At 46.5% G+C, this 144,179-nt stretch overlaps 1 protein-coding gene across 1 annotated transcript; it reads right to left on the bottom strand.

Annotated features, from left to right (window-relative positions):
* Positions 1-33,652: 33,652 nt before the first annotated feature.
* On the bottom strand, positions 33,653-75,363 carry LOC118640532 (aromatase). The gene is made up of 9 exons (XM_036277434.1): positions 75,181-75,363; positions 69,436-69,586; positions 57,431-57,585; positions 44,781-44,957; positions 42,405-42,519; positions 39,209-39,323; positions 38,644-38,806; positions 35,961-36,202; positions 33,653-33,951 (listed from the first exon to the last, which is right to left on the bottom strand). The coding sequence occupies exons 1-9, from the start codon at positions 75,323-75,325 to the stop codon at positions 33,700-33,702; spliced, it is 1,515 nt and encodes a 504-aa protein (XP_036133327.1). The 5' UTR covers positions 75,326-75,363; the 3' UTR covers positions 33,653-33,699.
* Between the last annotated feature and the right edge of the window lie 68,816 nt (positions 75,364-144,179).

Raw genomic sequence — 144,179 nt, forward strand, 5'->3', positions numbered from 1 at the left:
TGAAAAAATTATGCATAAAAAAGGATACTCAAGGCCCGGCCGGTGTGGCTCAGTAGTATGAGTGTCATCCCATGGACTGAGAGGTCCTGGTTTGATTCCTGGTCATAGGTGCTTACCTGGGTTGCAGGTTCGATCCCTGGCCCTGGTCAGGGTGCATTCAGGAGGCAACCAATTGATGTGTCTCTCTCACATCAATGGTTCTCTCTGTCTCTGTTTCTCTCTCCCCCTCCCTTTCTTCCACTCTCCTTAAAATGCAATAATTCAATAGAAAAAATATCCTTGAATGAGGATTAACAACAACAAAAAAGAATACTCAAAATTGAAAGAAAAAGGGCAAATACAAAACCGGTAAAAATGTTTGCAGCTTGTATAACTTATAAAGCACTATTTTCCATAATATATTTCTTTATTCCATAATTATTTCTTTACATATTAAAAAAATCCTGTGAGTAAATATGAAATGGACAAATTATAAGAACAGTTATCAAAACAGAAAATACAAATGATTCAAATGTGACAAGATACTCAATTTCAGCCTATAATAGCAGAAATGCAATTACAAGTATAATGAGATATCTTTTTTTAACCTATCGGATTAGCAAAAGTAATCAAACGAGAAAAACAAGGGGCTTTTTCAAAGATGAAGGCTTGTGCGCCAAACAAATGGATTCTATGCTTCTAAGAATTACTTTTGTTGAAGTTTGGACTTCTTGAAGAAATGTAGTATCTGTGAAGTAAATGAGCATTTTTAAATAGTTTGCAACGGTACCGCACTAGTAATTGTTGCACGCAAAAATCATTAGCAGGTGCTAAAATTAGTGGACAAAAGCATGATTAAGACTTGGAATATTTGCCTGGCTGTTGTGGCTCAGTGGACTGAGCGTCACCGCATGGACTGAGAGGTCCCGGTTTGATTCCTGGTCAGGGAACATGCCTGGGTTGTGGGCTTGATGCCCAGTAGGGGGCGTGCAGGAGGCAGCTGATCCATGTTTCTCTCTCACATAGATGTTTCTATCTCTGTCTCCCTTCCTTTATCTCTAAAAAATCAATAAAGCCCTGGCCAGTTTGGCTCAGCGGTTAGAGCGTCCGCCTGCGGTCCGGAGAGACCCGGGTTCGGTTCCCGCTAAGGGCATGTACCTCGGTTGCAGTTTGTCCCCGGCCCTGGTTGGTCGTGCGGGTGGCAGCCACTCGATGTGTCCCTTTCACATCGATGTTTCCCTCTCTCTCTCTTCCTCTCTCTCCCTCCCACTCTGTACAAAAAATGGAAAAATGTCCTCGGGTGAGGATTAAAAAAAAAATAAATAAAAAATCAATAAAAATATATTTTAAAAAAGACTTAGAATATTTTTATAGTCTCAAGCAATCTCCTTATAAGCTAAATATGAATTACGAAGCAGGAAGTAGTGGTGAATCCAGGCAGCCACAATCCTGTAAGGAAGCCCAACTAGCCACACGGAGAGGACCTGAGGCTTCCAGGACAGACCTCAGCTGCAGGCAGGCGAGCAAAGGAGCCTTCAGATGATGCCAGTCACTAGCTTTCAACATCATGGGGCAGGGACAAGCCACCCCCGAGGTTGCTTTACCAAATTCTTCCAGTGTCCATGAGCATAATAAATGACTGTGTAATGATGCTGAATCTAAGGGTAATTTGTTATGTAGCCATAGAAACTGGAACAGGTGGTGTCTGCTAAATTTCTCCACCATAAAGTCACCATTTTACTTTTGTTAGTTATGAATAATTTGTAGGGAAGTACTTTGAGGCTATGTAAATATTCTGTTCCTCATCAAACTTTTCACCCTCATTAAACTAGTGTTATTGTTGCCGGCCTGTGTGGCTCAGTGGTTGAGCATCAACCCATGCTACAGGGGTGTCATTGCTTTTAGGAGCTCTCAGTGGACAGGGCTAAAATTTTATTTATTTATTTATTTATTTATTTATTTATTTATTTATTTATGAAGAAGCTTGTATGAAGACCTCTAGTTCCAATCTGTAACCTCAGAGAACATTCTGATCATCCCCCTTTCCCATATTTGTAACTCTTTTCTCTGACAGTAAGAAACCTGACTCCCATTCTTAATATTTTCACTCATTTGCTGAAGGCTAGAATATACAGAACGTAGTTTTGGAATTGCTAACTTGTGCCACTAAGAAAAGCAAGTCTACTAAGTAGAGTCCAGTTATTTTTTAAAGTAAAATTTCTAGAGTGAAATGTACAAATCATAAGTGTACAATTTGCTGTATTTTATCAATGCACACGCACATGCACATGCACACACACACACACTGCTATTAAAGCATAGAACATTTCCATCACCACAGAATGTTCTCTCATGTCCCTCCTGGTTTTTTGTTGTTGTTGTTAAGATTTTGAAATGGATTTTTAGAGAGAGAGAGAGAAAGGGAGAGAGAGAGAGAGAGAAACATCAATGTGAATGTAACATCAATTGGCTACTCCTGCACACCCCCACCAGGGATCAAGCCCACAACCCCCCCACATGGGATCAAGTCCATGTGCCCTGGCCGGCAATTGAACCAGCAACCTTTCGGTACACAGGATGACGCCCAACCGAGCCACACCGTTTAGGGCTCTCATGTCCCTTCTTAGTCAGTCCTCCCAGAACCAACCACTTTTCTGATTTTTTGACTATAGACTGTTTTTTTTTTGTAGAAATTGCTATAAATAAATTTATACAATGTCTACTCCTTTTTGGCTGGCGTCTTTCACTCAGCATAATGTCTGTGAAATTCCTTCATCATGTATCAGTAGTTTGTTCCTATTTATCGCCAAATAGTATTCCATCCCATAAATATACCACAGTCTATTTACCCATTTTCCTGGGAATGAGAATTTAGCTTGTGTTCCGTTTTCAACCGTTATGAATAAAGCTGCTATGGGTATTCTTGTGCAAGTCTCTCAGTGGGTGTACACTTGCATTTCTCTTGGGTAAATACTCAGGCACATACATCTAGTAGGTATAATTTCAACTGTGTAAGAAACTAACTGCTCCAAAATGGTATGATTTTACGTTCCTGTCAGCAGTGTGTGAGAGTTCCAGTTGCTTCTCATTCTCATCAACATTTGGTGTTGTCAGTATGTTTATGTTAGCCATCCTAGGAGTTTGAATTTCTCTTTCTTGGATTGCCAATGACCTTGAGCATTCTTCTTCCACGTTTGAAGCATGGGCATCCCCAAGGCTTGAGTTTTGGCTCATTCTCCACCCTCTCTCCTGAGCTGGATTTAGTTCACAGAGTGGGAGTAGCTGTGTGCTTCTTAAGATTTTCACAATTAAGCTCGAAGACATGGACATGGATCAAAAAGTTCAAGGATGCGCTTTACATTCCTAATTCAGATTTACATAAGCTTTTGTTAACGAGACAAAAATTTTGTAATTAATCACGTGCATATAATTCAGTTGTATTTGTTCTGTTTTGTAAAGCTGATTTCAATTATGGGTATTTATAAAGAACACGAGTATCTGGCATTGTTTACATGCTAACACTTCCAGCATTTTTATGAAAACTATACAAGTGGAAAGATGAATTCTCATAAAATTTTCTTAGCAGCCTTTTCTATTTTTAGGAAGTAATACAAACTGTTCAAGGCTAGCATCAACATATTGCTAGACCGATCATTGTACCGGTGTTTTCGTAACTTTACTTCGTGCATGCGGTGGGTGTGCCCACAGCATCCCCGTAGGGTACGATCTGCATTTTATAGGTAGAGAAATGGGGCCTTGCCTAAGGCCTTGCAGTTGGTAGCAGATCAGGAATTAAAGCTAATGAGTCTGTGCACAGCCCATGATGATTCCATCAGGAGTTGCCGGGGCCTCCCAGTGAGCCCAATGTGTTCCTTGGCCCTAAAAACGACTTGTTTGTTTGTTTCATTTAAAGAGCACCATTAAAGCCAGGGGGGCCAGATCCAGCCAGGCTAGGGAACGTCTATATTTAGCTAGGGGCAGGAGTGAACCCCAGAACTATAAGGAAGGGGCAGATGTCTCTTCCGGCTTCCCATCGAGGGGGACACGTCTTCAGCTGAGCATCGGTGGGAGCAGCCTCCTGGCAGAAGCAGTCGCAGGATGGGATGCTGAAGGAGGTCCTGTTGGCGTCTGTTGGATGGCCAGGGTCTGAGTTGGGATGTCCAGGTGAGCTGAGCCCACGCTCCGCTCCCGGAGGCAGCATCTACAGTGTCTTTTACCTTCTCCTTCCTGGTTCTCTGGTCAGAGAATTTCAGTTCTTTTCAAGGCAGCGTCCAGCTACATTTCTAAGCCCTTCACCTGGGTTTACATTCCAGTGCCAACACCCTTTTCCAACTTTGTCACTCCTTGTTCTTAATTAAGAGGGTCTGGGGCGTGACAGCTCAGGAAACACACTATAGCTGCGATCTGCAAGTTGTTTGCCCAAGGAAAGCCTCAACCCAAATATTGATACGTCTGATAATACACTTGTCTAGTATCGATCTTTCTCATACTGTGGAACAACTTTGACTGGAATTATATCACCAGGACACAAAATACTTTGTAAGGAAAAAACTAGAAAGTATTTCAAAGAGATGTGATTACATGCTGAAACTTAGGTCATTTTTTTTTTTTTAATTGCAGACTTCCATAAAATAGAAACATTTATAGTTAAATCTAAAGATAGCTATTTGGGTGTCTATTAAAATACTGTATCATTTGATGATGCAAATTAGTCTAAATTTGTAGGCATGAGGTCTAAGACTATTATGTTAAGATAAGAGAAGAAATTGTTGTTAAATGAGAATTTGGCTACACATTAAGAATAAAAATGAGAACGCTTATAAAACCGTTATGTTAGCAATGAAATTTCACTTTGCCCAGTCAAATCTCAATTATATGACAGATATAGCCCTGAAAAACATAGTACTTGAACACACATTGCCACACATGTAAAGTCTATGAAAATCGGGAGATGGAAGTATGACTTGATGATTTTCTTCCATGTGTCTGAAGAGTGTACTGGAACTAATAGCCTTTCTAATATCTTTGGTAAATGAGGAAGGGAATCTCAGGCAGTGGGAGTTAATGTTCTTAGAGACAGGTAGAAATCAAGGCGGATGATTGAATGGGATTTGAACCTGAGAAGTCTAGAAGACAGGGTGGGGCCGTCTCAGGCCTGGGGTTTTGATGGCAAGAGGGAAGGAATAGAGCTATCTCGGATGGATGGTGGCATTCTGCAGTGGACAGGCCTGGGGCAGCACCACAGCACAGCATGGGGACCCTGGGGCTTAGGGGCTACAGAAGGAAGCCAGGAGTCAGGCTGGGACAGGGAGCAGAATGGATGCTCGAGGCCTCTTCCTGTTCATTCCTCATTTACTTCCTCCTATGGAGTTGGATGATTAAACCAGCCTCATGAGTTTGCTCTGCAAGGGCTGCAACGCACAGAAACTGCTCCATTATGTGCAGCCTATTTCTGGCCATAGACCATGACTTTGTACAATGGCAACTATGACTTAAAGGGGAAGGGCTTTAAAAGCAACCCTATGATAGCCCTGCCCGGTTTGGCTCAGCGGTTAGAGCATCAGCCCGTGGACCCGAGAGTCCCAGGTTCAGTTCCCACTAAGGGCATGTACCTCGGTTGTAGTTTGTCCCTGACTCCGGTTGGGGTTGTGTGGGTGGCGACCAGTCGATGTGTCTCTCTCACATCGATGTTTCTCTCTCTCTCTCTTCCTCCCTCTCTCCCTTTCATTCTATCTAAAGACAAATGCAAAAAAAAAAAAAAAAAAAGTCCTCCGGACGATAAAAAAATAAAAGCAACCCTATTATAGTGTTGTCCTCTGTCCTCTGCTGGGTGATGTCTGGGTAGGATTCATCTCTGTGACCCCAGAGTGGTTACTGAGAAATGTATCATCCAAAACAAATAGATCCAACCTACATAGCAGGATCATAACAAACTCACTGCGGTTACTTGTTTTTTTCTTCTGCTGAGGGTTCAGGAGGGTGATTGGTCAGAGGGTGAGGACTCTAGCAGGCGGAACCAGTGGCTGTTACAGTGAACAACTCTTGTCCTGATCTAATTAGAACTCCCCTACCCCACCCACAGCCCTTACTGCAAGCATGTGGCATTCACAGGGCACCAACAGAGGGCCTCTCTCTGCCCTGTCCCCCAGCCCCAGGAGGTCTAATCTAGAGTGGAGACAGAGTATCTTTCCTGGGATACAGACTTTAAAAGGCAAAGACTTTGCTGAAGCCAGGAGACGGGCCTTGAGCAGGTGTCTTCTCAGTGTGGCCCCAGCCATTCGGTTGGGGTGAGACCTCACAGGTCACAGCAGTAGTCAGAGATCTAACGGGATTTGTACATTTTAATCTTCCTTTTCTCTAGTTCCTCTACAAGGACTCATACCCAGGGGATGTCTAAGCCTCTTCAAATAAGAAAATGGGTGGTAGAAAGGGAACTTTTAACTGCCTAAGAATAGCAAGGATTAGCAAGGTCCAGCAGGTAAGCAGCTGGGGGAAGACTGAGACCGGAGCACAATGAATCATTATCCTGAGCTGGCCTCTGGAGGAGGAGCCTGAGCCCGAGCCAGTGAAAAGGCTGCGGGGGATTCTAGGAAAATATGTGCAACATGGTTCATGCCCCTCCGGGGAAAGGGATTGAAAGCTGGCAGCAAAGGTGTATACATTTCTGTACTTCTTGAATACTTTATAATTCACAGGTGCTGGTTTCCTAGAAATAAAGAACAGTGCTGCAGCAGTAAGATTCAGTGTGCGTTGAGTTGTGCCAAAATAGCCTCTCTTAAATACCGGCCAGCAATGCTGGAGAGTAATTTGGCAACACGTTTGAAGGGCCTTCAGACATGCATGCTCCTTTATTCCGGCTCTGCTTTTAGGAATTGATCATATGGAAATAACATTGTGGAGTTTTGTTTTTTTGTTTTTGTTTTTGGTGGTATGTGCCCCTAGCAGGACCCGAACCCAGGACTCTCTGGTCCACAGGCTGATGCTCAACCGCTGAGCCAAACTGGCCAGGGCCGGAGTTTTGTTTTTAATAAGGAAAATTGAAAACATCTGTCTAAATATCCAACAATAGGAAAATTTTAGAAAATCAGATTAGATACCAAGTGTTAACATTAGTAATCTCTGGGTATAGTATAGGACCACAATTCATAATTTTAAAACTTTGGGGTCTGGCCCAGCAGGTATGGCTCAGGGGATTGGGTGTCATTCCGTGGACTGAGAAGTCCTGTTTGGATTCCTGGTCAGGGGACATGCCCGGGTTTTGGGCTCGATCCCCAGTGGGGGCCTGCAGGAGGCAGCCGATGGGTATTTCTCTCTCACATTGATGTTTCTATCTCTCTCTCCCTTCCTCTCTCTCTCTCTAAAAGAAAAAAAACCAATAAAAACATTTAAAAACTTTGGGGTCTGATGCTATTATGGACTGAATGTTTGTGTCCCTCAAAATTCGTATGTTGACGCCCACGTGGAGCCGGGGCCTTTGGGAGGCAAGAGGTCCCTGTGAGGTCAGGACGGCGGAGTCACCATGATGGGGTCAGTGCCCTTCTCAGAAGAGGGAGAGACATTAGTTTTCTCTCTCTACCGTGAGAGGACACACTGAGAAGGCTGCCACCCACCAGCCGGGAAAAGGGCCCTCACCGAGAATCGAATCTGCCGGCACCTTGACCCGGGACTCCCAGCCTCCAGAACTAAGAAAACGTCATTTAAGCCACTCAGTTCAGTTCACGTCCCATCAGTTCAGGTCAAGTTTTGTCAACACATACTTGGTTTTGAGAGCTCTTGCATTTCCCACTTCTGTGTGGAAAGCGCACGCAGGCAAGACTTCCTTCAAGAGGCAGGGCCCTGGGCGCCACTGGCTCCTGGCCACGTGGGCCCGGCGGTCTGTGCTGCTGGCCTTGCCCGTTAGGGGTAGGGGAGCGGTGCGGGAAGGAGCAGAAAGCGTTACTTTATTTCACACTTAGTTTTCTCTTATGTCGATAGTTCTAGCAGAGCATCCCAGAGGGCGGTCTGGGCACGTATCCCGAACTCCCAACAGAGTCCTCAGTTAATACTTCATCAAGGCACATCTTTGGAATTTACCCAATATTATTGTTAGTCTTTTCATCAGATCACTGTCTGAAAGCACCAGGTCTTTTGCTTCCTCTCCTTTTTGCGCACACATCACTGTTACCGTCTCTCTCTGTTGTCCTTTGTTCCCGGGTCACATTGCTCCCCTCTTGTATACACTCATTGTGCCTCAACCCAGGTTAGTCTCATTTCCACATCTGTTTTAGATGCATAAGGTCCCGAGCTTCACCCTAACGCTCTCTCATTTCAACCTCTTTACTGGTAGAATTATTTCCAGAGTAGAATTCACTTGCTTCCTCCATGGGAAGTTAACTTTGTTGAGCACACTCTTTAAGGTCATTAAGCCCAGACTTTGTGAAGTTAGATGTTAGCTTGCAGAATACTGAAAGGAGATGAATGGTTTTTGCCTGATTGAAATGCAAATGTTTCTGTTTGGTACAGAAGCTAACCCCAAGAATGATGGTTTTATTGCTGCGTAGGGCATTAACCAATTTTTGTATCTAATTTAGGAATCTTATTCCTGTTTCCTTTTGTTTTAATCCTCACCCGAGGACATTTTTCCATAGTTTGTTCAGATAGAGTGGGAGGGAGAGAGAGAGAAACATTGACGTGAAAGGGACACATCGAGTGGTCGCCACCCACATGATCCAACCAGGGCCAGGGACAAACTGCAACCCAGGTACGTGCCCTTAGCAGGAACCAAACCCGGGTCTCTCTGGACCGCAGGTTGACACTCTAATCACTGAGCCAAACCAGCCAGGCCTTCTGTTTCCTTTTATCACTGACTCTATACAGTGATACCTCGGTTCTCGAACATAATTCGTTCCAGGAGGACGGTCGAGGACCAAATTGTTCGAGAACCGAAGCAATGAAACCCAATAGGAAATAATGGAAACTGGATTAATTCGTTCCAAGCCCCAGAAAATGCCTATTTACTGGCCTAATTTGTATATAATATGTAGAAAAACATAAGTCTCAACAAGAAATAAAAGTGTACAGTATGTCTAAGGGTTAAATTCATGTAAAGCGTGACTCTCTCCACAAAGCGTGACTCTCTCCACAAAGCGTGACTCTCTCTCTGCACTCACACTGATGACGCAAGCAAGGCGCGCTGGGCCGAATGAACGCCATTCGGCTCAACTCGGCTCATCTCGGAAGTTCGAGTTCCAAATATTTGTTCGGATTCCAAGACAAAAGTTTCTCGAATCTCCTGGTCGAATACCGATTTGGTCGAAATCCGAGGCGTTCGAGAACCGAGGTATCACTGTATATCTTTGTGTGTGTGTGTGTGTGTGATTCTTTAACTAGCTTTTTCATCCTGCCTTTTCTCTTTAATGAGTTATGTAAATCTTTTGACATATACTCCTTATATATTTACAGTTATCCCTCACCACTTCACGCTTCGACTTTAGCGGCTTCACTCTATTGCAATTTTTCAAATATATTCATTAAAATGTTGATCAAGACAGTGAGAATGAATGATACAGCATGTGCTCGGTTGTCTGAGTCAATTATACAGCCCTGTATTACAATTACAATTAAAATTACTGTACATATGGACCATAGGCCTATGTGTTCGAGCACCCCAGGAGTCCTTCAACGCCAGGTGCAACCGCTAGAGTCTGGAACTGATGAACCCTGATGAAGGAGGGACGACTGTATGTGGAAATTACACTTTTAGCATTTTGAAAATTATATATTGACATCCCCAAATGTGATTGAGATTGAATTTCTCATCACTCTAGAGAGTCATCAAACTAGATTTTTTTGAGTTAGAACAGTTTAGTGACACGAAATTCCTGCTCCTGAGTGCAGCAGGTTAGAGATCAGCTTTAAGAGCAGGAAATCACCCTGGCTGGTTTGGCTCAGTGGTGAGAGTGTCGGCCCGCGGACCAGAGAGACCCGGGTTCGGTTCTCGCTAAGGGCACATACCTCAGTTGCAGTTTGTCCCCGGCCCCGGTTGGGGTTGTGTGGGTGGCAACCAGTCAATGTGTCTCTCACATCGATGTTTCTCTCTCTCTCCCTCCTTCTCTATCTGAAGATAAATGCAAAAAAGACCTTGGGTGAGGATAAAAATAAATAAATAAATAAAAAGCGCAGGAAATCACAGGGTTAGGGAGCAGTCCCCAATCTCATCTGAGGGTCATGCTTACGGCTTAAGGAAATAAAATGGAGGTTGGTCTAAAAGCAGGCACAATAGTCTTCTACTGTACAGTGCTTATTACATACTCATTTTATTCAGCCTGCAGGCGTTTATCGAGCACCTGCTATTTGCTAGGCACTGTTCTAGAATTTAGATAGTGGCTGGGAATACAGAAGTAATTTATGCAAAAATCCTGTCCTGTGAAGCACTCAGAGTAATAGATACTCCAGAGATGGATACATATGGAGTCAGAGATGTAAGACTGAGTGTTCTGGGAGCCATGTATGGGGATAAGAACATGGGTATTAGGAAGCATCCAGAGTTGCTCCTGATACACTTGAGAGTTTCTTAGATGGAGTCTTAAAGTATGAACAAGACTTAGCAGGTCTGGAGATGAGAAAAGGTCATTCTGGGCAGAGGAGCCCTGGAAGGGAGAAGACGGCACGGCATGTGCACAGAGGTCCTTGTCTCTAGAGCGTTGGGGGAGGCAGGGAGTGGCATGTGCTCCATACATAAGCTTTTATTTACATGATGGTTAATTTTATGTATCTATTTATTTTTAAGCATCACCTGAGGATATTTTTTCATTCATTTTTTAGATAGACTGGGAGGAAGTAAGGGAGGGAAAGAGAGAAACATCAATGTGAGAGGGACACATTGATTGGTTGCCTCCTGCATGACCCTGACCAGGGCCAGGGATCCAACTGCAACCCAGGTACATGCCCTTGACTGGAATTGAAGCTGAAACTCTTTGGTCCATGGGCTGACTTGGTAACTGCTGAGCCAAACCGGCCAGAGCGGTGATGGTTAAAATAATGTGTTTACTGGACTGTCACAGAATGCCCAGACATCTGGTTAAACAGTATTTCTGGGTGTGTCTGTGAGGGTGTTTTCAGAAGAGATTAGCATTTGACTTGGTGGACTAGGTACAGCAGCTGGCCCTCACCAGTGTAGGTGGGCATCATCCACCTGTTGAGGGCCCAAATAGGACAAAAAGGTGGAGGAAGGTTGGATTTTCTCTCTCTGTCTGACTGCTCGAGCTAAGATTTAAACCTTCTGACACTGGATTGGGACTTACACTGTCTGTGCTCCTGGTCCTTAGGCCTTTGGACTTTGAGTGGAATTTCCAAGAAGCCTGCAGATGCAGATTATCGGACTTCTCAGCCTCTGTAACTGTGCGAACCAATTCCTTATAATAAATCTCATCCTACTGGTTCTGTTTCTCTGGAGAACCTTTTGTGACAATTTTTTATTTTTTATTTTATTTTATTTATTTTTTATCTTCACCCGAGGACATTTTTTCATTTTTTGTTCAGATAGAGTGGGAGGGAGAGAGAGAGAGAGAAACTTCAACGTGAAAGGGACACACTGAGTGGCTGCCACCCGCACGACCAACCAGGTCCAGGGACAAACTGCAACCGAGGTATGTGCCCTTAGCGGGAACCGAACCCGGGTCTCTCTGGACCGCAGGCCGACGCTTTAACCGCTGAGCCAAACCGGCCAGGGCCCTTTTGTGACAATTTATGTTCAAAATTTTAATTGACCTCCTTCACCCCATTCTGTGCCACCACTTCTTTCCCTATTTTTATCCCATGAACCTTTCTTCCCTGCCCACATGGCAATTAGAAAAGTTAGCTTCTTCTTTGAAGGGACAGAATCCATTACAGAATCAGAAGAGCAGCAGCACATTCCTAGTTCTCCCTTTCAGAGATTTCAGTGTCGGAGGAGTTTTCTAGCATCGTGTGAGCACATTTCCCAACCCCGCAGATTGGACACACTTCCCTGGCTTTGGGGGTGGGGGTGGGGGACACAGCTGCAATAGAAACACCAGGAAGAGACCAGAGGGGTCTTTTCTCTTTTCTCTTATTGTTTCCCTGTTCCGGGAGCCCTGAGGGAGGCAGTTTTAACGAGCAAGTGTAGTTGTCTACCGAGTAAGGCCAGAGAGGAGAGCTCACCAGCGGCGCTTGGCTAAGGGACTCCTCGTCTCAGCTCCCAGCTAATTCACATGTGCACCCTACTTTCCATGGCCCAGAATATTGGTGGCCCACTATATTCTAGATGGAACTTGAATACCTAGGGGCAAGATGGTGTAGAAGTTAGAACTGCCCCTGGGCATGTCGGGAGCAGAAATTGCTGGCAGAGATCACCCCTCAAGTGGAACGAAGTAGATTTGCTCCTTTGATTACAGCAAGCACCAGGATGTGATCCATCGTAAGGGTGCTGAGTGTTTCTCATGAACCCAGGGAGAGGTGGCAAGAGGAGGAGGGAGCTGTGGCTCTGAGGATGGGGGTTTGACAGGTTGGAGAGTAGGGATCACCCAGCGTCACGTGTGGTCATGCCAAGGTGACCCCTTAGGTTCTGTATCAGTTAGGAATTGAGTATGTCTAAGTACTCGTTTTCTATTGCTCTCTAACAAACTTAGTGTCTTAAAACAACAACAACACTTATTATCTCACAGTTTATGTGGGTCAAAAATTCAGGATCAGCTTACCTGAAGCTTCCGACTTGAGGTCTCCATTGAGACTGTAGTCAAGATGACTGGGGCTGCAATCAGCTGAAGTCTTGATGAGCTAGAGAATCTGCTTCTAAGACTTGAATCACATGGCAGGTGGTGGTGGTGGAGGAGGGGGGGCGGGTTCTGCTCATTGCCACCTGGACTTTTCACAGGGCTTTTTGAATGCCCTCGAGACCTAGCAGCTGATTCCCCCCAGAGTGAGTCATCCAAGAGAAGGCAAAACAGAATCCACCACATCTCTTTATGACCGAGCCTCAAATGGTACACACCATCATTTCCTAAATATCCTGTTGGGTACACAGGCATGACTGATTAAATCATTGGCCACTGGTGAGTGAACTCCATCGCCAACCCCTGTCTACTCCCCAGAGGTTGGGGTGGGACTGGAAGTTCCCCTCCTGGCGACCAGCCCCAACCTTGGGTGCCTTCTCAAAGTCAGCTCATTAACATAAACTCAGATGTGACTGCAGGGAGCTTGTTGTAAATATCAAGCCACCTTTATTGCACTTACCACTTAAGAAATCCCAAGGGTTTTTAGGAGCTCTGTGCCAGAAGTGGGGTTGAAGAGCACATTTTTATTTTTTTATTATAAATTACAGTATCACACCACCGCATTCTGCTATGCCCATCTTCACACATCATCTATACGCACCAAAATCTATTTTACCTGTCTTCCTCAAAGAATCCACTAAGTTTTCTCACTAAGGCACTGTTGGTATTTCCCAGTCGTGCATGGCCATTCTGTGTGTCTGAGAAGGATGGAAGGAATGTGCTTGGACGACTGAATACGATTCAGATCAATGCTCTAGGAGCCCGAATGTGATGGAGGAGTGGGGCCCGTCCCCACCCTCATGGCTGAGCTCAGGTGGCCAGGCCTGCCGAGGACACTGTATGGAACAGAGATGCTGTGTTTTTTTCCTGTAGTCTTCAAGCTCTTCTGCTCAGAGAGCCTTGGCCTCTGTCAAATCTTCCCTGTGACTGCGGTTAGTGAAAACCACGCGTGCCGGTTTTGCTCCAGGACTCAGTTGTGTCAGCCGGAGCCTTCCTGTCCATCGGGTTCCTCGTCAGGTCAAACGAGCTGCTTCACTGGAAGCCCTCTTGGTGGCATCCGGACCTTCTAGTAATTTTCCACACACTCTCTGGCTGTCCGAACCATCCACCCAGTGCCTAATGTGCTGTTCTTTCCTTCGTGTGATTGGTTTCTTCATGCGAAATCCCAGGTGGGCTCTCTAACAGTCATCACTGCGCTAATGCCCACAGTTACAATCAGGTTAACAGCCCCTAAAAATGGCAGTGGTGGAGACAGCTGTTAGTAGCCCGTGGCTGCTCAGTGTTGGACACCACAGCCGTGTTCCCACAGCAGTGATAGAGCTGCCATTTATAGAGAGCTCAGGATGCTTTAGGCACTAGAGTTTTATATTCTTTAAATCCTCAAGTTAAGTCTGTGAGGTTGGAGCTACTACTTACAGATGGAGAAAGGGAGGGCCAGAGAGGTGAAGAAAATCACTGGGTGTCGCACAGTTGGTAAGTGGCGGGGTGCAGACTGCCTGGCCACACGGCCAACGTTCCCCTCCTGCTTCCTAATGGCCCGCTGCTGCGGTCTGGGACCGGCTTCCCTCTCCTGGGCACAGAGGGGCCTGTCTGTGAGGGCTGCAGTCCAGTTAAGATCAGTCCCGAGAAAATGAATGTTAAGATTCTCACAGTACCCGGAACACCAGCCCTGACTCAAGCCGTACCTTTCCCATGCCATCCTTCTTCTCCCTGTTGGCCATTAGGGGGCGGAAAACGAGGAAGAAGCAAGGACCAGGGCTTACTTGGGAATGGAAGGTGGCCTTTCTGCCACCCTTGGAGTTTTGCTGAAGTTTTTTAACCCCTAGTGTAGGCAAAACTTGTGTTGTTTGGTGTTGGGGTAGAGGATGGGGGGGAGGGGCAGGCAGTTTGGTTCTCTTGATTTCTTGAAGGGGCAGGAGGTGGTGGTCTCTGCTGCCATCTCTCTTGCTTTCATATCTGTCTGGCTTTGCAGCCAGCCTGTGGCTAAGCTTGCTTCTTGAGCTCTTGAGAAGAAGATATGGGCCACCTGGGAGGCATTATTCCAAGGAAAAGTCGTGTGTGCTTTATAATCCAATATAGATGGTAACCCTAGGAACTGTTCTGTCCTTGCTAGAGGGAAGGAAGGTTTGTCAAACTTCCTGGAGAAGTGAGTTGCAGCACGGAATTCTGCTAACCTGTGCTCAGTTCTCTCTCAGAAGCAGCTCGCTTTTCCAGCACAGCTGCGTTGTTCCCGAACCGCCAGACCCCAGGACCTCCCGCTGCCCTGCCTATCCTGCTGGGGAGCTTTTTCTGTGTGCATGTTTTTTATTCTATTTTTCCATCTGGTGACTTTTGTTTTCTTCTAAATGGCGCTGTTTAAATGCTTTCCACAAATGCAATCTTGAAAATAAACACAGTGAATGGCTATGAACAAAAGAGGATCCATTCTCCATGCTGATCACTGCTGAGAGGTTCCCTCAGCTGCAGGGAGAGGGGGCTGAGTGGATGAGAGGATGGTTCATATGAAATGCCACCCAAGGGTGCTGCTGGGATCGGAATCCAATCAGAACTACATTAATGGTGTCCTCATCAGCTGGGCACTCAAGAGCAACCAGAAGGCCTTGAAAACGTAGGAGGCCCATCTTCTAGTTGGCCTTTGTCCGAAGCCTCGGTCTCATGCCTCCAGCACTTACCAGTAGTGGTTAGATGATCACTGGATCCCTCAGGGACTTCCCTGTTCACCTCCTTTCCACTACCCCTCAGGATCACTGCCTTGGTTTGGGCTCCCCCACAAGCAGAGATCTGAGCACAGGTAATTATTTGGGAGGGGCCAAGTGTCACCAGTGGGAAAGTGACTCAGGGAAGGGAAGCAGTCAACAAAGGGTGTGTAATTACACCAGCCACTGGGCTGGCAAACAGGGCTCGGTCCATGGGGAGCTCTGGGAAACTGCTAGACCTCCGATTTCTCCCCCTCCGACTTCTCCTCCGACTTCCCCCACCAAGGGTCAGCAGTTGTGCGTATCCCAGGAGCACATGTTGAGAGCCGCTCCCTGGTGGTAATTCCTGGCACTTCTGGAACGTCATTGCATGTGAGCTGAGGGGAAACAGCCCCAGGCGCAGGGGAACAGACTGGCTGTCTGAGGTTGGCCAGGTGCACGGAAGGTCCTAGGGGTGTGTCTGGGCGCTGCTGTCATCATACGCAGCAGCTCCTTCGGAGTCGGGTCAGGGATCCAGTGCCGCTGAAGGGTTCTCTCCCCTTGAGGGTAATTTTTTTCTTTTTAAAAACCATTTTTATTTATTTTTTCCCTTTTATTTTTTTAAGCTTATCTTTTGAATGTGTCAAAAATCGTTTTTAAAAATCACTTTCTATTTTTCAATTACAGTTGAATATTATACAATATTATATTAGCTTCAGGTATACACCCCAGTGACTAGACATTATGAAACTAAGTTGCTTACTAGGTGATCATCCTAAAAAAAAATCTCATACCCATCTGACACCATACATAATTATTAGAATATGATTGGTTATATTCCCTATGCTGTATTTTACACTCCCATGACTATAACTACTAATTTGTATTTCTCTATCCCTTCACCTTCTCCACCCATCCCCCCGTAGGGTATTTTTTGTTTTTTGTTTGCCACTATCGAGTTACCTGGGTGTAACTTCTTGATGACGACATGGATTCCTTTACAGATGAAGGTGCCGAGTGTTTCGGCTCCGAGGCTCACGGGGCCCTGGGCCCGAGCTGCTTCTCCTGAGGCAGCAGCTGTTTGCTGGCCGCAGGACCTCAGCTGTCACTGGTGGTGACTCCAGCCCTTGTTCCCTTCCCGAGTGTGCAGCCTACCGGAGAAGTGGCAGATTGGGAGATGAGTATCAGTTAAATACAACATTTAGCAGCACTAACAGAAAGCCCCAGTTCAAACTGGTGTAAGCCATACAGAAAATTTGTTTTATTTCACTGAACAGGAAGTTGGAGGTAGAATACTCCAGAGTAATTCAGTGGTTCCGGTTCTTTCCACCTCTCTGCTTTGCCAGCTTGTGTTGCGACCTTGTTCTCGGGATCTCGCTTCCTTACAAGGCTGCCGAAGGTCTAGGTCTCTCGTTCGTGTACACACACTCCATTGTAAGCGGCCGCAACGATGTGGCCATAGACACATTACAGGTGAGGCTGTGCAGATGTTCTGGCCAATAGCCAGATGAGGTCCCAGCCAGCAACCGGCCCCCAAAGCCAGAATGTGAGTGAGGATACCTCCAGATAATTTCAGCTTCCCCAGCCATTAGTTTTCCCAGCTGATGCCCCAGATATACTGGGGGGAGGGGGCAGAGACAAGCCATCTTCATGTTGCCCTGTCTGAGTCACTGACCTGCAGAATCCAAGAGCATAATATTGTTTTATGTCGCTAAGTTTTCAATGAAGCAATAGGAACTGGAGCATTGTTCCTGGTGGCATTTGCTCCCATCCTGAGGGAAATATTGAGGGGAAATAGAGAAGCTTGCAGTGTTCATTACCCGCTACCCTCCGTGTCGTAGAGAGGGGTCCAGAACCCCAGGGACTGGGGAAAGCTGCCACAGTGCCCTGACAGCGGCTGAGGCTTCCTTCCATGGGTGATGGGTTCTATTATTTTGGAGACACCAAGAGAGGGCTTCTCAAGAAAGGTTGTTAGTATCGGGGACCACACTGGAATAGTCCTTAAAGGACGGTCTCAGAGGTTTCTGATGACTCCCAGATCCCATTGGCTTTACCCTCACAATGTGTCCAAACCACTTCTCCTCATGTCCAGTTACCACTTTGTTCCAATCCACCATCATGTCTTATCTAAATTACTGCAACTGGTGCCTTAAACGATCTCCCTGTTTCTCCCCAGCCGACAACATTTAATTCCCATGAAGCAGCCAGAGGGGTTCGTTTTACAAATAAATCAGGCCGTGCAATTGGTCTGCTCAGAACCTTCCCCAGCTCCCTCCTAAGAGGCTCTCCTTGACCAGCACGCATGCTCCAGCTCGTCTCTGACGTGTTGTTCTCGCCCACTCTGGTGCGGCCTCAGTGGCCCTGTCGCGCCTCAGACATGTCCACTGCCCTCTCAGGGCAGGGCCTTTGCCGAGCTCTTCCCTCCATCGAGAACGTTCTTCCCCCAGCTAGCTGCATGGCCTACTGTCTTACCTGGCTCCAGGTTTCACGCAAATGCCCCTGACTGAGGCCTTCCCTGAGCACCTTAGGTTACATTTGTACCCACCCTCAGCTCTCCAGATCCTTTTCCTCATCTTTGACTTTTCTCTACAGAAGTTATCCCTACATAACGTAACAAACATTTTACTTAATTGTTATGTTAGTATCTAGCTGCCCCCCACTGGAATTTCAGCTCAATGAGAGCGGGAATAGTTGCCTGTTTTATGCCCAGAACAGTGTTTAGACATATCGTGGGCCCTCAATAAATATTTGTTGAGTGGATAAAAGATCTGACCCCTCTTTAGCATATCCAATGTTTTCAACTTCTGGCTCGACAGCGCCACCTGGAGGTCCTGCCAGCACCTCAGATTCACCATTCTAGATCCACATCCTCACACTGGGGAATCTAGGGTCAGGCCCTCCCAGGGGGCTCTCTGTACACAGTGGGGTTGGTTGTCTTAGCCCAGGTTTACATCCCAGCTCCACGTCACTTCTTAACCAGAAAGGAGAGAGAACGTTTCCACCTCACGAGGTTGTCACGAGAGTGAAAGTGCTTAGCCCTAGGAACTGTGCCTGGCAGAGAGCAGATGTTCAGTAGATGCCGTTATAATTCCTGTCCCTAGCTACCTTTTCTTGTTAAAAAATTCTTTTTTTCCCCAAAGGAAAATCCTTCGTTCATAGGGATTTGTAAAGTAGTTACTTCTTGCTTTGATAAATGAACAAAATCTTGGCTTGTTTTTAGATCAGGTTATATTTCGCCTAGTGAGCGTTAAAATCTCTTATATGTCAAGGGAAAATAATGGTAAGAACTAGTGACCCATTGATCAAAAAACCCGAGAGCCACAAGCATGTGCTCGCTGCATCCTGCACCAGGAGCTGCAGTAACACTGAAAACAACTGCATTTTAGTACCTGCCAAGGGCAGAGCTGATGCTAAGAACTGAACGGATATCATCTTATTTAAGTTTTTACCTCCCTCTCCCTGCCTGAATGGTAGGTATACTGTGGTATTATCCACATTTTATAGAGGAAGACATAAAATTTGGGGAATTTAAATAACGTGTCCAGGTCACAGATCTAGGAAACGAACAGAGAAAGGACTCAAACCCCATTCCTTCAGGGTGGTTATGCCTCCTGGTTAGACTTTTTTTTTTCTTTTTTCTTTTTGCAGGCCCCCAAACCACTAAGCAGCCCGAGAGGGTGCCTACAGCCCTGGCTTTGCCTGCTCCCCTTTGATTGCTTTCAGGTGGGCCACACCTTTGAAAGTCCAACCAGACTTCCGCTGTCCTCACCTACCCTGATCAGGAAGCAGAACGCAGGGCCACACCTGGGGCCCTGGCCTCATACCTGCCCCATGAGGGCCACCTGGCCTCCTAGGGCAGATTTCAGTAGAGCAAAGAGTAGACCTTCCTTAGGAAACCCCAAGCCCACAAATCTGAACCTGTCCTCTTCCCGTGGCTCCCAGCCTTCTCGACACAGTTTCTCTCTAGTTTGTTACACAGAAGGTCTCGGGTGAAGGCCACCTCTGTGTAGGCTCTATGTGCCAGGTGGTTTGGGGAAGCCGCTTGGAGCTCGGCATGCGCTTACAGCACCTGGGGCTGCTGGCTGGAGCGGCTCTGCACAGGCGTGACGGTGAGGCCCTGTTGTTCCTGTTTGCTCCTTTGTTTGGAAGCAAAAGACTGCAGGCAGTGTAGCTGGACCACATCATGGTGACCTTACAGGTAGGCCAAAGAACCCGGGTAAAGGGTTGTCGAAGTGGAGGGAACAGAAACAGCGGTGCTCACCAGCTGGTGCGCCCAATGGCTCCCTGGGCTCCCAGGAGGACTCGAGTCCCAGCCCTCCCATTCAGCCTCTCTCTCCTGTTTGTTATCAGAAGCGGTTCATTCAGCTCTCAGTTGTCTCGCAGGAGTAGTTGCTCTGGCTTTACAGTACGAGTATATTTGAGTCTGCTCCGGGGATGGGGCGAGTCCCTGTGGAGAACAGAGTCAGCATAACTAACTCCATCGTGAGTTTGAACTTGATCGTCTGAACACACATAAGTTGGGGTCTGACTAGATGCTGCCAAATATTCTGACTCAGGACTTTGAGGACTAATCTCGGAGACTACAAACATACCTAACAAGGGCGGAGGAAGAAAGACATCACCACAGGAAGGACGAAAGTCAAATCAAGGAAGTGGCACTTGCTATTCACCCTTGCGAATGAGCCATGCCGGTGGCTCGTGGGTCTGGCCTGGAGACCACTGATTATTCCGGCCTTGCTTCCTCGAGCTGACCCAGCAGGCTTCCTTGAAAGTCATGTGCCCCTTGGAGGCAGAGGCTTCCGTGATTCTGAGTGACCAGTGACTACTGCTCTGAGAATAGGCCGGACCAGAAGACATTTGGGTCTCTTGGACTTTCGGTATTATGAGTATTAACCCCCAATACTCATGTGTCTGTGATTTGGATGAATCCTGCAAGTAATAAAGGCTATGCTGACAGCACCTGTGTGGGCTCACTGTTGGTACTTGGTGTCGGGAATCTAGAGGGCCAAGTGACCACCTAGGGCCCCGGCCTCAATCAGGCACCCCTGATACCATCCGGGGGTCAGGACATTGAGTGACGTATAGGAGAGACTATGCTCATAGCCGGAGTGCTCACAACAGTTTCCGTTGAATTCCAGTCCTCCTGCGCCACCGTGATCTTGGGCCAACCTAGTCACTTTCTACCCTTTTGGCACCAGGGTGGGTGCACATGGCCCACTGCACCCTCAGGTTTGCTGCGTCAAGACCCAGGATCTGCTTGTGTCGTTCTCTTTGTTTTCCTACTTTTTATTGAAATATAAGGTACTTATAGAAAAATGCACAATGTATTTTCACAGTGAACATCCGTATATGCATATGAGCAACAGCTCAAGAAACAGAACAGGACAGAAACCAACTTGTGTCTTCCAGTCACTGCCCCCAAGGGTGACCACAGAGTTTCACTGCCTTTGATCTTTATGCAAAGGCAACCCTATAGTCTGCATCCTTTGGTGTCTGGCTTCTTTTATTAGACATCTGTCTGTGAGAGTCATCCATATAGTTGTATTAGTTGTAGTGTGTTCATTCTCACTGCTGTATGAAAATACAATTTACTTATTCGTTCTATAATCGATCGCCATTTGGCACTTTCCAAGTTACAGTTCCTGCACATACCTTTTGGCCCACAGAGGTCCGTATTTTGTGGGGTCTGCTTAGTTTTTAAAAGAAACGTTGTGAGTTGTTTGGCCAAGACATTTTCTTAACAGATGGGGCAGCCTGCTTCTCCTTCGCCACAATCAGCAATTTTTCTTTTGTTCCTTTTCTTCCTTCAGGTCAAGCATGCCAGCCAATCTGCGGCCTCGTCAATGTGTGCTGAGGAGGCCAGTGGCAGCCTTGATGTATTTTTAACTTATGTGCTGACAGTTCTTTATATACCTCCCGGTTCATGGGGTGGGGAGGGGGAGATGGGAGGGTAGGGAGGTGCTGTGAACATCAGTGACCCAAGGCCTGTTGACAGCCACAGGGGAACCTGGAGACTTCGCTGTGTGACCAGATGACCCTGGGAACCTCTCCCTTGGGAGCGCTGGGCTGGGGCTGGGGCTGGGGCAGTGAGTTCTGCTTCCTGCTCTTACCTCTTGATGGGAAACCCATTGCTAATTGTCTTCCCTCTCCCTCTACCCAGAAATAGAAATGGATACCAAGCAACTTCTTCCCTACCCTAGGCTCTGTAGCGTGCACCTCCGCCACCGTCCCTTCTTCTCCTCTCTGCCCGAGCTGAAGGCCGCCCTGGGCAGTGTCTTTATTTTCACCTGCTTTCCTGTTTCCTCCCACGGAGCCGAGCCGCCAAGCCTGTCTTCCTCACAGGTGTTGTGACTGTTGCTGTTCCTGCTTCCTCCCCCTTCCCCTCAGGCACCATGAGTCTGCAGGCTGCCAACCTCCTTTCCCCAAAGTGCTGCAGTCTCTGGACAGAGCAGTCAGGGCAGAGGTTTACACTGTAACTTAGTAAAATATGAATTTAAATGTAATATGAGAACCAATAAAAAAAAAGAATGCAAATCTGCTGGTCACAAGTGCCAAGCAGCAGCCAAGACTGGCCTTCAGATTTGGTGCTGAGCTTTCTCATAACAAGGACAATAAAAGGAATCAAAGAGGTGTAGAGAGTTACTGTTATTGAGATAATAGCTAAAAGATAAAATAGATAACCCATAAAAGATAACTGTGATATTTTTGAAGAAGTATCTTATTCATTATTTTATCTCCTAAATACCTGACTTAAGGCCTTATGCCAAGTAGGTGCTCAGTAAATATTTATTTAAGGGATAAGTTAATGAAGTAAACTCACTATTAGCTAATATACATCGAACAATTACTCTGTGGCAGGCAAATTCTAACCGGTGCCACTCAACAACCCTAACAGGTGGGCGCTATGTTTCGCTTCCTTTTCAAACATGGGAACCTGGTGTAGAGAATAACTTCCCCAATGTCACAGCTCCTCTGGGGCCTGGTGATGATTTAAACTCAAGTGCCTTGTCTGGAGCCAGCAGACACTAAGGAATCTGAAAGGATAGAGCAAATGAGCATTTACAAGAATTTTCATTTTACTAGATAGTAAAACCAATCATACTGGCTTTTTACTGCTGGTCTCTGGCTGACAGCCCAATCTGGTGGGAGAAAGGCCACCCTTCCCTCTGCTGGGAGCTGCCAGACTGCAAAGCAGACAGACCTTTCCCATGTCTGCCCCCTGCTGGCTGATGTGAGGATAGCAGGGCTTTCTCCCAGGGTGTTGCAAGAGCATCTTCAAGTGAGGGTGAGGTGGGGGACCACTGCTTGGCCCTTCTGTCAATGTAGGGGGATGGTGCATTACTCAACCCCCAGATTGGGACCTTTGTTCTGAAAAATAGAAATGTCTTAAGATGGACTGTTTAAAATTGGTTGCTGTTTTGGCAAATCTAGTTTGTGTGGTTACTTGACATAGGGTGGAGGTTGCATGAAGGAGCTAAAGGGCAGTTTTAAAAGCACTGGAACAGGAGTCATGAGACCTGGGGTCTGGTCTCCACAGGGCCACCTACCAGAGTGGCAGTTATCCTCTTTGGACCTGTTTCCTCATTTGCAAAACAAGGCATTAGACTATAGGATTCCCTAATGGTCCTTCAGTCCTAAACCTCCACCTGTAAGTCCTTAAAAGATTCCCCCCAGTCAGGTCTCCTTTTTAAAAAATTTTTTTCTTTACTGATTTTAGAGAGAGTGAAGGGAGAGAGAGAGAGAGATGGAAACATCGATGAGAGAGAACATCGATTTGCTGCCTCCTGCATGCCCCCCACTGGGGATCAGTGCCCTGACCAGGAATTGAACTGGTGACCTCTTGGTGCATGGGTCGACACTCAACCACTGAGCCACACCAGCCATGCTCCTTCTTAAACCTCACCTTCTCACGCCAGATGTCTTCCCCACCCCCCATCTCTGTCCTGCTGACCTGTGTCCCACTGTGGCTGGATAACCCTCAGTACGAGGTATTGCCCATCTCTCCTGACCCCAAGTCTGGCCTCTGTATGACGTCTGTAGGCTCAAACTAAACAAGGGTGGGAATCTTATGGTTCAGAATGTAATCTGGGCTGCACTCGGTATTTGGACCAGCATGCCTCCTACCCACTGGCAAGACCAAACTCAGGAGGTAGAAACAAAGTAGCAGAAAGCAACAGCTTATATGGGATTTTTAGAGGGACACTAAAGATGGAGTTTGATGTAATAACACACCTTTGCCCAAAGTGATAATTCACCAGGCGTTCTGTGAGTCTGAGGATAACTCTGCAAGGAAGGCATTTCTACCACCCACATTTGTGCATGGGAATTGATTGAGGCCGAGAGCGCTATGAAGTCCACAGTCCCAGAGCCAACACGTGGCTGAGCTAGGACAGGGCCAGGTCATCTGCACCAGACCCCGGCTCGCCCCATCAGAAATGTGCCTGAGAGCTCCAGACGCTGGTTAGTCCCAGGGGATGGCAGTCTCAGTGAAGACAGACACACTCCTTCTTCCAGATGAGCGCACCCGATGACAGCATCTCCTCTCCTGGAACAAGTCTGCACTTGGATTTATTACATCTGCCCAGATGCCCTCCTCAGGCCTCCCGGCGAAGATCCTAGTCTACGCTGGGCCTGTGTTGTCCTGCACTGACTGGCCTGTACCTGTGTGAGGCATGGTTGGAGTCAGGCTTTGGATGAATCTCATCTTCCCCGGCCCTCAGTTTCATCATCTAATAGAGGCGGGTGGTAATACCCACCACAAAGGTAGAGTAAAGAATTAAGACGAGATGTGAGGGAAGAGCTTTTTACAATGTGCAGAACCACCAAGTGTTAGAACTTGGCGGGGAGGGAGGCAGAGGGACTCACACGCCAGCTCCCTCGGTCTGCTGGCCCACCCCTGCCCTTCTGGGTTGGGTCACTCATCACCTCCAGTAGCTGTTGGGGAAACCAGACCCCATACCCCACATACAAGAGACCCAGGAGCAATGAGCTGGGCCAGAGCCCCATGGGTGGGACCTGGGTGCAGAGCTGCTGAAGCTTCAGCTGTGGTGGGATGAGCTACGCCAGGCCCTGCATCCAGGGAAACAGAGGCCAGAGGTGTCAAGAAACCAGGGTATGGCAGCAGCCGAGGTCCTGGAAAGCTGATATCAAGGAAGTCTGGAGAGGCACATACAGTTGTGGTCCAGCGGTGGCAACCTGAGGGAAATGTTGTGGGAGCTGGAGTTCTGTGCCAGTAGGTGTGGGTGCTAGAACCAGCCAGACACAGCTTTTGCTGTTAACATGACCTCATGTTCAACCTTGGTGTTATCTGGGAAACTAAGTTTCTAAAGAATGTGTTCTTTACCTTGGAGCACACACAGTATACACATTTATTCAGCCCCAGATAGAGGCTTCTGGGGTGATGGACAAATTATTTTTCTTTCAACCCATCATGAATCAACACTTAAGAAAATTTAATAAAATCAAAATACTAGAAAGTGAAATAAAAATGCCCAAACCAGTCTTGACCCTCTTTAGTGAGACAAGTCCTCTCTCTGATGATGTGCTCGAAACATGTGGTCATGTTCCATTGTCTTAAAACTTCTAAGTGTCGACTCTGTACGTCTAGGACATGACATGGTCATTCCACACCTGCTGCCCTGCAGCAAATGTTCAAACTGTAGGCAAACCCCTTGCTATCGAAGAAAAGTCTGATGTTTGTGTTTGTTTTACTTGAACTACGTAGACCAGCTACCAGCAGTGAGCGAGTTCCTGCTTGACTCCTTCCCGTAGAAGGCCATGTTTCGAAGAGTTAGGGGGAATGAATCCAATAGGAGAACATGGATTTAAAATGGGGTTTCAACCACCTCATGCTCAATAGGATGGTTACTATGAAGTAAAACTAGAAAATAACAAATGTAGTAGAGGATGTGGAGAAATTGGAACCCTTGTGCACTGTTGGTGGAAATGTAGAATGGTGCAGCTACTATGGGAAATAGTATGGCTGTTCTTAAAACAATTTTTAAAATAGGACTACCATATGATCCAGCTGTTCCTCTTCTGGGTATATATCCAAAATATTGAAAGTAGGAACTTGAAGATATATATATATAAATAGCAGCATTATTCACAATAGCCAAAAGATAGAAGCCACTCTGGTGCCCATCAGCAGATGAATGGATAAACAAGATGTGATATATACCTGCCTTTGAAGGCTATGATGTGGATGGACATCGAGGACATTATACTAAGTGAAATAAGCTGGTCATAAAAGGATAAATGTTGTTTGATTTGATTCCATTTATATGAGGTACCTAAAGTAGTCAAAATTGTAGAGGCAGAATGTATAATGATGGTGGCCAGGGCTTCTGGGTGGAGAAAATGGGAAGTTAGGGTTCGTAGATACAGAGTTTCCATTTTATAAGATGGAAAATGTTCTGGAGATGGATGTTGGTGGGGGTTGCACAACAATGTGAATATACTTCATTCACTGAACTATATATACTTAAAGATGATTAAGATGGTAAATTTTGTATCATGTGTATTTCTCAATAATACACATTTTTTATTTATTTTCTTTCTTTATTTTTTTACCTGTTAACTTATTTATTTTCTGTTTCAACATATAAGCAACAAGGGAATGGTCACTTAGAGCCTGGCACATAGCATGTGCTCAAGAAATGTTTATTGAAGAAACAAATGAATAGCAGGGCAAGAACAAATCATTTCTGTGGCAAGATGGAAGTTATTTAAGCATTAGGGAAAACCTTAATTCAATTCTGGAGATTTATTTAAAAATTAGTTTTAGAAATATTTTTTTAAAGTTGAACCATTTTATTTTGATATGGAGATGAGTGTAGATAGATTTCCTTTTGTTTTTAATCCTCGAGGATATGTTTTTGTTTGTTTGTTGTTTTTAAATTGATTTTAGAGAGAGGAGGGGGGAGAGAGAGAGAGGGAGAGGAAGAGAGAAACATTGATTGTATGTGTCCTGACTGGGTACTGAACCCACAACCTCGGTATGTGCCCTGATCGAGAATTGAACCCACCACTTTTTGGTGTAGAGGACAACACTCCAACCAACTGAGCCACACTAGCCAGGGCTCAGTCTTTAGACGAAATTTAGGACCAGTCTTTTCTTCAAAATGAACTGCTTGAAAGACCACTGAGCCAGGAAGTGAAGGGAAAGAGGCAATTGGCTCATTTGTTTTCCTAAGGGCTGTGGGAAGAGATGAAGACAAGGGAATAGATGAGGACCAAGGGAAGAGATGAGGACCAAGGGAAGAGATGAGGACAAGAGAAGAGATGAAGACAAGGGAAGAGATGAAGACAAGGGAAGAGATGAAGACAAGAGAAGAGATGAAGACAAGGGAAGAGATGAAGACAAGGGAAGAGATGAGGACAAGAGAAGAGATGAAGACAAGGGAAGAGATGAGGACAAGGGAAGAGATGAAGACAAGGGAAGAGATGAGGACAAGAGAAGAGATGAAGATAAGGGAAGAGATGAGGACAAGGGAAGAGATGAGGACAAGAGAAGAGATGAAGACAAGGGAAGAGATGAAGACAAGGGAAGAAATGAAGACAAGAGAAGAGATGAGGACAAGGGAAGAGATGAAGACAAGGGAAGAGATGAGGACAAGGGAAGGGATGAGGACAAGGGAAGAGATGAAGACAAGGGAAGAGATGAGGACAAGGGAAGAGATGAGGACAAGGGAAGAGATGAGGACAAGGGAAGAGATGAAGACAAGGGAAGAGATGAAGACAAGGGAAGAGATGAGGACCAAGGGAAGAGATGAAGACAAGGGAAGAGATGAGGACAAGGGAAGAGATGAGGACAAGGGAAGAGATGAAGACAAGGGAAGAGATGAAGACAAGGGAAGAGATGAGGACAAGAGAAGAGATGAAGACAAGGGAAGAGATGAAGACAAGGGAAGAGATGAGGACAAGGGAAGAGATGAGGACCAAGGGAAGAGATGAGGACAAGGGAAGAGATGAGGACCAAGGGAAGAGATGAGGACCAAGGGAAGAGATGAGGACAAGGGAAGAGACGAGGACAAGGGAAGAGACGAGGACCAAGGGAAGAGATGAGGACCAAGGGAAGAGATGAAGACAAGGGAAGAGATGAAGACAAGGGAATAGATGAAGACAAGGGAAGAGATGAGGACCAAGGGAAGAGATGAAGACAAGGGAAGAGATGAGGACCAAGGGAAGAGATGAAGACAAGGGAAGAGATGAGGACCAAGGGAAGAGATGAGGACCAAGGGAGGAGATGAAGACAAGGGAAGAGATGAGGACAAGGGAAGAGATGAGGACCAAGGGAAGAGATAAGGACCAAGGGAAGAGATGAAGACAAGGGAAGAGATGACAACCAAGAGAAGAGTGGAGAAAGGAAATGGATCCTCTCTGAGCCCCTGTGTTGACCCTTACATGCACGATTCTGTCTAATACTCAGGGTCCATCTAATCAAAAGATCCTGTGGGCATGTTATACCCACTTTTACAAATGGGTAAAACTAGGCTCTGGGATGTTAAGTAAGTTGCCCCAGAACACACAGTTGCTACCCAGCAGAGCCAGGATTTAATTCTAGGTGGACTAGGCTCAGCCTTCACTGACTGTGCATCTCCTGTGGAGGCAGCAGGCTGATGGGAGGATCTCTTTCAGGGAAAACTCCCTGAGCAAAAAATCACGTAAGGAATGGTGCCAGATGCCTAGTAGATTTTTATTGTAGGCTCCTCCTTTCTTGCATTCAAGGGGGTATGTGAAGGGACACATTTCACAGTTTGACTCCTTGAAAGTGGAGGGTTTGATGTGAGCTCCAGGAGAGTGGGGAAAACACATTTAATTGAGCTGTATAGCAGGAAGAAAGACCAGGATTTCTGGAAAGTTTTGTAGTGGGTTCTTTGAGCAGGACAAGTTAATATTTGGTAGCTTCTGTGTGTGTGACAGCTGCCGTGTTGGAATCATACAGTGCTGGTGTTCCTAGTCTTGGGAGAAGTGGCTGCTGGGCTTCAGGCTTAGGGTGGGGCTGTCTGTACAATAGACCTGAGTGTAGGGGAGGGTGGGGTTAATTTCCAGGGGCTTTCCCTCAGAGGCACAGGGAAATTCCCACCATGCAGGGAACGGAAGACCTGACCTAACAGGGCTGAAGACTCCACAGGGCAGGTGCAGAGTGTGGTGTGAGGGGTCTTGGGTATAGAGTAGGAAAAAAAAACCTTCTAGTTTCATCAGTGCTACTTGAACTTGAAACCACAAACCATGAGCTTGCAGATCTTGTTGCAGTACAGATTCAGACTCAGCAAGTATGGGTGGGGCCCAAGGGTCTCCGTCCTAGTGAGGTTCCAGGTGCTGCTGCTGCCCTGTGAACCACACAACCGCAGACTTCGCTCACTTTGGACCACCTACCTCAGTCAGCATCAGTGTGACTGAAAGCTGGTTAGAAATGCAGACTCTCAGGCCTCACTCAGACCTATTGGAGCAGGTTCTGCAGTGCCACAGAAGCCCAGGTGACTCAGGTGTGCATCCAGGTGTAGGAAACACTGCTCTGGAGAATGAGTCCTGCCAGTCATATCCTGGGGTGGGGAGAGTGTTGTGGGTTGAATTATGGCCCCCCAAAGATATGCCCACATCTAAATCCCTGGAACCTGTCAATGTGACCTTATTTGGAAAAAGGATTTTTGCAGATGTAATTAAGGATCTTGAGATGAGATCATCCTGGATTACCTGGATGGGCCCCAATCAAATGATAAATGTTCTTGTGAAAGAGAGGCAGAGGCAAATTTGAGACAGGAAGACGCAGCAAGATCACAGAGGCAGAGATTAGAGTGACGTGGCCACAAGCCAAGGCGACAAGAAGAAGGTGGAGAGGAAAGATTTTTCTCTAGTGGCTCCAAGAGAGAGCAGCCCTGCTGTTGCCTTGATTTCAGACCCTGGTCTTCAGAACCCTGAGAGAATACGTTTCTCATACTTGAAGTCTCCCAGTTTATTATGGCAGTTTGAAGAAACCGACTCAGGGAGGAAGGGCCGCACCTCATCTAGGTAAGAGCCTGTGGTGGTTACAGGGGGGCGGGCGCGTCAGCTTCACCAGCTCAGAATAAAAGGGCCCATGAAACTGCTGAACCAGTGACCTCTGCTCTGAGCATTTCGGGCATGTGACTGGGGAAGGAAAATAAGGAAGGAGACAACAGAGGTCTAGGGAGACTCTGGGAAATATGGAAAATATGGGAGGTAGGTCTGCAGAGAAAAAAGAAAGAGAAGGACAGAAAGCACACACATACCAGATTTGCTGGAGAGGACTCAGGCCTGGGGCCAGGAGCCTGGGCAGGGGTTCCCTGAGCAGAGGATCTGAGCCAAACTGAGAGACGCTGCATGGAAGGGGCTGCCAAGAAGACTTGTGTGGATGGAACCACAAAAGATCTAAGAGAACCAGGAATACAGGCTACTGAAAGAGACCAGAATGAGACCAAAGGAAAACCAGGAATGATTGCATTGAAATAGGATAAAATGTACTGTTTTGATTTATTTGGAAATGAATTAGACTTGCAAATATGCGTAGTGTTACCTCTCGTGGTAACTGGTGGACATCAAATATCATCATTAAACATAAAAATACCATGCATCTGTGATCCTTATGAATATCACTGGTTATTAAGCTAAGAGAGGTTGAAAGATGACCTCTTTGATGTTGTGTTCTACAGGGCCAACTTTTTGGCTTCCATTAGAAAATGTTCAAATCCTTACCACTTGATTGTGGAGGGGTGTCAACCCATAGACTTGTGGAATTAGGTTGCAGATGGAGTCCTAAGGTACATCTAGTCCAACCCCCTAATGAGGACAAAACCCCTCCCCAGTAACAATGACTGAGAGCTATCAGCTCCCTCTGCCTGATTATTTTTCTTTGTTTTAAATGCATAGCCAATTTATTCATTGTCTTAGGCTGGTTCAGTAGCATTTAGTAGACTACAAAGACCACATTGGAGAATGTGTAAACATGACACCAATTATTCTTATGAATTTAATAAAACTTGCTTCTCTTATTTGTTCGAAGATTCTTCCATCATTCATCGACCAAAAATTTATTGAGTTCATGTTGTGTGTCAGACAGTGAGATAAAGAAAATATGAATGACTAGAGAGCAATTGACTTTGGCTCCTTAATATAGCCAAATCAATATAACTTGTTTGACCCATCCTGGGCTGGTGATTAGAGAGACAGGCCAAAGTTCCAAGTCTTGTTTTTAGATCTATACCCATGGGGAAGTGGCCAGCCAGGGCTAAGATAGGAGCAAAAATTCACCGGATTTCTCAATACTCGATTTTCTACCCCCACCCCCAATTTTAATACCTATACCAATTAAAATATACAATAATTTATCATTACACTATATTTGATTTTACACAGGACCGAATCCCACTTTTAGTTAGTATAGCACACCAGAAAAAGATCATAGACTTTGGGATAAGACAGGGGGCTCCAATTTCTAGCTGAGTGGGGCAAGTTATTCTTTAAGAATCAGTCTTATCACCTGCAAAATGGGGAATGAGCTCTACCTTGCATGATTGTTTTGAGGTTTATATGTGATACCCTGGCCCATGGTAAGTACTAGGTGAATGAGCAGCTATCCACTGTGGCACCTTAGTGACTTATAACAATTCCTCTTTGCACTTGCCTCAAGGACCACACACAGAGATGTGTCTGCCCCTCCTGCATTAGCATGGGTGGGGATTTCTGCTTAAGTGAGAGTTCATTTCTCTTTTTTGGGTTGTTTTTTGAGGAGTAAAAGCAGCTAGCTGCATTTTGGGAAGGTGGTGAGCATGCCAGAGGGAAAGTGTTGGTGGCCAGGGAAAGTGTTCACTTCAGCAGGGAATGGAGATACTATGAAGCTCTTAGTGATCCAGCTGGTTTGAGTATGAAACCAAGGCCACTCAGAAAAAAGGATTAGTTGCTTCAGCAAATCAATTGGCTTGCTCACAAGTTCAAAGTGGGCATAAAGTAACTGTCTGTGAGTGAAACGTGTTCCATAAAGTTACTCATGTGTGTCCCTGCAGCAGTAAGTTAGGGCTATATGCAACCATGTGTGTGTGTGTGTGTGTGTGTGTGTGTGGTGGGGGAGGGGAGCTCACAGCCTGACAGTTGATGCATACTAGATGTCCAGGTCATCCACTCAGTGACCAAACTGCATGTTTGACCTGAAAGTGAGATTGTCTTATACACTTAATTGGTTATTAAGGCTTAGATACAAAGGGAAAAGGGGTGGTGTGTTTATGAAGCAAAATAATAACAGAACTAAAGCACTGGCGACGAGTGTAGAGTGCCGCTGGTGTCGTCTATATTTATGGGTGGGTCTACTGAGGTCCAGGTTGGTGAGAGGACACAGTGCATTTTTGTATCAGCGTTGTCTATGTACAAGTATATCAGCCTCCACTTTACTTTGACCATATAGACATAGGCCTTGGCTACATAGATACACATAAAATACAGCAGCTGTTCCAAGGGAATTGGATGGGTCAAGTACACTGATCCAGTCTGTTTTTCTCTACTATGCACCTCCAGCCAGAGCAACGTGAACAGTGTGTTATAGTCATTGAGTGGATTAACTTGGATACATTAAATCTAGAACCCTGGCCTTGCTTTCAGGGCTCTGAATTATTTAGACGATTATCTAGACCTGATTACAGAAATATCCAGGCACACCCTCATATGGGGTCATACAGATGATTCAAATAATTTTCAGTTCAAACATTTCCTTCTTTACTGATGCCCATCTCTGAATTCTTAGAACACCTGCCTCTTTCACTTGGTTTCTAGGGTCAGTTGAGGGTGTCTATGAGCAAGAGTGTCTGTTCAGTACTGACCTTCAGAGGAGATTCGGGACGGACGACAGCAGATAGGAGAGACCCTCCTTTCAGTGAGCTCGCGCTTTGTTTTACACTCAGCTGGTGCCCTGTTGCCACAGGGAGGATGAAGAATATTCAGATGTTGCGGTGGCGGTTGACTCAATGGGGAACATTTACAACGTTTTCATTTTGTAAATGAGTTTAATTTTTCAGCTTTTAAATGACATTTAGTTGACAAAAAATCATACTATAACACAAGTGGTATTTTAAAAATTAACTAGTCTATTTGATTTCCTCTACTGAGCTAATTACAAGATGTACATTTTATCCATGGCTACGTATGATTCAATAAACTAGACAGTTAAATCTCTACGGCAACTATGAAGTCTGAGGTAGGATAAATAATGATTGCAGGGGTTCTACACTGATCACATTCTCTACTAATCTGTTGCCCTTGGCTTTCGGGTCATAGAAAGAGAGGGGAGAAATGTTGAGGAAGAAAGATAATGCGATGGGAGTCACACTCCATAGAAGTTTAAACCCACTGGGCTATAGAATTCGATATGGATTTAGAGGACTTCTCCTCCCCCAAGTCATTGGAGCTTCTGTAAGAGTTACTGGATGCCATTGTTTAAAGTTATCTCTTGGTTAGCCATACTAATGGAACTAAGCAACACTGCATACATGAAAACACATTTGAATTTGAAATGCATTGTGTGGCTTTCTATTCCTAAAGCAGATAGATATATGGTCCTAATTATAGTTGACTTGAGAAATGACTAATTTACCTTGTATTACTCGAATCTACATCCATTATAGCAGAGGTAAGTGGCTGAGGCATGACTTGAGAGACTGAGAAGGATCGTCTCCTATTTAACTTTTGCTACAGACAAGTCACATGTGGATAAACAAGAATTGATTGAATTCATAGGAAAAGACAAATACTGAATTGTATTTCTCCAAAGACTATGAATGCTTCAGTGCTCAACCCCACTGAGAACCAAATCAAACACTTTTATTCACACTAGCAGGTGTGTTTGGCTCCAGGCACCCAGACAGTGGCCTTGTCTTTCTCATCCACTTGAGAGCTTCTGCCCCAGACATCCAGCTGCTCAGGGCAGGGCAGGGGCGATCCCAGGGGCAGCCGGATATAAGTTCTGCTGATGGTCTGTCTTTTCCAACATGTTTTGTGGAATTGGGCCTTTAATACTGCAGCTTCTTCATTGACCATTTTCCCTGCAAGCTCTTGGCCCCTGTGTTTTCTCTTGCTCTGGTTCTCTGGTTTTGACGAGATCAGGTGACCAATGTCTCCTGGTTTGCTGACAGCTCAGAGGAGGTATGCCTATAAAATGCCACGGACCACCGAATGTGCACTACGTGGATGATACTACCTGGCAAAGATGAATGGCTTTCTCGCGAACTACTGGTGAGAAGTGCTCTGGAGCAGGTACTGACCAATCTTCTTCAGCATTTGAGGCACTTGTCTGAATTTCTTGGGATAAAAATCATATCCAGGAAGTTGCTAGATTCATCTGGGTGCACGGCCAAGTCACTTTTTACCTGCATCTCGTCGACACACACGCAACCTTGCGGTGTCTGCACGTGGAATCGTCTCAGAAGTGTGACTAAGATGACTTTCATCATCACCATGGCGATGTATTTTCCTGCACAGCTGCGGGGCCCAAAACCAAATGGCTGAAAATACCTGTAAGGAACCTATGAAAACGATCAGACAATGAGCTGAAGTTTTAAAGGCTAAAATCATGCCGTCTCTGTTTGATTTACCCTAAAAATACGGGTCAGTCAGAATGCTCTGTTTTGGGGTCTCAGCCATACTGCTCCTTCACTGAGATGAATGACCGTCCGTAACTCAGATATGCCCCTTTCTCTATCCAGTTAGATTCACCCCCTGGGCCACACACCCAACCTTGGACAGTACCCAGCTTTGCTTTCCGTATAAATGTGCTGGGTAAAGCAATGCAGATGGTGTTATTACAGCCACTGTTATCAACTAGCTTTCTAGGATGGCCACAGCTTTACTACTGTTCTGCAAATCACCAAAGCAAAGAGTGTTGTGAAATGTCATATAACTTGATGACAACAGAAAATTTAGGGAAAGATAGATTCCTGACCTAGTAGTGCCAAGCATCTAAATATTTTTAGTTATACAAAAAATTAATGGGTACCATATCTGTTGTCCACATCTGGGCTTACATAGTGCCTGTCACATAGTAGATTCCAAGTAAGTTTTGTTTTTTCTTAATGCTCCCCTGAGGACATTTAAAAAAATTGATTTTAGAGAGAGAGGAAGGGAGAAGGGGAGAGAGAAAGAGAGAGTGAGAAAAACATTGATTTGAGAGAGAAAATTCTATTGCTGCCTGCTGCATGTGTCCCAACTGGAGATCGAACCTGCAACCTGGGTACGTGCCCTTGACCAGAAATCAAACCCATGACCCTTTGGTGCATGGGATGATGGTCTAACCAACTGGGCCACACCAGCCAGGGCCCAATAAGATTTTGCTGACTAATTGTCAACATGGCATGGGTTGCTCATACAGAAACAGAAAAAATTAAGAGCACTGGAGCCCAGCCAGTGTGGCTCAGTGGATTGAGCGTTGTTCCATGGACTGAGAGGTCCTGGTTCGATTTCCGGTCAGGGCACATGCCTGGGTTGCAGGTTCAATCCCTAGTAGGGGGCATGCAGGAGGCAACCGATTGATGTTTCAATCTCTCTCCCTTCCTCTCTCTCTAAAAAATCAATAAAAACATTAAAAAAAATTAGAGAACTGGATTATCATTTTCCACACCATATGCAAATGGAAATAGAAGACACTAAGGGAACTAAGGGATAATACAGGTTAAAACATCACTGTCCTGCTCTGGCCAGTGTGGCTCAGCAGCAAGAGCGATAGCCCACAGACTGAAGGGTCACAGATTTGATTCCCAGTCAAGGGCACATACCTGGTTTGCAGGTTCAATCCCCAGCGGGAGGCAACTGATCGATGTGTCTCTCTCACTTCAATGCTTCTCTCTCTCTCTCTCTCTTTCTCTGCCTCCCCATCCCTTCTTCCCTCCCTTCCACTCTATCTAAAAATCAATGGAAAAATGTCCTCAGTGAGGATTAACAAAAAACAAAAAACCAAACAACAAAACAACATCATTGCCTAAAATTTGACGTAAGGGAAGCAGAATCTTCAGGATACTTCAGTGACAGAAAAAGCAAAAGCTGAAGTTCGTCTCATCACTGAGTCCTGTTTGGAATGGGAATTAGTTCTTGTGGGACCGTCTGGAGAATCAAAGACAGGCTACAAAATCCAAATCTTTTGATCTCATTTGATTTCCACCTAAAGCAGAAGTGGGCTTTCCTTTGCTTAGATACTCAGTAGTTACGTGATGACAGAGTGGTAACTTTAAATGGAAAAGTAGGTCGGTTGGGTTAAACAAAATTTGCCTCATTTTAGTTAAATTCAGGTCCTGACTCTTCCACAGTTGGACCTATTATGTGGTCACCGTGTAGATGCACCATGTAGCTGGAGACCCAACACCCTTGGCTTGAGGACAAATGTAGCCATGGTCCAAACTAGGGAAAATGTGTTTCTGGTGAGGCTACAGAAGGGGACAAGTAAACAGAATGAAATGTACGTGGTGCAAACACAGAACCAGAGAGGACTTGACAGCTGACATTGTAGAGGGTGGCACACTTGGTTTTAAGGAGTGGCACTTACATTCTTTGCAAAGTTTTCAAGATTAAATTCATTAGGCTTGGGGAAAAACTCAAGTCTGTGCATTCTTCCAATATTCAGGATGATGTTAGTCCCCTTTTTCACTGGGTAGCCATCAATGATGTCATCCTGTAAGGCTTTGCGCATGACCAAGTCCACCACAGGCTGGTACCGCATGCTCTCGTAAATAAAGTTTTCCACCACTTTTAATTTTTGAATGTCATCAATCCTTATGTCTCTTTCACCTGTGGGAGCAGATGAACAGGACAAAGAGGTCATGTTAGTGATGGGCATGAAAACTTCTACAGTTTCTACTGAACAGCTTTGCCCTTGGTTGGAAAAAAAATTTGTATTCATAATTCTAGTGCAAACTAGCAACCTGGGCCACCTGTGTTATGTTTGGCCTGCAGTGTGTTTTATAAAAATTCAGACTGGAAGCCAATGATCTTAAAAGCTAGGGGATTTCATAGAAAAGCCTGGATTTTTATAAAAATAATAAAAAACCTGGTAGCACTGGGCTCACAGGCCCGCGGGCACCAGGGGCTGACGCTGAGGGCTGATGAGCCTGTGGAGCGGCCGCTGCTCTGCAGCCTCATGCAGACCTACCAGTCTGCTTCGGACATCTATCTGCCTGTCCTCTGAGGCATCTGCATTTCATTCCCTGCTCTACATTCAAGGGGACAGTCACTCCTCTAGTCAAAGTGAGACAGTGACTGGTCAGTTTTCATGACATTTTCTCCTCTGGTTACCTGTCATCTGCCCTCAGCAAGTCACTGGTGCCCCTCCTCGCCGTCATCAAGAACAACCTGTTGTAGAGGGGCAAGAACCCCCCTCCCACCACAACAAAATGGGTGCCTCAGATGTGCTGGGGATTGAAGGTGAGCTGGGGGTTGAAGGACACCCCCTCTGTCTCAGACTGGCCTGACACTAGTCAGAGAAGCTTGATGACTCCAATATTGGCAAAGCTTCAGGGCATCCTCAAGTGGGCTAGCACTTTTTGCAGAATCGAACATAGACCAGGGTCCCGAGGCAGCCCTGGCTACTGTACAGCTGTGCCATTCAGGAAAGGTCTCGTTGGGTCAGGGAACTCTCCCAGCCCCGCCCCTCGCATGCTCCTCTTTGTACACTCAGGGTCGAATGAAGTGTGTTTCTCCGGGCTGAGGAGGCAGAAGGGAAGATGCCGGAGAAGGCTAGCAAAGGTGTTCCCCGGGAAGGGATTACCACGACGTTTATCCAGAGGCCGCACGGACACTCGTGCACGTGGTTCTGCGGCTTCTGCATCCTTGAGAGGTCTGAAGTGTTGGGGACATCATGGGCACGAACACTTTTCACTCCTCGAGGAACTTGTATTAAAGGCTGTGTTCTCAGGAGTAATCCCCCCCTTGTTCCCTGGACACCATCGTTCTGTGGTCCCCTCTCTTCACTCCACGGAGCTGACTTGTTGAGTTCTCCTTCTCCCTCCTGTCCGTGAGCCCCATGAGTACAGGGATGACACTGGCTTGTTCACCGCTATGCCCCTGCACCTGGCACAAGACCTGGACCATGACAGGGACACTCGAGGGAACATTCTGGAATTTGGAGCCTGGGTGCTATTTTGGCTCCTTGCTGTCTAATTTGCCAGGCAATTTCCTGCCTACAGCCCTGCACCTGCAGACCCTTCTCCTCCTCCCCTCACATAGTTAACTCTTCTATGAGATCCCCTTACTGTCAACTATTTCAAGCAGCATTGAAATGGTTTTAAAAAGATAGCATTTTTCCACAATCAAATAACTGGTTTCACGGGATTGTGCAAGGTCAAGAGAGAAAAGTCTACATCATTATCGATATCTTGTCACATATGTCAGAAGTGTGTTCCTACAAAGATGACCCATGTGAAGGACATCCCAAATAAGGAATTTTGTTTTCTCTCAGAAAGCAAGTCTGACTTCGATCTGACAGCATTTCTGTGGAAGGAAGGACGGTGATGTCAGGAGCCGTGGGCAGAACAGTGCTTAGGCGGAGGCCGTGGAGGGAAGAGGTGGTGGTGGGAACTGCTTGAGCGGGGCCCAGGGGGGCCCTGCAGAGGCGGAGGAGAGGCTCAGGGGAAGGCGAGGTCAGCATCACTGGATCGGGGTGGGGGGGAGGAAAGCTGATCACTCCCCCATCTTTGCTGTCAGCCTCTCCTCCTCCCTCGGCCTCCAGGTGGAAGTTCGTTACTGATGGACTGCTGGAAACTCAGAAGCCCTGCTGTGCATCGCCACGTCCCTGGCTGAAGCCACAGAAGCCTTTGTCATCGATAAGGTAGGCAAAATATTGTGCGTGATCAATTTTTAAAGAATCCCAAATAAATATGACCATATATACGTGTTTAAGTGCACATAAGTAAAGAATACACGGCAGACTACTAACAGTGGCTCCTCTGGGGGATGGGAGTGAGGCTGGGAGGAGTGGGAGCAGTCCGGCGATGCCGCTGTCCGCTTTAACCATCTCCCTATTCCTTGAGTTTTTTCCAATGAAAAATAAAACACAGAGAGAACTATGTTTAGCCTATCTGGCATAAGGAAAGTGTGACAAGATGACTTGCTTTGTTGTTCTTTGGTGGTGTATAATAGAGATTGGGTTTGACCTCAGATTCTCAGGACATAAGAAGCGGATATTCAGAAGAAATTGTTTTCTAAACTCTATTGTTTATTTGATAAACTCTTACCAACAACAGACTGTATTTCCTTCATTATTGCCTCTTCAATGTTGGGGTGCTTTGCAATGAGAAATAGCATGAAGAACACCGAGACGGACATGGTGTCTGGTGCTGCAATCAGCATTTCCAGTATGCACTGGTTCACGTTCTCTCTTGTCAGGTCGCCACGTTTCTGAATAATTGCAAGAGGGGAGAAAAGTTGGAAAAGTGAATCAGAAGTTCACAAAAGGAGGGGAAGTGACCTTCAAGGGTCAGCAACCTCACCAAAATGAAATCATACAAATTACATGTTTCTGTAATTGAGCTGAAAGCTGAACTATTACAACCAATTATCTATGTATTTAGTGTCTATGGACTCTCCCATTTTCACATTTTATATTTTGCAGGTACAGAGTAGCTTCAGTCTTAAAGGTCAGTCTTACCTGAATGTCTAATGAGTTGGACATTATAGAACAGCTGGAGCAAATATTAAAAGCAGAAATATGCAACACGATCACAAGAGGAAATCTCTACACACGTACACACAGCCATGCACGTCGGTTGTGTGGGAATTATGGTTAGGTCAGGTCAATACCTCAGCAAAAATCAACTCAGTGGCGAAATCTATACAGTCTTCCAGTTTGTCTGCTGTGAAAATCCTGTGTCTTTTTTCTTCTATCAGAATTTCTATGGTATCTTTCAAATCCTTGCTGGAAAAAAAAAGTGAAAATATAATGTATCTGTAGTCAGTTAAGACATGTAGAAAAAATGGACTCATTTGCCATTTATTTAAATAAAATAATCTGCTTTAGTTGAAACTATTAGTGCTTATGAATAACTGAGTTTATACTTAATTCTTCACAAATATCCTTAAATGACATATACATTTTACTTCATGTTAAGGAGCCAGAGTTTCCAGGTACGAAGAGCAAATCAAGGCCGTGACCCCTGGTTAAGGGTTAAACTGGCACCCAAAGCTAAATCCAGTCCTGTTTGCTGATGTTTTATTTGGCCAGCACGGTGTATAAATGAAAAAAACAAAACCAAAACCAGTGAATGTCTCTATTGGGGACATGCGCTTTCCAGTTTGCCACGGGTACCTCTGTTTTCTGTTGTCTTGTGTTTACCCAGCCCACTTTTATTTGCCTGGTCCTCGAGATTATGGAGTTGAGATTTCTGTTCTATACAGTAAACTCCAGTGACTGTTTATTAATCTTGATATTTGTTCCCATGCCTTGCAGTGTTTGCCACATAATAAATACTAAGTAAATATTTGTTGAATAAACGAATGGCTGCATACATATGTATAGGCATCTTGACAGTGTGGTGGAGGGAAGAGCTCCTTGGACAAAGGCCAGGTTCTAGTTCAGGTTGTTCTCTTTCTGTTTTTAATCCTCACCCGAGGATATTTTTCTATTTATCATCAGATAGAGTGGGAGGGAGGGAGAGAGAAACGTCAATGTGACAGAGCCACATTGGCTCGTTGCCTCCTGCACGACCTGACCAGGGCTGGGGATGAACCGCAACCGAGGTTCATGCCCTTGACCGGAATCGAATTCAAGACTCATTGGCCTGCAGGCTGACGCTCTCTGGTGAGCCAAAACAGCCAGGGCCAGGTTGTTCTCTTTCTACAAAACCCACTGTAAGTCTCCGAGCCTCACATCTCTTTTAAACTAAAGGCCTCTTTGGCTCAGCGGTTAGAGCATCGGCCTGTGGTCCAGAGAGACCTGGGTTTGGTTCCTGCTAAGGGCGCGTACCTTGGTTGCAGTTTGTCCCCGGCCCTGATTGGTCAGGCAGGTGGCAGCCACTAGATGTGTCCCTTTCATGTCGATGTTTCTCTCTCTCTCTCCCTCCCTCACACTCTATATGAAGATAAATAGAAAAATATCCTCCAGTGAAGATTTAAAAAAATATTGAATAAATAAGGATGGGAGTAGATGTTCCAGAATCCTTTCCATAAATATATTTTAAAAAATATTAGCATGATAGAAAAAGGCAAATACTGTATGATCTCACTTATGTGTGGAATCTTTAAAAAACAAACAAAAAATTGAGCTCACAGATACAAAGAACAGACTGGTGGTTGCCAGAGGTGAGGGGTGGGGAGTAGGCAAATGGGTGAAGGGGATCAAAAGGTACAAACTTCAAGTTATAAAATAAATAAGTCCTGGAGATGTAATGCACAGCATGGTGACTATAAATAACAAATAATAGTGCATTGCATATTTGAAAGTTGTCAAGAGGGTAGATTCTAAAAGTTCTCATCACAAGAAAATGTTTAACTATGTATGGTAACTGATGTTAACTATATTTATTGTGGTGATCATTGTGCAATATATACAAATATTGAATCCCTATGTTGTACACCTAAAACTAATGTCAGTAATAGCTCAATAAAAATATTGACATAATTGCAAGGGCATGGAGGGAAGGAGACTAAAGAATTTCTCTAGGTCTTTACTGCTCTACGACATAGGAAATAAAAACTAGTGCACTAACCATTGGCGAATGTTATATAGAGAGAATGTTGCTAAGCTATTTCTACAGAAACTTAAGAAAAACTGTTATACAGGCTCATGCAATGAGTTTCTATGGGCCTCTTGGCCAAGACCAAAGCTAAACTAATGACCAGGAACTACCACCAAATCTGACCTCAGTGAAGTGATGAAACTCATTGCATGAGCCTGTATAACAGTGAGCTCTGGTAGAAATGAAATGGAATGTATAAAGAATGAAGTCTCCAGTCATCCCCCTAACACTCATTAACCATACGACGATATATAAAGCAACATCAAGTGGGTTTCCTCCCTGGAGACTACTACTATTGAATTTAAAAATACACAAAGAGGATAAATAGGGTCCTCCATCAAGTTTGAGAACTTTTAGAGATGGGGAATTTAAGATGAACAGAGGGAAGGGGAAAACCAACGTATTTAGTGCCTACTATGGCCCAGGCTCTGTGTCAGCTGCCCTCCACATAGGATCTCATTCACCTATATCCCCACTCTGGCAGGCAGTTCTGTTTTACTTTAAATAACTTCCCAAGGCCGTTTACTTACTAAGTGGTAGAGATAGGCTACAAACCACATCTGCCTGCCTCTGGATCCCACGGGCTTTCCACTGGTGATTAGAGGAGGCATGTTTAATGGCTGGCTACTTAGAAAAAACCCACTGATTAACTATGGCCATTGGGCATTCGTCCAGTTTTCTGCTAGACTAGTCTAAGACCAAAGCAAAACCACTTAATGATGGTTTCAGGATCCCTCAAAGACACAAGATATATAACTAAAAACACAAACAAAAAAAACCCACACATATTTTATTGAAGTTCATTATGTTCATATGAAAAAATTCTCTTGAGACCACTTGTCAATTCCTAATAGGTTGAATTAAGTTAAATTTATCCAGGAGCAACGTAACTATGAAAAGATTTCATGTTTCCATTTTTCCAGCCATGCAAAGAGAATTTTGACAGATAATAATGACAGGTTCAGCCACCCCTTCTGTTCAGCTCAAAAACACTGCAATGTTTTAGTTTCAGACGCGGAATTCTCACACCACCCACTTGGCCCCCCTGCTGAGAGGCTGCCCTGGCCAAAGGCCCCTTTACTCTTAGGTCTCCCCGTATTCAGCCAGGTTGAGGTAGAAAGGGTTACATCAGCGACTTAATCAACGTCTCCCTTGTGGGCTCTGGTGAGTAGAAAACGTGCTGAAGAGGCCAACAATCGCAAAGACACAATGAAAAACCAATCCACGCTCATAGACAAATTTTCGAAACTTGTGTTACTTACACAGACTTTTCGTACTTTTTGTATAGCCAAGAAATCTTAAAGAAGATGTCTGGTTTGAGAAGGAGAGCTTGCCATGCCTCAAAGTAACCCCGGATTTTAATGACGATGGCATTTTCTGGATAAACAAACAAAAAAGAGCAGAGCAATTGAGCAAACAGGGAAGCCCAAGAGGAGGACTCTGAGCAGAGAATCCCCGCAGACTCTCCTCCAAGCCTGCAGTTCTACGCCAGGCAAGGTCCCTTCATCAGTGGGGTCTGAGCCATGTCATTGCCACTGGACGAATCAATACTCATTTATTCTGCTTGGCATCTCCGTTGGCCACGTTGACCAAAGATTTATTTGCCAGTTTTCAACATTGTGTAAGAGACACAGCCTAAAAATCTCACATGCCCCTCTTAGGCTGGGCCTCCACATCTCTCCTGTTTTTCTGGACCTCGGGGGATTGAAGGGACACTAATAATTATGGCTGGTGTGGCCTTAATTCTGGCTTGTGGGGCGGCCACAGGCCATGGCGCTCTCCTGTTGGGCAGCCAACAGCCACCAGCCACATTTAAACGTCCTTTGGTGTTCAGGGAGCAGAGCCATGAGATGCATCATCTACTTGGATTATGTACCTAATTCATAGCTTTTAATTGTATTCTCAGCTCCTAGTGCTTTCTTCATATTTTTTCCATAGCACTCCTCACATAGCTTCCATACTCATTCATATTTGGTTCAGAATATAGAATTCATCTTAGAATCTTCAGAGTGAATGGGGGCTCCCATCCAGTGGCCTGGATTTCTATGAGTTTGTGGGGAGTAGAGAGCAGGGCAGACAGGCAAGGAGAGCTGGAGGAGAGAGAGGGAGGGCTTCGGGCTTGTCTGTCTGTCCGAATGCGGTTGATCAGTCAGCAGGGGTTGGAGCTCAGCTGGTGCGGGCAAGTGTTACATTCTGCCTTGTTCTTATGCCTGCACTGTTTTCCCTCCGATCTGTGTGTGGCTGTGGCCTCACTTCGTGGAGGTTGACACACACTTGTCCTTCTGCAGGGGCCCTTCCTGACCACCCTCTCCATGAGAACATGTCCACTCCACGGACCGCCCCTTCACTTACTGTCTTCTCGCCCTGCTTGGTTTTCCTTCAAAGCACTTACTATTGCTTAATATAGTATAGGCTAAATAACATTACTTGTTATATATTACAAGTAAATATATATTGATATTTATTTGTTGACGGTCCATGTATCCACTGAAATGTAGGGTCCCTGAAGGTAAGGACTCTGTCTTGTTCACTGCTCTATCCTCAGAACAGATAGCAGTGCCTGGCGCGAAAACAGGAAATCAGTAAATATCTGTTGAATAAATGTAGGAACCAATGAACACTGTTAGAATTTAATTCAGGAAGAATTACATGAAGCTGGACGACAGCAGAATGGAATTAATCCCAATGACTAATGTTTGCTTTTAGGTGGCGGTACAGTTGCATGTATGTGTTTTAATGCTTGTTTCTATGTATAGTGAAGAAAGTAGCTTCTTGAGTGAGACTTCTTGACAAACTGTATGTAAAGCAACTTTTTATACTGCTTGGTCTGTAGTAGATGCTGAATTAATGGTAGCTGTTGTAATTGTTTGCCAGCAGCCAGCAAACACCACCATCATCATACAGAAAGTCCAAGTTTTGCCCTGGCCGGTTTGGCTCAGTGGTTAGAGCGTCGGCCCGCGGATCTGAGAGTCCTGGGTTTGGTTCCCGCTAAGGGCACGTACCTCAGTTGCAGTTTGTCCCTGGCCCTGGTTGGGGTCATGTGGGTGGTGACCACTTGATGTGTCTGTCTCACATCGATGTTTCTCTCTCTCTCTTCCTCCCTCTCTCCCTCCTGCTCTATCTGAAGATAAACGCAAAAAAAAAAAATGTCCTCAGGTGAAAATAAAAATAAAAGTCCAAGTTTTCATACTTAGAAGTTTGAGGGAGGGACGTGTATGCATATTTATATATGTGTGTATGTATATATGTATGTATATATATGTCTGTGTATATATGTATGTATATATCATGTCCCAAAAGGAGTTGAAAATGGTTAAATAGATCACTTTGTTTGGTGGGAGGATACATTAATGACCAAGTAAACTGATCACATTTGTTGAGTTTTGACTGTGGGTAGAATTCCATTTCTGAGAGCTATGATGAGAGATACAAAAAAAAATAGCCCCAACTTTATAGTAATTTATATCTTATAAGTGAACAAGGCAGACACACTAGGAAAAAAATCGTAGGAAGTCTCAGAGATGCCGAGAGAAGAACAGTGTAGAAAACAGCATATTTTTACTTGAGCCTGCTACCCGTCTCACCCCCCTGTTCAATAAAGGGCAGAAGGTCAAGTCACGAGAGTGAAGATTTCGTACCGTCCAAGGGGATCCCCAGGAAGAGCGCGTTGGAGGTGTCCAGCATGATGCGCCGCATGAGGGTCAGCACGTCGACAGTGCCCGACTCGCGCCTGACTTCCTCCAACCTGTCCAGGTGCCTTATGATGGATTCCGTACAGATTGTCACCATGCGCACGAGGCCCGGGCCGGACAGAGCTGAAGGGAGGGCACCAGAGGGTGAGCCAATGTGAACCCCACGCACCGCACACTCAGGCGCTTTGGCTTCTTACATTCAGAGCTTAATCACCCAAAACTTTTTATTCAATGACCAGGTGGGAATGTTCATATTCGTTTTATACTTTAATCTCCAAATTTTCTATAAGAATGTATCACCGTTATTGTTAAAAGTGAATGAATGACTTATTTTAAACAAACTGTTCAAAATTAAACTTTTCACACTATGGCAAATCATTTATGAGATTGCAAGTGAAACATTTGATACTGTGGTCATAAATCACAAATCAGTGTTTTCTTTATATTTTTTTAAGACATCTTTTATTTTATTTAATCCTCACCCCAGGATACTTTTCCAGATAGATAGATAGAATGGGAGGGAGGGGGAGAGAGAGAGAAACATCATGTGAGAGAGACACATAGATTGGTTGCCTCTTGCACGACCCCGACTGGGCCTGGGGATTGAACCCACAACCCAGGCATGTGACCTTGACTGGAAATCAAACCTGGAACTCTTCTGTCCTTGGGCTGATGCTCTAACCATTGAGCAAAACTGGCTAGGGCTAAGGTGCTTCCTTTTACATTTAGTTTATATGTTTAAAATGCTAGTCTAATAAGTTACCAAAAGTGCCTTTCTCTTAACTTTGGTTTCTCTTCAAACTACTTCCAGATTTATTTTACTCAACCAATGTTATGACAGCTAAGTGATTCTTTGCTTAGCAGTCTTCCCCGCGGGACTGGGAATTTTTTAAGGGCGGTGATAATCTCCCACCAGCACTATACGTCAAGTCCATGATACATAGTGGCCTTCAAAATATGTTTGTCAAATAGAGGAATGCGTGAACGGATGAATGAATGAACGAACGAATGAACGAACGAATGAATGAATGGAAACAGAGTGAACTGGCTCTGATCTCACCCTTTGCTCTGCTCCTGACCATCTGAGCAGCTAGTGGCTTCTCATGGTAGGTGATCTAGCTGGAGAGTTTAAGTCTTAAAGTGTCCCCCTCTCTCTGTGTTCCAAATTCCTTTAAGTTTTAGAGTAATCTTTCTCTCTCTCTCTCTCTCTTTTTTTAATGTTTTTTTTTTTTTTTTTTTTTTTTTATTATTCAGACTTGCTGTTAAAGTCAGAATTCTTGAAATGGGATGAAAAATACTGGGGAGCCCTGGCTGGTTAGAATGTCAGCCCGTGGACCCAAGAGTCATATATTCTATTCTGGTCAAGGGCACGTACCTCAGTTGCAATTCGATTCCTGGCCCTGGCTGGGGTTGTGCAGGAGGCAACCAATTGATATGTCTCTCTCACACTGATGTTTCTCTATCTCTGTCTCCCTCCCTCCCTATCTGAAAATCAATGGAAAAATATTCTCAGGTGAGGAGAGAGAGAGAGAGAGAGAGAGAGAGAGAGAGAGAGAGAGAGAGAAAGGAAGGAAGGAAGGAAGGAAGGAAGGAAGGAAGGAAGGAAGGAAGGAAGGAAGGGAAAGAAAGAAAGAAAGAAAGAAAGAAAGAAAGAAAGAAAGAAAGAAAGAAAGAAAGAGAAAGAAAGAAAGAAATTGGGGAATTTTGTAGGCATAATTCTCTCTTTAAAAAAAAATTAACTGAAGAACCCCCCAGAAGACAGACTTTGCAAATTAAGGAAGAAGGCCTGGTGAGTGGTCCTAGACTCTTAAGATCTCTACTTAAATGTAAAAGGGGAGGTTGGGTTGGTGGCATACTTCCTGACTGTAGGAAGGACTTGGCAGATGTGAGAGGCCAGGATGTTGTTCCCTAGGTGAGTGTCACATCCACAAGTGGGACAGATAATTCCTTAAAGACTCAACACTTGGCATACAAGAGTTGGCTTTGAACATCACTGGTGGTTTTCTCCCAGGCTGGCGTATGATTTGCCTCTATGTCCCAGAGCTTGAAGGCAAATTTCAAACATATAAACAAAATGTATTTGCTTATAGGTAGTGGCACGATGTAGCTATGATTTTTACAATCTGCTTAAAAGTACTGAACTTTATCAAATTTAAAAAAATTGAGCAAGTAATCAGTAATTGAGCAAGTAACCATTAAAACAGACAACTCTCGAAAAAGTTGTAATGGACTTTGGGAAGATGGCAGCAGGCAGGACAGGAGGGAGGGTGAGTGTGTAAGAGAGTGTGAGTGGACGTGAAGGTGGACAACCAAACCCAAGCAGTGCAGAGCCGCAGAGCAGAAAGTTCCTGTGCTATGGATGGGACCAGCCGGCTACCACACTAAGCGGCTCTTCAGGGCGCTTCTCCCTGCGTCATGGGGAGGTCCCACCATTTTGGAAGGTCCCAGGTCTTCCCTGGGAGGAGGCAGTGGGAACGGCTAGGGCCCAGCAACCTGAGCCCACCAGCACACCTGGCACCATCGGACCAGTGGACACTCTGTGTCAACACAGACTGGTGCACATTAGTGGAGCTCTCAAGGTGCCGGTCTTGAAAGCAGAGAACAGCCCGGAGCCCAGCACCATCCCCCATAGTAGCAGCCCAATCAGAGTCCAGATATACCCCCAGCAAGAGAGGCTGAGGAGCAGACATCCATCCCCAGGCAACAGAAGCACAGACCAGCAGCTGAGACTCATCTCCAAAAACTACAGCAAAAGCTGAGCAGGAGTTGAGCCCCATGGGGCAGCAGCACTCCCCAGCCGCCAGCGGCAAGACGTGGGGCTCCACAGAGACCTGTGCAGTCCAGTAGCCCATAAGAGCAGTGGGAAGCCTGAGTCCCAGAGAGACTGGTGCAATCCAACTGCCTGCCTATGGGAACTACAGGGTACAGGGGCACCAGAGAGGCCTGAGTGATCCAGAAGGAACTGTGCAATCCAGTTACCCTTGGGACCTGCTGGGATCTGAAACACCTGAGAGGCCTGTGCAACCGAGCAGGGACTGTGCCATCCAATTACCCACAGGACCTGCAGGGTGCTGAAGCACCAGAGAGGCCTGCGTGACCCAGCAGGGACTGTGTGATCTAGTTACCCATGGGACCTGCATGGTGCAGGGGCACCAGAAAGGCCTGTGCAACCCAGCTGCACACAAGATAGGCTTAGAGGGTGTGAAAACGGAGGCGGAGTGAATAGAAGCTATGCAGACGATCTCCCAGGACCAAATGGGAATTACAACTAAAATAAAGACAAATCCTTGGAAAAAAACAGCAGGACAACACCCTATAACCAGGGACACTGGTAGGATCTACAGAGGCGCCAGAGGGTGGCGGGCTGGGAGTCCAAGGACAGCAGCAGTCTTAGCTGTGAACAGCGCCCTTGGGGAATAAAGACCAAATATGCTCCACGGCGCAGATAGCATGGACATTGCTAAAATAGCCACAGCCACTCACCTGAGGGCTATGGCAGAGGGAGGGCAGACTGGGCTGGAACTCTGTGGAGACACCTGGGATTTGGAGGGCACTCAGAATTTTTGCTGAGTTGCAGCCACAAAGCACAGTGGACAGTGTGCTCCTTCCCAGAGCTGTGGGGGAAAGCAGCAGCCCCCCCCCCCCACTTGGAGATTCAGCCTTTCCCAGGTGAGGCAAAAAAATGAAAATTGAGGCTCATTAACAAACAGCATCTATCCCACCCTCTGAAAATCCTCTTATGCAGAACACCAGGGCTACATTCCAAGGCACTGAGTAACTGAGACTACTAGCCTCCAGGCAAAAAGCTAGAGGATAATTGAACCTTTCCTGGGCTTGCAAATCGACCCAGGAAAGTAAGACTTGACCATGGTGTTTAACATAGGCCCACCCAGGCTCATCCAAACCCAGTAGAGGGAGCCACAGACAGCAGAACACCAACACCCACAGGGAAAATTTGGCAGGTTCCAAAACTCACTGAGATAGCCAAAATGGTGAAACAAAGAAACAAATCCAAATGAAGGAACAAGAGAACTCTATCGAAGAAGAAATAAATGAAATGCAGCTAAGCAAATTATCAGAGGTAGAGTTCAGAGCCATGATCTTGAAGAAACTCAACAGCATGAGTAAGAACATCAGCACCGTGAGTAAAGATATAGAAACATTGAAAACCAACCAAGTGGAAATGAAGAATGACATAGCAGAAATTAAGAACACATTGGAAGGACTAACCAGCAGGGTAGAGGAAGCTGAGGACTGGATCAGTGAATTAGAAGACAGGGTAGAAAAAAAATCAGCCAATCAGAAAACCCAAAGGAAAAAATAATTAAAAAACAGGAAGACGGCATAAGAGAACTGTGGGACAACTGGAAATGTAATAACATTTGCATCATAGGAGTCCCTGAAGAGGAAGAAAATGGGCAAGGGTTAGAGAATATATTTGAAGAAATAGTGACAGAAAACATTTCTAACTTGGTGAAGGAAGAAGGCATTCAAGTTCAAGAAGCACAGAGAGCCCCAAGTAAGAAGGACCCAAACAGGTCCACACCAAGACACATAGTCATTAAAATGTCAAAAATTAAAGACAAAGAGAGAATCCTAAAGGCAAAAAGAGATAAGAAACAGGTTACCTACAAAGGAACCCCCAAGAGTCTCTCAGCTGACTTCTCAACAGAAACACTACAGGCCAGAAGGGAATGGCATGAAGGAACCAAAGTCATGAAAACAAGGATCTGAATCCAAGGCTACTCTATCCAGCAAGGCTATCATTCAAAATAGAAGGTGAAATAAAGAGCTTTCCAGACAAAAAAGGCTAAGGGAATATATTAGCACCAAACCGGCACTACAAGATATGCTAAAAGGACTGCTGTAATTAGTAGAAGAAAGAGGAAAAAAAATAGAACCACACTAAACAAAAATGGCAATAAATAAGCACATATCAATTATCACCTTAAATGTGAATGGTTTGAATGCTTCAATAAAAAGACACAGAGTAGCTGACTGGATAAGAAAGCATGACTCACATATATGTTGTTTACAAGAGACCCACCCCACAACAAAAGACTCACATAGGTTGAAAGTGAAGGGATGGAAAAAAAATCTTTCAAGCAAACGAAAAGGAAAAAAAAAAAAGCTGGGGTAGCAATACTCATATCTGATAAAGTAGATTTCAAAATGAAGGCCATAACTAGAGACAAAGAAGGCCACTACGTAATATTGAAAGGATCTATCCAACAAAAAGATATAACCTTGATAAACATATATGCACCCAATACAGGAGCACCAACATATATTGAAAATCTTCTGGAGGACTTCAAAGGAGAAATCAATAACAATACAATCATAGTAGAGGACTTCAATACCCCACTCACATCACTGGATAGATCATCTAGACAAAAATTAACAAAGAAACACAGACTCCAAATGAAGCACAAGATCAAATGGACTTAATAGAATCTATCTACAGAAAATTATACCCCAAAACTGCAGAATTCACATTTTTCTCAAGTGCACATGGGACATTCTCAAAGAGAGACCACATGTTAGGGCGAAACTAAGTCTCTACAAGTTCAAGAAGATCGAAATCATATCAAGTGTCTTCTCAGATCACAATGGTATGCAACTAGAAATGAATTGAAACAAGAACATGCAAAGACTTTTGAAAACATGGAGGCGAAATAGCATGTTATTGAACAATGAATGGGTTACCATGGAGATCAAGGAAGAAATTAAAAACTTCCTGGAAACCAATGAAAATGAACACAACAACACAAAATCTATGGGAGGCAGCAAAAGCAGTTCTGAGAGGGAAGTTCATAGCACTACAGGCTTGCCTCAAGAAACAAGAAAAATCATTAATAACTTAAAGAACTAGAAAGCAAACAAAAAGAAAACCCCAGAGCAAGTAGAAGGAAGGAAAGAGTAAAGATCAGAGCAGAAATAAATGACATGGAGACCAAAAAAAAAAAAACACAAATCAAAGGATCAGTAAAAAAAAGCTGGTTCTTTGAAAAGATAAACAAGATTGATGGACTCTTAGCTAGACTCACCAAGAAACAGAGAGAGAGAACCCAAATACACACAATCAGAAATGAAAGAGGAGAAATAATAACTGACATCATAAAAATACAAAGGATCATTAACAAATATTATGAACAATTATACAGTGACAAATTTGACAATCTAAGCAAAATGGACAAATTTCTAGAAACACATCGTCTCCCAAAACTGGACCGGGAAGAGATAGAAAACTTGAACAAACCAATAACAATGAAAGAAATTGAAGATGTAATCAAGACTCTCCCAGCAAACAAAAACCCAGGCCCGGACAGCTTCATGGGGGAATTTTACTGAACATTCAAAGAAGAACTAATACCCATTCTCTTCAAACTATTTCAAAAAATTCAAGAAGAAGGAAGACTTCCAAACTCGTTTTATGAGGCCAGCATAATTCTAATTCCAAAACCAGAAAGAGACATTACAAAGAAAAAAAACTACAGACCAATATACCTGATGAACGTAGATGCCAAAATTCTGAACAAAATACTAGCAAATCGAATCCAGCAATACATCAAAAAAAATTATTCACCATGACCAAGTGGGATTCATCCCAGGGATGCAAGGCTGGTACAATATTCACAAATCAATAAATGTGATACACCACATAAACAAAATGAAAGATAAAAATTATATGATCATATCAATAGATGCTGAAAAAGCATTGAACAAAATCCAGCACCCATTTCTGATAAAAATGCTCAGCAATTTGGGAATAGAGGGATCATATCTCAACATAATAAAGGTCATATATGAAAGACCTACGGCCAACATCATACTCAAAGGGCAAAAATTAAAAGCATTTTCCTTAAGAACAGGAACAAGACAAGGATGCCCACTTTTGCCACTCTTATTTAACATAGTACCGGAAGTCTTAGCCATAGCAATCGGACAGGAAGAAAAAATAAAAGGGATCCAAATTGGAAAAGAGGAAGTGAAACTGTCATTATTTGCAGATGACATGATACTATACGTAAACCCTAAAGACTCCCATCAAAAATATACTAGACTTAATAAATGAATTTGGCAAAGTAGCTGGATACAAAATTAATGTCAAGAAATCGATGGCATTCTTATACACCAATGATGAACTCACAGAAAGAGAAACTAAAAAAAAAAATCCCATTTACCATCGCGGCAAAAAAATTAAGATACCTAGGAATGAACTTAACCAAAGAAATAAAGGACCTATTTGCAGAAAACTTCAAGTCACTGAAAAAAGAAATGGAGGAAGATATAAAAAAGTGGAAGCACATACCTTATTCATGGATTAGAAGAATTAACATCATCAAAATGTCCATATTACCCAAAGCAATCTATAGATTCAATGCAATCCCCATCAAAATACCAATGACATACTTCACAGAATTAGAACAAATACTTCAAAAGTTCATATGGAACCAAAACAGACCCCAAATAGCCATACCAATCTTGAAAAAGAAGAACAAAGTGGAAGGGATCACATTACCAGATTTCAGGTTATACTACAAAGCCACTGTAATCAAAACAGCCTGGTACTGGCACAAGAACAGGCATATAGACCAGTGGAACAGAATAGAGAACCCAGAAATAGACCCATGGCAATATGCTCAATTAATGTCTGAGAAAGATGGCAAGAGCATACAGTGGATTAAAGATAGCCTCTTAAATAAATGGCGTTGGGAAAATTAGACAGCTACATGCAAAAATAAATAAATAAATAAAAGTAGACCATCGACTTACACCATATACAAGAATAAACTCAAAATTTATAAAGACTTAAATGTGACTCATGAATCCATAAAAATCCTAGAAGAAAATGTAGGCATCAAAATTTCAGACATCATGCGCAGCAGAATTTTCACTGATACATCACCTAAGGCAACAGAAACAAAGGAAAAAATGAACACATGGGACTACATCAAACTCAAAAGCTTCTGCACAGCAAAAGAAACAACCACCAAAATGGAAAGGCAACCCACTGTATGGAAGAGCATCATTGCCAATGATATATCAGATAAGGGGTTAGTTTCCAAAATATATAGAGTACTTATACAGTTCAACAAAAGGAAGACAAAGAACCCAATTAAAAAATGGGCAGAGGAACTAAATAGACACCTCTCCAAACAGGACATGCAAATGGCTAAGAGACATATAAAGACATGCTCAACATCACTAATCATCAGAGAGATGCAAATGAAAACAACAATGAGGTATCACCTCACACCTGTCAGAATGGCCACCATCAACAAATTATCAAACAACAAGTGTTGGTGAGGGTGTAGAGAAAAGGGGACTCAAGTACACTGCTGGTGGGAATGCAGACTGGTGCAGCCACTATGGAAAACAATATGGTGTTATGTCAAAAAACTAAAAATTGAACTTCCATTTGACCCAGTGATCCCACTTCTAGGAATATACCCTAAGAAGCCTGAAACACCAATTAGAAAAAACATATGTACCCCTATGTTTGTAGCAGCACTATTTACAATAACCAAGATCTGGAAACAGTCCAAATGTCCATCAGTAGATGAATGGATAAAAAAGCTGTGGTACATATACACAATGGAGTACTATGCAGCTGTAAGAAAGAAAGATCTCTTATCCTTTGAGACGACATGGAGGGACCTGGTAAGTATTATCCTTACCTAAACAAGCCAAACACAGAAAGACAAGTATCATATGATCTCACTTATTTGTGGAATATAAAGAACATAACAGTCTGAGTAATGGGGTAGTCCCAGAGACATGGAAATGGGGTACAGAATGATAATCCCCAGAATAGGGGTTGGTGGGGGAGAGATTAACCACAGAACTTATATGCATGTATGCATGAATAATGGACATGGACACAGCTGGGAACAGGGTGGGAAGGGGGGGGGGGAATATCTGTAACAATCTGTAAAAATTAATTAATTAATTTAAAAATAAAATAGACAACTCTCTTGGTGGTTTTGGGAAACACAGGCTGTCTCTTGGCCCTCCCACTTCATCCCCCAAGACAGCCATGGGCTAAGTTGAATGTAACTGTTTCTCCATAGACACACCCAGTGGGTCAATATCATTATTAATATTAGTGCTTTAGATACCAAAATGTATCCCAAACTTTCTACTATATCAGAAAAACCAATAAGAAGCCTAACTCTAAAAGGAGATTCATCATGACATGCTTTGGGCTCTCAGTGATTACTAAAAATATCACACACAGCAGTGAATTTTCAATAAACAATTAGCCCCTGATTTTTGGCATTTAATATGGATCCAGTTTTGTAATGTTTTCATTAAAAAATCTGATCTCCTCCCCTGGCCGGTTTGGCTCAGCAGTTAGAGCGTTGGCCTGTGGTCCAGAGAGACCCGGGTTCGGTTCCCGCTAAGGGCACGTATCTCAGTTGCAGTTTGCCCCTGGCCCTGATTGGGTCATGCAGGTGGCAGCCACTAGATGTGTTCCTTTCACATCGATGTTTCTCTCTCTCTCTCTCTCTTTCTCTCTCTCTCTCTCTCTCTCTCTTTCTCCCTCCCTCCCTCCCTTCCTCCCTCCCACTCTATCAGAATAAAAAATGGAAAAAATGTCCTCAGGTGAGGATAAAAAAAATAATAATAAAATAAATAAATAAATAAAAAATCTGATCTCCCATATATATAGGGCTAATCTAAAAGGTGTCACAAATATTTTTTTGAATAATTTCCAAGCACTGCGGATTCTTTTTTTAATTCCTAATTTTGGGAGTACGTTTATTAAAGCTGGGGACAAGGAAACAAGGAAGGTCTTAGGACAGAAGAAGCAACAGGAGAGCCTGGGCTGGGCTGCTTTGGCTCACTGGGAAGTCAGAGAAAAGGGGGCCTTGGAGACAGGTTCAGGGGGTTAACTTGGGGCAAGTTGCTGCTGCCCATTGCTCCCCTGGTTGCAAGTCTTGAGGGGACCCTTAGAGTTTAGGAGATGCACGCCTGAGAGAGAATAAGAGGGGGAAGGCAGAGGCAAGGGGGAGCACGCTCAATTCTACTCGTTTAACATCTCTTATGTGGGTACCTAACCCTCCACCCACCTGTGTCACTGCTGTAGCTCTTAACTGTTCTCACTGCTCACAGTCATGCCTCCTTCCAATTAGTCGTTCACTCTGCTACCGGAGGAGATTTTCTAAAACAGAAGTATGTTCATGCCATCCTGCTGAAACTCTTGAATGATCTCCCGTAGCTCCTGAGGGAAGCTCAGCTCCTTGCCTTAGCACAGCAGCCTTTGGTGGCTGGCCCTGCCTTCCCTTGGCCAAATACCTTGGTGGATATGTGCAGGCATGTATCAAATCAAGGTCCACGGGCCTACCTGCGGTTCCCTGGACAGGGCGTGCTAATGTATCCTTTTCTGCCTTGGAGTACCCTGTTCTTTCCTCCTGTGGAATGTGTCCTTATCACATTTTCTTAACTTAGGCAGCTTTTACCTTCTCTGAAAACTCATCATAAGCATATCCTTCTCTGAAGAGTCTTCCCTGGCCTCTCAGTGTGCTTTTGCTGGCCCATTAGTCTGGGCTGTGTACACTCTGCCCACACCTCGACCGTAATACATCACTGAGGATGGAATCTGGTGAGGTACTGGTCTGCTACTCTGCTCCCTCCCCCGTTATAAACTCCTTGAGGGCAGGGACCATATCTTATTTCTCATTGTGTTCTGGGCACCTAGTTCAATGACGAGAAGACAGTTGTTTGTTAAACAAATGGATGAGTTTAGAGATTCTATGAATTCTTGCATGTCAGAATAGAGAATAATGGTATATGATAAATAATTGCTCCTCAGTACTCGTTCACACATTTCCTAATACAGCTGGACCAAAATGACAAAGTAAAATAAAACATTTCTATAGGATCTTACAGCATTATTGCATTTATTTTTCACAATGACTCTACAATCCAAGTGTTTACAGCTGTTACTTTTTTATGGATACGGAAACTGAAGCTCAGAGAGGCTGAGTGACTTGTCCAAGGTCATAGAACTAGGAATCAAAGCCACAACCTATAATCCTGGACCCTATACTCTTTTCATTCATCTATTCTGCAATTTTGTCAGGCATAAGAGGATTTATCTGCCCCAATATGAATATAGGCAGAATAATAGTCCCCTAAAGTTCTCCAGGCCCTAATCCCTGGAACCTATTACTATGTTTACCTTACATGGAAAAATGGACTTGGCACATACTATTAAGATTGAGGACCTTGAGGTGGGGAGAATGTGGGGGACTATCTGGGTGGGCCCACCTAATCATGCAAGTCCTTAAAAGCAATGAACTTTCTCAGCTGAGATCAGAGCCAGAAAGAGATGTGATGACAGAAGGATGGTCAGAGAGATGTGGTATAAAAAGGACTCAACCCACTGTTGCTGGCTTTGAAGACAGAGGAAGGGGCCGTGGGCCAAGGCATGTGGGCGGCCTCTGAGGCCAGGAAACGCAAAGGAACAGGTTCTCCCCTGGAGCCTCACAGCCCAGCTGATGCCTTGCCTTGGTTTGAGCCCAGTGAGACCCATGTCACACTTGACACACAGAACTGTGAAATAACATGTTGTGTTAGGCCACTAAGCTTGTGGCCATCTGTCACAGCAGCAATAGGAAACTAATACAACAGAGTCTACAATAGAGTTGTGCCGAGTCTTGGTGATGGGCAACTCTGCAGAGGGGAACCAGCGCCCAGCGGGAATGGGCACAGCTTTCCCGTCTCAGCAGCCACGAAGGAGGCGTCTAGGTTCACTACAAGGCTGACTGGAGGGAAGAATATCGATGGTGCATGGTCAGACCTTAAATCCATCTAGCACCATTTTCACCACTGACAACATTTCCAAGGCTTGATTATATTCCTTGATGTTAATGTCAAAGTCTGGTCATGTCTATCCCCCAACAGCTTCGTTTTCCACTGGATATAGTAAAGGGGGAACTCACTAGAGAAGGAGGCTTGGGATCCAGTCCCTGCTCATCCATCGCAACCTCTCCAGGACTGTGAAACTCAACTTTAAAACTCAGAGGCTGATGAAGTGACTTATACAGTCCTTCCCAGTTCTAAAATCCTCCAGTTTTATTCACAAATTGCTTCCTGTTCAAACATCTGGGATGTCAGTCAATGATTCAGCAAACATATTGTTTGCTATGTTTAAATCAAACATATGGCAGACACACTCAATTCTTAACAGAAATGATCCTGTTTGGCACTCCATCTCTTCTTCATGTTCATGAAATTGCTCTGTGCATTAAACAGGAAAATAATCTGTGGTGGGTAAAAATGTAGTCTCTGGAGCTGTCTCCTGGGCCACCCTTTACTAAAGTTGGGATCCTGGACAAGTTACTTAACCTCCTTATGCCTCAGTTTTCTCCTTTGTAAAGTGCAGGTGACTAGAGTATTTTGCCGCCAGGGGCTGCCATGGGATTAAAGTATCAAGTGTTCACAATGGTGCCTGCTGTATAATAAACGTATAAAGCACGTTAGCTCGTGTCATTATCTCAAACCTGTGAAGCAGCAGAATTTCAGAATGATTTCCAAAAACGGCACATTCGTAGACAAGAGCAGCAGCTCGCCAGCCACCAGATTACCTTTTGTAAAGAAAGGTCGAACAGCTTTCCAGAGGTCTGGGTTGTTGTTGAATATGATGCCGTTCTCGTGCATGCCGATGCACTGCAGCCCCAGTTTGCTGCCGAAGCGGGAGATGTAGTGGTTGTGCTTCATCACGTGGAACATACTCGAGGACCTGCGGAGAAAGCAAACCTTGGTGTTCATTTTTAAGGGTCAGGAGAGCTCCTGGTGATGATTCTGACTGCAGGTGGCGCTCTCAGCAAATGCATGTTGATCTAAATGCCATGTGTGGTTTCTAATATGCACACTGAGTAAGCACTTCTGTTAGCATCAGGGCATCCCTCTCCAGTCGCAACACTTCTGTGTACGGACTCCCCGTTTGAGCATTAGGAAGACAGGACACACACACACACACACACACACACACACGCACGCACGCACGTGAGCACACGTCATTTCCTAGTTCCCTTTCTTCTCTAACTCCAAGTCATCCAAATCCTACCCAAGTCACCACATTGCTGGGGTCAGAGCTGCAAAGCTGTTGAGAAGCGGAATCCACAGCACAGGGTCCTGAGAGCCCAGCCCCCCAGGCACTGCCAGACCACCGCAGACAGGGCCGCCCCTGCGGGAGTGAGCCTCAGAATCGGGAGTTGCCCGGACCGCTGAAGTCTTTCTTCTGCAGTTTGGAACCAGCAACAAGCCCTGAGTCTGTAGTCAGGCCTGGCCCTCCGGTGAGGATCATTCTGGGCCTGAAGGACACTTGCTGGGTCCGCCTGGCCCTGGGCGTGGCCAGCGGGGCTGGTCCTGGCAGGCTGCCTGTGGTGACAGTAGCTGTCCTGGGCTCTGCTTCCATCGTGACTCATGGAGGTCTCCAGGGTCACAGAGTTCTCCCGGGATATGGACTTGGGGAGCCATTCGATGGCCCTTGATACAGCAGCGCTGACCTTGCCAATAGCCCAGTCTTCCTTGAGCTTCTCAGCTTCTCCTCCACAGCTTCGCTCCCATCCCCGCCACCATGCTCAGCTCCGAGGCCTGGGAAGAACCTTCAGAGAAAGTAGGAAGAAAGGCGGCTCCTCTGTCTCTCCCCCCCCCCACTCATTTCTTTCTGGGGGAGCTGCTCCCTGCCCCCACCGGCTAGTCTAAGTTGGGCATGACGAGGCACTGAGAGTTTTAAAATGTTATAAAACTCTAGCTGAAGTCATCGGGGCCTGCGTGTGTGAGGAGAATATTGTCTTCTTAGGACAGCAGACACTGTTCTGTAGAGAGAAACTTACTTTGCCAAACAGATGTTTTGTGAAGACTGCTTAACCCTGGCCGGGTGGCCGGGTTAGAGCGTCAACCCGATGCACCAAGGTTGTGAGTCCGATTCCCGGTCAGGGCACATACAAGAATCAACCAATGGATGCATGAGTAGGTGGAACAACACGCTGATGTTTCTCTCTCTCTCTCTCAAATCAATTTTTAAAAAGTGCTCAGATATTAACCTGTGGCGCTAGAAAGATAAATGAATAATTTAAGTAATTTAATATTCAAAAGGATAAAGGATAATAGGACAGCTATTCTCTTTAGGTTAAACGGTAGGGTGGGTTCATTAGACGGGGTGTGAGCAGCACAGGAGAGGGAGGAGGGGAAGAACTGTGTGTGAGGATTGGGGGAGGAGAGGACTCTTGGGAGAAAAGAAGTCTGATGGGGATTTATGGAGCTGAGAATTGTGGGGAAATGAAATAAATCCCCCTTTCCTCTGCCAAGGGAAAGAGTAAGGAATGCTGTGGGTGACTGCATTTTCCGTGGAAAGGGGCCGAGGCTGGAAGACAGGTTAGCGCAGGGCCCAGAGACAAGCGGCCACCGGACGAGGGCTCAGTGATGGCTGTGGCCGTGAACAGCATGGGTCAGGAAACCACAGTCGAAGCTCTGTGGCTAGCCCTCTGTCTGGTGAGTAAGACGGCAGGTGTGTGAAGATAGATGGGATGATGTTTATCAGAGGACAGAGAAGACACTAAGCAGGACACGTGATGTTTGCATGCCCGTTGCTTTCATAAATGCCAACATTGTATCATAGGCATAGACTGAGCACAAACCCCACTTGGAGAAATCAAATGAGGTTATATAAAGGACCTGGCAGAAAGTCAGTGCAGTGAGGGTCCAAGGCAGACAAAAGAGGGCAGAAAGGGGTGTAGGTAGCCTGACCCCAACATTCTCACTCACAGGGCTGCATGGCGATGGTCAAGTCAGTGAGGAAAGAGAGGTCACAGCTCTGCCACCTCCCTCCAAGGCCAAACCTTATTCTAAATAAATTTGGAGCACGACACCTTGAGGTAGGGGCCCTCGGCCAGCCCTGTGCTGCTGAGTGGACAACAGGGACACAGAGTACACAGAGGACCAGAGTCAGTGCTCGGGCACAAACCAGGTCTCGTCCATCACCCCCGGCCTCCGATGCTAACAAAGCATGTTCCAAGTCTATTGCTCAGGCTCCTCTGAGAGGCATGACAACAGGCTCGTTAGGCCTACGTCGCAGTCTTTATAAGTGGACAACATGGCCAAATGCACATTCCCAACAAAATGTCAGCATCGGCAGATTTACTTCTCTCCCTGCCTATTTCTGCAGCTTCAAAAAATTTCCACATGAATGTATTCCAACTGAGAGCCGTTTTTCTTGGAGATATGAGAAAAAGGGAGTGGGGCGTGAGCATTTAAAAGGGGGCAGCGTGGTTAGCTGAGAGAGGAGCGGTTTTGTGCAGTGCGACGATGGGCGACGTGAGGAGGGCCGAGGCAGGCCAGCCGCCCGGAGCCGGCACTCCGTGTGCACGGGCCGGCGGCCACGTGCAAGAGTCGCCATGGGTGTGCTGTGGGGGTCTGCCACAGGCACAGCTGCAGCGGTCCAGTCTGGACTTTGGGGCTTGGGAACAGAACTGCACAGGTCTGCTAGGTAAGTTACAATGGATCCCCCGCCCTGGCCTCTGTGGCTCAGTGGTTGGAGCATTGTCCCATACACCAAACGGTCTCGGGTTTGATCCCTGGCCAGGACGCATACCCAGGTTGTGGGTTTGATCCCCAGTCAGGGCACATATGGGAAGCAATCGACTGATGTTTCTTACATTGATGTTCCTCTCTCTCTCTCTCTCTCTCCCCCTTCCTCCTTCTCTTTTACTCTCTCTCTTAAAAAAAAAAATCAATAAAAACATATCCTTGGATGAGGATTTAAAAAAATGGATCCCCCCGGGGCTTTTTCAACCTGAAGATTATAAATTACCCCATGTTCCTGAGACCGAATGGAGTTCAGAGACAGAGATCGTAAAGGTGGGAAGGGACAGCACATTTGAGCAGAGGAATAGGCGCAAAACATGCACTTTATGGAAAGAAAGCAACATGTATTTATAAACATCTTTTTGCTAATACAAGAGAGGGAAGCCTGGCTATGTTCTGGTGTGCAAGGGATGGAGACGCAAAGTGATGGCACGGTGCCCGGTCGCGCACATGCAGGGGGCATAAAATATCATCGGTGTTGTCTTCATGTTAGACACTGTTGTTATTATTATTATTTTTGGTGAATTTAATATGTATTCAAGTTTTCATGTGTTCGCTGCAACTTTGGTTCTTCCTCTTCACTTCTCTGCTGACATTTTGTTTCTCAACTGCAGAGTCTCTCACTGTGGGTTTTCTGGACACATGACCCTCAGAGGTGGGTGTGGCTGCTATGGTACCAGCTACTGGTTCCTGTTCGGCCCAGTTCTTACACTCAACACTTGTCCCTCCCCTTCAGAGTTGACACTTGGCTCCTAAAAGGATGAGTTTGCCTTGATGAGGTTGTTTCGTTAATGCCCGTGAAAACCACATTCTCATAGAAGACATTGGGCCAAGAGCTCTGTGCTGGCTGAACGGATTAGACTGCGGGCCAAGTGTTACTCAAACCCTCACGTTTGTGATGGGTTTCACAGTCCTATTTTAACTTTAGAAGAAAGCCCCTGAGCCCGGCCGGTGTGGCTCAGTGGATGAGAAGTCCTGGTTCGTGTCCAGGTCAGGGCACATGGCCAGGTTGTGGGCTTGGTCCCCAGTGGGAGTTGTGCAGGAGGCAGCTGGTCGATGTGTCTCTTTCACATTGATGTTTCTCTCTCTTTCTCCTTCCTCTCTCTCTAAAATAATCAATAAAAACATATATTTAAAAAAATTTTTTTCTTTATTGCTTTTAGAGAAAGAGGAAGGGAGAGGGAGAGACAAATATCAATGACAGAGAACATCGATTGGCCACCTCCTGCATGCCCCGCACTGGGGATCAGACCCACAACCTGGGCCTGTGCCCTGACTGGGAATCGAACTAGCGACATCTTGGTGCATGAGTGGACACTCAACCACTGAGGCACACCGGGTGGGCGATGAAAACATTTTCAAAAATAATAAAAAATAAAAGAAAGCCCCAGAAATAATGGCAGTGCCAAGAAATTGAAGCAGAATTATTCAATATGAATAAATTATTTACAAAAAAACCTTAGGTTCACATCCAAACACTCTATTAAGTAAAATGTTCTCTTGATTTTATTCCAGATAATATTCATCAAATTATCCCAAGCTTTGGACAAGTTTCCCTCTTCCTAAAAACAAAAACAAAAACGAAAATCCAGATGCTTCTATTTATATTCCAGAGAATTAATATGACTAACAAACAGCTAAAATTTTGTCCTGTAGAGAAAAATCATGCTATAAAGAAGGCTTTAATAGATTTCAGAACTCTAGCTTTTCTAACCTTGTCCTACCTCATTCTATAATTAAAGCAGAACGTAAGCACTCTGTATACCCTTTATTCACAAATTGGTATCTGAAAATTTTTAGTGCTTAGCAGATAAGTAAAACACTATTTTTTCTGTTCTGACCCCTGGAGCTTTTGACTACTTCATTAACCACACTGGCTGTCCATTTAGTTTGAGGAATTGCTATTCAATTTGAAAAAGAGAACAAGAAGCCCCAAACTTAAACCCAGTGAGATGGTAGTTAATGAAGACCCGACTTTTCAAACCAACATGTCCTTTAGGGGCACCAAGATCCCAGTTACTCGGAGTCAGGGGCTCAGCCTCGGCAAGGCCAAAGCTGTGAGGCCGGAAGTGATGCACATAGCAAGCCAGGTGCGAAGGACCCGTGGACAAGCAATTCCAACCAGGTCTTTCATCAAAAGCAGGCTGGCTTTGTCTGACCAGAGTAAGGTGGGAAAGTGAATGAGAGAAGGCTGGTGAAGAACGGGGCTCCCAGGCCCAGAGCGGTCCTGGCACTCAGGAGCACAGAGCAACCTTGGCCCGCCTTGCGCGCACACTGGACCACCAGCTGGAGACGCTATACCGACATGTTGGGAGACAGAGGATTTCTCTTCGGGAGGAGAGACTGAGGGGGTCTCCAAGCTGAGAAGGGAGAATGGGTAGTGTCAGTTGTATGGTAACTGGAGTCATTGTTCTTTTATAACATAACTGAAGTCAAGGTATCTCCAAAGATAGCAAATCTGTTGTCTATTAGAAATGGAAAGGAGCCGGGAGGTAAGTTTTTAAGTGATAAGGAGGAAGCCACCACCTGTTCTGAGTGTAAAGGACTCACACGTGCGAGGACAGGTTCAAGAGCACCGAACACTAGAAATATGGAGGAGACAATTAATGGAATAATTGGTCCCCAACATTTAGAAATACTTGCCTTGTCTACACCTATTCTGCTCCTGAGGTTTATGCTCCATCAATCCTATCGCCTTTCTACTGTCCTTGGCCCTTCTTCTTCTTCTTTTTTTAATCCTCACCCGAGGACATTTTTCCATTTTTTTTTGTTCAGATAGAGTGGGAGGGAGAGAGAGGAAGAGAGAGAGAGAGAGAGAGAAACATCGACATGGAAGGGACACATCGAGTGGCTGCCACCTGCACGACCAACCAGGGCCGTGGACAAACTGCAACCGAGGTACGTGCCCTTAGCGGGAACCGAACCCGGGTCTCTCTGGACCGCAGGCCGACGCTCTAACTGCTGAGCCAAACCGGCCAGGGCTCCTTGGCCCTTCTAATGTCCTCACTGACCCAGCTTAAATACTGGGTCATTGCAAGAGAGAGCTGACTGTAACCACCTTAACCAAGTGATCAAATTTAGTAGCATTAATAGTGAGACAACCTTTCCTTGTCTCTCGACGTGAAGTGGTATGAAGTGCCTGTACTGCCAGGGAAATAGTATCACAAAAATGCTTAACCTGAATCTAATGAAGACTTCAGACATAATTTCCAGTTTATAAGAAATACAGGAAATCGAGAACTATGTGAAATAGCCCGGTAATGAAACAATGTGAGAAATTCAGACCTGGTCTCTTCAAAAGATCAATGTCATGGGGGGAAAAATGGGAGGGCTGCTCTTTTAACTTTCCTGTTCATGTGAACATTTTCTCAGTAGAAAGTTTGAAAAAATAATTTATTGTCCATCATTAAAATCACTCTCTTTCATGCATCCTCAACTCCCTTGACTCTCTCCTCACTTTGTGATAGTTGTCTGGTAAGACCTCAACTCTGGCTAACTCCAATTCTTTGCCTACTCTGTGCTTGCCCCTGGCAGCTGAATGGCCCTGGGAACCGTGACTGAACCCCCGCTCCCCCCCCCCTCACACACACACACACCAGCGGGCAGGTTAGTGCAGCTGGCAATCGACTCCGTTTCCCTGGTCCATTCACTCCCTCAGTTTTCTAGACGACTATTCTATCCGGCCTCCTCACTCTTCAGGTGTTCCACTTCCTTCCCCCTCTGTCTCAGCTAAAGACTTTATTTCCAATTTTACTGAGAGAACGGAAGCAACTAGAATCTCTGCAAGCTCCAGCCACCAGGATCTGTGCCCATACATTCAACCTTCCCTCATGTTACTGTGGATGAAATTCACTTGTATGGCAAACTGGTTGAATAAGTTATTTACAGCTGCTGCCTCCAATTCTTCCTACCCCCCATTCTCTACTCCAGTCAGACTTTGCTTCCACCATGCTTTTGTCAAGGTTACTGGTGACCTTCCTGAGGCTAAAGGCAGCACTCGGGTCTCCGTGTCCATGTGGCCTTGGTACAAGCCCCTCTGCCCTGAGGCGTGTGTCCCCTGGCTTGCAGGCCACCATACTCTTCTGGTTTTCCTTTCTCTGTCTAGCCTCCTTTGCTAGTTTCTGACTATGGTGGAGGGTCTTATGGACCTCAAAAAGGAATATATCTTCCACGAAGGACTTCCTGTGGTTAACTGTGCCCAATTTCATAATTAGATTCTAGCAGCCATTGTGTACACGCACCCTGCATTATTAGGGAAAAGCCACAGACTGAGCTGCCAAGTTCCCTGCCCTGTGTTCCTGCTCACTGAGCAGAACCTGATAAAGGAATTACTGGAATCATATTTTGACTAATGACTGCGACCTGCCCCGCCCAGTCAGCACTGCAGGGCTTTCTCCCTGACTTCCTTTAGGTCTTTATATCCTCAGTTGCATCTTTACCAACCAATGAAAGCAGCTCTGTAACGGCCAATCAGGATGTGCTATTCTAACAAAAACGGGACAGTGCTGTTTGGACTACTCAAACAATGCAAATTTGGATTTCTCATTTGCATAAAATGGATCAATCAGGGGGCCAGGGTGGGCACTTTATATAAGTTGGCCTCCCCTGGGAATTCCTGTTGGCGTTAGACTGGTGACAGTGAAGTTTGTTGACAGTGTGAAGGCTCAGGCCTTGCTTCTCAACATGCCACTTAGAGGTCTACTAGACATGTCAAGTCAAGATGTCTGCAATGGAACCAGTTCTGATTCTCCTCATCCCAAACTGGTTCCACCTATATCAGAATCTCAGTATCTCAGTGTCTTCATTCTTCCGGGTGTTCCGGCAAAAACTGTGGCATCCCCTTGACTCTCATACCCAGTAGCCAGTCCGTTACCACCTATTGTCTTTGCCTTCAAAATGTACCCAGAGTTTTGCCTCATCGTCTTAGCGCTCTACTGCGCTCACCTGGACCAGCCACCATCCTTTTGTAACTCCTCTCTTTGTCCCCATCTCTTGTCCCCTTGCCCTCTCCTCCTAATAGCAAAGCCAGAATGATTCTGCTGAAGCATGAATGAGTCAGCTATGTCACTCTTGTGCTTAAACTCCTCCATGGTTTTCCATCTCACTCAAGGTGGAAGCAGCTGTTACAATGGCCCGCAAGGCCCAGCCCCATCCCACTGCTCCTCCGCCAGCCGTACGGGGAGCCTGGTTGTTCCTTAAATGTTCAGACGGGCTCCCGCCTCGGTGCCTTTGTATTTGCTGTTCCTTCTGTCTGGAAGGTTTTCCCTCTAGGTCTCTGCATGGCTTTCTCCCTCATCCCTTTAGGTCTTTATTTAATGCTGTCTTCTCAGTGAAGCCTGCTTGACCACCTGCTCCCATCCCTGCAGCGGGCCCCCCCTGTTCCCCTTCCCTACTTTCATTTTCTATGTAGCACATATCTACCTGATCATTGTTTGCCTGGGACTGTCCCAGCTTTAGCATTACAAGTCCCAAATCCTGGGAAACCCCACAGCCCCAGGCAGACCGAGACGGTTGGTCCCCCTACTGATATATTACACATTTTACTTGTTTATTGTTGGTATGTTAATAATATAACAACATGTTTCTCTGTGAGAGTAGGGATTTTGGGCTGATTTGTTTATGATACCCAGTGTGCATAGTAAGTTCTCAATAAATATGTATTTAATGAATAAATGGAAAGCCAATAATGACTATGATAAATTAGCATCATCCAGTGTTTAGTATATAGTAAATTCTCAATAAATATGTTTAAAGAATAAATAAATAAATTTCCTATAAAGTTATACATATTAAAACATGTACTACTATAACCCTAATTCGCATGTCAATTGCTAACTTGCATGCAAATATGACCCTAATTAGCATGTTATTTGCTAATTCTGCTTTATGGATGTTACCCACAATTCTTTTTTTTGTATTCATGACAAAAAAAATAATACATGGCATATAGTGTCATGCACAGCATCTGTAGACCATTACTTTAGCCTGCTTGGGAGACTATACATCCTTTACCCCCAGACGATGAAATGGACCTGGCCCTGGGCCTGGGCCTGCTCAGGCCACATCCCAGCAGCACTCCTGCCTGCCCAGCCCCCCTCTCCACAAAGTTCTGCAGCTCTCACTGCTTTGCGGCTAATCTGGTTAGAAAAGTTGGGCCAGCCCTGGCCAGTTTGGCTCAGCGGTTAGAGCGTCGGCTTGCGGTCCGGAGAGACCCGGGTTCGGTTCCCGCTAAGGGCACGTACCTCGGTTGCAGTTTGTCCCCGGCCCTGGTTGGTCGTGTGGGTGGCAGCCACTCGATGTGTCCCTTCACATCGATGTTTCTCTCTCTCTCTCTCTTCCTCTCTCTCTTCCTCTCTCTCCCTCCCACTCTATCTGTACAAAAAATGGAAAAATTTCCTCGGGTGAGGATAAAAAAAAAAAGAAAGAAAAAAGAAAAGTTGGGCCATAATCTCTGCACAGTTCTAATGACTACAGATCTCAAACTTTTCAAAAGAAAAAAGATCTGGCAAACTATTCATATAAAAATAAAAAGCTTTCTGAGGTCCAATGGGGTCTTTTCAAGAGGTACAGGTAGTTCTGGAAGGGACCCGAAGAACAGGCAAGGCAAGGGGATAGGGACAAACATGTCCTATTCCTGCGGGGGTGGGGCTCAGCCCTTAACAAAATTGCACGGCTCAGAGGCAATTAAAAAGAACACTAAGACTCCAACCAGTGAAAAGCCTGTGAGGACAGGACAATGAAAGAACTGGGAGAGCTGGGGGAAGGGCAGAGTGGGTTGTGTCCACATCTCCAGCGTGAATCAGCGCCTGACTTGGTCAGGTTGCTAAGGTGACTCTCCTAATTAAGACAGCAGAGTGGTCCAATGCCACCCACCCCTCACTGTAGGGAGGGTCCTCCTGCAGGAACTGGCTTTGGGCTTCCAGGGAATTGATCCGGTGGTCTAAGCATCCAGAATCCAAGAGTGGCCTCTATGCTGGGGCCCTGGTTCTTTCCCGCGTGCGTTCTTCACTCCAGTTCTGGTCTCACACCGCCACCCCTGAGCTAGACCTGAGGGTAACAGCAAGACAAAGCCACTCCAGCGCTGCCTGGCCCTTTGCCCTCACCCCAGGGAATAGCCCCCTGCTCTGGAAGCTTCTCACCTTTTCTCCTCTCTCAAGCTCCTCAGCACGTTGGAATCACCTGGAGAGCTCTAAACACGGCTGATGCCTGGACACTGGGGGTTTTAAAAGCTCTCTGAGTGACTTCAACGTGCAGCCTGGGTGAGAACCGCTGCCGCACATCCGGAGCTGCAGGCAGATCACCTTTTGGATAAATATCCTGTGGGTTGCTCACCTGTCTGCCGGGGAAACAGGTGACAAGAAAGGCAGGTGCTGACTCGAGGACTGGGAGGCAACTTCTGTGCGGGGGGATGGAAGAGCCAGAGCCAACGTCCCAATCCCCGAGCCCAAATGGCATCAGTCCCAGGACATTTTGAGACTGCAGTCAGTTGCAAAATGAGTCAAGTATTGATTTTTAAAATGAGAACATATCAAATTCACTTCATTTGACTGACCAGAGTTCAACAGCCCAAGAGAAGTGAGATCCAAGAGTAATTAAGGTCCAGCCATGAGAGCGTGGTTCTCAAAGCTGGGTGTGCCTCAGAACCATCTGAGAGCTTGTGAAAACACATCAGCGGGCCCCACCCCCAGATGTTCTGATTTAGTGGCTCAGGCTGGGACCCAGGAATATGCATTTCTAATAAGTTCCCAGGTATGTTGATGCTGCTGGTGGAGGGACCACGCTTTGAGAACCATTACCTAGAGTGGTTTCACAATGAACCTAATGAAATGACATTTCTACCTGAAGCTGTTTACACTTAGTTGCATGAGCGTGGTTTGCCTTAAAAGTGCAGCACCACCAAACGGAAGAAGCAGAAAAAACCCAGACAAAAATTGAGGTGTTAGATTGGTCAAAGATAACATTATGGGATAGTTCAAAATATTTGGAAGGATAACACATTTTTCTCCTCAGGTATTTGGGTCAGAGAATTGGGCTTTGAGGATACCATGGTATTTTATGAAACGATGAATGTAATCTTGGCCTAAAAAACAATCAATGTAATTTCCAGAAATGCTTCACTTTACTTCTGCTGGGTGATAGTCTATGTATCTAAACAACTAGTTATAATAAATCAGTAAAGCACCCTGGTCAGCCTTAGTTTAGGTAAAGCCCTATTAGGGATTATAAATATAAAAATTCACTAATGAGACAGTGTTGGCAGATAGCTTTGCTAAAAATCTAGTAAGAATAGCTGAAAATCTAGTCAAATATACTCTCTCTGAAATTCTCCTTTTTCTATGATTGCTAAATAAGAAAACTGGTATTTCACAAAGCTAGTTCTATACAATCAGTGCATATGTGGTTAACCCTGCAGTGAATTCAGTCCACTAGTTATCCAGGAGACATAGCAGTGGGGAGGGCATCACTTCTTCTAATAGGCAACAGTGTTTCTGCTTTAAGATCACTCAGCCAGGACACTGGCCTGCAGTCATAAACAGGAAAGCATTATATGTATGGCTTCTTTTTCTTCCGTCTACCCTTCTAGAGGTGCCCAGTAGCCTGGCATTAGAAATACATTAGCAAAGGGGTACAGTCAGCTTTTTGTCTCAGGTGTGTTTTATTTGAAATGCTCACTTATAGAGATAAAACCAAACTCTTAGGAACGCAGAAAAGATAATGCCTCTCTCTAAAGTATGTTTTGTCAAAACTAAACTGTCTACATTGTCCACATTCACCGATTAGAGACTTTGAATACTTTCCCAGCTTTCCCGAGTTCTTTATTATTCCATTTCTCTCCATTGTTAGGTTTTGATTTAGGAATACCTCACTTTCACTGAAGTAGGAAAAAACATAGCCTGAGGCACAGAGACAGCAAGATAGCAAAATACGTTTGTTCGTTTCTGACTAGGAAAAACTCCAGCTTTGGCGTTCAAAATGGGCCTCTGAGTATTAACAGACTTACTTGCTGATGATGAGCGTTTCCTCTCCGCACACCCAGACTCGCATGAACTCTCCGTACATCCTGTTGTAGTAGTTGCAGGCGCTGCCGATCCCCATCCACAGGAACCTGAAGTGGGAGACGAGGGGCCCAATCCCCATACAGTAGCCAGGACCTAGGAAAACCGTCGGGTCACAGTCAGCGTTCCGCTAACACCGAAAAGAGCGACTGCTCTGTTACTACTGCCCTCGTCCTTTCATACCAAAGTGTTTTATCACATCTTCTGATTTATATCTGTGAGTCACTAAAAAAGAAACATTTTAAGAATCTCATGCTCTACCGACTGAGCTAGCCCGGCGCTAAAAGAAACATTTGAAAGCTGAACTGGAAGCTCTTTACCCCTCTATGAATAAAAAGTAATTCATTGTCCACACCATACTAATTCCATTTGACCTCAATCATTTCATTTGGAAGGAACCAGGGCACGTGTCTGCTATTTTCTTGCCATGTTATATGGTGTTAATGAGTTTCAAATGCAAGTCAAGCAATCCGTCTAGGTACAAGCATAGAGACCAGGAAAAGTGACCAACTGACAGATCTGTGTGGCTGCCTACTTTTGTCTGAAAACTTTTGGTTTAAATCCCCCAGTTGTCCTAATGGATGGGTTAGAATTAGGGTGCAGTTTTGGTGTACTTTTTTTAGCTAAGAAAAACATGATCTGCAAAGATAATGTCCAAAGAACATCCCTTTTTATTTTCCCCTTCAAAAAGCACTCAGTTTAAGAAAAGAATCTTAAGCTAAATCTTATTAGGCAAAATAAAGCTAAAACCTGAATTAGGCAATGAGTCTGATCAGTTTTTAGACCAGAGTTTCAGTCCATAATGTGGTTTTACTCAGCCGCTCTCATCCCTGTAAACAAAGAGAGAATTCTTTCTCTTAAATTGATTGTTTGGTTGACATTAGAGAGAAAGGAAAGGTGAGAAAGAGATTTGTTGTTCCACTTATTTATGCATTCATTGGTTGATTCTTGTACATGCCCTGACTAGGGTTCAAACTGGCAGCCTTGGTGTATCAAGACTATGCTCCAACCAACTGAGCTACCTGGCCAGGGCCAACAAAGGCAGGATTTTGAAGACATGAATTCAGTGAACACCTATGGAATTTTCTGTTGCTTATATCAGAGAACAAATTTGGTAGCTTGACTTTACCAGTGGTGGTGAAAAGTTAGACAAAAACTTTTTGGAATGATTTTAGGAGTTTATTTGTAAAGCAGTAGCTTTCCTAAATCCTTCTCCCGTAAGTCCATTCTGTCGGTGAAATAGTTATAAAGCCAAAACATGCACAACTATGTGAGGTAGTACTTTCACTTTATGGGCAGTAGCTGTATAGTAATAATCCTGATAATCTAAGCTTTTTCTTGAATCATCTAAATGGTATGTTTAGTTCCAAATTCAGCAAATGAGGTTTGGTTCTTAACTATGCAATAGTTGTATAAATATGGACAAGACTGTTAGCTTTTTCCCCTTTAACACAAAGGACTTTGTTCATATCTATAGAAGGAAAATATTTTCAGAGGGTTCTTAATATTTTGTCCTAATAACACTGTATTATAAGTAGATGACTGACTTTATATAAAATAATTTTATTACGTTCTTAAAAAGATTTAAATAAACAGGTTTGAGTAAATATGTATTTCCTTAAAATATCTAGAGATATACCAACCTGCTATCAATTGAAATATGCATAATAACAAAACACTTTACTGGATTCTTACAGCTTGAAACATTGTAGATGATCAATAAATCTTTTCTGAATGAATTTTAAAAAGTAATTAGACATGTGTATAATATAAAGAATAACCTTTTACATGTAATTCTTTTTTAGAGTATTTTAGGTTGTATTTACATTTTGATAAAACTGGAAACATATCATTGTATCACACACATTTATTCCAAATGAGGTCAAACACCTGGCTATTTGGGAGTAGATTTATTCAACATTTACTTATTATCTCAGAAACAAAGACAACAAAGGCTGCACTTTTCACTTTTTTATCTAAAGTTTGGTGCCATGTAAAAAGTGGTGGTATGTGGGAACCCCTCTCAAAGGTGAAAGATGACAGTGCAGAGCTGCAGCTTCTGGAAAGGGAGATCGCAATGCACTTGGATGGAAAGTCTGAGTGTCCTAACCAGAAGAGAATCAGAGTTTGGCTCCTTAGTGATCAATCATATGTCAGCTCAATTCATCCAACACACACCGAGAACTGACCAGAGAGAGAAACTAGCTCCAAATTAGGAACTAGAGATAGTGTGGTAAGTGGAAGTAGGTCCCTGTCAGAGTTCCGCAGGAGAGGAGCGTATGTAAGGAAAAAGTGCAAAATCAAACAGTTCCAACACAATCTGACCCTCTCATTCATACGCATGTCTTACCCCTTCCAGCTGGAGAGCAGTGTGCTCTCCCAGGGGACAAACTTTAGTAGGATGTCAGGGGAAGATTCTGGTTGCAGCCACAGACTAAGCTGCCGTCTGCTTCTCAGAGCTGGGGGTGCTTATCTAGGCGTGCGGCTGCAGGGGCCATTTCACCCTAAGAGGAGCAGTAAATACTTGACAGCAATTTTGTACAGAGACAGCCTGTGTGAAGCCAACAGCTGGGACCTCCTGCCTGCTCTCTAATCAAGAACCTGTGTGAAATGCATTTCACACTAGGTATACACCCTAGAGAAACCCGTACACACGAATGCTCACAGCAGCACTATTCACAATAGTCCCGAACCAAAGGCACCCCAAATGCCTTTCAGCAGTAGAAACAGTAATGAAACCAGGGGCAGTTCATGTAACTGCTCACCATGTGAACTACAGCTGCAGGCCACCACGGGGATGAGTCTTACAAGTATAACACTGAGCAAAAGAAGCAAGATAGAAGAGTAAGTAACATGGGATTCTATGGCTCAACCGTTTAAAACTGGACAGTATTAAACCAGACTGTTTGGGGATGAGAAATTAGGTGGTAACACTGTAAAAAAGCAGGGAGTGATTGTCACCTGACAGAGCACACTTACCTCTGGGGGTGAGACAGAGGGTGTGATCAAAAAGGCCCAAGAGACGTTCGCGGGACTCTGCTAACATCCTTTTTTATTTTTGACCTGGACCGTGATGACATTTATTTGTGCACTTTTCTGTAAAATATTTTCTTAATGGGAAAAAAAGAGAATGTGTTGCTGTGTCCTTTCCCTGTGTCCTCCTCTGGGGATGTGGTGCCGGAGCAGAGAGAGGCTTGGAGGAGACCCAGGTGCAAGCTTGGGGGTGGCTGTGTGCTTCAGGGGAAGGGAGGCTGCCAGGTGCCAGGAACTGCATCCTGCACAGAGATTGGTGAACTCGGGGCATTTCCCAGAACTGAAGCTCCTGAAGCCCCCTTGCCTTCCCCAGACTCTCATCGCTCTCCCTGGCTCTAAGTCGTCTGCCTGTGAGCATCATCTCGGTCCCCTCCTCAAGTCTGACACAGAGGGCCTCTCAGGACATGCAGGTCAAAGAAGCTTAGATTTGAGTCCAAATTTCATCACTTACCAGCCATACAACATCTACCCAATCTTTTTGTTTCAGTTTCTTTACCTGCAAACAGGCAGAAAGACATCCACCCCACCAGCGTGCCCCGAGGATCACAGGAGAAAAGGGTGTAAGGGCTTCCAATCATCACCCCTTCTTAAGTCCCTTCAGCTTTCACTAACCATGAGCGTCCCCAAACCTGTGACATCGAGAACCCAGAGAGCCAGCGATTTGAGGGAACCGACCGAAGGGGAGCTCAGACTTGGTCAGCAGGCATGACCCCGACATGGCCGATTTCTCACTTCTTCGCTAACCAGGAACCGCGGGATCACACGGTCTGTGCCACTCAGGGGTGGGGGACCGTTTTTCTGCCAAGGGCCATTTGTATATTTATAACATCATTTGTGGGCATACAGAATGATCAGCTGAGCAATTAGCCTGCTCTATTTGGTCAGGCTGATTTGGCGAGGCGTGTGGTGTCAGCTGGTATGGATTTCGTGGGACGAAAGCTGCAGGCCGGATGTTCCCCTTCCCCACAGGCTAGAGGATTCTGACCAGAGGGGAAGCCTGGAGCTAGAAGCTCCCTGGCTGGCAGAATGATCACCCACGTGGCTGCTGGCTGCCCTACCACACACGGTTTCACTTTCCACACAGCTGGGGGTCTGACCGGCCATTCCATTCTCTGTACTTGAACCTCTCGCCTGTAAAATGAGCAGTTTCAACTTCATGGTTTCTCACACTGGTCAAAATGGTTTGCTGGGCAAGGCAGATCACCTCTCTGGGGCTCAGTTTCCCCTTCTGTCAAATGAAGGTGTTGGGCCCATCTCTATGTCTCTCAGCCCTGGCTGTTCATGAAAAATCACTTGGGGAGATTTTAAACAATATCCACATGGGGGCCCCACCTCCGATGTGGCTGAGAGCCACGGTGCTAGGCGACCACCAGTGTAGGCCAGCACAGAGCCCCGGCCCGGAAGTGGAGGACAGATGGGCTGTCGCCGAGGCTCCTGACCCAGAGCTTGTCCCCTAGACTGACCTCCTCACTCAAAGGTCTGAGGGAGTTCTCCCACCACCTGCAGCATGAACATCTCGGGGGGTAGTTAAATGTGCCCGCCTCACCTCCGCTGTTCGTGGAGCCTGACTTGGGAGCCCACCGGGGAAGAAGATATTTAGTGAGAAAGGATTTTAAGTTAAAGACCATGGAAGAATCTTCCCTCAGACCCCATCAGGGAGTAGAGAACAAAATTAACTAAACATTCTGTGAAATCAGGCATCAAAGTAACCTAAAATACCAGGCTGAATTAGACAGACAGGCAGTTCTCTGGGAATTCGTAAGGAACCCAGACACAGGGCGCTTCGCACAGCCCCCCGCTCCGGCTCCAGTCACGCTGCTGAGGCCCCTGTGCGTGGACGTGGGCAGTGACCGCGCTCCGCAAATACAGCCGCACTGTGTCGCTAATGGGATCGAGGACAGACGCCTGCCATGAGGAACTGTCACTGGAAGCTAAAGAACTAGTCTGATATTTCTGATTAATTCTGAATTCATCTGACAGTGATGGAATGGTGGTGGGGTTTCCATTGAATTTACTTGGGTAAGTACATTATACTCTACTTCTGACTGACCCACAGATCTTGTGGAAGATTCTGTCAGGGTGTGATGTTCAAAGGGAATTGTAATGGTCCCCTCTCCCACTGCCCAGGTCTCATCCATCCCCCTCCCTCTCCTGAGAGGAGAAGACAATGGAGAGTGAGATCAAGGAAGGCAGGGGGAGAGCAGGGGGGAGGCAGGGGGAGGCAGGGGGGAGGCAGGGGGGAGGCAAGGTGGGCAGGAGAGGGACAGGCGTACAGAAGGCGTTCCAGAGAACTTTTTCACCTTCAGAGCAAAATTGAAATGGTTTGAATCCGACAAAGAAACAAAAAACACTGGAATTTTACCTTGCTCCTCCTCGTCTCAAACATACCTTGAAGGGTTTCTGCCAAGTCTACCTTACCAAAGCTAGGCACAGAGTAGAAGGAATTACCTAAGATATTTTGAAAATACTTTCATTTAAAATGTGCAGATAATTGGTATAACATTTTCTACCGGAGTCTTCATTTGCTAACATTGCTATGGACTCCAGCCATCTCCCTAGGTTTGCTCTGTCTTTTTCAAAATATTTTTACTCTCATGGACCAAAGCCCAAGTAAATAATCTCCTTAGAAACAAAACCACTTACGTATGACAACTTACCTGGGATTGAGGATGTGTCCTCATAATTCCAAACCAGAAAAAGGAAGCCAGTGAGCAGCAGGATTGGCATGGTGGCCACGGGCACAGCTTCGGGCACCATGCTGGTGATGTTATAATGCATTGGGTTCAGCATTTCCAAAACCATAGTGTGTTCCTTGATCTCAGGGGAAGCAAGTTAAAGTCCTGTGGAAATCAAAGGGGCCCGCAAATTAGAGAATCCCCCAAGAGATATCTCTAGGACTCCTGTTCCTTCAGAAGATGCTATACTGTAGAGAGCTGCACTTTGTTTTATAATGTGATTGAACACTTAGACAAGACAGATTTGACTCGTGGGTACAAGTCAAAACAAGCAAGCCCAAGAGAGATCTTTTGGCTTGACGTGCAACATTTCTGACCTTGATAGTGTCAGGTTCATTTAGACGCTCAGTCTGATAGAACCTTATCGTCTTGCCCTTGAGTGGGTAGAGTGACTGAATTCCTAATTGAGAGCCAGATTTCTTACCAAAATACAAGACAATGAGGCTCACTCCAGAGGCGGAGGCATCCTGTGACTTCATCAGCAGATTTCGTGTCGGCAATCTTTTTCCCTCGCAGCCAAATCAGTTCTGTTTTTAAAAAAAGCAATCCCAACACCCTTCCTTGCTCAAAATTGCTTTCCCCAAAGAAGAAGCTTCTCAGCAGGAACGGGTTTCTTGGTCATCAGTGGGGCCTTCTCAGAGGCCCTGTTAGAGTGCCCATTGCATCCACTGTGACTCACGCCAGACGAGGGAGGCTGAGGATCTCTCGCATCACAGGCTGGGTTAAGCAGGGCCATGGGGGCCAACGTCAGAGGTGGTAGGAAAGCAGAGTGGGAGAGGAAGAATAGGGGAGAGGAGAGAGAGCAGGAAGAGGAAGGAGGAAGGAAAGAAAGACAAACCGAGCAGCGTGCCACCAGCCACAGGCCCAGGTGCCCGTCAGCAACCTGGCCCCCACGGCAGCTGACCTCCTGTGCAAGAGGGTTTTCAGTTCCATTTGTTGAGTCTGTATTCACAGCAAGGTTTTCTAATACCTATACTCTCAAGAGGGAGTTTCAGAGACGCTGGTTTGTTGAAGAGACCTAGGTTGAACAGACTTGGACGTGAGGGAAGAGCAGCCGTCAGTGCAGCCCCCGGAGCGATGGCCACCCCGAGGTTTACCTCTCCGTGGGAAGTGCCTGGAGTTTCCGGCATTTGTAATGGCTCCGAAACAGATTTTGGCTAGGTTTTATCTGGCAGTAAAGTTCTAGATTCTTAGCTAGGGCTTCTAATTAGATTTCAGGGGCTCCGTGAACTCCCTGAAATGCTGCGTAAGATGTTGTATCTGCTCGTCTGCCCCTTTCAGGGGAAGGAAGCCAGAACTCCTTCATATTCTTACAGACTGTGTACTTATAACTCTCCCAGGATCCATGAGATGTAACCATACAACCAAAGACCCGTTTCTGGCAACTGCGTTCAATTGCTTGATTCGTTCTATTTTTCCACCTTTTAAATAGTCATTACAGTTAAGTTCAAGGCACTGAAAATACCTGTACATGTATTGGGCAGTTATACACACACACACACACACACACACACACACACACACACACATACATATATGTTACATATATATGTATATATAAAGTTGAAACTGGAATTCAGCAATGTTTCTGTTATCTGGTTCCTTTGTTAATGAGTAGGTGCTGCTTTGAACAGGTTGAGTTTTTCCATTTTTAATTTCCAGAGTGGAATTTTATGTCACTCTGAGTAGCTCTTGTGGGTTTCGAACAGCAGGACCCAAAGGTTCCTATTCATCTCGACGAAACCTGAAACGCATATTAAAACCATACGTGCAGAAAGGGACTGTGAGGAAAAGGGGACGGCAGCACAGAGGAAGTGATGCTGGCAGAAAACTTCACACTGAAGGAACTCCGACATCTCGCAACACTGGCAACACAAAGGGCAAATGTTGGAAGCCTTTGCAGATTCACAAAGGAGCGTGACAGTTCGCCCAGGTGTGGGAAAGAGCCCTCGGTGCCCTAAGCTACACAGAGAAGGCAACACCTGCTCAAATACTCCTGAGACAGTTCTCTTTCTCTTTCTCTTTTAACAAAGAAATCACTTTAAGACTTGCAGTGTTGCTAATGTTTTAAATGACAGTATATTGCTAGTTTTACTATTTGTTATTTTTCTATACACTTAAAACCTACAGTAAGAATTTTGAATATTTCAACAAAAATGTGGAAGGTCACAGAGCAATCATGTTTTTTCTCTTGATTTTTAAGATTGCTCTGGCAATTTCTGCTTACATGGTCATTTTTACAGTCCTGCACTACTGTGTGAAGTGAGAAATGTTTAGACATAAACATTTATGTCTAAATGTTTAGTGGGGCTAAGAAACTTGGTTCCTCATCTCCCTTAAAAGTATATTATTGAGCCCTGGCTGATTTGGCTCAGAAGTTAGACCGTCGGCCCACGGACCAAAGAGTTCGATTCCGGTCAAGGGTACGTGACTCGGTTGTGGTTTGTTCCCAGACCCAGAAGGGGTTGTGTGGGAGGCAGCCAGTCGATGTGCCCCTCTCACGTTGATGTTTATCTCTCTCTCCCTTTCTCTCCCTCCCTCTTCCTCCCACTCTCTCTGAAGATAAATAGGAAAATATCCTCAGGTGAGGATTAAAAAAAAAGTATATTATTAAGACACCCCCAAAAGTACCATTTAAAGACATAACAAGATAAATTTTTTAACTGATTTTTTTAGAGAGAGAGAGATTTGTTGTTCCACTGTTCATGCATTCATTGGTTGATGTGTGTATGTGCCCTGACTAAAGCTCAGACCCTCAACCTTGGCATTATTGGGACAACACTCTAACAGAGTTACCCAGCCAGAGCAGGTTAAGAATTTGTTTTAATGCTAACAAAGCATTTTGCTGTATGTCAGGATCTGTACAAATATTAAGACATTCATCCTCATAACAGTTGTTTGAGCTGAGGATGAGGACCCCCATTTTACAGATGACAAAACTGAGGCATAAGGAAGTAGCTTGCTCTAGGTCACCCAGCTCATTTGTTGCAGAACTGGGAGTGGAGTCCATATAGTTTGTCTCCAGAGCCCTCTGTTAATAATACCATTTCGTTGCCTATTATGGGATTTGTTCATTCCCTATATTCAGTGGCTTTTCAATCATTTATGTTTATTCTTAGGCTATTCAGAATGACTCCCTTTAAAGGAGTAAGCTTCCCAGACCTCAGAAAAAAGATTCTTTCTTCCTTGTGCATTAGTTTTCCTGTTTGGTAGGACATTCTGATAGGTCACACAGACAGGTTCAACAGAGGCCTCTGGATGGTGGTACTAGATTTCATAGAGCTTATGTGTCTTGGGTGCCAGGAATACTCTCCCCTCACCCCCACGCATGCATATGCACACACACACACACACACACACACACACACACACACACACACACACACATATATGGCCCTTAAGTGCCATTGCCTTCAAGGGCCATCTCAAACGCCTGGGTCTCCAGGCACTTATGTGCAGGGTGGTTCCTACTGGCCATTTGCTGGGGCATCCAACAACGGGCCTGGCACCAAGTAGGAGCTCTGGCCACCTGATGAACCAGGCTGGTGCTCCTGTGCTGTGCAGAACTGCGGGTATCCTAACACCTTTACTTAATGCCTTGCCAACCTCAGGACAAGGAAAAGCTAGCGCGATACCCAGAGTCCCCAGTCAGAGAGGGACACAGCAGAGCCTGAGTGTCCTGGGGACCTTGGGATCAGGACACACCATGGGTCCCACAGTGCCAGGAGGGCCCCTAGGTGCGCTGATATAGCCTGACCATCTGCGGGGTGAGGACGCAGGCCCTAGGCTTGCAGAAATGCTGCCCAGCCTGGCCAGATACTTGCAGCATGGGGGCAACCTGTCCAGCAGGAGACGACCTGAGCACCCTGGGTGCCAAGCCTGCCCTCCCTCTCATTCTCTCCAGCACCTCTGCCTGGCCCCTCTTTATGCCCCCACTCCTAGAGAAGTGAAACCCAGACTCCTTGGTTCTCCCTGCTGCACCATCTGATTTGGGTCCCCACAGAGGGCTGCCTCCTGGGGCTGCTGTTAAGAGCAAGACAGATGTGACCTCAGCGCTCCAGGGCTGACAGGAGGAGGAGGTACAGACCCTTACTGAACAGTTCCCTAAGTGAGGGAGAACTTCCCACTGGGGAGCAGGAAGGCTTGTGGCTAGAGAGTGTCCTGCCCCGGGGAGGGGCTGCTGAGTGGGACTGGGGGCCTGGAGGGTGAGAGTGTGTGTGTGTGTGTGGGTGGGGGGAGTGAGCACAATGCTAAACAAAAGATCAGCCAAGCACAGAAAGGGCTGGAGAGCAGGGGCTCAGAGAGTGGGGGGAAGTGTGGGGTACACTTGGGATAGAGATGGTGATAGGGGACACCTGTGCAAAGCCTTGTAGGCACATTAAAGATACTAGGATGTGTCCTAGAGAAATGAGAAGCCACTGGAGGGCTTTAAGCAAGGGGTCAACAAACAACCCATGCCTACTCTGCATTTCCTCTCTGACCATTCTCAGCTCCTGGCTTTTGCTTCAACTACGCTCACGCCAGTCTCTGAGAGGTTACATATGACCTTCCTGCTGCCCAGTCCACACCTTTTTACCCTCATCTTTGTTTTTCTTGATCTCACCCTGTGGCATTGAACCCATTTGACTGTTCCTCCTTCTTGAATCTCTTTGTGGTTATTGCGATAGGCCTTTCCTCTTCTCCCCTTGTTCCTTCTTATTCCTCTGGACCTGTTGCTAGCCCCCTTGCGCTCCCCAGACTAAGTGCTTTGCTCTCCATGTTTCATACTTCTTTTGAGAACTCCTTACTGTTTCTGACTCCAGTTCTCACCACTGTTTCCTTCTTGGCCCTGTCCTCTCTTTAGCTCCATATCTGAGGCCCCAAATGTCTAGTGAACACCACCACGTAGATGTCTCGCCATCAATCCACACTGCTGTCTAAAACCAAACCCATCAACTTCCTCCTTACCTCCTTCTTCCACTTCAACTTTTTTATACATTGGTTTCCTAGTTGTTCAACTTCAAAATCTTGTTTTTCACTTACCCTTTACTTTCCTACCCATATCCCTCATCCCAGCCTAAACATGTCCAGTCCCAAAGTTCTAAGGATATTCCCTAGAAATGTCTTGTTCTTGACTCAAGGTACTTTCCTGAATGTCCTTTACTCCTAGTCCATATCTTAATTTTTGTAATGGACCTTAGCCCTACCATCTGCTCTGTTTGTGGTCACAGCGTATTCTCAGTGGTCAGTGCAAGGAGAAGTCACGCCTGCCTTCTAGACTCTTGCCAAAAGTTACCTTGAACTCTCTAATCCAATTGCCTTCAAAAGCCTTTGTGAAAAGATCTACTGGGGATTCTTGGTGGACTCTCAATCCACTGTGAGAAGTCCCAAGGTCGATGCCCTCAAAGGCCACACAGGTGACACAGCTGAGGTGGACAGACTTGTGGCACATTATAGAGCAGAGCCCTCCTCTCAAAGTACCAGGCATGATGCCAAACAAAACATCTCTCCGTGGGCCCAGTCTGGACCCCAGCCCATCTTCAACCTTTACTTAGCATCTGAACCAATTGCCAGGACCCAAGGAGCTGCACACTTGGACTTAGCTGTGTCCTTTCTGCAGCTGCCTTGGCCTAGCCAGGCTTTGGTGCCAGGCCGGAAGCTGAGTGTCTTGCTAAGATTAGCCATACACACCATTTTATCTAAAAAGATGTTGTCAGTACAATAAAATAATTTATGTTTATCCTTCAGAGCTGAATGTGTTTTAGTATGTTTCCTCAAATCCCTTACAGTATAAATGGGGCATTCATTTTTTAAAAAATTTTTTCCTTTATTGATTTTAGAGAGGGGAAGGGAGAGGCAGAGAGATAGAAACACTGATGAGAGAGAACATCGATTGGCCGCCTCCTGCTTGTCCCCCACTGGGGATCGGGCCCAAAACCTGGGCATGTGTCCTGACCTGGAATCGAACCGGCGACTTCTTGGTGCATGGGTCGATGCTCAACCACTGAGCCACACTGGCCGGACCATTCTTAAAAGTCTTCTGTTTCCTCTCCTAAAAGGCGAGCTCCCCAAAGTCAGGGACAGGTGTCTGTCTCCATGCCTGTGGCCCACACCTAGAGCAGCATCCAGACCTTGGTACACGGTCACTGCAAACCGGGTGCCTGCGTTTGCACTGTTTGCACCTTTGTCCAGATTTCACTTTCTGCTGTAACCTCCCAGAGCCCCTTCCTCTCGGCCTTCCCTTTCAGTTCACTCCGCACGCCACTGCCAGAGAGTTTTCCAACTCGGTTTTCATCACGTCAGTCCTCTGCTGAAAACCCTTTTGCGCTTCCAGTTGACCATAGGCTCCCAAATTCATCCTCATCAAGCCTTATTTCTTGGCTCTCTGCACCCAAACTCTGATTCCTCAAGGCCCCATAGACATCCTACCTGGGAGTTCCTCTCAAGCCTCCCCTGCTCAGCTGCTTCGCCCCACGGGTGTCCCGGGAGAGGTCTGCATCTTCCTTCCCTGAGCCCCCTCTTACCTGATTTAAATACCCCTCCTTACTTTCTGTTTGATGTGGGATATCCTTGTTTTTTTCACTGCTAAGTCACTCTATAACTCAGAGTCGTGAAGAATTTCATTAAACATTGACTAAGGACCCTGACTGAGCAAGGCGATATATTCAGAAAGGAGAGGCATAAGTCCCAAGGGAGGTGTTATAAACAGGACTCGGGATGATAGGCGGAGTTGCCCGTGGACGTCTACACCAGGGACGCATGGGCTCGCAGAGGCTGGAAGACGCTTCGAGATCTTCTCATGGTACGGTTCTCTTCCTTGAAAAAGGGACCACCCATACGAGGTTCAGGCAAGTGAGGTCACTTTTCGATGGTCACTTAACAGTGGGAAAGGTTTGCCCGTGTGCCCATTCTGCGATCTGATTTCCGTGCCCTGGCACTGGGGTCATGACACTGGAGGTTTCATTCTTCCCAGAAGGCTTCCAAATGAGTCACTGTGATTCCTTTGTTCTGAAGCAGGAGAGACAGAATAGGAACCAAAAGAAGGAACCTGGAGGGATAAACGTTGTGTGTGGTGTGGACTCCTCTCTTCAGGGCACCGCTAGGAGGCCTCCACATTCCAGCCACGCAGGGGAGACTATGGACAGTGCATGAAAGGCCAGCCACCCTCCCAGGTGGAGGAACAGGCTTCCAAAACCCACATTCCACACGAGCATGCAGACCCAGAGCCCTCGGGCATCAGGCAGGGCTGGGGTGTTTGCACTCATCTTCGAGGAGCCACGACTTCAATGCACATCTGTGGAAGCTCCTTTGCAATAGCTTTACAGGCCAACCACCAGCGGGCGTGGCTGCCCTCTTATCTCAGTTTTCATTTTTGCCCCTCTGAGGGTGCTTCTGGTCCCTCAGATACCCAATCCATTGTCTTCCCAGTGGTATTTGATATCCTCTCCAAGAAGAGTTGGTTTTATAGTCAGCAGTGACCACTTGCAAAGCCTTCTAGATCTTGATCACTAAAGGCCTTTCAGGCCATGAGCCAAGGGGTGGAGGCACAGGGGATTGTGGGCCCAGAGGTCTACCCTGGGCGCTCAGATACTGTGTGTAGGGGCTGCCTCACACCCACACTGAGCCTCTCACGGAGGAGGCAGAAAGGGCAGGCTGGGTATCATTCCTGGAGCAACAGTCATTTCTCTAAGAGGTTTCTCCACGCCTTCACTTTCAATTCAGTTTTGCAAGACCTAACATGTTGCCTTACTGCAAAAGAGATAAGGATTGTTCAGTCCAATTTTGGCTTTTAAGCCGAGGGAAAAGGCAGAAGTGACAGTGTCACTGGAGCAGGAGTTGGGACCGGGGCCTGAATTCAAGTCTCAGCTCTGTGGCTAACTAGCCCTGTGGCCTCGTTCACGTCCCCAGCATCTCTGTGCCCTGCCCAAGGACGTGACTTTGACCTCCGGCCTGGGAGGTGTGGGTTAAAGTGACGGTTTTGGAGCTGTGTGCCAGTGGTGCCTGCCGTTGTTCCTCGGCTTTAAGGTCTCAGACACACCGAGATGTGATACTGGAAGCAACAATGACAGGTCCCCAAGTAGGGCTGCTTAGGGCAGCCCTGATGCCACTAGCCAGAGCGGCTACTGAACCTCTTTCTTGTGGCAGGAGCCGGAGCCATTCCTGAGCCTTGGTGTCCAAGAGTCACCACATCGAGACCCCAAGAGGCCTGGTGTGGGCTCACTTGCATCTTGTCAGTGCTGTGACAAACCGGCTGCAGGGGACACTCCTGCTGCCTCCGCGATGGGGCGTCTCCCACCATCGCCGCAGCACACATTCCTCCAAGGCGAAGGCTCGCATCTCCTCCATTTCGGTGGCCCCATGGAAGCTACCATGAGTGCCTTGAACCTGAAAATGCTCAGTAAATGTTGGCACATGAACAGGGTTAGCAGGTTAAGTTTTTCAGGGCGGGGTTCATCAAAGAATGACGCATTCATGCAATCCCAGAAAAATGTTTCTTTATTCTGCGATTCCAAACGCCTGCTTTCAGCAAAGCATTGACCCCCTAGCTGCCACCCAAACAGTCAGATAACAGCAGCACTTCTGGCCTTTTCTGGTGAGCTTATCTTTTGTTTAATGAACAAGCTGTGAGGCCACAGAGATGGCCTAGAGCGAGGCCAATCTCTGGCAAAGCAACTGATGGCTGACCCCAACTGCTGGGCTTACTTAACATCTCTGGACCTCTTTTCTTTATCTATAAAACAAGGGAACTGGGCCACATGACCTCTTCCAGCTCTGTGTCTGATGTCCAACATTCTTACCCTGTATCTTATCTTCCCCTGCAGAAGCTCCCCAGTACCTTTGTCCTGCTTCATCTTCCTCCATGGTCTCCTCCTGAACTTTTGTCTTGGCCTGGCCAGCACTAAGGTCCCAGAGCTAAACAGGGATGCCAGGAAACCTGGGGTGCAAACGGCCAGTTTGGGCCATCTTCTCAAGCTCTTCTCTTTCTCTTTAGAGCCTTGGACCCACTGAGAATCTAATGAAAACTATGGAACAGCACCCTGGAGAGATATACCCGGGAATCCCTGTGCAATACTTTAAATACAGTTCTGGGTTCTGGATCCCCTGAGGCCCATCCACAGACTTCAAATGAGCAATTCTTGGGTTAGGTTCGTTTCTTCATCTTCCACCTCAGGTTTTCAATGCCCCAGGGGCTTTTCCCACAGCCAAAGCACCTTCACTGACCAGTAGAGTGTGTTGTCCTGATTATAAGTGAATGGAATTTTCTTTGGGCATTTTACATTTCACCAGGGCCCTGAATATGGGTGAAGGGTTAATAATAAGGTGATAGATTGTGCAGCTAATAGAACCAATGAGAAAGATTTAAGGGGAGAGAGAGGGGCATGCCTGATACTCTGAAGTCCCGTCTGTGGCCCACCTCCCACTGGCACTGTCCGTGGCCACATGTTAGCCCTCAGTGGACATCCAGGTCTGCAGGATCCCTGGGCTTCGGCCCTGGAGGGTCCCATCTCATTGAGAACACATTCATGTGCAGACTACTGGGCTCACTCCAAAAATTGGGTATCTTCCATTTCCTACCCACTGTTTCAGGCTCTAGGAATATAGCAATGAACAAAATGAGGTCCTTGCCCTCAGGGAGTTAATTTGAACAAGCCAGAACCACCCATGTTACTATTAATATCAGTCGAATTACAAGTGTTCCACCAAAGGCATAAAAAACCATGGGAAGGGAGGAGAAAATTATTATCCTGGGAGAGTTGGATATGACTTAACAGAGACAGTCTAGTAAGCCAGGACAAGTGGAATAGGGAAACCGAGGCAGATAGTTACAAGGCCAAGCAATTTAAAGCCATCTAGTAAATTGCAAAATCCTGTCTTCCCTAAACAAGGACACTTAAGAGTCAATGGTTTCGCTTTCAGAAAGAAGCAGGTGACATTGATTGCTTTACCTTACAAGAAGAGATGAGGAGCTGATCTGTTATATGAAAAAAAAAAAAGTGGGGGGAGCAGTTAAGAAAAAAGAAGAGTGCTATATTAAAGAAGTTGAAATGAACCAGCAACAGTAGAAAAGGAATTGAAGATTGCAAAAAGCACTGTAAGCAGGAATGCAAATAATTTGCAAGAAACAGCGGATCGATGTACAGTGGCCATAAGTTGTGCTGAGGAGACGTAAGATCACAGGCAAAAGCTTGAAACTGAAAATGCCAAGTTAAAACTTGAAATAAAAAAGCAAGCACACAGAATTGAGCAGCTTCAGACAAGCCTGTTGGGAAAAATCTGTCTCAAGATGAAAATGAACAATTAAAAAAATATACATTTGAGACAGGCCAATAAGCCAGGATAAGCCAAACAGGAAAACTGAGGCCAGATAGTTAAGCAGCAGTTTGCAGCATCTAGAAAATCTAGATGCCAAGCAACTTGCAGCCACCTAATAAATCCTATTTTCCCTAAAGCAGGGACACCTAACAGTAAACGGTTTGCGTTTCCTGCCCAGCCACAGTATAACTAGCTGAAATCAGCCTACTCAGGGAGACAGCAAAATCCAGTTAGTGCAATTTGCCAACCACATCCACATGAAGTTAAGAGAATAATAAACCTCATTTTGTTACATCAGCATAAAACTGATGAATATTTTATTGAGATCCTCCCCTAAGATTTCCCCTAAACACTCAGCCTTTAAAACCCCCCAAAATGAAGGTCCCAGCACATGCTCTCGCCCCAGGACCATGCCCGTACCTCTCCTTCTCTTCTTCCCCCACAGGCATGCATCTCCTAATGATACTGTTAATAACCTGGTTATTATTAACAGGAAAGGAATAAGGGGCAGACCAGATAATATGGGCATGCCATTCGTACAGCTTTGTCTGGAAGCTGCAGTTAACTCTCTCCAAGTCTGTTCTTCGCAGATCCCCGGGAGAAAGGACTGGACAAAGGCAGTTTAGATGCATGCCTGGTGAGGTGCGGGTGAGGTGGGAAGGTGCTTACCCTGGGAACAAGTGAGTGGCCAGAATAGGCACGGCCACTGCAAGGGCACAAAACCTGAATATTTAATCTCCTAAACATAGAAAGTTCCCTCTCTTGCCTCTTGGCTCTTGGCCCTTTTGCTCTCTTGGGACTCTGGTTGCTCCCTTGCATTTGCCCACGTGGCTTATGGCCATATGGGACCCACAAAATGGACTGATGGACTGTGACTAGCCTGATGCCTGATGCTACATTGGACCCAGCTCCACCATGGAACAGAAACTCTAGACATTGGCCCTGCTTCTAGCTCTGCTAAAACCCCAGCTGCATGTCTTCCAGGACTGGGTTAAGGGAACTGGGACTTAGGAACCCAGGATTTATAACTCCATACAAATAAAAACCATTCAGTCTCCCTTGCGTATCTGAGAAAATTCATTTCTCCCACTGGTGTTGGAGGGCTGCATTTCTCCTGCAACATTAAACGCTAAGGGACCCCACAAGGCTTGCAACCAGGGACGCAACGGGCAGTTGCAGTTCATCCCAGACAAACCCCTTGAACCTGTTCCCAAGGCCCCCTTCTCTCTGACTTCTTAGTGAGCTAAAGCAGACCAACCTAGGCTCATTTCTCCAACCTCTCCTTATTCCACTGTCCCCAGCTTTAATAAACATCCTCTAAAATCCACCTGGACTCATGTTGTGAAATATTTCCTGCATCAAGTAAAGAACGCGCACACTACCAGCCAGCCCTAGGCAAACCTGCTCAGGGACAGGTACCCTTTCAGGTGATACATTGAGTTAAAACAATCTCTGGAATATAGCTTGGATCAAGAAATAAAGAAAAGTGATCAACTAGAAAAAGAGATTACCAGACTTAAAGAACTTTAAAAAATTACAGAAAGGAAGTTAAATAAATATGAAAATGAAGAGTTTAGTTTCCCTGGAGATTTAAAACCCAATCAAATTGAAATGGACATTCAGAAGCCTTCAACTTCCTCTAAGCAAAATGGGTTTATCAAAGAAATGACAAAAAAGTTACTTCACTTAAGCATCATAAGAAAATAAACATGTCTAAGAAGCAATAGACAGTAACCCAGGCCTCACCCCCAATTCCCAGAAAATAAAACATTTACACCACTGGAAAGGCATCTCGGGAAATGGAGAAGAAAACCACCTCCCCTAAATGACCAGCCTTGAAGACAAAGGACCCAGGGAGCATGCCCAAACCTTTCGCCTCTCCTAAGCAGGCATCTCCTAAACTCTAAGGGTCCGCAGGAGACTTGCAACCAGGGGAGCCATGGGCAGTGGCAGCTTGTCCCATGCTAACCTCCTGAACCTGTCCCCAAGGCCCCCTTTTCTCTGCCCTCCAGTGAGCCAAAGCAGCCCCGTGTAGCCTCATTCCCCCACCTCGTCCTTTCCCTGTCACTTCTCCCCTCGGCCCTTCCTGGTTTCACTGTCTCCAGCTTTACTAAACACACTCTCAAAATCACCTGGAGTTGTGCTGTGAAATCTTTCCTTCACGAAGTCAAGAACCCTCACACTATGGCCAACCTGAGGCAGACCGGCTCCCGCCCGGGTCCTGTCCGGTAACCTGACGAGCGGCCTTGGAGGAGAAGCAGTTTCTCAAGGTGTCCAGGGAAGGGAAGGCACTGCAGTATGAGAGGGAGGGAGACAGGAACTGGCGGGAAGCTCAGCGGGGCTCCTGCAGCCCTCCCCGTGCCATTTGCTTTCCTGGGTTCAGAGGGACCCCCATCACTGTGGGCATTCATGGCTACGGCTCTACCCCAGTGTCTTTATCAGAAAAGTGGGGAACATAATGTTTCTTGACATGGTAACTGTGAGTAGGAAATGAAGTAAAGCATGTTGGAGCCTTGTCGGAGTAGCTAGCACATAGAACAGGTCAACAAAAGTTGTTTTAGTTATTCATCTTCAGTCTCCAGTGAGAACATCGGTGGCGAGGGGCAGTCCTGGGGCCAGCCGGAAGGGGCAGTGTCTGCCCTGGAGGAATATCCTCGGGGCCACTACGGACTGGGTGCTTTTGGGCCGGTCACCTTACCTCTCTTAGGTACTGTGGGTTCTATGATCCTTTGTCATGTGAGAGACGCTGAGGCGGCCCAAACAGAATTGTGGAATAGTTGACATTTGCCTCGAGTGCTCCCCCCGCACCCCACTTCCTTCTCTCTGTCATTTCCCCACATTGTCTCTCTGCCCACTTTCTTCTCCCCACTCGGAGGAAATCACCGAAACAGTCTCTGGGGGTCATCTTGCAACTTATTCTCCCTCCTTGGGGATATTTTCATTTTAATAGGTGCCTGGAGCAGCTCTCTGGGGGGCACAGCAAAGATGCTCCCCTCTCTCAGCTGAGAGCCTGCTGTCTAGCCGAAGAAAAAAACCTCTAATACTCCTGTTACTGCCGACAAGGACAAAGAAATATTAGCGTGGAGATGGGGCCAAGCCAGGCTTTGTGTGAAAGGTGGGGCTTGTCCTGGGCTTTGAAATGCAGTTGGGATATTTATGGTGAGTCAAGGAGGGACTTTATAAACTCCTGGGGGTTGGAAGGAGTGAGGAGGAATGAATGAGGCATTGAGGTCGGTGAGACTGAAGAAGATGCCATGATCATGCTGGGATGCACCGCTGTCTGCTGGTGCGACTGTCGGCAGGGGTGCAGATGCCGAGGGAAGACGTGGGGGAGCACCGGTCTCTGGCTTTCAGCTGATCATGTGGTCCTGTGCTAGGAAGCTGGCATACATGTAACCCACACAGGGAAACGAGAGGGAGTTTTGAGAAAACAGAAAAGTCTACTAGCTCAACTGCCTGTGTGGGTGCTAACGGTAGAGGCAGGCATCTTCAGAACTAGTTTGAGCCTCGCAAAAATGTTTTAAATTTACATCTAACTTACATCGCCTTGTCATTAAGAGCTGAGTCTGAGCATCTATCCTTTCTGCCACATTTGGCTTCAAGTGACCTTCCGCCGCCTCCCAGAGCAAGTTGGTCCTCAGTGGATTGAAGACTTGGTCACCCTGAGATATCTGCGTGGGACCCCTTGATGCTCCGAGAAGTCAGGCAGTCAGTCCTCTTCAGTTCTGAGATGTTTGGGGCTAACCTTTCTTTAAACATTGCCTCCCCTCCATGCTCGCTAGTTTGCTTCTTGGAGTACCAGTTAGACGAGTACTGGTCTGGGGATACATCCTCCTGTTCCTTACCTGTTCTTTCACATTCCCCCCTCTTTGTTCTTTTTGTGCTTCATTCTGAAATAATTCCTTAACTGAGTGTCCCAGCTCTTCAACTCTTATTTGGTTTTTCAGTTCTTCCATTCAGATTTTGATTCCAGAAATCAAAATAGTAATGTCTGTTGTTAATTTTTTTATGGAGGCAATAACTGCTGATGTCTCTGAGGTGATTAACTCAGCGTCTGCTGTGGTGCCGTCGTGATGGACCAGCACATCTCTTTCCTCGGGCATACACTCTGCTGTTCGCTTAGAGCCTGTGACCCCCTTCCACGGTGCTGGCATTAACCAAACGTTCGGTCCTACTCCTGTGCTCGCTTTTGTGGCTGGAATTTCCTCCTAGTCAGCTGGTGGCTTGCTCACCTCTCGGAGGAGAGGCGGGGACTTTTGCTGCAGGTTATACGCAGTGTGTTTTCAGAGAGGTGGAGGAAGGAGTGGAACCTGCCACTAGTCAGAGTATCTTAGCAGGTAGGTGTCTGGGCTGGGTGGACACTGACTCTCCAGCTCCAACCCCGGGTACCGGTGGCTTCTTGGGGCAGAGCCCCACTTCAGCTGCTGCTCGGTCGGGGGAGAGGAAATGGACAGGAACTCCCGAAGCCAGTGCCCCGAGTCTGCTGCGGTCCCTGGTTTTCTCCTGCTCTTATAAGTCCACTTTCTTCAGGTGTGGAGCTTTCTTGGGTCCTGTCCTGCCTTTGTAGGGACACTCTTATCTCCTGTATGTCTGATTTGTTTCCTTTATCAGGTCGATCCCATCAAGTTTTTATACTGCCAGTATTTCTGGCCCGAGGAAGACTCCCCTTCCTGTTTTATAGTTCAGCTGTGGATTTTAAAAATATTCCGCCTATCAATTCCGGAGATTTGGGGGTAACAAATGAAGGTGCAGTCTGTGTTTCATCCACCATCTTGAACCAGAAGTGTACTAAGGATGTTAAAAATACAGTTCCACAGATTTCTGAAAATAATTCCAAAGGAGCAGCTCAGGAGATGTTTTAAGATATTAAAAGGAGGGAGTCGGCTGCATATGAGGGTCCCATGTTTGGTGGCTTAAAGGTCTGATGCAGTAGTTGAGCTGATATCAGAGGTGTCTAAACCTTACTTGAGGAGGGCTCCAAAGTTGGATATGGTAAACACAGGCGGCTTCACGGGACCATACAGAGATATTCTTGGAGACTCGGGAGAGCAAATATAGATTAGATACAGAGGTCAGTGACCCAGCTGGAGGAATGAGGAGCAAGCAGAAAGGCAAGAACAGAGCAATGGCTCCTCAGAGAAGCATTGGGCAGAATAGAGAGCACGGGAGATTTTGGCCAGGCCTGAGAATTCCAATAAAAGAATCAAAATTTTTATAAGGCAGGGTAACTTGCGAAGAGGCAATGGGTGAATCCTTAATAAGTGATATTTTAAAAGGCTCGAGCGATCTGTGACCAAATGAAATTTGGACGTAAGACACAATCAGCCTCGTTATCGTTTATATGACTTTATAGTTGTGTCATAGTGGGGGACAACTCACTCGACAGCTTTGCCCCACACTGTGTGATGGGGCGAGTTACTACGCCACGCTGACCCTCCAGGGTCCTTGCCAGGGACATGGAGATAATGGAAACTTGTCTTGAGATAACTGCAATGAGATATCTGTATCACTTGTGATGTGATAGAAACGGCAGGCACACTTTTGCTTGAGGCTCCTTCTCATTCTCTGGAGTTCAGGAGCAGAGCGGAGCGAACAGTCCTTGACACTGAAAGGGAAGTCCTGTGGAGAGACAGCGCCTCCAGCTCTGAGGCATCCCGCAGCGGGGCCAGGCCCAGCTCCCACACAGCGAAGTCCCACACAGCGAAGTCCCGCAAGCTCACTGCGGCCTTCCCGGCCAGGTCCCGGGCCAGGTGGCGGGCACGGGAGGAGCGCGCCGACAGGCCCTGTCCCTAGAGCCCAACCCAGTAGGGAAGGCAAGCCTACAACTAGTAATAAGCATAAAAATGAGATGAGGTTTCTCAAAGGGAGCGTGCAGGGACCTGTGGGATGTAACAGAAAACCTCTTCCAGATGAGATGAGGTGCCCTCTTACGTCGACTCTTAGAACTAGTAGTTGTTTTCCAAAGGAAGGGCAAAGGGGGGACTTATTCCAGGGAGCAAGAAGAGTGTGTGCAGAGACCTCAGTGGTTAAGGAGACAGTGCTCTAACCCAACGGGGGAAATCCCTCCTTCCAAACTATTGAGGCATCGTCCCAGTGATCGGGCAGACATGCTTTGTGCCGAGGATGTCTGGACTAGCTGGGTGTGAATTTCGCATGGTTTCTCGACCTGTGAGGGGAATGACTTGGGGGCTGGCCCTGTGTGCAAGTGGACTCGCCTGAATTGACTTCCACCATTTCTCATGAAAGTCACTCAAGGCACGGAACACAAAGAGGGACACTGATCTCCATAAAAACCCAGTTGAAGTAACACAAAGGACTCTTTCCTCAACAGAATATTTGAGAATAGATTTCTTCAGTTTGTTATGCTTGCAAGCGGGCGGGGAGGGAGGCTTACTGGTCTTCCCACTCCTCAGGACTGGCATCCATGCCAGCGTCGAACGTTTGGAAGCCCTTACCCGCCCTGGATGGAAACCGTGCCCGAGGCCCAAGCGTAGTTGAGACAGAAATTATGACTTGCCTGCTATTGATCCCAAATTCTACATGGAAGCCATGAGCAGTGGATCTAAGGAACCGGCCAGCAGGTGCAGAGGAGACTTTCCACTTCCAAGGACGCCGGGAACGTAAGGGGAGCACTGCTGGACTGGCACCGGGCGGCAGGCTCTGTAACGACGGATGAGGGATGGGCTTGCCAAAGAGCCCTCTCGAGACTCAGGCCAGTGCTGCAGGAAGCAATCCCTGTCTTACACCGTTGGAACCATCCTCCTGAAAAGTCTGGCCCCAGGTTGATCAAGTTGCCCAAATACTTTAGCTGAATTCTGAGTATCAGTCCCCAGGTTTGTGGGAGCCCCAGCTTTGCTGCTATGGAACCGGACATTCAGAGTTAACATTTTCTGCCAACAGACACTTGGTGGGGAAGGCCGTGTATCTGTCTCACCGGGGCAGAATCAGACATAAGCGTCCTTGAAAGAAGTGTCTCCAAATAGCTTGTCAGTAAAGAGCATCGGGTCTGGAGAGACTGCTCTCTACCCCCCACCCTGGGAATATCTAACATGGAAGAAATGAGGATAAAATCTGCTGCCAGTGTAGCTAAACAGCCTTTAGGTATGAAAACTGCACAGGATTCCGTTTACAAAGAAACTGAGGGCAGGTTTAACAACCTGTATTTCTGAAGCCCCCGGTTCTGAGAAAATCAGACAGCAGCCGGTGTTCTTCAGCCCCGTTCTCTGACCTGAGTGTTTGGGAGTCAGTGCATACGTGGGAGGAAGATGTACACCTTGGCACCCACCCTGTAAGCCCAGCAGGTGAGGGGTGGGAGTGAGGGTTCCACATACATCCTTCTGGCCTCACCGCTATGCATCTAGGCCAGTAAAGGTCACAGGCTTTAGCCTGTATGGCGTGTCCCCTACATGCCATTTACAAGGCCTGCACCCTTGGTTGGGCCAGTTTCTTAACCTGCCTGAGCCTCGGGTCCCACAGCTGGGTGCTAGAGGTGGCCCCTACCTCCCACAGCGGTTGAGGAGTTTAGAGCTTGTTTCCCTTCAAGTACCAAGTACAATGGCTAACACGTTTATTCCCAGCGAGCAATAGCTAACCTTCACGGTAAAACAAACACTCTTCAAAAGACAAAGACGTCAAGAAGGAGAAAAATATTTCACCAGGAACTATGTTTTGAAGAAAGAGGTCATAGTCAGACAGATTGGCCTTGGAGAGGGGCGGGGGCGGGGCAGAGAATCATGGGCTGCCTTACCCAAGACAGCCCCAAATTAGGCCTGCTGCACCAGCGCCATGGTCAATGCCCTCGCTGCCCTCTCAGATGGGGACAAGAGGTGTCATGGTCACTTTCATCATATGTGAGTTTCAAGGATGCTCTCAGCAGCAGCCACCCCCTGGTCTCTGCAGCATCGACAGGACAGCAGTCACAGCTCTCACGAGCCGTCCTGGCTACCTGCACTGGATGCAGCCTTTACGTCTTTACCGCCGAGCCTTCACAGCCCCACAAAGGTTTTAGTTTTATATCTAGTTTACAGATGTGGAGAGGTCAAGTAACTTGCCCCAAAGTCCCTATTTCACTGTTTTGAACTTGGGGTGATGGCCCCAACTTACTACACTCGGGGGCTAGATGCCATAGCAGGCCTCTGTGCGCCCTTCAGTCTGGGGCTGGGCAGAGTAGGTGAAGATTCTGTAAGGGTGAGGAGAGCCACTCGGGAAATTTCCCTTAGCAATGGAACCGGTCTTCTGGGACCCCCAGAACCGGAACCACAGCACCTTTGGGAAAGGTTTAGCTCAAAAGACTGTTGTTGGCTCTTGGGTTGGTACCAAAGGAGCTTTGCCTCCATGCCATGGCGTGAGGAATCCAGACAGACCTTGGCTTCTTAGACACTGTGTTCCAGAGCCCGAGCCCAGGGAACCAAAGCCAGTGCCAAGCAGCACCATTTTCAGTGCAACCTTTTCCTCTAAATGTCATCCCAAAGTGGTGAACCACGTAAAAACAGCAGCAACCCATGAAGGTCGAGTCCTCTTTCCCTGACCTTTCATGGCGTCTCTTAGGATAGAACAGCTCTCCGTCCTGGGTGCTAATACTACGTGCAGATCACAACAGGCATTCTGTGCATGCACATGTGTAGATATCAGTAACTGTACACACATGCATATGTTTATATGCCCGTGTGGTCATAATAATAGCTAACACTTATTGAGCACTTACTGTGTGCCAGGCACTGTTCCAAGCACTTTGTAGGTAATAGACTCATTTGATCCTCACACCAAGTCTAGAAGGTGGGTACTACTAATATTGAAGTCCAGAAACCAGCAGCAGCTACTAGTTACCCATGCTACTCAGCTGCTGTGGCTCAGAAGCACGCCCTTATCTTCCCCACTGCCTCTTGCTTTCTTCCCTCCCCTCTCCTTTTTCTGGGCAGCTAACATTCTGTAGCTGACCTACTTCCCACGGCCTGGGGCGCCTCAAGCAATCACTCAGGAGGATTCTCGGGCCCTGCCAGGGGATGGGACTGTTTCCCTCGTTTGACCTAGGACTATATACTTTCCAAATCACTGTCTCCTCCACCAAGCTTTCCATGTCTCCCAGCCCACAGTCATCTCTCCCGCCTTTGTTTGCCTTATCTGGCCCCCGGCCACCGTTAGCACTTGATGTGCATCCTTGATGACATCTCTAGCATGCCTTTGATTCCAGTGTCACCCAGCTGCCTTTGACCACGTGGCTTGACTCTCAGGTTAGACTGTAAACTATCCTGCCTCTCTCCTCAGCCCCTGCCTGGCTGGACTCCTCTTGACTATACAGCTCATTTGTGTGATTTGGGGAAAGCCTCCACCTCTGGGAGCTTAAACTTTGGAAAAGGCGCCCCTTCAGTGGGGCTTGCGCTGGATTCCAGTGCCCCCCCCCCCGCCCCCCCATTGCCCAGCCTGGCCAGCCTCCCTGGCCCAGCAGAATGGCCAACGAGCCAGTGCTCCATATACATCTGTCGGCTGCCTGCTGGAACTGTTACAAAGATTTATAAAAACCAACAGGACTAAGAAGAGTGGTTTTCTCTTTGAAATCGAAATCTCATTGACTCAATGAGAAGAGTTTAAATCCCCCCAAACAGGGGGGGGGCAACAAGTGGAGTCTAAATGTCCAGGGAAACAAAGTTGGTCGCTACCAGTGCTGCTCACGACAAATTTGACAAAAGCTTGAGAAAGTGGGAAAGTCCTAGGGGCTGTGGCTTCAGCACGTCTGCCTTTCCTGCCACAACCATTTACAAACAGTGGCAGTTTAGGAAACTCCCAGAATCCCTCTCCCAGCCACAGACTGCGCGTCTGTAAAGTGGGGCTAATGATCCCTGCCCTCCCACCGGCCAGAGGGGGACGCGTCAGCAGAGGAGATCGTGGGTAGTGAAGGCACCAAGAGGAGGGTGCGAGGCAGAGTTAGGACTTAGGATCATATCACCAGGAACAACTGTCAAGTAATAACCATAGCAAAACAATTTTTTTTTTTTTTGCATGAAGGATTATGGTATACATACTACACAAGCAACCATTTCGGGCAAACACTTCAGGTTAGGAATAATGGGAGATAGCTGCAGCGTGCTGGCCACGTGTACAAAAAGGTGATGTAGGGTGTGAACCCAGTGAGAGACCGCACTGTGTTCCTGAGTGTAAGGGAGATTCTAGGTGGTGAACTGGGCACGGCACATAGCTTCCTTTGGTTCCCAGACAGCGGTCTCCTTTGCAGAGGGAGACTGCATAAGGCTTTCTTTCTGGCGGAGATACCATGGGTTGAACGATGGGGGGCGCTGTTGTCAGGACCGGAGAAACCAGGAGTGATGGGACAGTTCTCCAAATGGAAGAGTGCTGAACTCTGGAACCTGCCTGACTCATTGAAGAATGAGTCAAAAGAGGGAGTGATGGTGCCGGTGCCAGGTCTGCAGCAGAGTGGAAAGCATCTGAGAGGTGGAGGGAAATGCCAGGCAGTCGGGGGCAAGCTACAGGGAGCCAGTAGGAGTGGACGGAAAAGAGGCTGAGAGCTTTCAATGTGGGCAAAGACAGGTGATGCATTTTGTCGGGGAAATGATCCAAATGCGGTATATGATTCAGTCATTAGCTTTTCTAGAACCCTGAACTCCAACTAAATGTAAAGCATGGGTTTAGGATTCCCGTGCTTTGAGAGAGAGAGAGTAGCGGGACAGGTAGAAAGGACACTAAGAGAATATTATCTCTGCCTTTGAGGAGCTTATGATACAGCTCGAGAGAAAGACACAAATGCAAATAAAAATAGCAAGGCTTTATGTGATAAACACCACAGGAAAAGAGTATGCAGTTATGAAGGTGGAACCGCAAAGGGATTGGCCCTGCTCAGAGGAGGGAGAGGCAGGAACTGACTCCTAGGAGGCAGTCTTTCTGGCCACATGGAATCTTTAGAATTCTGCTGAAACTAGATAGCAGAGTGCTCTTGGTGATGGCGTAAGACATGAATTCAGAACTTTGAGTGTTTTCACAGAGGCATTGGTCCTAAAGGGCCGCTGAAGCCCTAATGAATGTTCAGAAAAAGCATCAACTATGGAAAAGTCTGTGTGAGCCAACCCAGAACATATATGAGCTAAACCATGTTATAATATGCATTCAGTGTGACTGAAAATGCATGGCCCCTTTTAATAGGCTACATTACTAAAGCATGAACACACAGATAACTGGTGAAGAGGTTAACTGGAAGCAGCTGAGCTCATTGAGAAGCTTAGAGGTAGTGTCTCAGGCTATTCTGAAGTTCAGAGATTGTTTGCTCTGAAGCCAAAGGAAGGAGCAGGCCAGGATCGTCTAAGACCTTTATATAAATCTTATCAGAGAAATGAATAGTAAGCATTATTAACATGCCCCACCAGAACTTTGGTTTTTTTTGTTTTTTTAAAAAAAAGACAAGAAGATGCTTTAGTTAATTATAAGTCAAGGAAATATGGTAAATGTGCTTCTTTCAATTTATGATTCTTTTCCCCCGACTGTTCTAGCTTGAAGTAGCTGTTTCATCACAGATGGCACAATGCCTTGACATAGTCAGCCACAAGAACACCTGTGTTACATAAAACTGGCTAAAGTATTGACCATTTGAACAGAGTGCTGAGGGGGGAAAGAGGGGGAAAGAGGGGGACAGAGGAGGAAGAGAGTCCTTCTCCTGGGGTCATCAAGGAGAGCTTCACAGAGATCATGATGGAGGAAAAGGATTCCAAGGAGTTAAGTGTGGAGCAGGTGAGAGCCCACAGAAGAGGATGATGGATAAAATACAAAAGTCCTCTGATTTGGGGCAGTCTCTCACTGCCCACACCATCCCATCCTCATATTCAATGGTTAGGTTTTTCTGAAGTCTCAGCTCTCCGCTTCCTCCCCATCCTCAGGGCCCCCTGGGACCTAAGCCTTTCAGCAGCTCTCTCCGAAGCGGAATTGCCGGAATGCCCCTGCCTCTGTTCCCCCCGTGCTTCCTCTGTACTGCTGCTGTCAGCACCCCACAATGTAGACCTAACGATGTCAGTCCTCTGTTTAAAAACTTGAAGACCTCCTCACTCCTCAAGGGTGGTTTTATATTTACTCTTAAAAGGTTCCTCCATTTGGGGACAAAGAAAATATCTGAATTTCCTGTTCTGCAACAAAGAAAAGATCATTGTAGCTTGGATTTGGAGAAAAGATTGTGGTGACAAGTTCTAACTATTAGACAATCCCGTGAAGACAGATGTCCGCTTTCTCCTTTGGCGGGCAGAAGATGGGCCCATCAGGTAAAAGCCGACATCGAAGCGTGGTCATTTTTTTACAGGCTGACCTAAGGGATGATGGAAGTGGTGAATAAAGATGACGTTGCCCACCCTCCAGGAGCTCGCAGTTCTAGTAGGCAAAACTATACAGATGATCACCTAAATAAACACTTAATTACAGTTCTGTGATAGAAAAGGTCAGAATTCAGGAAAGATTAAACCAGGCTAGAGATGGCATTTAAGGCTTTGAAAGAAGTTGAAATTGCCAAGGAACTCAAGAACTTAGAATTTAGCAAGAGGAAGAACAGGCAAAAGTTCCTAAGAAAAAACAGTCAGAAGCTACAAAGAAGACCAAAAAAAAAAAAATACTTTTACCACCAAAACGAAGAGAAAGTGTTGCAAGAAGGAAGATATGGTTAAATGTACTGAGTGCAGCCGAGAGGTCAGGTCAGACGGGGCAGATAATGTCTATTGGATGAAAGGAGCAGTTTCTGCAGAGTGAAGTGGGAAGCCAGAATGGAAAGGAGACCAGATGACTGAGCAGAAGTGGTTTCTATACATAATTCTTAGAAACTTTGTGGATGAAGAGTATATAGAATAGGTGAGAACTTGAGGGATGTGTGCAGTTAACAGAAGTTTAGTTTGCTTGGCTTTCTTGGTAACGGAGGATTCTGACATATATTTTAGTGCTGAAGGGAAGAATCCAGGTGTAAAGAAAAGGTTGAAGATTCGGGAAGGAGAAGGTCCACCTAAAGGAAGGACTCCTGTGCTTAGGTAGGAGAGGATGAGATCCAGGGCACATGTGCAGGACTGACCTTGGTTGGGGGAAGGACATGTGCTCCCTTGTAATATACATGGCAGGAGAGAACAGGTGCAAATGCAAATGACCGATTTCTCTGCCAAGCTCCTTCTCTGGGATAGAGAGGTTGGCAGCACACATCTCTGAGAAGAGGACATTGTGAGTGAAAGTGGTGGGAACTGTGGAGTTGGGTAGTTGGAAGATGGATGTTTTGTAACTTTGTGTTAATGCACCCTCAACCTTGTGTTAATGCATTCTCAGAAACCTGGCCTACCCAGGTGCATTGAGTGCTTCATTTGCATGTGAATAAGGGTTTGTGATCTTTTGGATTCAAAGTCTCTTCTCATAAAAAGCAAGAACAAGGCTAAGGTGTATGGTTTGCAGAAACTCCATCTCAAGGAAATAATTGACATAAATCCACTTGTAACCTCGGGGTTCCAATCTACAAATATATGGGACTCCGTCCAAAGATCTGGAGCATTTGCTCCCTTGTAAAGCTCCCCCTCACTCCAAGCAGCCTGTGCTTGTAGTTTCATTGTGTTGCACCGATCCCTGCAGGCCAAGAGATGGCAGGGAACTTCTAGGAAAGCATGATGAACCTGCTGGGCAGCATTGAGGGCCCAACTGAGGGTTGGAGAACATGAAGTTAGAGCCACGCCAAAATGTCCAGTTGTGTCATATTCTCTAGCAATACTGATCTACTCAGGCACAGACATGAATAAGTCTGAGGGCCGTTGCCAGGCAAGGACAATCAAGAGGGGCACAATGAATTTAATATTTTTAGAACACTGTGGGAAGAACAATGGCCTCTAAGCTAGATACAGAAGAAAGTAAAGCTTGGAGGGGGGATGGGGCACAGAGTGGAGGGACTATGGGCTTGGAGACCTCACTGAGGCTGGAGAACCCTTGCGTTTAGGGGACTTGAGCAAACGAGCTGGAAGGTGGTGACAGTCAGATGCAGAGGAGGTGAAGTTCCTCATGATGACCAGGTCTCAGCTGTGCCTGTGGGAGTGTGCTGAGGTGGAGGGAGAACATCACTGAAGGTGCAATCATTGTGGAACTCTGTAGCCGGGGAGTCACTTAGATCAGCCACAAGGACATTTAGCTGCTTGGTGATGAGGTGGAGAGGAAGACATGGAGAAAGAGGCTAAAGCCTTCAGAGATTAGGGGCGTCAGGATGAGTGGGTGGATGGTGAGAACCTCAGGGAGGTTTCAGTGTTTAGAAAGAAAGGTGGATTAGCTGTCCAGGGCAGCATCCTGGAAGACACCAACCCTAGGGCCCAAGACTGAAATTGGGGAATTTATGATTGCAAACACATCCTCTACTTGAGAGGGCAGACAGGAGAACAGGGTCCTCGGGGGTCAGCCCAAGTACAGAGAAAAGATGCAGTTGGGAGGATCACTGGGGAAGAAGAAGTTGGAAGAGCCCAGGGAAAGAGAGAAAGGTACTGGAACGGGGGAGGGCGGACAGAAAGCTGTAGTGGTCCCTGGAATAGCAAGAAGGCTTGGTGACATCTGTGGCACATCTCTCAGTGAAGTCAGGGGTTATTTAATGCCTTCAAGTGAGTTCAACCGGCATCAGCTTTGTGGAGGTGAAGATGGGCAAGGTTTCCCCATCACGGTTTCTGAAGCCCTTTATGTCACTTGGAAGTGCATAGATGAGAAACTGCACAGAACAGATATGGAATTGGGTCACTAACTTTACAAAAATAACACATCTGAGCTAATTTAAAAATTTTTCACATTGAGTTTTGTTTCATCTGCCTTTCCAGTCTCCTTTCCTGCCATGTGCCCTGGACAACACCCAGCTATGCCAAAGGAGCCCCAGCTTCGCAGGCACACTGCTGAGACTGAGTGACGATCCTTCCTCCAGCATGACCTGGGGCTAGGATTACCTGTCATCCTCTAGCCCTCTTCTCATTGCCTCAGGGAAGCAGAGTGCAGAGGGAGAACAATTTTACTGGCTTTTGTGTTTCAAAACTCGGGCCCTAAGGGCATGGGCAAGTAATGGCTTTGGGAAAAGGAACGGGTTAGGATTACAGGAGCTAGACTTTTTAATTTTATCCTCGCCCAGGGATATGTTTTTATTGATGTTTAGAGAGAGGGGAAGGAAGAGAGAGATAGAAACATCCATGGGAGAGAGAACATTGATTGGTTGCCTTCCATACACACCCAGACCAGGGATCAAACCCGCAACCTTTTTGGTACATGAGACAATGCTCCAACCAAATGAGCCATCTGAACAGGGCAGGAGCAAGACTTCTCACCTCCTCCTCACACAGAGATGAAATCTCCTGGGGCCCAAGGGAGGAAGAGAGAGGAAGGAGAGGCTGGGTGGAGCCATGTGGGTGGGGGGCAGATGCCCAGGCCGCTTCCTCTGGGCACTATCCGCAGGAGGAGGGCCTGGGGCTGCATTGCTGTTGTACTTCCCTGTCTTAACTGGAGTTTCTGTCATTCACCCACCCAGCCTGATAACCTGTCTCATTTTGGATTACACTGTCCTTTAAATTTGCTTCTGTTGCCATTATTTAAAACTTTGGATATCTTAAATTTTGAAAGTCCAGACTTCAGGTCTTTCGGAGAAAAACTCAGATCTGGCCACGCTGGACTCACGTCCCCTTTGGCAACAATGTGGTGTCCCTCTCAGCAGGGCAGGTCCCCTCATTCCTCTTGGTTATCATTCCTCCTGAACTTCGCAGCTCTCCGAGTTTCAGAATCCCGATGTCCGATGAGCATGTGCCAGGCTACAGGCTAGTGAACAGGACCAGTTTTGATAAATCTGGTTTTCCCAACCGGGGGGGGGGGGGGGCGGGGGGGGCTTCCTTTGTGCAAAGATGTGACAGGCCTCTGTCTGTCCCTCAGTGCGCCCAGGTGCACAGCTCAGGAAGAGCCAAGGAAAGACTTAGCTTTCACTTTGCAAAAAACTGCCGGATCCAATCCTTCTCCGCCAGACTCGGAGAGGAGCAAAGAGCGAGATCGGCGGTAATGCTCTCACACACCCCATTAAGCACACAAGCTCTCCTCCCGGTAAGAGGCACTCGCACAGACGCTGATGGAGCAGGGCAAACACTGGCATCACCTAAGAGGTTCAAGTCTCTACTAAGTTTTCACACTAATTAGTGACAAGGGTTTAGGACCCAGACCACCTCATTTCCCAGCCAGTGCCCTTGAAGACTGTGCTACTTCATCCTGCCTTGGGAGGGGCTGGGCGGGAGGCCCTCCCAGGGGCCGAAGAAAAAGCACTTCCTCCCTCATGCAGGTAGAGGTGGACAAGCTTCTGTCCACTCATTCTCCAGCCCATGGAGTCAGGGATTAGTCCCAATTTTCTATCACACCATGACTCATTTGATGGAACTTTCCAAGTTTATTTTTACTTCTAAATCCATGAGTTGAACAGATTTATAGAGCATGTTTCCTAAAAAGAGTTCATGTCTGCTCCTGCCCTTTGGAGTGAACTTTTAAAGCTGACTTGGACCGTGTGGGGAGCTGGAGGCAAAGCACTGACCAATCAGAGAGGTGCCACCGGTCTCTGGGGGCCTGTGCAAAGGGAGGGCTGCTTTTCCCTTTGGTCGTGGCTGGATCATTTTCTGACTAGAAGCGTCCATCCAGGAAGCAAGGCCAGGGTGAAAACTTGGTGATTCCTACCTCCAGGCCACGGACTTTGAATAATAGCATGGAGACTTCTTTGACCAAGATGCTGCAGGAGTTTGAAAAAAAAAAACCACACCTCTAGAGAATGAAAAGAAGTTGCTGAATTTGGATCTGAGTCCTAGAGAGCTTATCCTGTAGGAGAAGCTGGTCAGTCAAATTCATATTAAGATCTAATTTTGAAAACATCACAAGAGCCCTGGCCAGTGTGCATGCTCTAAAAAAATCAATGGATTAAAAAAAAAAAAAAAGAAGCCCTGGCCTGTTTGGCTCAGTGGTTAGAGCGTCGGCCGGAGGACCAGAGAGACCCGGGTTCAGTTCCCGCTAGGGGCACATGCCTCGGTTACAGTTTGTCCCTGGCCCCAGTTGGGGTCATGTGGGTGGCAGCCAGTCGATGTGTCTCTCTCACATCGATGTTTCTCTCTCTGTCTTCCTCCCCTCTCTCTCTCCCACTCTATCTGAAGATGAATGCAAAAGTGTCCTCAGGTGAGGATAAAAAAAAATTTTTTTTAAATAAATAAAATAAAAAAAATCAATGGAAAAAGTGTCTTCAGGTTAGGATTAACAAAAAATAAAAATAAATTTAAAAAATCACAAGAATATGTACAGATTTTGAAGAAAAAATATATCTAAAACATGAATAGTAAAAATTTATTTACTGGACTGTTTACATAGCATTTAAAATATCTCCCATTAAACATATGACATGTGAAATCTTTATTAAAGAAAAGTATTTTTTGGATTACATTTGTAAAAAAAAGAAAAAGAAAAAGTGAGATTGATACATTTTGTACTCTTTCTTTGGACTTGGCTGTTGTGGTGACTTCTCAAAACACCAAATTGGGACTTTCACCCCCATGCCACACTGGAGGAGAAATCAAAGAACAGGGAGGTCAGCATCCAGAAGGATCTCAGGAGAGCAGGACTTGCCTTGCTTCTGCCCTAAGACACATTGTGCTCTGGAGAGCAAGTAGTCCCACAATCCAGACTTCACTATACACTTTGGTCTCTGCCCGCTAGGCAGGGTCGTTGGAGCCAAATCTTTCCCCTGGGGTGGTTGGGAACTTGTGGGTGTGCACACTCAGACCAGAGCCTCTACTTGTGCAGTCCACAGCGGGAGCCTGCTGGGCAGCTGGGCGGGGCATGAGTGGTCCTCTTCAGCAGGCTGCCTGCTCACAGAATTTGCCAGGCCTAGGGCAAAATGAAAATACGGAGCCCTTTGTTCAACAAGCAGAAAAAAAGCCTTTTCCTTTCTTCTGCACTATTTATCTCCATTGTCGTGGTGTGTTTTACTTGCCATTTAATGTTGTGCTCCCTAGGGTACAGGGGTTCCTGTGCTGGTAACTTCAGACTCTCACAGGTGCCCCTGGGGTGGGGGAGGGGGGACCCTGTGACTCAGTTCCCTGGCGGTGGGCCCAGCCCTCCCCCTCCCCACGGCTGTCGGCCAGTCACCGCCTGCGGAGGGCAGCAGTGTTCAGGGGCAGGGACAGAGGAGGAGCCCGCCGCCCAGAACTGGTCCTGGGACGCTGCAGGAGAGGAGACCCTGCGTGAGCCGAGGGTCCAAGTTCCTAGCGCATTCCAAAGTCCCATCAGACTTCGATTACAAAACACGTTCAAAGAGAAAATGATTCAGAATTTCAGTGTGGTGACTGCAGAGCATTAAACCGCAAGGGCAGCCCTGTTTGAGCGCCGGGCCCTAGGTGGCGTGCTGGCCGGTGGCCATGCAGCTGGCCTGCCTGCTCCTGGTCAGAGACACCCCTCCCCCCGCCCCCCACCCCCACCCCAGCCCCGCAAGCTGGGGCGCTCGGGATTCTCAGTGCTTCTCCTTCCTCTCTGTCCTCAGCCTGGGGGAAAGGCAGACACTGAGCAGACAACAGGAAAGCGAAGTACCAGACTCACTTCTCCCTAGGTTTCTTCTAGGGCACTCTTTCGATATTTTTATTGTATAGGCAGGATTGCACCGGCTACATTGGACCCCATCTCCTCATCCCTTTAAAATCACTTTATTGAGGCATAAATGACATAAAATAAACCTCACATATTTAAGGTGTACAACTTTGTTTTAGCATATCTATACTAAATATATACTCTACCCCATCCCCAGACAACTATGCATGTACTTCCTGTCACTATTGATTAGTTTGCATTTTCTAGAATTTGAGTCATTGTGATCATACAGTCTGTACTCTTTTTCATCTGGCTTCCTTCCTCAGCATATTGATTCTGAGATTCATGTTCATTGTTCATATGAACAGTGTGTTCCTTAACGTTGCTGACTAGTATTCTGTTGTGTAGTTAAAATGACAATTTATCTGTTCACTTGCTACTGAACATTTAGGTTGTTTTCCAGTTTTTAAATTTCATTTTAAATAAGACAACCATGAACACTAGCATCCAAAAGTAGAATGGTGGTGTTGTATGGTAGGTGTATAACTTTTTAAGGAACTGCCAAATCATTGTCTAAAGTTCCACTGTGTCCCCTCCACTCGTATATGAGAGTTCCCGTTGCTCCATTCCTGCCAACACTTGTGATGTGTCAATCTTTTTATGTTACCCATTCTGGAGGTATCTGATTGTGGTCTTAACTTGTAAAGATTTTGAACGTTTTTTAGTGAGCTCACTGGCCATTCATATATCTTCTTTGGGGAAGTGTCTGGTCAAATTTTTTCCCTGTTTTAAAAAATGTGTTTGTCTTATTGAATTTTGAGAGTTTTAAAAAATGTTTTCTGGATCCAAGTTCTTTGATATATGTGTTTGAAATATTTTCTCCTAGTCTGTGGCCTGTTTTATTTTATTAGTGTCTATTAAAGATCAAAGTTTTACATTTTTGATGCAGTGCAATTATCAAGTTTTTCTTGTATGGTTCATGGTTTGTATTCTAAGGAAAGTTTGCCACTCCACGTTCACAGATTTTTCTCTTATTTTCTTCTAGAAGTTTTATAACTTTACATTGTCCATTTATGTCTCTGTCTGGTAATCACCATACTGCTGTGTGTGTCTATATTTCGTGAGTTTTTATTTTTGTTTTTTTGTTTGTTTATTTCTTGTCAGCACCCAACTCTTTTGATTACTGTGACTTTATAGTAAGCCTTGAAATATAAAGGTAAGGTTGGTATGTTGGAAGATAAGTTCTCCAACTTTGTTCTTTTTCAAAATGACTTTGTAATGGTGGCCAGGGAGATGCAGGGCTCAGATCTCCTTCAGAATGACCTGCTTTGGGGAGCCCCCTTGACAGCTCCTTCCTCTGAGTTCCCCACCAAGTTCACAGAAAGGCCCCGTTTCTTTGGGTGGCTCCTAACCAAGGACGGAGTATGGTGGGGATACTGGTGGAAGCCCATTCCATCCAATGCAGGACTCTTCCCACAGACAACCTTTGCTTGAGGGCTCCTTATTTCCAGCCAGATCTCTCAGAACGACACTGTAGTCTGAAGCCCTTTCCACGCACGTCTTCCTTCTCTGCTTTCCCAGGTGCCAGGCCTGCCCGGGGTCTGACAGCTTCCTGCCGACTCCTGCTTCCTTCCCTGTCCCCCTCCCTGCTCTCTTCCCCCTAGATCTCTTCCACATCTAGCCTTGCTGCCTGATTCTCAAAAGTCCCTAACTGACATTTTTTGGTTATTGTAGGTCTTTCTCATTTCAATATGAATTTTAGAAATAAAAAACAAAACAAAACAGAAACCTGTTGGAATTTTATTTGTAAGTTCATTGACTCTAAAGAACAATTTGGGCAGAAGTACTACCTTAACAATATTGAGTCTTATATCACAAATAGTTCTTGCCATTTATTAGGTCTCCTTCAATTTCTCTCAGCCATGGTTTGTATTTTTCAGTGTAGAAGTCCCAGATATCTTTCGTTGGATTTATTCCTATGTATTCTATGCTTTTTGCTAGTACCACGTTGGAATTGTTTTTTTTGTTTTTTTTTTTTTATCCTCACCCGAGGACATTTTTCCATTTTTTGTTCAGACAGAGCGGGAGGGAGAGAGAGGAAGAGAGAGAGAGAGAAACATCGATGTGAAGGGACACATCGAGTGGCTGCCACCCGCACGACCATCCAGGGCCGGGGACAAACTGCAACCGAGGTACGTGCCCTTAGCGGAAACCGACCCCGGGTCTCTCGGGACCGCAGGCCGATGCTCCAACCGCTGAGCCAAACCGGCCAGGGCTGGAATTGTTTTTAAATGTGTATTTTCTAATTGATTGCTACTTGTATCTAAAAAAAACAACAAAAAAAACCAGTTTGATTTTAGTATCCTGAATTAACATCCTGAAACCTTGCTAAACAAAAATTTTCATGGGGCCCCAGTGCTCTGGTGAGAGGGATGTGGGTAGCTGAAGCTCCTGTCATCATGTTCCTCTCCCCAGTCCTCCCTGCTCCCAACACCACCTTCAAAAACAGCTTCTGGAGATTTATGAAGCACTCTTAAGACTCCAAGTAACACAGCTGAACAATCGACTGTTCTAGAGGAGTTGGTATTTACTGAGCACCTCCGCCATATTTTATCTCACTTTAGTCCTTAAAAAAAACCAACTTGTGAAATAAGTAGAACTAGCTCCATTTTTAAAGGAATAGAGCTTACATTTGCTTCAGTCACACAGTTGGTTTCTGTTTGAGGAAGGACTAAGACCCTTCTGTGACTCCGGAGTTCACACTCTTTCCTCCTGCCTCAGCCTGGCTGACCCAGGCAGACCCAGGCAGACCCAGGCAGACCCAGGCAGACAGCTAGATTTCAGAAGGGGGATCTCCTGAGGGCCAAGTGCCAGGCACACCATTTACGTGCAGTAAAATATGTTGAGTAAATAAACACTACTTTATGGTGTTTCCCCCTTTGGTAAGTTCCTTAAATGCAAAAGAGTTTCTGCTTCCTCGTCAGGAAAACAGTGCTCAGAATACGGACATCATAGGTTAAATCAGAAATCATCATAGGTGTAAAGGTCCTAGCACAGAACTCGGCGCAGAGAGCTCAATCCATGTGAATTCGCTCTTCCCCACTAGGTTTTTAGAATTGTCCTCAGACTTGTACATTTCCCATAATCGCTCCTGCGTATCAGGGTATCTTTGCCAGAGCTGCTTCTGGGGTAGTACCAAATTCAAGTATGGGAGTTGTAGTCATCTATAGGAAAGACATTTGGTCCATAGAAGGAAAACCCACGAGGACTGCTGCTTACAGTACCTTTGTTCTCAATTTTTGGTGCAGGGCTTGGCTGTGACATTTCTGACATGCAGATATACACTGGTTTATCTTTTTAAGAGATTCCATAAATGCATAACTTATTTGAACACTAGGTTTCATAACAGAAGGGACCATTTTCCCTCCCCTTCCTTATTCCATACAGGGGAAAAAAACAGTATGATCTGCAAGCTGAAAAGCCTTCGGACATTCCAGTATGCTCACGTAACACCAAACTCCCAACACTTGCATCCAGCAGGGATAACAAAAATGGTTGATCCTGAGGAGCTATTAAATCACTTTCATAGATTTTCATAATGTTTAGAGTGGTAGTTGTCCCTACACTGAACCATGACCTCAGTTTTTCTATCAGTAAAATGAGGGTGAGAGGTGCACCCTCCTCCTCTTCTCAGGATTGACAATTACTGTGACACAGAGGGAAAAGCACTGGACTGGGGGGCAAGCAAACCGAGCTCGATCCCCCGCTAGAACTAGCTGCATAGACCTTGGGCAAATCCACTCAGTTCTCTCAGCTCTAAAATGAGAAGTCTAAATCAAGCAATCTCTAAGCCAGCTCCCAAATGAAGAATGATACGCTTGTAAAGAAAGGAAATGAGTTAAGTGGCTGTCTTCTTCTCCCCAGGGATGCCAGATGAGGTGACTATACAGAAGGGAATTCAGCCTGTGCTGCCCATGATAAGTATGTGGCATCCATGCGCCAACCATGTGTGTCAGAGCGCCACACACCAGGCCAGCACTCAGAGAGGGTGGGCATGTTGGACAGGTGACAAGAACCCTAGGGAAGTAGAGGCATGGATACTTTTGCACAATGATGATGATTACATTGTGTACAAAAGTAGAACCTATTACCGTGCATTCCTTTTAGGCTTCCTAAGCTGCCCACCAGCCCTCTGACTTATGGGTGGAGGGATTACTCACAATACACCCCAGCAGAGAGGGATTGGAGAAAGAAATGGGAAATTGCCTCTTACACCTGTTAGAGTGTGAGCCCTCCGCTGGGGTGGACGCAGGGTAGCAGGCCAAGAACTGTCCCTGACTCTCACTCGATGATCGTACCAAGTTCAAGGCAGGTCACCTCCAGCCCCAAACCTTTCTATCCATGTCACACCTAGAATCCGTATGGGCCTATGTCCATCATACCTTCTAGTTGTAGGAAAGAGCCACAGGGTTTCCAGTCAAAAGACCCGAATTCAAGTCCCTCCGACATGAATTATCTGGCTTTGGGCAAGACTCTCAGGTCTCTGAGCTGATTCGTGTGAGGATCCGAAGAAATGGGGATGTGGAGAGGGCTTAGTCCCGGGACCAGTCACGGCTGCCCTGGGCCTCGTCCTCTATAAATCTCCTACCCAAATACTATTCTAGGGAATTTAAAAAATTAACTCTCGAAGACTGCTCCCTCTGTCAGGGATATTTGAAGAGGGGCAAAACATAAGCCAGAGAAGCTTTAGAACCAGAGGGGACAGGACGCTGCCGTCCTGCGGCCTTGAAGGGTTGTCCTTGGCAGAAAGCTCTGCTTTCTGTGGCATCATTTCACCCTGCCCCTACCCCAGCTACACCTGGCTTCTCTTCCCAGCCACCCTAACACGGTATGCCCTCGGCCCATTCTGGATCTTGCTTTGTCTTCCTCTCTACCCATGTAGCCCCTAACTGTTGTGATCCCAGGATGCCCCCTGGGGAGCCTGTCTCAGGCTCTGTTCTTAGAAAAAGGGTGTGTCACAGAGTCCTGCCCCACTTCATGTGGGGTGTGCATCATGGTAAGGATGGCGACATGCCCTGTGGCTGCTGCTGCCACAGCCCAGCCAGCCTCCAGTTCATAGCCTGTGGTCGTGGCTGAGAAGGCAGGATCTCAGTCCCTCCAAGCCATCTGCGTGAAAATGCCCGAAACAGAGTCTTTGCCTCGTGGCCCCAGGAAAGGAAAGCACATAGGCTGGGGAATCAGACAGTCCTGGGTTTAAACCCCAACTCTGCCATTCACTGTTTAAATAACATTGCAGCAAACGGCGGAGCCTGGCTGACGCGTGTGTCACGTGGTGACGCCGATGCCTTGGCACAGCTGCCGTGTGGACCACAGAGCTGCGCCTTGGAGAGCACCTAGCTCCGCCACTCCAGGGGCTTCTTCTCGCCTCCCTCTTACCAGGGAAAGACCAAATCATTGAAAGTATGATTCATTTAGGAGGGTTAAAATTGTTTTGTTAAAAGTAGTAATCAAATTCTACCTGATAACTTCCAATTCAGTAATTAAGATGTCCAAGGTAAATGGATCCATTTGCACCGTGCATCTCCCAAAGCAGGACCGTTAGGAAGGGGGGTCTGCTAGCTGTTACCTGCCCCCCCCCACCACCCACTCTCACCCCCCACCAACCCAACCCTTGCCTAAGGTTTGAAAGAATAAAGCCGTCAAGTTTGTCTAGTATTTGTAGATACCAAATAAGGACTATGATTGGAAACTCTCATGAAATTTAAACGATCCTTTTTTCTGGGTAACCCTCACTAATGGAGAGGCTCCTTTTCATTCCCTGGTTTATGATTTATATTGAGACCACTTGTGCGTATGCGGGAGTGTGTGGGTATCAGAAGTAACTAATCCCACACAGCAGAACGAGTCAGCTTAGCATCCAGTGGCCAGTCTACCTGGAGTACTCCCATTGGACGCATCAGACCTTGCGATTGCTTTCCACCGTGGCGAGATGGCTCACTGAGACAGCCAAAATGACAAGCCCTGCAGTGCCATTGGCCCCTTCTGTTTCCTTGCGCACAGATAAAACGTACAAGACATGGACCTCAAAGGATATAGTGACTGGATTGAAAAAGTCTTAAAGAACCATTCACTACAAAAACTTAGCTGCCGCTTGTGATATAAACATCAGTGCATCTTTGCTTAGTTTTATTCCCCTTAATATTTAGGAGATGATGTTACACTTAAAACTGGAAACACACCGAGACACAGCCAACACAAGTTTTATCTTATTTACCTGGTTCCTTAAAGCCACAGACACATTTCTGCAATAATGGTCACACTGCAGTAGAAGTACATCGACTCCCTAGTTCTGAATGACAGCTGTATGTTTCTCTGTGCTTTCATGGTACATGGCTTTAAGAAATGTTTCTGCCATTCAACATAAGATACCCAAGTCACTAACTTCTGAGCAAAGCAATCACAGGGAGGAATTCTTTGTGCCAGAAGTTGGTAGTGGTAACAGAAATATAACTCTAATCAGCTTCTGAAATCAAGTTGTAATCATAGTGTGCTGATAAGGAGTCTTTTCTTAGCAGAACAACTAACTGTAAGTCCCAAATTTTCTGGGATTATCCTGATTTTGAATGCCCCAACCCACTGCCAAGCTCTGTCTTTAGATAAAGTCTCCCATTTTCTGGTTCTGATGAGATGTCAGCATACAGCTCAATTTAAAGGTAAGTGATACATGCAATTCTTATAAAAAACCAAAGTATCACTGTCCCAACTTCTCTTTATTGGAACTGCGATGTTCTAAAGTCTGTTTGCTTAAATCTGTGGAATCTCTAGGTAATGTTTCCAAGCTCAGTTAGATTTTTATTTCTCTCTCACAAAACATCTTTTCATGCACTTTGAGTACCCCTGGATTTATAAGTACATAGTCTTAATTGGAGGTGTACAGACGAAAAACAATTGTTCCTCATCTCCAACTCCAATTTTCTAGAAAGACATTTAAGTCTTCAATTCCTGGCTACCTGAAACAAAGTACAAATAGCTGGGATTTCTCCTATTTTTAGTTTTGGAACGGATCCTTTCTTACGGCAATGAAGATGAATAGAAAAATGCTTGTTTTTTTTTGTGCTATAAAAGAGAGAAAAGAAAATCCAGTCCTTGAATATTTACAAGAAAAGACCATCACTTGCTACCAGAACTGACATTGGATGAAAAAGCTGAAGTTTGGAAGTAAAATAATTCTGCCACACTCTTTAAATATTTTAGCAATTTAAAAACACATAGAAAAAAATCCACACTCACTCCCCTAGAGCACACACCACGCGGGGTGACATTCTGCATGCTTGTCTATTTTGCCACCGTGTGGAATTTGTCCCTTCAAATGAAAACCTCCAGAAATAAACTCTGAAAAGGATAGATTGTCTCCCCCTTCCATCCTCTCGTGTCAATGAAATATATTGAACTGTTTTCTGATCACAAAATTCATGTCCAAGTTGCTTTTAAAAAATCAAGAAGCAGTTATTTAATAGAATACATTCTATTAAAAGTTAGCCAAGACTAACTAATAAGACCTCAAACAATGAACATATTTCAAAGAATTTTCTTTTCTTCAATAGTTGCATGAGTTTTTTATTTTTATTTATTTATTTATTTTTTCAGGAAAATGTGCAAATATCAAGGTTACCTGTGTCTGCTGGCCACTTCTAGTTTTTGGACTCGAAGATGGTTGAGTTTTGCTAATGATGCGCGGCTGTTTAAGAACCGGGTGGCTTTCCTGGCAATCACTCTTTGTGTGCCATCTTTTATAAAGGTGCTTCTTGTTGCTAAGAGATCAGTTGCTTAGAGACCAAATCATTAAAAAAAATATATATGTCAGGGGCCACCATAAATTATAACCAAATTTTGTCATTTCAGCTCGCCCTCTGAATGTTTGGCTGTTGTAATAGATCATAACGTACCGAGAGAAGCCAATTACTAATCACAAATAGAAAACTGACCATGAGGAGGAGGAGAGCTGTGCATGTACACTCCCATGGACAGAGGAATGCCTCGGACTCCCTGCAAAGGACTGACAGCGTTGCGAGGCTCTCTGAAACTTTGCCTCCTTGTGGGGGTCCCAGACGTCTGCTGGGAATATACATTTATGTACACACGTGTACCTGTCCCAGGCAAACTTGAGTGCAGTTTGGTGTAGGAAGACATAAAAATTGTGGAGCTGCGTTAGTCTTTTCCAAAAGAAAATGAGGAGGAAAATGTTACATGTAGGAAAAGGTAAGTTGGAAATCAGAAGTGGTCTTAGCCTTCAGCCAGATGTTTTTGCATGAGAACAACTGTTGTCACTCCTGGTGTGTGTGTGCTGGAGGGAGGGGATCTGCACCCAAATCTGCCTCTGTCTGCTCCCCTGTGCTCAGGTACAGCTTTGACGGGGAAACAGGAGAGTAAATACAGTAGGTCAAGTGGGTGAGGCATGGCTTCCGAGTGCTCTCTGTCCCCCGCTGAGACTTTCTCCCCTCGAATTAACTGTCACCTAGGTATTCCCCCCTCCTAGGACATTTGCATTTTAGAAATACATTTTTAAATAAAATCCTCTTAAAAATTTTTTTTTAAAGATTCAGGGGAATGGTGGCATTCCAAACTTCTTAACAGGTAGCATGGGGGATGTTTGGGAGCTAAATAAAGCTAGACGCACCCCTCAAGTGTGCTCAGCACAAGACTATCAAGGCAAAGGCATGAAGTCTTCCATAATGGCCAGCACTTCAGAGACTAGTAAGAGTATCTAGGATCTGAGAGGGTTTTTTTTTTCCTTTTATCTTGATTTTTAACTCTTTTATTTGCTGCTGCTCACTGAAGATGGGACCACGGAGAGACGGAGGGAGGTGGTGTCCATGCATCACCTGCAGCCTTCCAGCCCAGGGAGGGGTTTGAGCAGCAGGGGGCAGCAGAGCACTGCTGTTGAAGGCTAAGGCGCCTTCGGGAGGCATGAAGTCAAAGGGCAGAGAGGTCTGTTTCCAGGGCACAGCCCCTCATCCTGGCCAGAGGCACGGTCACCACGCTTGCCCTTGTGCTGACTGCATTTCTGGACTCAAATTTTTTGTCAAAATCCTTGGGGACGACTGGCAGGCTAAGACCCGGGACAAGGGGGCCTGGCTCAAGTGTGAGCAGACCCCCCAAATACATGGTTATGGTTGGCTTCCCTGATCATGCACCCTCCTCCTGGCCCCACCTCCTCTTTGCAATGATGGAGGCCTTCAGACACCACATTTTCTCCTCCCCTTTCAGCACCTCAGCAAAAATGTCTCTCAGTGCCTTGCTCCCCCATCTGGATTGTATCCCAGCTTCGTGGGTATACATCCGTCCACATGCATGGCTACCAGGGGCCAATAATTACACAAAGAACAAAGCCAGACACAGTGTATCACTTGGGTGCTCAGGAAAGGCTGGCCCCTGTACCTGTCACCAACAATGAGCTGATCCAACGATCTAGGAAAATCACCAGTAAGATCAGCTGGCAGCTTGGGCCTGCTTTGGCTTAGGCACCAAGAAGGCGGTGCTTCTGTTTCTTTCCTTAAACAGGTTTTTTTTGTTTTGGTTTTTTTTTTCAGATAGAGTGAGAAGGAGAGAGGGAGGAAGAGAGAGAGAGAAACATCGATGTGAGAGAGAAACATTGAGGGGCTGTCACCCAAACTACCCCAACCGGGGCTGCGACAGACTGCAACCGAGGTACGTGCCCTTATAGGAACCGAACCCGGGACTCTCTGGTCTGCGGGCTGACGCTCTAACTGCTGAGCCAAACCGGCCAGGGCTCCTTAAACAGTTTTAGCCCTGAATCACTGAAGAGAATTGGGAGTCAGTTTAACAATAACTTTGGGGAGTTTTAACTGAACAACTGGAAGAGGGGTCCATTTAAGAGCAGGGTGGAGACCTGGCCAGAGCAGAGTTGGGGCAAAGGTGTTAGGGCCCAGGAGAGGAGGAGGGGCCTGGGGGAGCCTGTGTGGGAACAGGCACCTCTGCAGAGCCCTGGGACCAATGTCTGAGCTGCAGCTGCCAGAGAACCTCGTGTTGCACTTTGCCACTCAGGTCACCGCTTCTCCGCCACCCCACACCCCTTGGGATTCCCCTGCTAACACCTGGACCCTCCCACTAAGGCTTCACCACTCAGTACCCAGGCTCATCTGCTCTGCTTCCCTTGTTCCGGGTAAGCTGTCAAGCGCTCCAGCACCCCCCCCCCCCGCTCCCCCATGCTCCTGGCCCTGCTGCAGAGACGGCATAGTGTGTGCTATCCCCTTATTCTCCTCTGCTCTCCCCACTCTCTATCCTCGCCCTCCACCCAGCACCGTCCTGGGGACAGAAGTCCTGCTCCGAACCCCAGGCCCAGCAGCTGGCTCCCTGTTAAACTCAGTCTGTTCTCAGTGGTGGCAGCCACCTCTCTGTCCTGGGTCTGGTCTCTGCTTTGCCCCTCATGGAACACCCCACCTCCATTTCCCGAACCCCTGGTTCTGACCATTTGTTTAATCAAGGCAGAGATTGCTGTGCCCTCTGCCCTCCCAGCTGGCTCACTGCTGCTGGAGAGTCCTGCCACCTCCCCGCCTCTCCTGCAAACCTTCAACATGACAAGGGGATCGGCAGCACAGTGGTGACAAGTCCGTCCACCGCAACGCACACGCACGCGCGCATGCACACTTGGATTCCAGATGCCTTCATGTGCTAGCAACAGACATGCAAGGTGAACTGAGCGGAGGGATTGTTCTGAAATGGGTTTATTGCTCCAGAACTAGGTTTGGGCTTAATTACAGTCTCCACGAAAGGAGGGGCTGAGGGTACAGGTCTCCGACAATCAGACACGTGGAATTATCTGGAACAGCCCCCCCTTCCCATGGTGTTTTATTCTTTTCAGTGAAGGTAATTTATTTTGTGCTTACTAAATACACAACTCTTTGCATTTCAAATGCCCTGTTAGACTTTGTACACGTTTCCAAACACATTTTAAATGAGTTCTTTTTCGAGTCATAAGCTTGGGGGGGGGGGGGGCGGTCGGGAAAGAGCAGCTCTCCCGGGCGCCCCAGCCCCCGACTCCCACTCCGCTTGTCCTCTCCCTTGGCCCCTGGCCGCATGTGCCCACAGGCCACCGTCCTGTCTCCGGCTGGGTGGGGGCTTGGGGATCTCCTGCAGAACTTCGATGGCAGGTTTGCCTGTGGAGCTCTCAGCTGCCCCCTGGCCCCCCACTTCCCCTCGGACAGCCAGGATCCCTGGGTATCCTCACCCCAGCCCTTGCCAGAAAGGTCTGGAGGCATCTGTAGCTGGGTAAATGGGAGGCGACCCCTTCTGTCACCTCCCTAGAACTATTTGCACTTGAAGCCTTTTCCCATAGAAGCTGATGCGGATCAAGCATGAATAGTTCCCCGCCCCCCAACACATGCACCTTGCTCTGCCCACCACGGAACGTCACGCTCACTCCTGGGTGAGCCGAGGCAGACAGCAGGTGTGACACAGGGTGAGTCACACCACCGCCTTTCGAAGGCCACCTTCCCTGGCTGACCCCAGCCTGCCTGCGCCCACGCTCCCCTAAGTCCGCAGTGTCTGTTTACTTCACCTTCCTACTCCGCTCCACAGGAATCACCTAGAGACGAGGCGACGCGTTTCTCTCTGCACAGTACCTGGCACACAGTAAGCACTCAGTAAATGTTAGCTATTACCAAGGAGGGGATGAGTCCAGAGCGGCAGCCATGGGACGGAGAGAAGCTGCTGGGAGTAGCCGGGCGCCAGGACAGGGGAGGGCCGCCACACTCACAGCGTGGGGTGACCATTCCTCTAACGCTTCTGAACCGGAGGGACTTTCAGTTCTTTAAAGTGGAAAAAGAAAGGCTTTTGGCCAAATGACAATGATAAGTATCTTTTATTATTCCCAAACCTCCCAATGTGTTGAAACTGGCTAAACATCCTGCTGGGTACCTGGGATGGAGATTTATGACGCCACCCCCCCCACACCCCCACCCCCTGTCTCCCGTCTTGGCTGTGGGCACTCTCATTGGCAAGGTGATCAGAGAACTTTCACAGGACCCAGCACCTTCTATGGAAGAGGAGGCTAGTTAGGTGTGTTGAACCTCCTAAGCGAGCACTATTCGCAAGATCCTCACCTAAAGCCTAGAGACACGCAGCTGAGCTTCTGCCTTCAGAGTCCAGAAATAACTGCGGCCTTGAGCCCAGGTCACAGCATCACTTCTGTCCTTCCTCCTCCCCGCACGTGGCTCTGCACACGGGGGTGGGAGTTTGCCTCCGTGTCCCAAGACTCTGGGTCTCCCACTGATCCCCTCGCATGGCCTTGCCGGCTTAGCTGGGGCACAGGCTGTGATCTCTGCCCAGGCCTCGCCAGCCCCTTGCCCGGGAAGGCCAGAGCCCAGCGCCAAGGTGCATGTGAAGCCCACACTTCCCTTTGAGCGTCACTGGGACCCCAAAGCACTGTCCCCACGCTCCAGTTCGGATGCCATTGGATAGGACACTGGTTACCCTCCCCACCCCTCAGCCCAGATTCTGTGCCACTTGGGTCCCAAGTTTGCCTTGTGATGGAGCCAGCCTGAGTGTGGCAGAAAACTAGGTTTGCAGCTGATTATAACAAACTTTGAAAGCGAAGGTCCGGGGTCAGGGTGGCAGCACTGCAAGTGTTTAAGCAGGGACTCCGTGTGATGAGAACAGTGCTTCTGGCACTGGTGGTGGGCAGGGGGAGTTGGGGGGCCAGAGCCCACAGGCAGACAACCGTTTTCATGGACCCAGACGACTTCCCCCCAAGGCGGCAAGGAAAGACCATGTCAGAGATGTTTCAGAAGAACTGACATGGATTTGGGGAGGTACAGGGAAGAGGATATGCATTATTGCATTAAAACTAGACAAAACCACCTTTTAAACACTTAATCTGGCTGGTCCCAGCAGCTCTGAGCCCACAGCCCCCTGCCTCCTCATTTATTAAAAGTTCCTGATTAGCCCTGGCCGGTTTTGCTCAGTGGTTACAGCATCAGCCCGCGAACCAGAGAGTCCCGGGTTCAGGGCCCGCTAAGGGCACGTACCTCGGTTGCAGTTTGTCCCCAGCCCCGCTTGGGATCGTGTGGGAAGCAGCCACTTGATGTCTCTCTCTCACATCGATGTTTCTCTCTCTCTCTTCCTCCCTCTCTCCCTCCCGCTCTATCTGAAGATAAATGCAAAAATGTCCTTGGGTGAAGATAAAAAAAAAAAAAAGTTCCTAGGTGTGTGACCCCGAAGTCCCGCCCTTTGCACTGCAGAGTATTTCTCTAGAGAAACCAAAAGGAGGGGAAAGACAGTGGATTTGAACATGTCGCGGGGCCGGCAGGGTGGGCAGCAGTCCGGCCAACGGTTAGAAATGTGGGGCATGGAGATCTGGAAATAGATCAGGACCAGAAGTTACAAACTGGGAGTTAGCCGCATAGCCAATAATGGAAACTCTGGGATACATCACAACTCCCATGCAGAAGATCCAGGTTAGGGAAGAAAGCCCAGGCTAGAACCCTGGGAGAGGCCCTCGATGTAGGAACTAATGGAGAAGCAGAAAAGAAGCCACGAGGGTAGAAGGAACACCAGATGAAGAGAAGCCATCAGTTTAGGACACTTGACACTGACAGACAGGTTGGGGATGGCGGGGTTGTCAGCAGCCTCAGCAGCTGGACACACCGGTGCTCTCCCCTCCGTCAGGTTCGGTCAGATGGTGAGCAGAGGAGCTCTTGAGACAGCAAGTGTAGACTCTTTCAGGAAATTTGGCAGTAAAAGAAAGAACTGGGAGACATGGGGGAGAGGGGGGAGGACCTCCTCTATGGACCAGTCTAGTCTCTGGCCGGACCACCCTGAACGCGCCCAATCTCATCTGCACCAGTCTAACGGCAGAATCACACAGATTCAATCCCTCGCAGTCCCTGCAAGACGCAGAGGTATTTACCACCCACAACCAGATTCACTGGCCCTTGACAGACCACACTTTTCGTAGCAGCAGTTTGTAACACCTCTGTTTCAACCCCGACTCCCTGCCCAGAGTAACTTTGCCACCATCGCTGACCTACAATGTATCTGTGACCCGATGCTAGGATCGCCGAGCCCCTCTCCCTAGGTGCCTTGCACTCCATGCAGCAGCAGGAACGGCTCAGACTGGGAAGGGACCTTGTAGGTCCAAAAGTCCATAGAAAGCTTTGAGCGTTTTTATGTACTGGCACACCATATCTAACTTTTACAGATGTAGCCCGCTCCTTGGCTTCTGCTCATTTTCCAGCCTTTGAATTGGGAAGGGGACTGGCCAGGGAGAAGAATGTTAAAAGCTGAGGGGAAAGACCCCCTCACTTGGAGCCACACGTGCAGGGGTCAGGCTGGAGCAAATCCAGCCCCTGCTTCCGTGCCAAGCTTTGTGTTTGTGCAGATGAGACAGCTTCTGAATTGTAGGAAGGAGTGGGCCAGTGGGGGCCCGCCCACACATTTGTATGGGGGAAGGGCTCGGGTCCTTCTGCATGGGCGGAGAGCAACTCTCTTCAAGAAAAGCCATTTTCTCTGATGGGGATCCTTTGGGGGTAATAGGCCCAGTCCCCAACTCCTACAGGCCCAGTGTTGAAGGGCAAGGCAGGAGAGCTGGGACTGTGTGCTCCACAGGCCACGGTGGTCTTGGGAAGAAAGGCCTGCCGTAGTGGGGGGAACACAGGAAAAATAGGGGAAGGAACCCAGACAGTCTGCTGAGTTGTGGAAACAAGCCTTAGTAGGGGTTCAATGCCTGGTGCAAAATAGTGTCAGCCGCAGAATTTGCACAAGTTATTTTAAGCATGAAATTAGCAAGTCTGAGCTAACTTCTCCCTCCTTGAATGAGCCTGTTGAGACCAGACTACAAGAGGTTAAATCATGTGAAAAACTTTATTTTTAAATGGAACTACATTTAGTCAAGAACCACTTGTGTAGGATATGTCTTCAAAGCAAATATTGTTGCCTTTTGCCAGAGAAAATGTGCTTTAATTCCCTCATGCCAAAGAATGTCTACTACACTGTGTAATGAAACTAGAATAATTGAGCTCCTTGTTCATGACAAAGCTCTCTAGCTGAATACTCTGAATTCTTCAGTGGCTGAGTGGGCTTGAAGTGAATTAACGACGTTCTTTAGAAAAAATAATTTTCAGGCAGGACACAATATTTACAATAGAATTTTTTGTGAAGCACTGCTAAATGCTTTTTACTCCAAAAAGGATCATGCATTATTCTTTGTTGATAATGCCAGGGTGACTCAGAAGGGCAAATGAAACATTAGCCAAAGACGATGTTCCGCAGGAGTCCTGACCGGCTTCGCTCTGGCCACTTTTCTCTCGGTTCCCGCCAAGGGTCCTGCTTTTCACTCCTCTAACCTATTGCCTATGTCTCCCCGAGTCCCCAGCACATTGCCTTGCCTCCAGGTAACTGAAGCGTTGCCCCCCCGCCCCTTGTGCTGAGGAGCCCTGTGAAGGCAGAGACCGCGTCGGGTTAACACCCCAGTCCTCAAGAGCTCACAGCAGACTACTTCTCATCCAGAGGCTATAAAAAGCTAGAGTTAGGCCAGAGACTGGAAGAAAAATAGAAACACCAAGCCAGACTCAGAAAGACCAAGGCTTCCTCCATCCCGCTGGAACGACTCGGGCAGTCTCAACTTCTTCCCCCGTCCTAGGAAGACGAAATAAGCCTCCTCCAAGGCAGCGCCACCTTGTCTATGTCTCGCTGGCCTCAGGAAAGCCGGCTGGACGGTCATTTTCAATGACAAAGCTCCCCGCGGAGGAGTTTGGGGAGTGGAGAGAGGAGAAAAGACAGCAGGAACACAGTGAAACATGGCCAGGCCCACAAAGGCAGGGGGGGAGGAAGTTTCAAGGAGCATGGGAGCGTTTTAAAGAGTCCAGACAGGTTGAGTCTGAGGACAGCCAAGGAAGGAAAGGCCCCTGGATTTCAGGAAGTTGCTTCTTGATTTTACAGCTGTTTCCAGAGAGGCAAGGCTAGAAGCCAGATAACACGGGGGTGACAGGGGCTTGGGGAGCGAGGGGACAGGGCAAAGATTGCATATTTCCAGAGCAGCGGGGGGTGGGGAGGTCTAAGTCAGACTGGGGCTGGGGGAGGGGGCAGATGCTGGAGTTTATTTTAGCAACAACTCTCCGGGCAGGGGTTATGGTAGAAGAGGCCTTGGGAGAAAGAACCCGATGAGCAGAGGAAAAGTGTATTCTTCCTCTGAGATTGTAGGGAAATAGAAAAGAATGGATGTAGATTTGATATGCTTCTGTGAATACCCCTCCCCGGTCAAGATGGCACTAAAGAGAAGGAATGAGCAGTGATGGGAATCCATTCCCCTTCATCCAAGGGCACCCAGGCCTCTGTGTGCGGTCCCCAGGGCAGCCCACAGGCCAGTGCCCTTCCGGCACGTTTCTCACTTGAATTTGGACCCTTTTCACAGAGCTCGATTCAATATAAAGACTGTCCCTTACACTGACATTGTATCCTCTTCACTTTTTTGGTATTAAAATGTCATTTGCTGAACACGAAACAATGATCACAGATCAACGTTTGGGCTTATCCATGTCTTCGCAAAAGAAAAAAACACCGCATTGTTCCATCGGGGCCCTCCTCTGTCACCACCGCCATTTATTTTTCATATTCTGTTTGTAAAATAAATCACTGGGAACCATTGTTCTGAAACGAATGTTTAAATACCTCCAAAACACAGTTTTAAAGAAAACGATTTAAAACATATTTTTGAGTACCCAAGGAAAGCCGTTTGGGCTCCCTGGTTAGGGTTTACGAGCTCATGCCAACGCATCACCGAATCGTGACTTGTTTCTGGAAAGGCCCATCTTGAAGATGGGTGGGAAGCCAAGTCTTTCTGACTCCGCTGCTTCCCAAAGGACCACATGTGGACTTCTGCGCACCTCCCTCCAGAGACACCAATTAACGGTTGGTGGTGGGAATTGAGTTCAGAGCAGCCCTGGATCTCAGACCTCTAAACCGGGAAGGAACTTCATCTTGTCATCTACTCTGGATTGTTCTATTGGAGGCCCTTTCAAAGGGAGCAAATTTGTCTAAAGCCACACAACCAACTAGCAGCAGAGCTGAGATGAGAGAGGCCCCGTCTCCACACCCCATCTCCAGCCAGCCCTCTCCCATCTCCGCTTACCCCTGGCTCAGTGTCATGGCAACCCCCCCTTTCCCGACAGGTAAGCCTCAAGCCAAGCAATGGGAGCCTAGGCCAGCACGTAGGCCTGTCAGGTGGTCCATGGAGCAGAGGCCATTGTCTCCTTTGTAATGTAATAGTGGCTGTTGCCTCAAATGTTTCATGCTTTCCTGATCCTATGGCTCAGAGTTGCTGCCGCGGCAGCCTATGTCCCCTCCCAGAGGGGCGTCTCTGGAAATGACTCGGGTCCAGTCCAGGGCCCAGGCTCTGGCGGACCACCTCAGCCTCCACGATTTCAACAAGGCTTTCCTGCAGACACCTCCACTGCCCGCTCCTTTCCCTCACCTCCCTGTTCGGCGCGCACCCTCAGGAGGGGCTGGTGAACCAGACCTTGGGAGAATCTCAGTTCTACCAATTGGCACAAAAATTCTCCTGGTAACCTTTGAGGAATTACAAACAAGAACTCCTCTGGGGCTGGCAGAGACCTAGCAGAGTCACCTTAATACTGTGGCCATAAGAGACGCTGTGGACAGGACGATGTGGGGGGTTAGAATAGGTAAGGGTTTGGGCCACCCTGAGGGATGAAGGGAGAACCAGGAGCCTTGCACAGAGATGACATTTGAGCTGGGCCTTGAAGAATGACTGAGGGGCAGGGAAGGACCTTCCAAACAGCTCCCTGTCCCTAGCTAGTCACAGAACCAGCCTCAGAGAGCAAATAAAACAGAAGCTAGAGAGAAGAATCTCATTAGCAGCCAGGTAGGGCCCACCAGACGACATGCAGCTACTGGACAGTGTAGAAGCCAATGGCCCGTCGTGGCTGGTTTGGGTTATGCCCCAGCTGTTAGTATAAGATTATCTGTCCACTGACTATAAACTCAGATTTAATGCCCCAATGCCATTTAAGTTACTCTATTTTGGGCTTGTTTGACCTTTTTTAGAGTTTGTAGAATAAAATTTTGTAGAGCCCATGCCATGAAAAATAAAGTGTGAGAAATTAAAATGTCCACTCTTCTACTGACAAGTCTGACAAGTTATACTGACTTGTTATACAAGTTATCTCAATGCCATCTGTGCCCTTGGCTGGTGACCACAAGTAATGTTATGACCACTTCCTGCTGCATATTATGATGAGGTGTTTAGTGGGAGATACGTCATGAGCGAGCCTGTGTTTTAAAAGTTCATGTGTGTCATTGAAATGAACATACAGGAATCCAGAAACACTCTCCATGGACAAGAGCATGTGTGTGGGAATCGGGAAGACTTCACTTCTCGCCCGGATTCAACTGCTGGCACCATCTCTCTCATCCCTGAGGGTACAAACGGAATAGATGGTTTCTAAGGACTCTTCCAGCTCTTCCATTTCTGTTCCAAAATTCAAGGGATTCCTTTATTGAACAGCGGGGTGGGGCATTCCTTTCCATGTCTATCGGTCTCGTGTCTGATGTGTGTTTGAAACCCGGACGCCTTGCTTTCTCAGGAACTCTCAGCATGGGTAAGAGTTGACTCCAAAATTAGTCAGTGGCTAATGACCATTGTCCCATTTTTGTCATTGCTGAGAAAGAGCCAGCAGGCTGGGGGAAGGGAGAAAAGGGGACTGGGGCTGGGGCAGAGATCACCTCTGTGGTAGTGGGGGATCACCAGGTCTGAGCTGTCCAAATGCGAGTTTGCTCACATGGCTAGCGGGAGGCTGGGAAGGGGGTGCTGGGGCCCCCAGTCTGCCAGCACTGTGTAGGTTCTTGGGGCCAGCGAGGGTGTTTTCTGTCTCTCTCAGTCCTCTGCCACAGAGGTGAGGACCCTTCCTCCTGACCCTCCTCCCCCATACTTCCTTGCTGGTGGCCTCTTCTGTCTGCTGGTGACTGGGCTCACTGCCATCACCTGGGCTTCCCGGTTCACATGACTTTCTGTTGAACAAACGAACACTTACTCGTCCCTGCCCCCAACAAGACAAAGGCAACTCATTCAGAATCGCTGCTGCCCAGCTGACAGATGTTCTGGCCTCCTTGCCCTGCAGCCAGGCAGGCTGCTGACCCCAAAGGTGAAAGGCTCTGTCACCCATTCTCATCCCCCGGTTGGCCAGTTCCTATCCAGGGTCATCCAAGAATTTTGACATTTGTCTTTCCTCCCCTACTCCTGCCTCCACAGCTCTTAGCGCCTGTTAGGACAGAACTGTTCCCAGAGTGGCCTTTGATCAGCTCAGCTGCAGAATGAAAGGACGGGCCACGTGGTCAGGGCTGCCCCGCCACAGCGGCTCACATCCGACACGTGCGGACCTGGCTGTGCTTTGGCGCAGACAAGGCCACGAGGAGCCCGTGCGGCGCTTCCCCACAGTGCGGCGAGAAGCCCCCTTATGGGAATTTAGCGGCTGAAATAACAAGTGCCAACTTTCTGGCTTATCATGACCTTGGGCCCAGCAATCTTCCTTTGGTACTTTACGGCTTAGCTTTGAGAGTCTAGAGGAGCACCCAACCAAATGGCCTTGGCGCCTGCAGGAGGTAGCTTTGACTTCCAACAAGGACACTCCCAGAAGGTTCTATGGAGGAGATGACATTTGAGCTGGGCTGAAGGAGAGGTAGGATTTCACTGGGCGGAAATGGAGATGGGAGGGCTTTTATCGCTGCAGCCGCCTGGGTGTGAAGGTGGGAGAAGGCACAGCTGATCTGAGCAGCGGGGAGCGGGAAGCACAGCCAGTGAGGCAGGATGGACCGTGCCACCACCCATGTGCTCCTCCACGTGGTCTTTCAGACTGCCTGGGAGTCCTGAGCCTCGTTCGAGCAAAACTCTTTAGACCTCTTTCTTTGTAGAAATTCATAAAGAGGGTTTGGAAGCAAAAGCCACCCCCAAGGAGTCCTTGAAAGGCAATTTAATGATCTCAACGGACTCCCTCCTTGTCTAGGCCTCTTTGGAAACTCCCAACATTTTCCTCCAGAAGTTACTGAGTGCGCTCTGTGCTTGCACCCCAAACCACAGCGAATGAGAAAGTCTACAAACAGCCTACTGGCTTGTCATTGAGACTCTTAGAAATCACTTCGGTGCCTTTCAACTCTTTTCATAGGTCATTTGCAGGGCAATAAAAGTTTGAGTAACTGTCACAGCTTTGGGTGACCCCTTGCTCCCCTGCCAATAGTCAGGGCAGAGATTCAGGAATAAGACCCTGAAGGGCCTGCTCCCAGCACACCTGTCAGGCCTGGAGCGCAGATCCTCCGGGACCGGAGCCCTGCAGTCTGAGCACCACCAGCTCCGGCTCTAGCCCTGCCCTAGGAACCGCCTTTCCCCGAAATTACATCCACTTCTGGACCTTTTTATGACGATAGATCCCTGTTCATGCAACCATGTTTTCGTTTAGAAAAATAATAAGAACCTTTCCCTTAAGATCATCATCCCAACAAAACCAAACTAATGGTGAGGGACAGACTGAACTGCACACAGGTAAGACCGAAGTCCAGTCGCGTGTGATGGGAGAAGCGGCAGGAAGGAGAAAGAAGTGAAGAGAAGTGAACAGAAAGCAAACCACGGTCCCAGGGAAGACAATGCAATCGGACTATGGTGTAGGGATGCTGTCAGAAGAAAAATCAGATCTAAAGGGACCTGCCACATTAAGGGTTGAAGAGGCATTTTGCTTCGGCTTGGAACTGGCATAGGGAAGCTGCACTTTGGAGACAAACCCTAAGAGCCACACAGAGGCTGGAAAGATTGAATTTGGAGGCTGAGAGAAGACTAATGTGGGAGACTCCCCAAAGGCAATTTCTCATGCTGGACTTGGCCATGTCGCCCCTTGTCATTTGCCTCCACCTGTCTGATACCCGGAGATTATTTGCACTGTTCCATGGTAGTTATACTTCAGGGTCTGTCCTTGTGAGGTAAGAACTGAGAGGGTACAAATCTTCCTTTCCAAACTAGGTCAGTTTAGCCTGAGCTGACCAGAGGCAAGATTCACTGTCTCCCCTCCCACCGCCCTACCCCTACAGATCACAGTCTTAGACTGAAGGTGTCCGTCACCATGACAACCTGATTATAAATTGCCTGTTATCCTCCTAACTCCAGCTCAAATGCGACCTCCTCTGGCAGGCCGTCCTTGATGCCTAGCCCACGTCTTTCTCTCTCCTGAAGCCCCATGGCCCTCGGAACTGCCTTTGCTCTGGTACTTGGCACACTCTACCACTAGACGGCAAGCTCTTTGAGGGCAGGATCCACGCCCCATTCACCTCCGGGTCCCCCACAGGGCTGAGCCTGGTGGACCCTCTCAGAGGCGTGCAGGAGCGGCAGAGGAGGGCGCGGGCTCTGGGCCTGGCTCGGCGTGCCGTGCTGGCAGGCTGGCCAAGCTGGGCTGGGAGTGGACCTTCTCCTGAGGCTGGTCATCCTCCTTCCCTCCTCTTCTCACCCCCAGCCCTTTCCTCGAAGACCTCACTCTTTCACTGTCTTCAGCCAACTGTCACCATGGGGCAGAGTCCTCTGGAGGGCTTCCGCTGTTAACAGCTTAGAATGTTGCTGCTCCCAGAAGTCTTTGCACTGAACAGTGGGGGGCGGGGAGGGTGGGATTGAAGGAAGTTAGGGGGAGAAGCTCCTCTTCACAATGACATGTACTCCTATTAGAGGATTTCGGCATGTCAGGCTGGATAAGGAGGCATTTGGGGGGCTGGGGGGGCTGTTTCTTGACACTTTTCAATCATAGCCCCTTAGTATTGTGAGCTACTTTCCTTCTCTTTCTGCCTATGCCCTTAAATATATATATACATATATATACATATGTATATATATACATATGTATATATGTGTGTATATATATATATACATACGTATATATATACACATATGTATATATATATGCTGGTACATAGTAGCCCTTAAATAAATAGTGATCATTACTGTCATTACTACAAGTTAAGAACATGAACAACACAGACCCATGAAAACGCAAAGCCCACCCTAAACACACAAGTGCTTGGAAATACCAAGCAGGAGATGTAGATGGGTTTTGTTGGGGGGGTTTCTGAAAGGAGTGTCAAGGTGGGTTTTGAAGCACCTGCCTCCCTGGTGGGGGATACAGTCTGAGCAAAGATGAGGTGAAAACCAGTAGGTTGTGTGTGCACAGGAAATGGCTGACGACTGAAGAGGGCCTTCTAAGAGACCAACATGTGGAGTTGGTTAGATGGCAGGAGGCAGTGGGAGTGGAGAGAGGGGTCAAGTTGAAGGGAGATGTGATGATGGATTCAGCTTTGGGTTGCACTTGCATGTGTTGGTAGGTCAGTTAGAGGACATGTCCCTGGGCGCCTGGGGATCCCAGGCTGAGTGTGGAGAGATGGGGTCTCAGGGAGTGACTGGATCATGCGAAGCAGCAAGGACGAAGGAAGGGGCTGGGTACAGGGTGCAGGGGGTGTTCAAATGACAAACGTTGGGTAGGGGGTGATGATGATAATGGCAGTACTGCTTTCGGCCCTTAGGAACTCACCAATTGCAACAGAAAAGTTCAAAACTATGCATAAGGCCAGGGAGAAAAATATCGGATGGGGGAAGAAGAAGTCATTAGAAACCTTAACTGTGCTGGAAGGGCAACTTTATTTAAAATAAATATTGACACTGTATTTACGTAGCAATTTCAAAAATTAACATTTTTATTGTCTTTCTGGGCTGGGAGATAGACAAGCGGTCCCAAAAAAGTGTATACCAGGTGTCTATAGATGCTATTACATTTTGAAAATGAAAAGTATTTTAATAAACACTGGCTTTACCATTATTCAGTTGTGTATACATTTTTAGGGGGACACCATATATTAAGGGCTAGATAAATGTTGAGTTGAAGCTCCCACTTGGCCCTCTCCCTGGGCTTGTTGTGGAAACCAACCTGCCTCTCTGTTCATCTCCCTTCAGGTGCCAGCCAGGAAGTAAATTTTGCCAAATTAAATCACTTTTACATGATTTGTGGTTCTCCGCCACCCAGCATCACTAAGCTGATGTTTGTTACAAAGTTTTGAAGGGAAATAACAGTCCTTTCCAGGGGTAAAACCCTCTATTTTTTCCCCCAACACAAGTCATGTTAACAATAGTTTTCAGTGGGTGGTGAGATGATAGGAAATGTCTATTTTCTTTACATTATCCAAATAATAGTTTCATAGTTAAATTTTTTGTTTGTTTTGAAGAAAGAAGAGTTGATGATTAGAGTTCTCGCTCTCAGAAGCCTTTTAAGAGAATTCCTCCAAGTCCTGAAATTCCTAGTGACATAGCAACATCTCTGTGTCTTTCAAGAGAAAATTCTCAGCATAATATTCAAATTTTTAAATTTTATTTTTAAGAAATGCATGAGCAGAAATTCTACACAGTGAGCTGTAGGATTGCATTTCAAAATAGTTTTCTGCCTCCCACGTGGCCGCTCCATGTTCTTTCAATGTAGGACGTCACCCATGAGTATCAGCGCTCTAAGGCATTACAGAAAAAAGTGATTTTGGAATATTCCTGAGAATATCATTGTAAGGATAGGACCTATGTCATATGACAAGGAGAAACTCAGGTAGCAGGGAAGGATGAAGAAAATACCATGTGGCTAGGATCGTCTCCAACTCATATTCAGACAACATGAACTTGACCCATGAAGCACAAGGTGCTGCTCGCTGCCCCACTGCGTCTTCATACCCCCACGCTCTGATGGCTCTTCCTGTGCCCCCAAACACTCTCTGCTGGCCTGCTGCTGGGCCTTCCGTCCATTGACCCAGCCTTTACTGAGCACCTAGTATGTGCCTCTCATTGTCTTGGCTCTCAGGGACAGAAATGGACAGGACAGATCCCTACCTTGAAGAGGCTATGTGCCGAGAGGAGAGGCAGCTGTGCCAAGGTCACAGGCTAGCAGACGTTGGCTGGCACAGAGGCCTGGGCAGAGCGTAAGGGAGCACAGAGAGCTGCAATCCTGCTGGCAGAGGAGAGGATGGGGAGGACATAAGGCAAAGAGATCACGAAGGAGGGGAAGCCTGCATCCTTTCACACTGGGGAGAGTGATGAGAGAGGAACTGGAGTGGGGAGCCAGAGAGCCCCACTGAGAGAAGCGCTCAGGAATGAAGAAGGGAGTTATCTGGGACCTATTCTGCCAAAATGTTAAAGGGAAGACTGAGTGCCATTGACCTAGGACTTGAGAAGGTCAAGGTCGGAGGCAGTATTCTAAGTTGGACCACAAGATTCCAGCCTCCTGGTGCACCTGCCTATGCAATCCCCTCCCCTTAAGAGTGAGCAGGACTTGTGAAGGTAATATAATTTCACTGCCGTGATTGTTACCTTATATGGCACATGGGTTTTTGTAGATGTAATCAAAGTCCCTAATCAGTAGACTTTGAGTTAATTAAAAGGGAGATTATCCTGGGTGGGCCTGACTAATCAGGTGACCCCCCCCTTTTTAAGAGTATTTTATTTTATTTTTGTTAATCCTCACCTGAAGATCAGATCTTTCTTTCTTTCTTTCTTTCTTTCTTTCTTTCTTTCTTTCTTTCTTTCATAAATTTATTTTTGTTACAGATGTTTCTCCTTTTTCCCCCTCTGATTCCCCCCTCTCCCTCCCTCCCCGCCCTGTCCCCAGCTTTGTTGTCCATGTCCATTGTTCATGCACACATGCATATAAGTTCTGTGGTTTATCTCTCCCCCAGTGACCCTTTGGTCCAATGCTCTAACTGCTGAGCCAAACCGGCCAGGGCAGGTGAACCCTTTAAAAAATGTCAGGCCTTCAAAATCATATTGAACATAAACTGTAATTGAAAAAATTTTTTTTTAAGTTTCCAGGACTTCCCAGAAGTCATAGTGATTCCAACCAGCAGAGACACTCTTCTCGGCCTTGAAGAAGCAATGTGCCGTGTCGTGGAGAGGACTATATCACAGGGAACGGCAGGTGGCCTGTAGGGACTGGAACAATTGACCGAGTGAATTCTGTCAATAAGCAGTGAGCTTGGAAGGAACCCCAAGCCTCAGGCGAGACTGAAGTCCTGGTCAACACCGATTTCAGTCTGCTGAGACCCTGGGCAGAGAACCCAGCTAACCCTGGACTCCAGATCATGCGAGGTAACACATTTATGTTGTTTTAAGTCACTAAATGTGTGGTACTTTGTCACACAGCAGAAGGAAATGGATACAGTGGGTACAGAAGGGAATACATGTTGGAGAGCGAGGAAGAGGTAAGGTCTAAAGCCCTGTGAGACGCTGGGAAGCAAGAAGCATTCTGGTCGGCTGGAGTCCTTCAGTGAGAGGTGCTGAAAAACAAAGTCAAGCAAAGAAGCTCTGACTCCTCCCAAGGCTCCCTGAGGATGTCGAACCCTTACATCTTGCCTGGGCAGGAGGAATGCTCAGGTGAGTGAGCCATGCTGGCTGCAGCCCTATGGCATCTCTTGTGCAACCAATGATTGGTGCAGAGGACAGAATTCACACAGAGGTGCCTTCTACATCTTGGGGAGCCATCAGCAATGTTTTTCGGTTGAAGGCACAGACTTTTGTCCCCTGAAACTTGGCAAGATTTTTTCCTGAAACTTAGTTGTTTCCTACAACTTTCTTTCATGTTGTTACTCGCTACCAAGGGCACAAAAACAAGCTCTCTCACTTTGTGCTGCATTCTCGATTCTTTCAGAATATTGACAAAATACAGGGGGACTTCCGGTCAAGATGGCGGGTAGGTAAACGCGGTATCGCGTCCTCCCACAACCACATCAAAGTTACAACTAAACTACAGAACAACCATCATTCAGAACTGCCTGAAATGAGCTGAATGAAAGTCCTACAACTACAGAATTAAAGCAGCAGCCACATCCAGACTGGTAGGAGGGGCAGAGGCAGAGGGGCTGGTCCCACAACCACATGTGGCGGATAAAAATTAGGAGGACACCTCGGCTGGGAAGGTCCTCCCTGAGGACTGAGGGGTCCCCGTCCCACACCACACACCCCGCTCAGGGTTCCAGTGCCAGGAAGAGAATCCCCATAACTTCTGGCTGGAAAACAAGCAGGAACTGAGGCTCAGGGAGGCTGAGGTGGCTAGAGCCCCAGGCAGTTCCCCTTAAAGGGCCCATGCACGGATTTATCAGATTCGCACCCTCCAGGCTCCAGTGTGGGGGAGGCAGCTCGAAAGGGACCAGAGACATAGGGGGAAGAACTGAGTTGTTTGGCATTGGGGCAAGGGCTGGAGAGGCAGCTTTCTCCTGGACAGACTTGCTATGGGGAGCGATTGTTCCTCTGGTGAGCCCTTTCCCAGGGCAGCAGATGGCCGCCATACCTGGGACTCCAGCAACCTGACTCACCCTGTTTGCCCCACCCTGGTAATTCCCTGAAGCCCCACCCCACCCAACTTTCAGGCCCACCCAAGCTATTTCCAGTGGCTTTACCATAGGATTGGCCTGTCTTGGATCCTGCTTCAGATTTTCCTAAATTCTCTCAAACAAGCAGCATCTGGTCTCAGTGAGCCTCATACCTCTTGTTAAGTGGCCCCAGGCTTGGCACTAGGCTTTGCCTGAGCACCTCCAAGCCCAGCACAAGAAGCAGCCATTGGCAGATCACTTTGTAGTTTATGCCTGGTGGTCCTGGGTAGAACACAGGCAGTGGCTAACCTTGCCCCAGAGCCAGCACACCCAGTGGACAGCTTCAGACCACATCAAAGCACCACCACCCAACTACCTCCACAAGTGACACACTCAAGGAATGGACTCAGTGGGTACCAGAGCCCTGCTGAAGTAAGTCTTGCTCTGTGTGGTGGGCCCCTGCACAGCTGATCATCCAAGGTAGTCAGAGGTTGGTAGATAGTGGGCACAGCCAGTCCTTGCAGCTGATCAGCCTGAGCAAAACCCTCTCATTGATGTGCCAAAAGCAATCAAGACTCAATTACAACAGAAGGGTGTAAAGTCCACATGAGGGGTGCACCTCGAAGGCCCAGCTGGAAGACCAGGGAGGCTGTGCCACTGGACCCTACAGGACAGCTACTACAACAGGCCACCCTAGGAAGCCCAGAAGACATAACAACTCTACCTAATACATAGAAACAAACATAGAAAGGCAGCCAAAATGAGGAAACAAAGAAACATGTCCCAAATGAAAGAATAGAACAAAACTCCAGGAAAAGAACTAAGTGAAATGGAGATAAGCAACCTAACAGATACAGAGTTCAAAACACTGCTTATAAGGATGCTCAATGAACTTATTGAGAACTTCAGTGAGCTTAGTGAGGAACTCAAGAGCATAAAAAAAGAACCAGTCAGAAATGAAGGATGCACAGTCAGAAATGAAGGAGGCACTAACTAAAATAATAATTTACAGAGATTCAATATTAGAGTAGGTAAAGCCAAGGAGCAGACCATCGATTTGGAATATAAGGAAGCAAAAAACACCCAATTAAATCAGCAAAAAGAAAAAAGAATCCAAGAAAATGAGGATAGTGTAAGGAGCCTCTGAGACAACTGCAAGCATGCCAACATTCGCATCATGGGGGTGCCAGAAGGAGAAGAGAGAGAACAAGAAATTGGAAAACTATTTGAAACAATAATGACAGAAAACTTCCCTAACGTGGTAAAGGAAACTGACATACAAGTCCAGGAAGCAGAGAGAGTCCCAAACAAAATGAACCCAAAGAGGTCCACACCAAGACACATCATCATCAAAATGTAAAAGTTTCCAGACAAAGAGAGAATCTTAAAAGCAGCCAAGAGAAAAGCAGTTAGTTACCTACAAGGGAGTTCCCGTAAGACTGTCAGCTGATTTCTCAAAAGAAACTTTGCAGGCCAGAAGAGAGTGGCAAGAAATATTTAGAGTGATGAAAAGCAAGAATCTACAACCAAGATTACTCTATCCCGCAAAGCTATCATTTAAAATCAATGGCCATAACAAGAATTTCCCAGACAAGAAAAAGCTAAAGGAATTCATCACCACCAAATCATTATTTTTTTTATTTTATTTTATTTTTTTATCCTCACCCGAAGATATTTTTCCATTTTTTGTTCAGGTAGAGTGGGAGGGAGAGAGAGGAAAAGAGAGAGAGAGAAACATCGACATGAAAGGGACACATCGAGTGGCTGCCACCCACACGACCAACCAGGGCTGGGGACAAACTGCAACCGAGGTATGCGCCCTTAGCAGGAACTGAACCCAAGTCTCTCTGGACTGCAGGCTAATGCTCTAACCACTGAGCAAAACCGGCCAGGGCCCAAATCATTATTATATGAAATGTTGAAGGGTCTTCTTAAAAAAAAAGATTAAAATTATGAACAAATAGAATGGCAATAAATACATATTTATCAACAATTGAATCTATACACAAAATGAGCAAGCAGAACAGAAACATTTTAATAGATACAGAGAATATTTTGTTGGTTGCCAGATGGGAGAAGGGTTGGGGGAATGGGTGAAAAAGGTGAAGGGATTAAGAAATACAAATTGGTTGTTAAACTGACAAACCTCCAAGGGAAGGGGGGTAGGGGGGTGGGAAGAAATAAGCCAAAGAACTTATATGCATATTTGCATAATTAATGGACACAGACAACAGTGTGGGTAAAGGCAGGAGGGGGGCAGAAACAGGGAGGAGGGGGTCAATAGGGGAAAAAGGGGAAACATCTGTAATACATTCAACAATAAAGATAAGTTAAAAACTAATTTAAAAAAATAATGCAAAAAATAAAAATAAAACATAAAAGGGTAGCCAGTTTATTTTTCCTTCAATGAGGCCAATATTTGGTTTTTCTTTCTTTCTTCTTTTTTCTCTTTTAAAAAAGTATTTTTTGGAAGGGTCAGACCAGGTTCTTTTGGACTGGTAAATCATTTCAACATTTGAATCATTTTTTTTGTTGTTGTTGTTGTTCATCCTAACCCGAGGATATTTTTTCACTGATTCTCAGACAGAGTGGAAGGGAGAGAGGGAGAGAGATAGTGAAACATCACTGTGAGAGAGAGACATCAATTGGTTGGCCCCTGCACGACCCCCACCGGGGCTGGGGATCAAACCGCAACCCAGGCACATGTCCTTGACTGGGAATTGAACCTGTGATTCTTTGGTCTGAGGGCCAACACTCTAACCACTGAGCCAAACTGGCCAGGGCAAATTTTTAAATCATTTTTAAAGAGTTCAGAGGGACAATTTTCTTAACATTGGAAATAATTAAAGGTTATATAATATGCACAGAAAGGACACATTTCTTTAAAAAGAAAATCCTCCATCTCTTTTTCTTCTACCTTGTAAATCTCCTCAAGAAATAACAAAACATTTCAGCTGGTCTTCAGTTGGTTATTCAGGGTGATTTGCTCTATATTTGATTTGTAATTCCCATTTGGTCCTAGGAGGAGGTGAGTGTAACATCCACCCACTCCTCAGCTACCTTGGATCCCAATAAACATTTTTAAAATTTATTTATTTTATATGTTTTTATTGATTTTCCAGAGAAAGAAGAAAGAAGAGAGAGATAGAAACATTGATGTGAGAGACACATCAATTGGCTCTCTACTGCAGGCCCCATACTGGGGATCAAGCATACAACCTGGGCATGCGCCCTGACTGGGAATCAAAGTGGGACCTTTCAGATCATGGGACGATGCTCAAGGCACTGAGCCACACCGGCAGGGCCCAATAAAACATTCTTAATGATGAAGTTATCTTTACATAAAATCTCAAAGCTCTAGCAGATTGTGGGATAGAACATTGTGTCTATTTGGGGAGAAGAATATGGCATGGTGTTGCTGTCACGTCAGCACGTAGAAGCAGTTACAGACATCAAAGGCAGTTAACAGTACAGGATGATTGCATGTTGCGGCACAAAGAGTCCAGACAATCAAAGGTGTAATTGCAGAGGAGGGAGGAATTGCCTACAGCCCAGATTACCAGCCTTGAGCCCATCTTTGAAGGAAGGGTGAGCTCCCATCAGTGGTGATGACTGAGAAGAGGACTCTAACAAGAAGTCATTCGGAAGGTCCAAGAGTCTATACATATTTGTGTAACAATAAGTAAACAAGCTGGACCCTGGCCAGAGTGGATCAGTGGATAGAGCATTGGCCTGTGCACCAAAGGGCCATGAGTTCTATTCCCAGTCAAGGGCTTGTACCTGGGTTGCAGTTTCAATCCCTGCCCCTGGTTGGGGTGCATGTGGGAGGCAACCAATTGATGTGTCTCTCTCACCTCTCTCTCTCTCTCTCTCTCCCTTTCCCTCTGCCTTGCTCCCTCCCACTGTCTCTAAAATTCAATGGAAAAAATATCCTCAGGTGAGAATTAACAACAACCAAAAAGTAAACCAGCTGGGTTGAAGGTGGGATTCACAACAGGAAGTACGGGAGGTGTTCAGGAAAGCAAGCAGCTGTGACAAGGTTTGGTTACTGAGTCTAGACCTCTCCTATCTGCAATGGAAAGCCACCGAAGTCTTTTGGGTCCCACAGAGGCAAATATTTCATGAAGATCCATGGTCAGTTTTGTCTATTTGGATTGCTTGATGGGCATTTATGGCAAAAGTGATAAGGACCCAGCCAGGGCAGGGGCAGGGGGAAAGGAAAGGGGAAGATGGCATTCAAAATATAATATCCAGAATAAACAAAAGTACGTGTGCTTCTCTATGGAATCTGTTGACATCACAAAACTTCAAAGGTTTTGGCAGAGACCTTGCTTGTTTGGTGGGAACAAGTAGTCTTAGGCAAACTTCCTTTCTCTTTGCAGAGAAATAAGATCATATGTGGGCTTTGACATTTTTACAGAATTAGCTCATGACTAACTGAGAACTTCAGGGATTAGTCACATCTGGAACAGAGGAGTACCCTGAGGAATGTGTGATTAGCCCTGATATGAATCTCATTTTCCTTCCTGCCATTTTGACTTTGTTCTTGCCTCCACTCTCCAGCAGCCATGAAACTGAGTGGCCCCTGTCTCCCTGGTACATGGAGACCAGTGAAATGAAGGAGAGGAGACACCAAGGTAAGAGCTAATTTCTGTTGAGCACCCACATTGTACCAAGTCCTCTGCTAGAAACTAATAAATGTAAGGTGCCTGGAACAGTCAGGTCTCAGTGAATGTTCGTTTCCTTTCTCCCTGCTATTAAATTAGCAAGAGGGCATGAGATGGTGACAGGAGCCACAAGGGAGGCTGGCAAGAAGCCCTGTCTGCTCTGGAATGCAGCGTGCTGGGTCTGCCCACCCTCTGGGAGGAAGAGAAGCTGTCCCTCTCTGAGCACTTAGGAAGGAAAGAAGCCTTCCCCCTCGGCGCTCCAGCTCTGCCCTGGCCAGGGCCAGAACTGAGGCCTGGGGTGGGGGTCGGGGTGGGGGCTAGAATGAGTGGCCCTGTTACTCACTGCTTCTCTCCACCAAGCAGTCAGTCTTCTACCCCCGGGTCACCCTTTTGGTCAGAGCAAGATGTCCTGGACAGTGATCTCTCTCACCTCGCCTTTTCTTCCTTTGTCTTATGGTCAGTTTCTGAATTTTCTTATTTTTTAGAGAGGAGGAGCAGCACTGGCTTGAATTATAGTCCAAAGGGACACAGGTCTAGAGTACCCAGATCTGGCTTCACAGGGAACTTCTTCCTTCCCCACGAGCCCCAGATCCCATGGGAGATGGTAGCGTCTCTTTTCCCCAGTCCCCGCCTCACAGTGGTCCACTTGTCACACGGAAGGTGGCTGCAGCTCTGGTGGTGTGAGAGGGGAACATATTCAGAGCCCAGAGTTTTAGAGTTTGGTACAGTGGAGAGAACAGCCCGTACTCAGGAGGTCTGGGTTTTAGTCTATGTTTAGCTTGTTAAGCCCTTGAGAAAATCATGTCCCCCTCGAGTCTCAGTCTCCTTGTTTACCATACAGGAATCACAGAGCTTATCCCTGAGGCTTGCCGGATTGGCATGAGGATGGGAAGACACACAGAGCACCCTTGCCGATACACGGCATCTACTTGCACTGGCTAAATGCTTCCTACCGTTATCTCCTTTCCCAGATCCAACACTCCAGCTCTACAGGGTTATCTCCTTGGCAGGGGGCCTCAGCTTCTCCTACTCATTTGTTGTTAATCCTCACCCAAGGATACTTTTCCATTGATTTTTTAGATAGAGCAGAAGGGAGGGAGAGAGGGAGGAAGAGAGAGAGAGAGAGAGAAAGCGCGCGCGAGAGAGAAACATATCAATTGGTTGCCTCCTGCACAACCCTGACTGGGGCTGGGGATTGAACCTGCAACCCAGCTACATGCCCTTGACTGGGAATCAAATCCTCGACCCCTCTGTCCGTGGGCTGATGCGCTAACCACTGAGCAAAACTGGCCAGGGCAGCTTCTCCTATTCTTACTTTTTAAAAAATTATCATTTCCATTCTTTTTCCATGTTAAGTGTTACTCTGGACATTCTCCATGACTTCACTTCCCTTTGAGTTCTGGAGCCTCCAAACCAGACTGTTTTCTAAAACTATGTTTAATAGGTGCGAAGATGTTGTATGGAGTGATCTTGGTCTTTCGTAGAGTGTGCAAAACTAAAAGGAGCACTTAATATGTTCTGTAGAAATTCTTTGCTGTTGGTTCCCCTCAGAGGAGAGAAGCCATTTAAAATGTTTTCTAGAAAGGCAAAGCCCCAGAATCAGGCTGGGAAATGCTAACAGTGAACACGTGGTTCTGAGGCACACGAGAGGCCCTGAGAAAGATTTCAAGCTTAGATCCCAAATTTCCAGTCCACGTTCTTATTTCACTGAATTGTGAGCTCCTTCAGGGCAGGGACCATGCTTCAGTCGTTTTTGCATCCCCAGGATATAGCACATAGGAGCATACATCTTTGTTGAGGGAATATCTCTATCAATATTTTACCAAAATAAGGCAGAAAACTTGGATCCATGGACTCCTGGAACCTGGCACCACCAGGCCAAAAGATACAGGATTCCCAAATCAGGTTCTGTCCATGGGCCTCTGACACTAGGACCCGGGACAGCACCAGCCAGAAGACGATTCCTGGTGTGTTGCTGGACTTCCAGCTCCAGCCAGATGGAGGAAGCACACTGTACTCTCGCTGTCACGAATTCAACGAAACACTCTGAACAAAATACCGCCCCCCCCCAAAATAACAATTAATTGAGGACTCTGAAAGGTAAACAAAAGCAGGTGGATTGGGAAGAGAAATCAGTCATACGCGTGACCAGGGTGATAGCCTGAATTTCCTAGAATCCTTCTGCTGGCTTTGATCCAAGGATGAGCTGCGTCACGAACCGGCACAGCAGTCACAGACACGAGTCAAAGACACAGCTGCAAGAAGCAGCCCATCCTTCTGGCTAGGCGACCTGGAAACGGTGCCCCTGCAAGCCAGAGTGTGGAGGGAATCACGGTTGCTTTCCCTCGGTTACTTTTCTCTCAGCTCAGCCACAAGGCCAGATGCAGCCCGAGACAGCCCTGCCACCACCACCATGGCAGCGGCTCGGCCACCTACAGTCCCTGAGAGCAACCTGTACGTCTGGACAGAGCAGCCTAGAAAAGGGCCCCTGCTATGTGGTGATATGAAGAGGGCCAGCTCAGTGTCATGAAACTTTGCAACATCATCAGAGACTGTAGCTGTGAGAGAAACCCCCATCTTTCTAGCCAGGAGCCCGGGGAAACGGGATCCTGGGAACTGAGGAAAGTGAAGGATCTGCACAGGGAAGAATGGGAGGAAGAGAGTCCGTGAACGAACCCTCTGAAGTCCTGGGATGACCTCCCAGCTGTGCGTGTGCGGGACACACCCAAACAGCACACCAAAGCCTTGGAAACCTGAGCCGACCGTGGGACCACTGCCTGCGGACAGGGAGACAGACCTTGCAGTCTGCACGGAACTGCTTGGCTGGCAGGTTGAAACAAAGTGAAATAATAGGTCAACATGCTCTGGTTTTCACAGGACCCAGTGTCCCCTAACATCCCATAAAAAAACACCCAGGATACAATGTAAAATTATCTAATATAATAAGAACCAAGAAAATGTGACCAATTCCCAAGGGATAAAGCAAGACAATATTGGAATTACTAGGAAAAAATTGTATACCAGCTATTGTAACCATCCTTCATGATGTAAAGGTAAACACTCTTTAAATACATGGAAAGATAGAAGTTCTTAGTACAGAAATAATAGAAACTTAAAAAAAAAATACCAAATGGAAATTTTAGAACGGAAAAATACAATATCTGGAATTTAAACACCAGTGGATGGGCTCAATAGCAGAATACAAACGACAGAGGGGAAAATTAGTAGACTGGATGACAGATCAATAGAAATAATACAATCTGAAGAACACAGAAAAAAATGTTTGAAGAAAAATGAATAGAGCCCCGGGGGTCTGTGGAACAGTGTCAAATAGTCTAACATTCACATCATTGTAATTCATAAGGGAGAGGATAAAGATTGATATAGAAAAACATATTTGAGAAAACAGTGCCCAAATTTGGTGAAAGACATAAATTTACAGATTCAAGGAGCTGAGCAAACCTCACACAAGATAAACATCATGACACCGGAACTGAACAGGCTACCATTTCCTTTCATCCCCTAAGCCCTCCCACCCCTTACCTGCTTGGACCCTGAAGACATCTGAGTGTCTGACCCTGGGCGAGGGGAAGAAGCACGCGAACAGGAGCCCATTGCAGAGGAAAGGGAGCGCTGCAGAAAACTTCACGCCCAATGAAGGTATTACCAATTTCATCGTGTTTTGAACGGAATGGAATGTCCCCATTGCCTCAGGTTCCCAGGTTGACATCAAGTCTGTCAGAATACATTAATTCTCCTATGTCTGAAAACACAGTAATAACTGCTACTTGTACAGCATTTTCCAGTTAACAGAGCAGTTCTGTTATGCATCATATCATCCATCCTCCCAAGCACCGCCCTCTGCGGTAGGGGTAGCTCCTGTTTCCTCAGAGGAGACAGCCTGAGAGAGGGTGAGAGTTTTATTCCAGACCACCCAGCACTAAGCTGGAGAAAGCAGCTGATTTTTCACTGTGTCCTCCTTTCCTGCCACCAAGAACCAGAGGCCCCGGGCAGCACCAGAGCCAGGCTGGGCGAGGGACCCGTTACCCACGTTTAGAGGGCAGGCTGGAGTAGACTAGCTCCTCTCCGCTCATTCGTCCCGAGAGGAACACCGTGTGGAGTTGCTGGAAGACCCTCTGTCCCTCTCTCATTCCTGCATTTGTCCCTAGCCAGTCTGCTTGGCAGAGAGGGTCTCCCATATTACACACAGGGGCTTCTTCAGCCCCACACCTGCGTGCGATGGACCTTTTGAAAATGTCTTTTCTCCCCACCTCCAGCCGCCTGTGAATGTATTTGGCTTTAAGTCAAGTGGGCTTGGAAACTGGTGGTTGCTTCAGGTTTTGCCATCGAGGGGCTTTGGAGGGCTTTGCTGCCTGGCCTCACATTCTTTTGCACTTGGCACTGTTTTCTGCCGGGAATTGCTGGTCCCTCCTGTCCTTGCGCCCTCGTTCCGCCTCCACGCGTTGACGTGCCGGGCCATCCTCCCCTCCCTGCGTGAGCCATTTGCAGCTCTTTCATTCACACAGTGTCTCTTCATTTTAAAGAAAAAGACAAAGTAGTCTTTCTGAGTGTGATAATTCTGAATCATTGCATACTGTCATTAGAACAAAAAGAAGTCAAAGGCGGGTGGGTTCATATTATCTAGAGAGGGAATAGGCCTTCTCTGTTTTGCCCTTAGTGACTCATTCAACCTGAATCAAAGCTGAGTAGCTCTGGCCATGGAACAGGAGGCTGTGGGTGGAGGAAGCAGAGTGTAGGCACCACCTAAGCTGTGGCCATGGGTTTGAACCCTGGAAGCCATGCCCATGTGGCATGGAGGGGTAGAAGGGAGTGAGAAAATAGAGTGGTAGCATGATGCCATGTGAAGCCCTTGCTCATCTCTGGACCTGTTTTCCCCTGTGTAAACATCTCAAAAAGATCACACGAGAGTGGGTTAGGAAGGGGTACACGATCTCTCTGTTTTCCTGAATCATTGTGCATTCCTACTTGGGCACCGGAACTCTGATTCAGTGAAGGAGGTCCCCCCCTCATCTGGTTTAGGTACCTGGAGGGGCGGAGAAAGGAGGCTCTAATGTCAGACACACTTAAGTTTGGACCTGCCTCTACCCTTCCTGGCTATGTGACCTTGGAATAGGTGCCTCACCTCTCTGAGCCTGTTTTCTCGTTTATTAAAAGGAAATAGTAGAACTTACGCTGATAAGATCCTTATGAGGATAAAATGTAGCATCTGCAAAGTGCCTAGCATGCTTGCCCCATCATCTCTTGGACTTTCCCAGTTCACATTCAGGATGTGTGGGAGAGGGGACAGGAAGGGTGGGTGGTCTTGGGCAGTCATTTCGTCTCCCTCAATTTTTTCTTCCATAAAATGGGGATAACGTGCTTTGCAAGAGGGTTGTGAGAGCTACAGATGGTGTAGTAGAGAGTTTAGTGCAGCCCTGGGGCACTGTGGGTCCTCAGGTTGTGGTGCTGATTCTTCAGTTTGAGGTTATAATTACTTACCTTAGAGGTCACTGTCAGGGGCAGTGCCCTAGGAAGGGGTCCTTGGGAAGACTGCCATAGTCCTCAGATAAGAGCCTATGTCACAGCCTGGAGGCTGGGCCAAATCATGAGACACCAGCAGGTTTGCGCCAGAGAAGGTGGGACCAGAGTGCCATCAGCTTGCGGGCTAGAGCCTGTACCCAGAGGTGTGGGGCAGGGTACCCAGGCAGGGCAAGAGACTCACCCCCATGGCCAAAGGGGCTGCTCCATATAACCTCATCCTTGGGTTCAAGCAATCACCTTGATGGGTTCCCAGTGCTGCCAGGTTGGGCTCTGCAGAGGCCTAGAAATAATGGAGCAACCCCCTGGGACAGCAGCTCTCAGGGACCCAGTCACTGCAGAAAATCCACAAGCATAAAACGTTCTTTTAGGGGAAGAACTTTTTGTCTTACTTCTGGTAGAAGCTGGAATCCGTGAGGTTTTGGTCATGCTGGGCTGCCCAGGGGTCCACAGACCCCTTGAGGTTCTAACATAAGTAGACTTGGGGTACACAAATATGGGCAAAAAAGGTGCCAGATGCTAACTCTGACAAGCTCAGCGTTGGGGGGGGGGGGGCTGCATGGCAGGCCTTACAAACTCAGAGACCTAAAGTAAACACATAGGGCCCTGGCTGGGTAGCTCGGTTGGTTAGAGTGTCGGCCAATGCTCCAAGGTTGTGGGTTCAATTCTCAGTCAGGGCACATACAAGAATCAACCAATGAACAAATAAATAACTTAAACAAGTCAATGTTTCTCTCTCTCTCCGTCCCTCCCTCCCTTTTTTTCTTCTCTCTAAAAATCAATTAAAATTTTTTTTAAAGAAGTAATCACATAGGATTGTGGACAAAAAGAGGCCACCTATTAAACTTGACAAGCTCAGAGGAGGCCTGCATGGCAGCCCTTACAAACTGAGAGACATAAAGTTACCACACAGGATGGTCTGAGTGTCCTCGAGGTCGGCAGGGAGCTGTGGTGGAGGAGGTGAGAAGAGGAAAAAGGGGGAGGAGGAAAAGAGAGTAAGTCTGAACAATGAACTAAGGGGTACAGCAGGGCAGTTGGAGAAGAGGGAAAGTGGGGTGTTGGCACTGAGCAGCTTCAGAAGCCTTCCTTAGCTCAGAGGCGGGCTCTACGAGTTCTTACTAACTTCCTGTAGAAAAGAGAATTTATCTGTGCTCCTCTTAGAAACTGCTCATGTCCAACCAAGACCAGCTTCCTATTCATTCCGTTTAATTTTAGAGCTGACATTTTCTAATTGTGCATGCAAAAGAAATTAATTTAGGTGTCAAAAGAGCTCCATTCTGGCCATCTTAAGTCGATATCTCTGCTAGTTAAACCTTCTCATTTCTGGAAGTACTTGTAAGTAAAGGCTTTTTATTCATTACATCTCTATAGGATTATTCATGGGAACTGGAGCTGGAGCTGGGAGTTTTTGGCCTCAAAGGAATGAATTCCCATGTTAATTTTAGTTTTATTTTGAGATCTGCAGAGTCTGAATAAACTTCTAGGGATATTGTGTAGTGTGTTGATGTGTGTTGCTTATTAGTTGAACTCCAAGGGGCTGTTACCTTCCAAGTCGCTTCAACCTTCTTTCCTGTCTCTGTTTCTCTCCCCAGCTGTCAAATACCACAGTGAGGATGCAAAGCCCTAGGTAACCGGCCCTCATGTGTGTATCCCCAGGCAAGTCAATTATTTAATTATAATTGTGTTGGAATTCCCTATGGGGCTTCTGCTGGTCTTGAGGGATACCCTTTGACACCCCCACATAGATTCTTAGTCACCTAAGAATACCTGAAATTCAAGCACAAGGGAGGAAATGCCCCTTATCTTTGGAAAAAAATGAGTTCAGACTCTCATTTATCCAGCAATGATTTTGTTCAGACACCCCGTAAGCAATTCCAATTGATAAAAACAAAATTAAAAACTAGTCACCCATTTTTCCTATCTATGAGTTATCTCAACTCTAATTCTTAGCCTGGCTTATTTCAACTCTTAACGTTTAGTTCTGCCTTGAGAATTAAAAAACAGCTCAAATAGAGTCAGGGCCTCTTACCTTAAAACATGCAGATCTAGGAGAGGAAAATGGCGGCGGAGTGAATGGAAGCTACACAGACAATCTCCCAAGACCAAACGGGAATTAAAACTAAAATGAAGACAAATCTTCAGAAAAAAGAAACAGAAAAGCAGTGGACAGGACCATAAAACCAGGGACACCGGTAGGATCTGTAGAGGCGTGAGAGGGTGGCCGCTGGGAGCCCATGGACAGCAGCGGTCTTAGCTGTGAGCAGCACCCTAAGGGATAAAATACTAAGTTGTTCCACAGCACAGAGAGTGAGAACAGAGCACTGATTTGGCTACAGCCACTCACCTGGGGCTCCGGCAGAGGGAGGGCAGATTGGACTGGAACTCTGTGGGGACACCTGAGATTTGGAGGGCGCTTAGAGTTTTTGCTGAGTAGTGGCCATAAAGGAAGGTGGCCAGTGTGCTCTTTCCCAGAGCTGTGGGGAAAAGCAGCAGCCCCCTCCCTCAGAGATTCAGCCTTTTCCAGGTGAGGCAAAAAATGCAAATTGAGGTCCATTAACAACCAGTATCTGTCCCACCTACACAGAACACTAGGGCCACATTCCAAGGCCATGAGTAACTGAGACTACTAGCCTCCAGGCAAAAAGCTAGAGGATAACTGAACCTTTCCTGGGCTTGCAAATCTACCCAGGAAAGTAAGACTTAACAGTGGTGTTTAACATGGGCCCACCCAGGATCATCCAAACCCAGCAGAGGAAGCCACAAACAGCAGAACACCAACACCCACAGGGAAAATTTGGCAGGCTCCCAAACCCATTGAGATAGCTAAAATGGTGAAACACAGAAACAAATCCAAAATGAAAGAACAAGAGAACTGTATAGAAGATGAGATAAATGAAATGCAGTTAAGCAAATTATCAGAGGTAGAGTTCAGAGCCATGATCTTGAGGAAGCTCAACAGCATGAGTAAGAACATCAGCACTGTGAGTAAAGATATAGAAACATTGAAAACCAACCAAGTAGAAATGAAGAATGACATAGCAGAAATTAAGAACACATTGGAAGGACTAACCAGCAGGGTAGAGGAAGCTGAGGACTGGATCAGTGAATTAGAAGACAGGGTAGAAAAAAAATCAACCAATCAGAAAACCAAAAGGAAAAAAACAATTAAAAAACAGGAAGATAGCTTAAGAGAACTGTGGGACAACTGGAAATGTAATAACATTCACATCATAGGAGTCCCCGAAGAGGAGGAAAATGAGCAAGGGTTAGAGAATATATTCAAAGAAATAGTGACAGAAAACATCCCTAATTTGGTGAAGGAAGAAGGCATTCAAGTTCAAGAAGCACAGAGAGCCCCTAGTAAGAAAAACCCAAACAGGGCCACGCCAAGACACATAATAATTAAAATGCCAAAAATTAAAGACAAAGAGAGAATCCTAAAGGCTTCAAGAGATAAGCAACAAG

This window comes from Molossus molossus, unplaced genomic scaffold (genome assembly GCF_014108415.1).
Source record: "Molossus molossus isolate mMolMol1 unplaced genomic scaffold, mMolMol1.p scaffold_m16_p_1, whole genome shotgun sequence".
Classification (NCBI taxonomy): domain Eukaryota; kingdom Metazoa; phylum Chordata; class Mammalia; order Chiroptera; family Molossidae; genus Molossus; species Molossus molossus.

Coding starts and splice junctions, on each gene's coding strand:
- LOC118640532 (XM_036277434.1), bottom strand. CDS start 75,325: ATGGTTTTGGAAATGCTGAACCCAATGCATTATAACATCACCAGCATG. Junction 69,587..75,180: donor GGACACATCCTCAATCCCAG/GTAAGTTGTCAT, acceptor CGGTTTTCCTAG/GTCCTGGCTACTGTATGGGG. Junction 39,324..42,404: donor AAAAAGTACGAAAAGTCTGT/GTAAGTAACACA, acceptor TTTTTTTTCCAG/CAAGGATTTGAAAGATACCA.